General features: G+C 51.1%; 6 protein-coding genes across 12 annotated transcripts in view; 2 read left to right on the forward strand and 4 right to left on the reverse strand.

Moving 5' to 3' along the window:
• Positions 1–8,269: 8,269 nt before the first annotated feature.
• Positions 8,270–65,541, forward strand: LOXL2 (lysyl oxidase like 2). The gene is made up of 14 exons (XM_041490652.1): positions 8,270–8,362; positions 18,430–18,835; positions 23,122–23,297; positions 38,104–38,315; positions 43,463–43,682; positions 48,359–48,542; positions 52,508–52,659; positions 53,723–53,890; positions 55,768–55,933; positions 56,939–57,182; positions 60,594–60,709; positions 61,198–61,334; positions 62,423–62,534; positions 64,575–65,541. Exons 2-14 carry the CDS (start codon positions 18,484–18,486, stop codon positions 64,652–64,654), a joined length of 2,319 nt encoding a protein of 772 aa, XP_041346586.1. The 5' UTR covers positions 8,270–8,362; positions 18,430–18,483; the 3' UTR covers positions 64,655–65,541.
• Positions 65,542–66,407: 866 nt separating this feature from the next.
• R3HCC1 (R3H domain and coiled-coil containing 1) lies at positions 66,408–76,302 on the reverse strand. Of its 2 annotated transcripts, none has more exons than XM_041490654.1 (8): positions 76,179–76,302; positions 75,566–75,681; positions 74,464–74,601; positions 72,781–73,864; positions 72,440–72,612; positions 70,069–70,139; positions 68,139–68,234; positions 66,408–66,622 (listed from the first exon to the last, which is right to left on the reverse strand). In XM_041490654.1, exons 2-8 carry the CDS (start codon positions 75,658–75,660, stop codon positions 66,474–66,476), a joined length of 1,806 nt encoding a protein of 601 aa, XP_041346588.1. In that variant the 5' UTR covers positions 75,661–75,681; positions 76,179–76,302; the 3' UTR covers positions 66,408–66,473. The 2 variants fall into 2 exon arrangements, with proteins under 2 accessions (XP_041346588.1, XP_041346589.1); XM_041490655.1 differs by having other exon boundaries at positions 76,105–76,251.
• Positions 76,303–78,732: 2,430 nt separating this feature from the next.
• Positions 78,733–80,577, reverse strand: LOC121365991 (D(1) dopamine receptor-like). The gene has a single exon (XM_041490645.1). The coding sequence runs from the start codon at positions 80,431–80,433 to the stop codon at positions 79,135–79,137; it is 1,299 nt and encodes a 432-aa protein (XP_041346579.1). The 5' UTR covers positions 80,434–80,577; the 3' UTR covers positions 78,733–79,134.
• Positions 80,578–85,380: 4,803 nt separating this feature from the next.
• Positions 85,381–96,674, reverse strand: CHMP7 (charged multivesicular body protein 7). 3 transcript variants are annotated; one of them, XM_041490629.1, is made up of 10 exons: positions 96,306–96,672; positions 95,235–95,409; positions 93,576–93,761; positions 92,735–92,868; positions 92,339–92,387; positions 90,658–90,777; positions 90,270–90,368; positions 89,022–89,082; positions 88,247–88,411; positions 85,381–87,155 (listed from the first exon to the last, which is right to left on the reverse strand). In XM_041490629.1, the coding sequence occupies exons 1-10, from the start codon at positions 96,593–96,595 to the stop codon at positions 87,091–87,093; spliced, it is 1,344 nt and encodes a 447-aa protein (XP_041346563.1). In that variant the 5' UTR covers positions 96,596–96,672; the 3' UTR covers positions 85,381–87,090. The 3 variants fall into 3 exon arrangements, with proteins under 3 accessions (XP_041346563.1, XP_041346564.1, XP_041346565.1); XM_041490630.1 differs by having other exon boundaries at positions 88,247–88,408; positions 96,306–96,670; XM_041490631.1 differs by lacking the exon at positions 85,381–87,155 and adding an exon at positions 88,519–88,702 and having other exon boundaries at positions 88,259–88,408; positions 96,306–96,674.
• Positions 96,675–103,850: 7,176 nt separating this feature from the next.
• Positions 103,851–113,878, forward strand: LOC121365967 (tumor necrosis factor receptor superfamily member 10A-like). Of its 3 annotated transcripts, none has more exons than XM_041490599.1 (11): positions 104,400–104,529; positions 105,780–106,694; positions 108,276–108,408; positions 109,012–109,140; positions 109,523–109,637; positions 110,105–110,190; positions 110,284–110,379; positions 110,585–110,625; positions 111,349–111,462; positions 111,843–111,915; positions 112,002–113,878. In XM_041490599.1, the coding sequence occupies exons 2-11, from the start codon at positions 106,620–106,622 to the stop codon at positions 112,277–112,279; spliced, it is 1,140 nt and encodes a 379-aa protein (XP_041346533.1). In that variant the 5' UTR covers positions 104,400–104,529; positions 105,780–106,619; the 3' UTR covers positions 112,280–113,878. The 3 variants fall into 3 exon arrangements, with proteins under 3 accessions (XP_041346536.1, XP_041346533.1, XP_041346534.1); XM_041490600.1 differs by having other exon boundaries at positions 111,364–111,462; XM_041490602.1 differs by lacking the exon at positions 105,780–106,694 and having other exon boundaries at positions 103,851–104,529.
• Positions 113,879–115,087: 1,209 nt separating this feature from the next.
• RHOBTB2 (Rho related BTB domain containing 2) overlaps positions 115,088–124,101 on the reverse strand; it is an 11,628-nt gene continuing 2,614 nt past the window's right edge. The window contains exons 1-10 of one of the 2 annotated variants that reach the window (XM_041490598.1): positions 123,122–123,391; positions 119,750–119,951; positions 119,497–119,600; positions 119,226–119,411; positions 118,123–119,147; positions 117,165–117,283; positions 116,944–117,094; positions 116,772–116,860; positions 116,135–116,240; positions 115,088–116,056 (exon numbers count right to left, since the gene is read on the reverse strand). In XM_041490598.1, the coding sequence (XP_041346532.1) occupies positions 115,818–116,056; positions 116,135–116,240; positions 116,772–116,860; positions 116,944–117,094; positions 117,165–117,283; positions 118,123–119,147; positions 119,226–119,411; positions 119,497–119,600; positions 119,750–119,941 (2,211 nt within the window). In that variant the 5' untranslated portion in view covers positions 119,942–119,951; positions 123,122–123,391 and the 3' untranslated portion in view covers positions 115,088–115,817. Of the gene's footprint in view, positions 116,057–116,134; positions 116,241–116,771; positions 116,861–116,943; positions 117,095–117,164; positions 117,284–118,122; positions 119,148–119,225; positions 119,412–119,496; positions 119,601–119,749; positions 119,952–123,121; positions 123,392–124,101 lie in introns of those variants that run through there. The other variant, XM_041490597.1, reaches the window with a different exon arrangement.

Below are 124,101 nucleotides of genomic sequence, written 5' to 3' on the forward strand. Positions count from 1 at the left end.
CAGGACTGATAAAAATGATCCCAAAATTGACCCTGGCAGAGCCTGAATTTCCTCTTCTCATTGGCCCAAATCTCCAATTTCAGGATTAAATTTTTAAAAAATCCTGTGGGAAGGGATCTGTGGGGCTTGGAAATATCCAGGCAGAAGTGCCAGAGTCTCTAATCCAGTAAGGGGGAAAAAAGGCAAAAGAAAGGCATTAAAATGTAATAAAAGCAGGAAAAAATAAAATCAGAGGGAGAAAATTGGGAAAAAAATCAGGGGAAACATCAGGAAAAAAATGAAATCAGGGGGGAAATTGGGAAAAAAAAATCAGAAAAAAATTGGGGAAAAATAAAGTCAGAGAAAAAATAAAATCAGAGAAAAAAAATAGGGAAAAAGTTAAAATCGGGGGAAAATGAAAAAAATAAAATCAGGAAAAAAAACTGGGGAAAAACCAGAAAAAAAAAATTAGGGGAAAAATCATAAAAAAATAAAATCAGGAAAAAAAATAAAGTCAGGGAAAAAACAAGGAAAAATAAAATTGAGGAAAAAATCAGGAAAGAATTAAAATTGGGGCGGTGGCAGAGCCTGAATTTCCTCTTCTCATTGGCCCAAATCTCCAATTTCAGGATTAAATTTTTAAAAAATCCTGTGGGAAGGGATCTGTGGGGCTTGGAAATATCCAGGCAGAAGTGCCAGAGTCTCTAATCCAGTAAGGGGGAAAAAAGGCAAAAGAAAGGCATTAAAATGTAATAAAAGCAGGAAAAAATAAAATCAGAGGGAGAAAATTGGGAAAAAAATCAGGGGAAACATCAGGAAAAAAATGAAATCAGGGGGGAAATTGGGAAAAAAAAATCAGAAAAAAATTGGGGAAAAATAAAGTCAGAGAAAAAATAAAATCAGAGAAAAAAAATAGGGAAAAAGTTAAAATCGGGGGAAAATGAAAAAAATAAAATCAGGAAAAAAAAAACTGGGGAAAAACCAGAAAAAAAAATAAAATCAGGGGAAAAAATCATAAAAAAATAAAATCAGGAAAAAAAAATAAAGTCAGGGAAAAAACAAGGAAAAATAAAATTGAGGAAAAAATCAGGAAAAAATTAAAATTGGGGGGAAAATCAGCAAAAAAAAAAAAATCAGGAAAAAGAATAAAATCAAGGATAAAAAAAAATTAAAAAGTTGAAGGGGTTCAGCCCTAAAATAAAATTTTCTTTCAGTGGAGGGAGGATCAGAGAGTTCCAGGCTGGTTTGGGTGGGAAGGGACCCAAAATCCATCCAGATTTAATTCCCCATCCGTGGCCAGGCCATTCCTGCTGCCCCAGGGATCTCTGTGTCCCACGTGGGGTGACATTGGCATTGGCACACGATGGATGTGATCCCTGAATTGTGCCCTGAGAGCTGCAGGAGCTCAGGCAGAGGGGACATTTCCCACATTTCCCACCCTGAATTCCCTGGCTTTGATGTTTTGGGATTTGGGATTGTCCCTCAGAAGGGTTTCACACCCAGCTCGTCCCTCCTGGAATTCTGCTGGAAGGGAGCCGGGATTTGTGATTCTGGGGGTTCTTTTGCTTTTTCTTCCTCCTTTGCCCCACCCACATCCCATGGATCCCACATCCCATGGATCCCACATCCCATGGATTCCAAATCCCATGGATCCCACATTCCATGGATCTCACAGCCCAGAGATCCCAAATCCCAGAGATCTCCCATCCCAGAGATCCCAGGGATCTCACATCCCAGGAATCCCAAATCCCACAGATCCCACATTCTAGAGATCCCACATTTCAAAGATCCCAAATCCCAGGGATCCCAAATCCCACAGATCCCAAATCCCAGAGATCTCCCATCCCAGAGATCCCAGGGACCTCACATCCCAGGAATCCCAAATCCCACAGATCCCACATTCTAGAGATCCCACATTTCAAAGATCCCAAATCCCAGGGATCCCAAATCCCACAGATCCCAAATCCCAGAGTGACATTGGCATTGGCACACGATGGATGTGATCCCTGAATTGTGCCCTGAGAGCTGCAGGAGCTCAGGCAGAGGGGACATTTCCCACATTTCCCACCCTGAATTCCCTGGCTTTGATGTTTTGGGATTTGGGATTGTCCCTCAGAAGGGTTTCACACCCAGCTCGTCCCTCCTGGAATTCTGCTGGAAGGGAGCCGGGATTTGGGATTCTGGGGGTTCTTTTGCTTCTTCTTCCTCCTTTGCCCCACCCACATCCCATGGATCCCACATCCCATGGATTCCAAATCCCATGGATCCCACATCCCATGGATCCCACATCCCAGAGATCACAGATCTCATGGATCCCACATTCCATGGATCTCACAGCCCAGAGATCCCAAATCCCAGAGATCTCCCATCCCAGAGATCCCAGGGACCTCACATCCCAGGAATCCCAAATCCCACAGATCCCACATTCTAGAGATCCCACATTTCAAAGATCCCAAATCCCAGGGATCCTCCATCCCACGGATCCCACATCCCAGAGATCCCCAGGATTTGCAGGGTGGGCTCAGCCAGAGGAGGCAGAACTCGGTGCCGTCTCCTGAGGAGAAATGAACCCCAAATGATCCCCCCAGATCTTTCTGCGGCTCCAGAGAAGGACAAACCCCAAAGGGATTTTCCATCCCACCCTGGCGGTGATTCCTTTGGGATCCTCAGCCTGGAATCCCCACCCCACGCTGGGATTTGGGGTTTCCTGCCCTAACAAAATCCATTTGCCTTCTCCGGGTGCTTTAGGGACCGGTGAGGGAGGGGAGCAGGGCAGGGAACGATCCCAAAGCTCCCGGCCCTTTAAACCCACCCCTCTTCTTTCCCTCGGGTTTTCCGTGCGGAGAGCGCCCTACAACGGCCCCGAACGGGAGCGGGGGGGCGGGATCCCGGGAAGGGGCGGCTCCGCCGGGATCCCCGCGCCCACGAACGGGACTTGTGTCCCCGCAGCCCCGGGGAGGGACAAGGGGACACTGAGCGGCTCGGGGCGGGAGCACCTCGTCCCTCCCGAGTGCCTTTGTTGTTCCCAAAGTCCCGGTATTATCCCCAAAGTCCCATTGTTGTTCCCAAGGTCCCATTGTTGTTCCCAAGGTCCCATTGTTGGTACCAAATAACGCGTGAAGCTCCTGAGAGCCGGAATGGGCCTGGAGGGCTCCCCGTGTCCCTGTCCCCGTGTCCCTGTCCCCTCCCTGTGTCCCTGTCCCTTCCCTGGGCCGCCTCTCTGTGTCCCTGTCCCTTCCCCGTGTCGCTGTCCCATCCCTGTATTGCTGTCCCTTCCCTCTGTCCCTGTCCCTGTCCCCGTGTCCCTGTCCCTTCCCCGGGCCGCCTCTCCTCTGTCCCTGTGTTCCTGTCCCTCAGTCCCTTCCCTGTGTCCCTGTTTCTGTCCCTGGGGCCCCTCCCTGTGTCCTTGTCCTTCCCCTGTGTAACCCCGGGCCGCCTCTCTGTGTCCCTGCCCAATGTCCCTGTCCCTTCCCTGGGTCCCTTCCCTGGGTCCCTGTCTCTGTTCCTGTGTCCCTTCCCTCTGTCCAATCCCTGGGTCCCCTCCCTGTGTCTGTGTTCCTTCCCCGTGTCCCTGTCCCATTCCTGGGTCCCCTCCCTGTGTCCCGTCCCTTCCCCGTGTCCCTGTCCCATCCCTGCATTGCTGTCCCTTCCCTCTGTCCCTGTGTTCCTGTCCCTCAGTCCCTTCCCTGTGTCCCTGTTCCTGTCCGTCTCCCTGTCCCTCTCCCTCTCTCTGTCCCTGTCCGGACTCGTTCCCTGCCTGGCACAGGGAATCAGCACTCCCAGGTTTCCCCTGAAGGCTGAGGAGGAATTTGGGATTTCCTGGGAGCGTTCCTGAGCACCCTCCCCTTTCCCAGCCTGACCCCGTTCAGTTCCTGCCTCTTCCCCCTTGTCCTTGGATCAGCCTTTCCCAAGGCCTGAGGGACAGGGGGGTTCCTGAGGTGACTTCCCTGGATCCTGTCCCTGGATCCCATCCCCAGATCCCATCCCTGGATCCTGTCCCTGCATCCTGTCCCTGGATTTGATCCCCGAATCCCATTCCTGGATCCCACCCCCAGATCCCACTTCTGGATCCCACTCCCAGATCCCATTCCCGGATCCCATTCCCGGATCCCATTCCCAGATCCCATTCCCAGATCCCACTCCCGGGCCCCGTTCCCCGCAGCTCCTCTCTGGGAAGGGCCCTTTCCCCTCGAGTGGAAGGGCCGGGAATCCCCCGGGGCTCGGATCCCGCAGGGTCGGCAGAAGCTCCCAGCCCTCATTCCCAGCTTTTCCGCGGGATGCGCTCGCGCTGCCTTCCCAGCGCTGCCCCCGCCTCCAGCTGCGCTTCTCCTCCTCCTGCTTCCTAGAAATTCCCTCTCTTCGTGGTTTTTTGGGGAAAAACTTCATTTTCCCTGTTCCATTTTCCCTGTTCCGTCCCCATCTCCTGGGGAGCTGCACATGGAAATCCATCAGGAACCTGGGAATGGATGTGGGGGGGATCCTTTGTGCCTCCTGCATTTTGTCAGGAGCTTCCTGGAAGGAATTCACCTCCCAGCAGCCGACTGGATTCCTTCCCTCCCTGCTCATCCCTGAGGAATCCCAGACAGGGAATGAAGCACTCGTTCAGTGCCTCCTGCTGGGATTTTCCTTCTTCCAGGAAATCCAGGAGCTCCCATTCCACAGGAGACCCCAGCACTGATCCATCCTTTTCCTGAAAGGGTGGAAAGAAAGGAATTAATTAATTAAAAAATGAAGGAGGGAAATAAAGGAAGATTTGCTTTCTCTGGGAATGCCTGGAGCCGTCCCCAAGCCCCAGGACCTGCAGGGAAATGTTCCTGCTGGGAGAATTCCTCTGGAATTTGGGTTTTTCCCACCTTGGCTTTGAAACCTTCCAGGGGTTTGGATCATGGGGGGCTGCCCCATGCCTGGATGAGTCCCAGGTGGGTTGGAATGACCTGGGACAGTGGAAGGGTGGAACGAGATGATTTTATGTCCTTTCCCACCCAAGCCATTCCATGATTCCAAGCTGGAGAATTTCCCACAGGGATTAAATACAGAAATAGCTTTTTGGGGGGAGATACTGATGAATTTTGCTGTTTCTCAGCCATTGGGATCTGGCTCTTCAATCACCCATTGCAGGAACTTCCCACTGGATCCCTGAAAACAGCCACGTGGCCCTGAAATTCCTGCAGGTTTTGGGGATCTCCAGGATCATCTCTGCAGGGAAAAGCTTTTAGGGAGCTTTAAATACAGAAAGAGCTTTTTGGAGAGAGATATTAGTTAATTTCTCCAGAATTTTGGGGTTTCTCAGCCATTGGGATCTGGCTCTTCAATCACTCACTGCAGGAACTTCTCACTGGATCCTTTGGGTGTGAAAACGCCCACGTGGCCCTAAAATTCCTGCAGGTTTTGGGGATCTCCAGGATCATCTCTGCAGGGAAAAGCTTTTAGGGAGCTGCTCCCGGAGCTGGAGAGGTCGAGTCGCCCCGCGGAGCCTGCAGGGTGCAAACAGCAGGATGGGGAGGCAATGAGCCTTCCCCAAGGAACTGCAAATTAGGGAAATTACGGCAAATTAGAGAAATTAGAGCAGCCAACGGCCCGTTCCTCTTTTCTGGGAGCAGGGAGCGTGACCGGCACTCCTCGGTCAAGCCCAGGTGTGTCCTCAGGGCAGGGACAAAGCCCGGGGGAAGGGATGGGACCGGGATTGGGGCTGGGAGTCAGGCCAGGGAAGGGATTCCGCTGGAACTGGGATTTGTCCGGGGGTTTGGGGTGAAAAATCCATGTGCAAAGTCTCTGGGTGCTGGAAATCGGGATCCACGAAGTGCCCTCCCCGTTTCCCAGATCCATTGGAGCAGCATTTTTTTCCCTGTGTGATTCCAGGCTCTTTTCAAATCCCTTTTCCCCCTCGGGTGCTTTTTCCTCGCTCTTACCCAGCTGCAGGACGGAGGGGGCAGCAAATTCCCTGAATCCAGGCGGAGCCTCGAGCTCTGCCGAATTCCTGCTGGATGCTTCATCCCAAGCTCTCCCCTTCCATCAGCTGGAATTTTTCATGGACAAAAAATCCTGCCCTGTCCTCGCCTGACCCGTGCTGGGCCGGGCAGACTCTGACACGTTCCTTTCTCCACATCCCTCTTTCCAGCCTGGAGCTGCTCTGCTCCCTGCAGCTTCTCCTGGGACACCTCGTCTCCCTGATGTCCCCGAGCTGGGGGAGGTGGCTCTGCTGAGGGCCAGGATCCAATTCCCAGGGTTTGTTCTCTTCCCTGAGAATTCCTGAGAATTTTTTCCCAAAATCCCATTTATTTCGTTTAATGGTCGTGCCCAATCCAGTGCAATTTCCCTTCCCAATTCCCATGAGAATTGCTTCCAGAGCAGCTGGAATTGGATCAAACTCAGCTTTTCCAGAAGATGGAGTTGGGCCCTGAGGCTGGAATTACCTGGCATGGATAAATCATGTTTGGGAGGCATGGGAAAGCTGGGAAAAGGGAGAAGTCTCCTGATGGGAATGTTCCTGTGCTGCACTGCTGGAAATGTGTCTGAAATTGGGCATTAAAACTGGAATTTTTAATCCTGATGAAGAGAATTAAATTGGAATTGCTGAGCAGTAGGATCCCAGAGGAAAATCCATTGACAGCAGCCCTGTGCTAGGATCCCACCCCTGCATCCTGTCCCTGGATCCCATTCCCAGATCCCATCCCTGAATCCTGTTCCTGGATCCCACCTCTGGATCTCATCCCCCGATCTCATCCCCGAATCCCTTCCCAGATCCCATCCCTGGATCCCATCCCAGATCCCATCCCTGGCTCCCTTCCCAGATCCCATCCCCAGATCCCATCCCCGGATCCCATCCCCGGATCCCATCCTTGGATCCCATCCCAGATCCCATCCTTGGATCCCATCCCAGATCCCATCCCTGGATCCCATCCCAGATCCCATCCCTGGATCCCAACCCCAGATCCCATCCCTGGATCCTGTCCCTGGATCCCATCCCCAGATCCCATCCCTGAATCCCATCCCAGATCCCACCCCCGGATCCCATCCCAGATGCCATCCCTGGGCTTGCTGGAAAATCCTCTAAACCAGGAACACACTGGATAAATGGGAGCATTCCTTCCCAAGTCACCTTTGGCAATATTTCCCTTTCTGTGTCCATCAACTTCCTGCTGATTTGTTTGAAAACCACAGAGGAGAGATTCAAACACCCCGGGCCAAAGCTGGGGAGAAAATACTGGGGAATATATTGGAATTTGGGAAATGCCGACACTGCTGCCCAAAACTGGGTCAGGAGACAGAATTCCAGGTTCTTTTCCAAGATTTAACACCCACTCAGTTCCCTGTTATTTTCACACCTGAATCAAAGGGAATAAAGAGAATTGTTAGGATAAATTAAAACCACAGCCCCCCTGGCAGAGGTTCAGAATGATGTGGGATTGATCCAGCTCTGATTTTTGGGAAAAGAACTGTTCCCACCTGGGAATTCTCCAATCTAGGATTTGTTATTTTTTCCGTGAGGAATTGTTTTTAATCCTTGGGACTCCCAGGAGTGGGGAATAACGGCAGGACAAGCTGGGTTCATAATAAAAATCCCCTGCTATGGTTTGAGCTGCTGTAGGAGCAAGCTTAAGGAATATCCAGCAGCTGGAAAAGCTGGATGCTGATTAAAGGTGGGGGAATCCAGGGAGATGAAAATACTGGGAATTCCAGGGAATGTGGAGCAGCTGGAAAAGGGTTAAAGGTGGGTGAATACCCAGGAGATACCAGTGCTGGGAATTCCAGGGAATGTGGAACAGCTGGAAAAGCTGAATGCTGAAAGGTTAGAGGTGGAGGAATCCAGGGAGATGAAAGTGCTGGGAATTCTAGGGAATGTGGAGCAGCTGGAAAAGGGTTAAAGGTGGGTGAATCCCAGGAGATCCCAGTGCTGGGAATTCCGGGGATGTGGAGCAGCTGGAAAAGGGGATGCTGCAGGGTTAAGGGTGGGTGAACCCCGGGAGCTGCCAGTGCTGGGAATTCCAGGATGCCGTGCCAGAACCCCCTGCAATTCCATGGACTGAATCACCTCAGAGTCCTTAAATATTAAAGTTTCACCGGGATAACTCCCAGGATTTATTCTCTGGAGATTAAAAATCCATGCTCCTCATCCCTTTTTTTTTTTTTTTTTTTGGGAAGCGCGGCCGCTCCCCCCGCTCTGCCCGGCCGGGAGGAGCGCTGAGCTCACGGCGGAGCCGCCGGCGGGGCGGCTCCGGGGAGGGGTTTGCGGAGCAAATCCAGTGAAATTTGGCAGGAAGCAGCAGCTCCTCGCCGCACATTTCCCTGCCTGCAGGAGGATTTTTTGCAGCGCTCAGCCCGGGAGGAAAACCTGGATGAAGCTGGGCTGAGCTGCCCCCCAGCACAGGCACCGCTAATTGAGGTAAATTCGGGGCTGCGAGCCGGGTTTGGGGTTTTATTGCCACAAAAAATTCATTAATTTCAACGTTTCTAAAGCTTTCTTTCTTCGCGGCTGAAAGTTTCATTTCCCTTCTTCTCTCCGAACGTGTTTTTCTCCCTCTCCCGTCGTGGTAAAAGACTGGGCTGGGGGAAAATTGATGTTTTCCCTAATTCTTGTCCTCCGGGCTGGATTTGGCGGGGCTGCGATGCCGAAGAGTTTCGGTGTCACTTTTTAAAGAAGTCCTGGCCGAGCTGGAGATTTTATCCCTTTTTTGCTCCCAGCCATTCCCGACTGGAATAAAAGACGAGTTGCGAGTCCGGGCAATGCCTGAGCTGGGATTTTGGTAAAATATCCCGAATTTCGAGCAGAAAAGCCATCAGCGTTGGGTAAATCGGGGAGGATCTTGGAGTTCTCCTCTCTGGATAATTCCCGTTTTTTCAGAGGGAAAACTCAGGGGCAGATGTTTGGCAGAAGGTGCAAAATATGTCCTTAATTAAGGAATTTTTTTCCTGCTGTCACTGCTGGGGATTCTCTGAGCCTACGAGCAGCTCCTTGAAAACTGTTTTGTGCTGGTGAATTTTGGGATTACTTCGGGATATCCGCCTGGAAAGCTGCCCCGGAGAAACGTGGGATGCTCAACCCGGCCCGGGCTGAGCTCACCAATCGTTGTGATTAATATTTCCCTCCCGATGAGTTTTTGTTGTTAATTAAACAGCTGTGCATAAAAGATCTAAGCCCAGATAACTTAGAATATTAGAGAGGAAGATCCAAGTTTGGATATTTGGGAGTGCAGCAGGAAAACAATTCATCATCTCCACAATCAGCTCATAAAGGTGACAGCGCAGTGCTCCCAATTTTTCCTGGATACAGCCAAAAAAAATCATGGATTTAGGGCTCCTCCTTCCCAGTTTTCTCGCCACCCACGGTGGTGGAATTTCCTCAGTTGGGGAGTGGGGAGCAGTTAAAATAATAATAAATGAAATAAAAGCGTGAATTGCTGGGATATCCGAGTGCTCAGGGAGGAATCACACCTTGGAGCGAGTGCTGGGTGCTCCGGGAGGGAATTCCGATAATCCCGGCCCCAGGGGCAGCAGGGTGTTGGGAAACATCCCCGAAAATGCCTTGTTAAAGGAAATTCAATCCTTAAATCAGGCGGTGCTGAGGCTCAGAATCCCTCTCCAGTCCAACCAGCAGGAGCTTTGGGGGTGCAGAAATGAGAATTTTAGGGGGAAAAACTTCGGGGAAGTTTCAGCAGCTCGGAAGAGCCCCGGGGGTTGCGGAGTGGGTGATGGAGCCCAGGAAAGGCTCCTGCCCTCCGCCCGGGACTGAATGGAAATTCCAAAGGGAATTCCGTGTGCTCTGCTGGAACTTCATCCTGCTACAGGCTGAGCCCCTGAAACGCACCCAGAAACGAGCTCTGGGTTTTTGTATCCAAATTCATTGTCTTTCTGTCCCTGCGCTCCATTCTGCTTTCCTTTCCTTCATTTATATTCATTTTTCCCTTTTATTCCTTCCCCTCCCGAGCAATTCCAGAGCATCCCTGGTGAGGTTTCAAAGCAGAGCTCCCAGGTCTGGGCACTGGGATGATCCCCAGATTTTACCAGGGTCGGGATTAAATGCACAAGACATTATTTCTTGTTTGGACTTTGATGTTTATTAGTTGTTATTTACATTATATTTACTTAGATGTTTATTAGTTATTATTTATATTTACTTAGATGTTTATTAGTTCTTATTTATATTACAGTCTCACCACCCATGAGTTTCGCAGCATTTCACTTTAACAAACTAAAAAATGGAGCCCTATTTCTCCCTCTCTGCAAGGCTTGTTAAGGATAAATTGTCTAATTAAGAAATGACGCTTAAATTATTTTTACTTTTAACTTAGTAACTGAGCACTTGTGGCCTGCAGTGTGGACTTTTTTATCCATTTACACAATACCACTTAAACTCGTGAAGAACAAGGTGAAGAAGGAGCAGCCTCTGCCCTAAAACTTCTATCTTGATTTACATTTATCTTTACATTTATCTTTACATTTATATATTTATATATTTATATATTTATATATTTATATTTATATTTATATTTATATTTATATTTAGTGTGTATTATATATAAAAATATATAAACATATAATATTTGTTTATATTTATTTATATATATGATAGAATATATTACTATTTCCTAAAACTTTAAACCCCAAGTTTCCTCCCTGCCATGTCACACACTTCCATCCAAGCTCCACACCCACAGTCCCAGTGCTGTCACTCAATTTTGGAAGTTTTCCCCACAGCCTCAGGTCAGTGCAGAGTTCTCTTGGGGGTCAGTGTCTGCCAGACAGACAGAGCCCCTTTTTGGCACTTTCAGGGCCCTTTTTTGGCACCTTCAGGGCCTTTTTTTGGTACTCTCAGAACCCTTTTTTTCACTTCCAGGGCCCTTTTTTGACACTCTCAGGGCCCTTTTTTGACATTTCCAGGGCCTTTTTTGACACTCTCAGGGCCCTTTTTTGGCACCTTCAGGGCCCTTTTTTTTTTTTGACACTTTCTGAGCCCTTTTTTGGACACCTTCAGGGCCTTTTTTTGGCACCTTCAGGGCCCTTTTTTTGGTACTCTCAGAACCCTTTTTTTCACTTCCAGGGCCCTTTTTTGGCACTTTCAGGGCCTTTTTTGACACCTTCAGAGCCCGTTCTTTGACACTCTCAGGGCCCTTTTTATTCACTTTCTGAGCCCTTTTTTGACATTTTCTGTCCCACATTTCCCACTCCCCTCTGCAAAAACGCCCTCGGAGGAGGAAAAGTTCCACTCCTAATCCAGGATGGAAATTTGTTATTCCAAGGGGGATTTCCCAGCAATAACAACGGCCTGGTTTGGAGCCCGGCTGTCCCGCTGCTGGATTAGGGAGATTAATTCAAACAGCATCACCCCGAGGGTGAGGAGTGATCCCCTCCTCCTTGGAGGGTTTCAGATCCACCTGGAAATCCTCTCCAGGGAAATCTGAGATGTTCAACCCCCAGCCAGGCTGAGCTCTGCTCCTTCAGCTCAGGATCCTTCTCTGTGGTTAATTTTCCCCTTCAGATGAATTTTTGGTGTTTAATTTAAGCAGTTTTTGCTGTGTGGAGATAAAAAAAATAAAGATCAAATGACCAGGAGAGCTCAGAACATTACAGAGATCCTGGTTTAGAAATCTGGGAATGTAGCAGGAAGACTTTTCCCCATCTCTATCTGGGGAAATGTATCACTATAAAGAGATATTTATCTTCATATTTATCTATATAAATATGTATTTATAAGGATATATTGATGTTTATAAAGATAAATTCCCTAAAATTTGCAGGGACATGGGAATTTTTCCAGGGATCAACACCTGGATTGGGATTTTCTGACAGTGGTTGGTGCCTCTGATCCTTCCAGGGACCTTTGTGGCTCAGGTTTTTAGGAGTGGGAACAGGAAGGGATTTAATCCATGGGGATTTAACCCTTGGAGAGCCCCTGCCATGGCAGGGCAGAGACTCTTGGAGCACTGGGAGCAGGGATCCAAAATCTCACCCCGGGGAATGGCAGGATTTTATTTCCTTTAACAATTCTGGAGAGGCTCCCAGTGGAGAAGAGGCTGGAGAACTCCTCCCGTGGCATCTGGGGTGATGGAGAGTGGAATTGGGAATGCAGGAATTCCCAGGATTCCTGTTCCCAGCCCGAGGAATACACCTGGGGTGATGGAGCTGGAACTGGGGATGCAGGGATTCCCGGGATTCCCAGGATTCCTGTTCCCACCCCGAGGAATGCACCTGGGGTGATGGAGAGAGGAATTTGGGATGCAGGGATTCCATTCCTGTTCCAAGGGAAATCCTGTTCCCACCCCGAGGAATTACCTGGGGCGATGGAGCTGGAACTGGGGATGCAGGGATTCCTGGGATTCCTGTTCCAAGGGAAATCCTCTTCCCAGCCCAAGGAACGCACCTGGGGTGATGGAGAGAGGAGTTTGGGATGCAGGGATTATCGGGATTCCTGTTCCAAGGGAAATCCTGTTCCCAGCCCGAGGAATGTACCTGGGGTGATGGAGCTGGAATTGGGAATGCAGGGATTCCCGGGATTCCTGTTCCCAGGCCGAGGGATGGAGAGTGGAATTGGGAATGCAGGGATTGCTGGGATTCTATTCCCAGCCCAAGGAGCACCTGGGGCGATGGAATTGGGAATGCAGGAATTCCCGGGATTCCTCTTCCAAGGGAAATCCTGTTCCCAGCCCGAGGAATGTACCTGGGGTGATGGAGCTGGAATTGGGTATGCAGGGATTCCCGGGATTCTATTCCCAGCCCGAGGAACGCACCTGGGGCAATGGAATTGGGAATGCAGGAATTCCCGGGATTCCTGTTCCCAGCCCGAGGAATGCACCTGGGGCGATGGAGAGTGGAATTGGGAGGCAGAAATTCCCAGGATTCCCGGGATTCCCAGTTCCAAGCGGCTGAACACCAACGGTTCAGAGCTCCAGGGACAATCGGGACAATTGTCCCCGCTCCCGAGGGATGTGGAGCGTTGCTGCCTCCTCGGGCACAAAGCGCTCCCGTGGGCATTCCAGACTTTGCTTTTGTTGTCTGGAGGAGGACGGGAGCAGGGAAGTGTCTGGTTCCGGGGTTTGTCTGAGCTCATCCATGGCTGGGGTGACTGGAGGGGATTCAAAAGGGGAATTTTGGCTGAATTTGGCTCGGGAGATGAGCGAGCTCTGTTACACCTGGAAAAGCAAAAACTCAGGATTAGGAGCTTTGGGAGGTCCATGGAAAGGAGGGAGAAAGGTTTTAAATGGGCAGAGAGTGCCAGGACAAGAGGCAATGGTTTTAAACTGCCAGAGGGCAGGGACAGTTGGGATATTGGCAAGGAATTCCTCCCTGGGAGGGGGTGGGGAAGGCTGGGATGGAATTCCCAGAGCACCTGCCGCTGCCCCTGGATCCCTGGAAGTGTCCAAGGATGGACACCCTGGGGCAGTGGGAGGTGTCCCTGCCATGGCAGGGGTGGCACAGGATGGGATTTCAATCCCTTCCAACCCAGTCCATCCCATGATTCCATAACAATTCCATGCTTTTTCCTTGCCATCCCATGTCTCTGTTCCCTTCAAGACCCAGGACTGGAGCCCTGGAAAGGGCTGAGTCAGCAGCCACCAGGATCATGCCTGGAAGCCTTACACTACACATTCCTGTGGGGATGGATCTCAGCTTCCAGCCTGGAATATGGCACAGAGAACCAGGAGACCTGGAGCATTTCCTGCCTTCTCCACTGGCTCTGCTCGATGGGTTTTTAATGTTCTGTCTTGGATTCCTTTGAATGGAGAGACCAAAATATTGCCCTGACGTCAGGAAGAAATCTGGAGGTCGTTAGAGGCCGTGAGGGGAGCAATGAGCCCGAAAGGAAAGGAAAATCCAGCCCAAACCAAACCTCCTGCAAACTTCAGCCTGGATTTCTTCTCAGGGAGCTCAGCACGTGCAGCTCCCCCAGACTGGAGGGGAGAACGTGTCCAAGCCTCGCTGCCAGCGGCAGAGCTGTGGTTTTGCTGGAATATTTTCCATGTTAAGTTGTGTTCTTGTGGTTTCTGGTGCCCCCGTGATGTGTGGGTGCAGCTGGCTCTGCCGTGCCCTTCAAATGTTGTTTTGAGTGAGGCTGTGGCTGAACCATCCCGAAAATGTCTTGGAGCTGAGGAGGGAGATTTCAGGAAAGAATAAATCCAGGATTTCTGTGGAGTGAAGGAGCTGCTGGGAAATTTTCTCTGTTATCAATCCTCTAAACCAGTCCTGGCCTCAAATCCCGGTGAAAAACGACCTGGATGCTGTGGATCAGAGCTATGGAATGGTTTGGGTGGGAAGGGATTTTAAATCCCTTAAATCCCATCTCCTTCCACCCCCTTCCACCATCCCTGGGTGCCCCAAGCCCCATCCAGCCTGGCCTTGGACATCTCCAGGGATGGGGCAAACCCAGCCTGAGCTCTGCCATGCCAGAATTCCCACTTCTCCCTCCTGTCCCCTCGGGATAGACAAAAGCTGAGAGCCCATTTCAGTGCTGAGGCCCTGGGAGCTTTCCCTGGATTCTGCTGCGTTCCTGAAGTTTCCCCCTTGGACCTGGGCTGCCGTTTTTTGTGGGAATCCCAAATCGTGGCTGTGGAATCCCTCTGGATCCTGCTCTTCCTGGTTTAATCTGAGGAAATTTTCTTGAGCCCCTCAATGAACAGGGGCTGTGGGAGCAGGAGGGTTTCTTTTGGGGGACGCAGAACTTGTGGAAGTTTTGTCTCCTGGTGTTTGGGATTGGAGGGAACTCAGACGCTGCTGCTGTCCTGGTCTTGTGCAGAATTCCCCCAGGATTTTTGCATGTGGAATGGGATTTCTGAGTGGTTTTCTAGTGCCTTCTCCCTGAGGAGCCCCTCCTGATCCCACAGCAAAGCAGGGACACGGTGCTGCTCCACCTGAGTGCCCTGAGGCATTTTTCCTAGGGATGGGTTGGGAATGTGTTCCTACAATCTTGTTGGAATTCCTTTTTCCCAGCCAGAATTCCCTCTGTAGCGCTTTATCCTCTCCCACCAGGATTTCTCCAGCTCTGTGAGTTTTCTCCTTTCCCTGTGCAGGACTTGGATGATCCTTGTGGGTCCCTAAATTCCTGGGGAACAGCAGCAAACCCATTTTGGGCTCCAGGGCAGCCCGGCTCAGCAGGGCTTTGCCAAGAGGACAAGTTCCACCTCCTGGATCTGCTCTAATCCCAATTAGTGTCTCCCAGGCTAATCTTGGCCCCAATTAAAGCAACCTGGAGCTCTGCCGTGACCTTCCCCTCCCTGCCAGCTGCTCCCGAGGTCTCGCAGGGCCGGGATTCTTGGAAAGGCTCTGGCATCTGGCAGGCTCGGCTCATTAACACCTCCGCGGCGGCTGGGAGCCATCCCCAGCCCTGCTCCGCACGGTTTCCCCAAATTGTTGTGTCTTTTGGCTCCAGTCCTCCCTGAAGCGGCTGCAGAGGTTGGGTTTGAGCAGGGGAAGGGCTCGAGGGGGAGTTCACAGCTTGCAGTTGTTCCCTGATCCCGAGGGACCCCCGAAAGCGGGGCTGACACGGGTTCCTGTTTGCCTTGGCACGGGGCAGGTTCTGGGCTCTTTGTTGAGCCTTTTCTCCTCTCAAATATTCGGGTTTAGTTGACATTGAGCTTTCTGGAGGCTCAGAAATAAACCAAAACTGACCCAGAGGGGAATTTGTTCATGTTCTAGTCAAGATGCTGAAGTGCTGCCTTATCTCTGACAGCTGCAGGGTTTGACTGGGAGGTTGCTCCACCCTTTATCTGCCTTTTCCTTCCCAAATTTCCCTCACGTGGCTGCAGGACCATCCAGATGCTCCCAGAAATAGAAATACAAATATTTATAAACAGAGCTCTGCATTCTCAGTGTGTGGGACAGTCCTGGGAAAGCTTTAACGACCCTTTAGAAACCAAATTAATGACCGTTTAGAAACCCAATTAATGACCCTTTAGAAACCCAAATAATGACCCTTTAAAAACCCAAATAATGACCCTTTAGAAACCCAAATAATGACCCTTTCTAAACCCCGCTGGGAGTCTGGGGTTAAATCACCCTCCTCAGCTGAATTTTTCAGGAGAGCTTCTGCAGCCCAATTTTGTTTTTGAGGAGGGTTTGCTGAGGGTTTGCAAATGCTGCTTCTGCAGCAGCAAGGAACAGCAGCCACTGGGGATGGGGCTGATCAAGACAGCTGTTTGGGGGTGGAGCAGATCGACAGATGTTGTTTAGGGATGGAACAGATCAATACAGAATATTTGGGGATGGAACAAATCAAGACAGATGTTTCTGTATGGAGCAGATCAAACCAGATGTTCAAAAATGAAACCTGAAGCCCAGATTTTCCTGCAGAGCTCGAGGCTCTGCTGAGGTGAAACTCCTCCCCTCTGGAGTTTGGACCGACAATTCCCACCTGTCCTTCCCTGCCGAGATCCAAGGGGATCCCTGGAATTTTTTTCTCCATCCAGGAGCATCTCCCAGCCCCTGTTTGTCCCCTGGGCTGAACCCATCCCACACCCATTCAAACATCTCCAGAGGTTTGTTCAGAGCCCGGTGCTGCCGGGCTTGGGGTCAGGGCTGATGGCTGGGACCAGTCCAGGTACGGGAGCTCCTGGATCTGGGATCCTGGATCACTCTGGAGGCTCCTGGATCCCAGTGAATCTCCTGGATCTGGGATCCTGGATCCCAGTGAATCTCCTGGATCTGGGATCCTGGATCCCAGTGAATCTCCTGGATCTGGGATCCTGGATCCCAGTGAATCTCCTGGATCTGGGATCCTGGATCCCAGTGAATCTCCTGGATCTGGGATCCCGGATCCAAGTGGAGCTCCTGGATCTAGGATCCTGAATCACTCTGGAGCTCCTGGATCCCTGTGGAGCTCCTGGATCTGGGATCCTGGATCCTTCTGGAGCTCCTGGATCTGGGATCCCTCTGATCCTGCCCTCCAGCTGCATTCCCTCTGGAAAATCCCCTCTCCCGGCTGCCAGAGGGAGCAGCAGCTGCATTTCCCTCCTGCCATCCCCAAGCTGGTGCAGGACCTGATTTTATTCCTCTCTCTCAGCCTCACCTCCTGACCTACAAAAAATTGGCTCCTGGAAACCAAATGTTTGTTTTCCAAGATTTTTTCCCCCCTCATTTTCCCGCTCCATCCTGATTTATGAGATCTGTTGTGAAACCTCCTCTCACTTTTCCTGTTTCCCCTCCAATCCTGAGCTTTAATCCCCGTGCTCCTGTTTCACTTCTCCCTTCCTTAGGAAAATCCATTTCATTCCAGCAGGAATGTCCTGAGCCCCATCCCTGTTTAACCCACAGGGAAACTGAGGCACAGCCCTGGAAATTACCTGGAATTCTGATCCACATCCTCCTCAGCTTTAAAGGGTGTTCATGGATTTTGTATCTTTATGTGAGGATGTGATTTTTTGGGGATTTTTTTTTTTTTTTTTTTAGGGATAGACCAGATTTAGCTGAAATTTCAGAGAATTTTAGTTCCTAGACATCTCCTTTGGAGCCAAGTCCTCCCCCTTTCTCCTCTCCTCCGGTGGCTGCCAGGAAATAACAGAGCTCTGAAGGCCTGGGGAGGATTTTCCCACTGAGCTCTGGCATTTCTTCACTCGGAAATGATGGAATCCTCACCCCCACGTGTCCTGCTTGACCACTCCATGTGCCTGGCTGTGAGTGGGAAGCAGGAAAAGGACAGGATTTCACAGGATTCAGTTCCTGGATGAAATTCCTCTCGTGAGTCACGAGAAGTTGTCTGTTCCTACCTTAAATTGTGCTCGTGGAGCACTTGGATGCCAATAAATCCCCATCCAGACTTACAACCAAAACCTGGAGATGTTTTCCACTATTCCAAGGTCATCCAAGGCTTCTGCCAAGTGTCTGGTGATGTTTTGAGTTTCTACAGATGGAACCAGACGTGCAGGAACAGAAATAAATCTTTTATCCCATGGGAAACCCAGAGTTTGGGATAAATCCCTCACTGCTGGCCACGAGATTTCCTCACCCTCCTGGTTTTCCTCTGCTTGTGATGGGTTTGGATTCTTGATGGGGAGAAAAAATGGCTCAGCTCTGTCCTGGCAGGATTTGGGTGAAGTTTTCCTGCTGGATTTCTGGAGGAAAAGAGGAAAATAATTTGCTGCAATTCCCAACTTAGAGAATTTTACCTGGGGAAAATGTATTTTTGGGGTGAAATTACATGGCAAGTCGATCTAAACTTATAAATGGGGGAGGTTTCAGTTTGTTTGTCCACCCCACAAGAAATAATTGACCCGACTTTGGTTTTCACAAGGGGTGTTGGAGGTAATCCAAATTTCCAAGATAATAATAGAAGTAATAATTAATAATATAAATAATAAATATAATAATGAATAAATAAAAAATTAAATCATAAATAACAAGCAATAAAATAAATACTAACATATTTAAATAAATACTAATGAAATAATAGAAATACTATACTAATATAAATCATATCAATTTTGTATCACTACAAACTTCAATTAAAATCTGATTTTCTTCCAGGACAGCCCTGCCTGCACTGCCTGGCTCTGGCTCTGAGGACTGTGATCACTGACAATGGGAAGATCCCAAGTTTTCCCCTCCAACCAGTGCCTGCTGCTGCTGCTGCTGGCCGAGCTGAGCTGTGCCCAGTACGAGCACTGGCCGTACCTGCCCGGCTACCCCGAGCCAGCCCCCCAGGTGTTCCAGCCCCCCCCGAGAGCCCCAAATGTGCCCAAAATCCAGCTGAGGCTGGCGGGGCAGAAGAGGAAGCACAACGAGGGCAGGGTGGAGGTGTTCTACAGCGGCGAGTGGGGCACCGTGTGCGACGACGACTTCTCCATCCACGCCGCCCACGTGGTGTGCCGGGAGCTGGGCTACGTGGAGGCCGTGTCCTGGCTGCCCAGCTCCAAGTACGGGAAAGGAGAAGGTGAGGGGATCTTGGAGCAGGGAGAGGGTCTTTCCATCTCCCAATAATCCCTGATTTCAGTTTAATTGGCGGTGCTGGGGTGTTTCTCTCTTGTGCCGGGAGCTATGTGGAGCCTGTGTCCTGGCTGCCCTCCCTGGAGCAGGGAAAGGGTCTTTCCATCTTCTAATAATCCCTAATTTCAGTTTAATTGGTGGTGCTGGGGTGTTTCTCTCTCGTGCCGGGAGCTACGTGGAGGCCGTGTCCTGGCTGCCCATCTCCAAGTATGGAAAGGAGATGGTGAAGGGATCTTGGAGCAGGGAAAGGGCCTTTCAATCTTCTAATAATCCCTGATTTCAGTTAATTGGTGGTGTTGGGGTGTTTCTCTCTCATGCCAGGAGCTGGGATACATGGAGGCCATGTCTTGGCTGCCCAGCTCCAAGTACAGGAAAGGAGAAGGTGAGGGGATCTTGGAATAGAGGGTCTCCCAATAATCCCTGATTTCAGTCTCATTGATAGTTTTAAGTGTTGGTTTGTCATGCTGTGCTCTGTGAGGTAAAAAAGATGTTAAAGCATCGGAAAGCATCCAAAGGATGGACACAGGCATGGGGAAGGCCCTGGAGCAGCTGAAGGACTTTGGATTAGGATCCCAGGGCATTGGGAGGGCCCTTCCATCTCCCAGTAGTCCCTGATTCCAGTCTCACTGATGGTTTTGGAGTGTTTCTCTCTCATGCCGGGAGCTGGGCTACGTGGAGGCCGTGTCCTGGCTGGCCAGCTCCAAGTATGGGAAAGGAGAAGGTGAGGAGATCTTCAAAAAGAGAGTCTTTCCATCTCCCAGTAATCCCTGATTTTTGGTATTGATCATCAATGATCAGTCACATTGATGGTTTTGAGTGTTGGTTTCTCGTGCTGTGCTCTGTGAGATTAAAAAGATGCTAAAGCATTGGAAAGCATCCAAAGGATGGACACAGGGATGGGGAAGGCTCTGGAGCAGCTGAAGGAGCTTGGTTTGGGATCCCAGGGCCTTTCCAGTTCCCCATAATCTCTGATTTCAGTTTAATTGATGGTTTTGAAAGTTCCTTTCTCATGCTGTGCCCTGTGCGGTAAAAAATGAGTGAAATTATTGGAAAGCATCCAAAGGATGGACACAGGGATGAAGAAGGGTCTGGAGCAGCTGAGGGACCTTGGATTGGGATCCCAGGGCACTGGGGGAGTCTCTCCAGCTCCCAGGAATCCCTAATTTCAGTTTAATTGATGAGCTGGGGGTGTTTAATGCTGTGCTGAGTGGATTTGGGATCTCAGTGGTAAAAAAAGGCGTGAAAATATTGGAGAGCATCCAAAGGATGGACACAGGGATGGGGAAGGGTCTGGAGCAGCTGAGGGCACTCAGAAAAGAGGAAACTGAAGGGGGATTTTTTGGGATCTGCTCCTGCCCAGGGGCAGCTTTGATTGTTCCCTGGACAGGATCCAGCCAAAGCTGGGGGAATTTAGGTTGGATTTTAGGGAAAAGTTCTGTGTCATGATCTGGTCTGTGCCTCCAAAGGGGTCTGAACATTTCATATCCTATGGGAATGATTATATGGGAATAACAACTATTGTGTTACATGGGAATAAAAATTATTGGATTATATGGGAATACAATTATTGGGTTAAATGGGAATAACAGTTATTGGATTATATGGGAATAACAATTTTTGGGTTAAATGGGAATAACAATTGTTGGGTTAGATGGGAATAACAATTATATGGGAATAACCATTTTGAGTGCCTTCAGGCTGCTCCTGGTGGGGAAAGGTTGTTCAGCCTCATCCCAAATTTTATCTAATGGAATCACGGAATGGTTTGGGATGGAAAGGAGCTGAAAATCGTCCAATTCCCCCCCTTCCACTGTCCCAGGCTGCTCCAACCTGGCTTTGGGCTCTTCCAGGGATCCAGGGGCAGCCACAGCTTCTCTGGGAATTCCGTCCCAGCCCCTCCTCACCCTCCCAGGGAGGAATTTCTTCCCAAAATCCCAATTAAATTTCCCCTCTTTCACCTTAAAGCCACTCCCCTTTTCCTGGGGATGCATTTTCCACATCATTTCCGCCCTCTGAACTTGCACCTGGTGGAAATGTGGAAAATCCCACCTGAATCCCAAACATCTGCTGGGAAAACCCTTGGAAAGGAGAATATTTGTGTGTGACAGCCGGGAATTCCTGAAATCACCAAATCTGAGAGGGAAAACTCTGAAATAATCCAGGAATAACAACACATCTGTGTAATAAGAGCCACCCCAAGGGATTTATTGGGATTTATTGGGATTGAATCTTGTCCTGCTGAGGATTTTTCCTGCCCTCCTGGAGCCTGGTGGATCCCACAGGGATAAATTCCACCCGGGAGGGCCGAAGGTGCTGTTTGGGTGGATTTGAGCAGTTTTTGAGTGCTCACACCAATAAATGTCCCGTAAAAGGGCGAGCAGGGCCTGAGGGAAATTGCAAAGCTGGAATGTGCTCGCGGAGTTGTGGATTTTGGCTCCGGAGGCGGAGCAGGAGATTTCCAAGCGAGGAAGAGGCCGTGACAGCGGAAAACAAACCGGGCTGGCCACGGGGTCACAGGGAGGGAGAATTCCCAGGGAAATCCCAAATCCGGGGCTGGGGGGCTTCTCCCACTCTGGTTCTGAGGGGAGCCTGATTTTGATATTAATTTATTGTTTTAATAGTTTGAATAAATTTAAATATACTAATTTAATATAGATAAATTATATTACAATGAAAGCATACTTATAATTAGTTATTAATTTCTTTTACTATAGTATTAATTTTAAAATTACATAACATAATATAACATAACATAACATGACATGATATAAATTTAACATATATATTATATTATATATTAATATTTATAATACATTCATATATAATATATCATATATAGTTTAATATATTTCCTTAATTTAATATCAATTAAATTAATATTGATTTAATATTTTAAATAAATATATTTCTTTCATATTAGTGATTATTAATATTAATATTTCATGTCAATATAGAGAATTTAATTACTAAAATATATATTAATAAAATATAATAATAATCTAATAATATAATATAATTGTAAGATTAATATATATTATATTATATATTAATATTTATAATACATTCATATATAATATATTATATCATATATAGTTTAATATATTTGCTTAATTTAATATCAATTAAATTAATATTGATTTAATATTTTAAATAAATATATTTCTTTACTATTTAATGCATATATAATTATGCCAATACATACAATTATATATAATGGAATAAATATATTCATTTAATGTTTTAAAATTTAAAATAAATATTTAAAGTTCCTTTAATAAACATTTAAATAAATTAATTTCTTTAATAGTTTAGCAATTTAAATAGAATTAATTTATTTAATATTTTAACATATTAGAGATATATATCATATCTATTTTTTAATATAATATATATGCCTGTGAACACACACCCAGGAAAAATGGGAATTCCCAGCTGGAACCTGGAGGTGGAATTTCCATTTTCCAAGAACCCCCAAGCAACAATGATGGTTTGAGAAATTAAATTTAAAAATCTCATTATTAAGGGTTTAAGCAATACCACATTTAATGAGGATTTGATGAATCAGGAATGATTTGAGGGTGATTGGAGGGCAGGGCCTAATCAACAAAATTGGGGCACGGCAGGATTTTAATTGGAATTTTCACCACTGATCCGTGGGGCAGCACAGGCTGGAGGTGGATTTTATTCCCAAATGGATAAAGGACAGGAAAATCCGTGGGCCTGAGCTTTTCCCAGTCCATCAGTCCTTGAGGTGATGCTTTATTTTCACACCAAGATTTCACACCTTGATTTTCACACTGAGAATGAGACTCAGCTGCTTCCTTGGAATCCAGATTCAGGGAATCCAGCCCAGATCCCTCCTCTTGGAATCTCAGCTGTGGTTCTTCCCATTCCAGGGAAAATTTGACTGGACAACCTGCACTGCTTGAGGTGCTGTTTCATTCATTTTCATTTTTTGCACCTTGATTTTTCCCACTGAGAATTTTCATCGGTATCCCTGGAGCAGCACAGGCTGGAGGTGGATCTTTATTCCCAAATGGATAAAGGATGGGAAAAGCCGTGGCCCAGAGCTTTTCCCAATCCACCAGTCCTTGAGGTGTTGCCACTTCATTTTCACACCAAGGTTTCACATCTTGATTTTCACACCGAGAGTGAGACCCAGCTTCCAGACTCAGGGAATCCAGCCCAGATCCCTCCTCTTGGAATCTCAGCTGTGTTTTCCTCCTTTTCCAGGGAAAATCTGGCTGGACAACGTGCACTGCACGGGCAAGGAGAGCAGCCTGGCCGCCTGCGGCTCCAACGGCTGGGGCGTGAGCGACTGCAAACACACCGAGGACGTGGGCGTGGTGTGCAGCGAGAAGAGGATCCCAGGCTTCAAGTTTGACAACTCCCTGATTAATCAAATTGAGGTAATTGGGGTAAAAATGGTGATCCAGAACGTCCTGTGGAGAGGGATGGTTGGAAGTGATGGAAGTTGTTTTATCACATGTTTATCCTGCATGTTTGATCCAGAACGTCCTGTGGAGAGGGATGGTTGGAAGTGATGGAAGTTGTTAATTTATCACATGTTTATCCTGCATATTTGTTCATGATATCAATCCTATGTTTATCACATATTTATTCATATTATCAATTTATCCCATATTTATTCCCATTGTCAACTTATCCCATATTTATTCACCTTACCAATTTATCCTACATTTATTCCCATTACCAACTTATCCCATATTTATCCACATTATCAATTTATCCCGTATTTATCCCACATCATTAATTTATCCCATATTTATCTCACCTATTTATTCCCATTATCAATTCATCCCATATTTATTCACTTTATCAATTTATCCCGTATTTATCCCACCTATTTATTCACCTTATCAATTTCTTCCATATTTATCCCACATTATTAACTTTTCCCATATTTATTCACCTTATCTGTTTATCCCATATTTATTCACATGATGAATTTATCCCACATTTATTCCCATTATGAATTTACCTCATGTTTATCTCACATATTTATCCACATGATCAATTTATTCCATATTTATTCCCACTATGAATTTATCTCATGTTTATCCCATATTTATTCACATGATCAATTTATCTCATATTTATCCCACCTATTTATTCATGTTATCAATTTATCCCATATTTATCCCACATTTATTCCCACTATGAATTTATCTCATGTTTATCCCATATTTATTCACATGATCAATTTATCTCATATTTATCCCACCTATTTATTCATGTTATCAATTTATCCCATATTTATCCCACATTTATTCCCACTATGAATTTATCTCATGTTTATCCCATATTTATTCACATGATCAATTTATCCCATATTTAGCCCATATTGATCCCAAATCCAGGGTTAAAACAAACTCTTGGCTGCTCCTGGCTGGAGAGGCAAAATTCAGGTTCCAATTTCAGACAGTCAGATAAACAATAAGAATTTGAAACTTTTTTACTATAAATTATTCTGGTTCCCCAATCAGTTTTTCAAAATTGAAATCTGTTCTTTTCATGTTTCAAAGGATGAATTTAGAGACAAAATGTGCCCTTGATTAATCAAGTGGAGGTAAATGGGGTAAAAATGCTGATGTGGAGCATCCTGTGGACTGGGATGGCTGGGACTGACATAAATTATCAATTTATCCCAAGTTTATCCCACATATTTTTTCACATTATCAGATAAATAATAAGAATTTGAAATAATCAGAGATTTTTTTTACTATAAATTATTCCAGTTCCTCAATCAATCTTTCTAAATTGAAACCTGTTCTGTTCATATTTCAAAGAATGAATTTAAAGAGACAAAATCTGTGTTGTTCTCACAGAACTTCCTGACTTTTTTGGTTCTAATGGACAAAAATCCTGAATTTTCTCTCCTCTTTTAACACTGGGACCAGTTTGGAGCTCTCTGGGATAATGGGGGCAGCGGGAAGGGTTGGATTTGGGGTGGAATAATTCCTACAGCCACGCTGGATTTATAGTGAAAATATAAAGAAATTTTTGTGTAGTTTGGATGAGCAATGATGGAGAAGCCATGATAAAAATATGGGAATATTTGTGGGAATGTGGGATTAGGACTGGGAGTGAGGAAGTCGTGGGGAAGGTTCTGGGCTCTCACTGGGGCAGACTGGGAGGCTGAGGGGGAGATTTGGGGCAATGACAGAACCAAAGGGCTCAGAGCACATCCCGGTGGGATTTCTGCAGGATAAAGAAATGTGGGAATGCTGGGCTAGAAGGGAGCTGGGATGAGCTTTTCTAAGAGGAAAAAAGAGATTTTTTTTTTTCTTTAGTTTCTCAGCTTGGGGAGTTTGTGGTGCCTCAGGCACCTCCCTTTTCTTGGATTTTTCACTGTCTCAATTCCCTGGCTGCCCTTGGCCAAATTTATGGAAAGACACGCCTGAAAGTATTTTCCAGAGCTCCTTCTGTGCATCCAGGAAAACCCAGGATGTGCTGCACATCCCAGTGGGGTTCCCAGGGATGAATCCTTGGGTTTGTCCGTGAGCTGAAACGGGATGAGCAGGCAGGGAAGGGCTGCAGGATCTGAGGGATTCAATTCCTCTCCTCGCCCTGACCTCGCTTCCCCTGCCTCGGGAGGGATCATCCCCAGCTGCTCCATCAATGGCTCCCTTGTGTCCCAGGGAATGAGGCGGGATCATGGAACACCAGGGGTGGCTTTGGCTCCTCTGAAGCCACAGAGAGTCCTCAAAACACCTGGAAGAAAATCTGCTTTAGTCTAGACAGAGGTCACCTCACCCCGAGCTGCTTCAGGAATTAGTCACGGAAGCTTTGGAGGGCTCTGCCTTTCCATGAGCTCAGCACCGGGGCTGGATGAGTGGAACTCCTCGGATAATTGGGAATGAGCTCGCCTGCTGCTCTGGGGGTGCTGAAACTTCAGATGAATCATGAGACTGAAGTGATTCCTGGAGCAGAAGCCTGGATCCATCAGCAGGAGGAGGGGATGGAAAAGGGAGAAGTGGATTTATTTTTAAGGAGCTGCTCTGACTGGGGTGGAAGTGCTGCATTTCCTGGGCAGAGGCTCTTGCAGCCCCTGCTCATCACCTGCCTGCCTCAAACTGACCCAGAGAGCAGGTTAAAATTAGAAATCAGGGTTAAAAACCTCCCCTGTGCACGTGTTGTCGGCGAGTAAGTACTGGACCAGAGTAAGTGTTCCTTAGGTTGGTCGGTTCTGATCATCACAGGACGTTAAGCTTCTTGATAATGTTGTAATGGTGGTATAATAGTGAAAGGTTGAATGAGCACTAAGGTGAGCAGGTTAAAATTAGAAATCAGGGTTAAAAACCTCCCCTGTGAGGTTGGGGAGGGGCTGGAATGGAATTCCAGAGAAGCTGTGGCTGCCCCTGGATCTTTGGAAGTGTCCAAAACCAGGTTGGAGCAACCTGGAAATTGTCCCTGCCCATGGCAGGGGTGGCACTGGATGATTTTGAGCTCCTTTCCCACTCAAATCATTCCAGGATTCATTATGTCCCTGAATAATTTTAAGTTCTTCTCCCACCCAAACCATTCCAGGATTCTGCCTCTCCCTAAATGATTCTGAGCTCATTTCTCTCCCAAACAATTCCAGGATTCTGTTTCTCCCTGAATTTCATGAACCTTCCTACAGCACCACTGCTTCCATTCTGCAAAACCCAGCTGATTTTTCCTCTCTCCCTACAAAATAAAATCCAGGAGCTGCAGGGCTCCATCCCTGCTGCTTTCCCTGCAGCAGGACCAAGGCTGGAGGTGAGGAGTTGGAATGTTTGGGATGCCATCGTGGCAGCTCCTTGCAGTCACAACTGGCTGTCAAATGTTCCAGCTCCTTCCCCCTCTGAGTTTTGCCACTCTTATCTTTGCTTTATCTCCTCAGCAGCCAGTGGGACACAGATGGAGCCAAAAACGAGGAGAAGGGAGACCCAGGGGGTCACAAACCTGAACTAGGGGGAGTCCAAAGACTCCTGTGAAGGCGAGTTTGAAAGTTTTTGCCCTTCCCAACACGCCTGGGAATTCTGCAGGTCATTCCTTGCATTCGCCAGGGGAAACATCATCATTTGTGAGCTCCTGGGTTCCTGCTGGAGCCCAGAGCTTGTCCCAGTGATGTTTTCTCTTTGGAATGAGGGGTGAGGGGGCTGGAATTTCCTCTGAGCTCTGCTGTGGTCAGGACTCTCCATCAGCTTTTGCACTGACAGAGCAAAACCAGCACAATCCCACCAGGATTCCCGGGGAAGAGACTTGTCAATTTGTCCTTCAGCTGCTGTTCAAACCAGGCTTTACTAAAACAGGCCTGCCTGGAGGTGCTAAACCGAGCTTGGGTGTTGGATTCTGCATTCCCACCCTGGTTGTGATTCCCAGATGGATCTGACTGTGCACAGCCCATGGATTGACAGCAGTGAGGGCTGATTTTGGTGCCTGCGATCCAAGGGAATAGCTGCAGCTGGGCCAGGGGAGCTTTAGTTGGATATTGGGAAAAGTTTCTTCACTTTGAGGGTGGTCTTGTGCACTTCCAGGTATCCAGGGGCAGCCACAGCTCCTCTGGGAATTCCATCCCAGCCCCTCACCACCCTCAGAGTCAGGGATTCCTTCCCTACACCGCACCTAAATCTCCCATTTTCCAGTGGGAAGCCATTCCCTGTGTCCTGTCCCAAATCCCTCTCCGTGTTTCTGTAGCTCCTTCAGGCACTGGAAGGCCACAATGAGGTCACCCCAAAACTTCTGAACAATCCAAATTCCCCCAGCCTTTCCTCATAATTTAGAAAGACTTAAAGCCCCTTTGGTGCAAATGCCCTGGGGCTGGGAAGTGCTGGGAGCATGGAAAACCAGGGGTGGAAATCCACCGGTGACCCCAGGGTGACAGGGCCCTGCCTGGGGACGTTTTGCCCAAATCTGGCCTGGCTGGCTCAGCTCTGCCCCACAGGGAGCCCCCACTCCTTCAGAAGCAATTTGATAACCCTTGAGCTGAGCTTGTTTTCATTGGACACTGGTGCAGCTCCGCTTCCCAGTTTGGAAAAGCTGTAGATAAGTGGGATAGGATGAAATTTTCCATGGCTATAAATCACTCTGCCATTCCATATGGATGTGCTCAGACAGATCCCTTCCCATCACAGCTCATGTTTGGAGGGTTATGTCACACCTCTTCCCATCCCTGAGCTCTTCCATCCTTTTCCTGCTGGGAAGGGGCAGTGCTTGACCTCTGGAAGCTGGGAAAATTTATTGCCAAGACACAACAAGGTCAGGAACACAGAATTAATTACATCAAATCTCTGCAAAAGACCTCCAAACTCATTAAGCCCAACCTCTGACCAATCAGCACTTTCTCACCCAGACCACCCCACTCTGTCCTTAGGAGAAGTTCAATATTTGAACAGAAAAATGATCTTTAAAGGCCTTTCCAACCCAAACCCTGAAGTGTTTTGGGGGAGGGCGAATGGTGGGAGAGTTATGATAAGGAGGAGGGAGACAGGCAAGAAGGGGTTAATCCTTCTGGCAACACCAGAATTCCAACCCTCCCTTGTTAAAATTCCTATTTTTTTTTTTCTGTTTTCCACTTCCACTGCAGATTTTAGAGGATTTCTTGGAGGGTGATGGAGCTGCTGAGCCTTTGCTGGGCATCAGGGGCTCTGAAACCCAAATTCCCTGTGTGCTCCCCAAGCTGGGAACACCATCCCTGCTTTTCCAACAGTGCCTGCAGTCACTCTGTGTTATCCCAGCTCATTCCAGACCCACCTGCAGCTGCTTGCCTGGCTTTTCCAGCCATTTCAAGGCCACAGTGACTGATTTCTACCTTAATATATTCCTTAAATCAATGCACCAGAGGGATTTTATTTAATGCACGCCCCAAAACATCCTGAACAAAATATTTGCTGTCCACCTCCTTCCTCTGCGTGTGCCCACACAGCCTTCAAATAGGCCAGGCTCTAAATATATCGAATTTCTCCAGCTCCCAAATAGTTCTGGTACCTGAGGCCAGCCCAGGGCTTTGGCCAGACGGTGGCCAGACAGGTCTGGCTGCTATTTCTGGCCTTCATTTCCCCTCTGGGTACTTGTGAGGCAGAAAAATCTCCCTTCAAAGCCCAGTGCCTCAAAGGCTTTGGTTGTGCTGGGTTAAAAGGGGGTTCAGCCTTGGCTGGAAGTGTCCAAGGCTCGGCTGGACGGGATTTGGAGCAGCCTGGAATGGTGGAAGGCATCCCAGGGGTGGGATGAGATGGGGTTAAGGTCCCTTCCAACACGAGCCATTCCATTATTCTGGTTGATTCCAGATTTTTAAGGAGTGGGAAAAGGCTCTGCCGGGTCCTGCTCGGGGGATTTCTGTCAAATCAGGCTCTGTGTGAGGCCAAACTGAGCTGGGGGTGCAGGGAGGGAAGGGGGAGAAGTTTGTGCCTTGTCCTCAGGTAAATCTCACCCTTTTCCAGCTTTTTGCCATGAAAATCTGTGGAATCTCTGTCCCCGCTGTGGGGATTTGTCACACGGGTCATTCCCACCCCGTCTGTGTGTCCTGCAGCCCTCAGTGTTTAATTAGAAAAGTTTTATTTGCCTGTTTGTTGTGACAACAGAGTTTGAGTTTCCTTTGCTGTAAATGTTTAATCCTCCAAACCAAAGCCCAAGTGCAGCAAAATTCTGCTGCATTCTGTGTCTGGGAGGGTCTTCAGCATCTCCTCACCTCAGGAAAATGTTAATTAACCTGATTTTGGGGCACTCCACCATGTTTTGGTGCTGTAAATTCAAAGTGAGTGTGATCATTTGCCTCAGTGGCTCCTTTGTGGCAGGTCAGGCTGCTGGAATCAGGGAATCATGGAAGGGTTTGGGTTGGAAAGGCCTTTAAAGATCATTTTTCTGTTCAAATATTGAACTTCTCCTAAGGACAGAGTGGGGTGGCCTGGGTGAGAAAGTGCTGATTGGTCAGAGGTTGGGCTTAATGAGTTTGGAGGTCTTTTTCAGAGATTTGATGTAATTAATTCTGTGTTCCTGACCTTGTTGTGTCTTGGCAATAAATTTTCCCAGCTCTCAGTGCCTGATCCAAACACTTTAATGCAGCTCAGCAGGAAGGACACAGGGGATGACAAAGCTTTGCCCATCAGGAACCCCCCAGCCCTGGGCTGCCAAGACAGAGCCGTGTCCTCCCTAAGCTGAGCCTGCCCTAAGCTGAGCCTGCCCCATCCAAAGCCTGTCCAGGCCCCCCTGCTCTGCCCTCTCCCTGGTGTCCCCAGCCCTTCCCAGGGCTGTCCCCTCGCTCTGCCCAGGCTCCACGGAGCCTTTCCCAGCTCAGCCAGGCTTTTGTCAGCCCAAATCTGTGCTAGGTTTGCTCCTGGCCCCTAAGCCTGGCTCAAACTCTGCTCCCTCACCCATTTGTGCAGGCCCAGCCCAGCTCCTGTCCCCAGTGCACTGTTGTCCCCCAGCTCTGTCCCATCCTGCCGTGTTTATTTAACAGCCAGACCTTGGGGTGACTCAGAGGCTCAGCTCCAGATGTTTAAACCCAAACAGATTCCACCCATTCTGATGGATGTGAAGAAAAAAGAGTCTTTTTCCTCTGGTGGCTGAGGTTTTAGTGGAAGTGAAGGTTTTTATGATGGACAAAGCCCCTGTGGAAAGATTTTTGTGTTGTGTTGTGGATTGGAGAGAAAAAAACCCAATTTCTTGTTGAAGTTTCAGCCTTAATTTCTGATGTTCGGAAGCTGAGAATCCTGGAGCTCTGTTGGGAGTGGAAAACGATTTCACTATTATTATATTATCAAATCATTATTATATTATTAAAACTTACTTACATAGGTTTTCTTTAAGGGGCAGTGGAACAGGTCAGGCTTAGGGAAGGAAAGAGGAGTTTGAGTGGATCATGGAGATCTTAAAGCAGGAGAGGAATGAAAATGGAAATGAAACCACCCAAGGACAGAGCAGAGAGAAAACCAAACTCCAGGGTGATTCAGCACCAGGCAGTGTCTGCAGCCTGGGATTTCTAGGAACAGGATCCTCTCCCTGGATTGATTCCTGAGCATCCTCAGGGCCCTTCAAAAGGAAAGGGAATGCTGGGTTTGGGCATGGAGAGGGCCCAAAAAACTTGTCCTGGGCATCACCTGCCAGCACAAAGCACGTGGCAAGCGGTGCAGGGGAATGTTCCCAAAGTTGGGTGGGATTTTGCCATCGGATCCGGAGCCGTGAGGAAGCATTTGGTTCAGAGGGTGGAAACAAAAGCAGTCGGGGTTCATGTGAAAACTTTTCCGAGCCAGGAATCCTTTTGTGAGGGCTCAAAACAAACCCTTTTCTCTGGGCTGGCCCCGACTGCCGAGGCTGCGAGTCCCTGGTTTCGTAACGGAGCTCGGAGCCTCTGCCAGGGCTTTTGTGTCCCTGCTGGAGAGGAGCAGCTCTGGGGCCCTGGATGTGGCTCCTGGCAAGGAAAGGATTGGACAGAGGGAAATACGGCCCAGCATGGAAGAGTTTCACACATTTTTCCCTCAGTTTTTACTTATCTGTGCTGTAGGATGCTGGAAGTCCCAGCTGAGGTCGTGGAATCCTGGAATGGTTTGGGTGAGAAGGGAGCTTAAATCCCATCCTTGGTGACACCTGCCACTATCCCAGAGTGCTCCAACCTCTCCTTGGGCACTTCCAGGGATCCAGAGGCAGCCACAGCTGCTCTGGGAATTCCATCCCAGCCCTTTCCTTCCCAATCTCCCATCCTATCCCTGCCCTCTTTCTATCCCAAACCATTCCCCCCATCCTGTCCCTCCCTTTCCCAAATCCCTCTCCATCACATCTTTGCCTCCCTAAACAAGTCATGGTTTAGGGTCAGGGTTAGGGCTCAGCTTTCTCTCGATCCCAGAGTTTTCCTTGCTGTGGGATCACTCTCCACGTGTCCATGGAGCACAGAGAGGGGGATTTTAGGAATCTGCTTTATCCATTAGGTGTTGTTTGCTCTCAGTTTTTCTCTGGGATCTGTTTTCACCATCAGCCCAGCTGCTCTTGGAGGATAAAACATTTCTGCCTGGATTTGCATTATTGAACAGCCCCGGTGTAACAAAACCTCTGCAGTCAAAGGAAACCATTCCAACCCCAAAGAATTATTGGGGAAAAAGCTCCTGGCAGCCCTTTCTCATGGAGCACCCTCAATGTGCTTATTCTGGTCCTTTGTTCTTGAATTTTCCAATACAAAGCCGAGCTCTGCAGTGGCTTGAATTCCTCTCTGAGGTTTTGCTCTTTGTTCAGAGCCAGAGCAAACCTTTGAGTTGCTCCATCAAAAATTCCCTGCTCTAAACCAGCCCCGGGAGGGAAATGGGGACAGGATTGGGGTTGGTTTTGCTCCCAGACAAAATTCCCTTAGCTCCAGAGCTCTAAACCAGCCTGTGAGGGAAAAGGGGACAGGATTGGGGTTGGTTTTGCTCCCAGACAAAATTCCCTGAGCTCCAGAGCTCTAAACCAGCTCTGGGAGGGAAAAATGGGATTTGGGTTGGTTTTGCTCCCAGACAAAATTCCAAAATTCCCTGCTCTAAACCAGCTCTGGAAGTGAAAAGGGGATGGGATTTGTGTTGGTTTTGCTCTCAGACAGACCCTAAAAATGTCACTGTGGCCTGTTGGAAGTATCAGGAGATGAATTCCCTCCAGGACTGAAATGTTGCCTCAATTTTTGCTGCTTTGCTCATTTTTTTATCCTCCTTGGCAAACACAGGCAAAAAAAAAAAAAAAAAAAAAAAACCCAAAAAAAAAACCTATGACAAAAGGATTGGATGCACTAAACAGAATCCCAGGTTGGAGCAGGATTTCTTTTTGTGTCTGAGTCAGCATCTCTGGGGGAGAGGGATGAGATTGGAGAGCTCTGTCCAGAGCCTGAGGTGGCACATTGGACCTGGGACATTTTCCATATCCAAGAGCAAGAAATTCCATTTACACCTTATTTTTCACTGCTGTAAAAAAACCAACAAGGAGCCAGCCCAGTCAGTCAGGGGGGAAGGAATGTCCAAATATCCAGCTTGGAAGGGGGAAATACAGAACTTTTGGGTCCTGGAGTGGGAAATTCTGAGATCTCCAGAGCTGGAGTGGGAAATACAGGGATCTTGACTTCTGGATTGGGAAATACAGGGATTTTAAATGCTGGATTGGGAAATACAGGGATTTTCATTGTCACTCCCATTGGAGTGGGAAATACTCAAGTGCAGGAGTGGGAGATTCCAGGATCTCAAGTTCTGGAGTAGGAAATACAGGGATTTTGAGTCCTGGAATGGGAAATATAGGGATCTTGAGCTCTGGAGTCATGGATATCCCACTCCTGCTGTGCTCAGAGCTCTTCTGGAAACAGCTGGAACAACTTTTTTTGATTTGTTAAGCTGCAGAAATAATTGCAAAAATAACAGGCAAATCCCAAAGTATCTGCCAACATTCCCAAGCTTCCCATTTTTAAAAGGTTGTTAGTTTTTGGGGTTTTTTTAACATCATTATGACTTTTCTCCTTCTCAGCCTCAGTGGGCTCTTTTCTTTCTCTGCCTGATGCTCTGATACCATAAATCCCAGCAAAGCATTCCCAGATCCATCCAGGGCTTTGGAACATTAAAATCCACCATCTGGCTTGGAAAATCCATGAGGTGGAGGTGCCTGGAAGCTGCAGGAACGCAGCAGGAATTATTGTTCCTTGTTACCCTGCTCAGTGTTCTCCCCTCAGCCTCTGGCAGCTGCCAGGGACAGGCTGGATGTGTTGGGATTTGGGGAACAGAGCTCCTACCTGGCTGGAAGAGTGGGAAGAAAAGGGACATCCCAAATCTCTTGGAACAGGAGAGGAAAACCCAAATATTCTCGATGAGAATGTGGCTGCTTTAGGGGCTCTGTTGTGTTCCCTGCTGCATGGGGTTCCTCAGGAGGAGGGTGGAGTTGAATCCTCAGGATCCTGGATAGGATTCCCTGGGTTTTTGACCTTTGAAGAAGCAGTGTGCTCTCTCTGAACCTGATTCCTGCACAGAAGGAGTTTGGGAATTGCTGCTCCCTCCCAGGAATCCTTAAGGCTGGAAAAGACCTCCAAGATCGAGCCCAGCCGAGTCCTGCGACTCCTCTGTTTGCCTTGGGGGTTTTCCAGGTTTCCCACCTGGATGACATTCCCTGGATTCCCAGCAGCAAGAACAGGGATGTTCAATAATGAGGAAGAGGTTGAACATGGGAATGCTGATCCTGGGAAGCACCAAACAGATGTTCAACATCTGGAATGGCCCAGGACTCAAGCGGGCTGAGCTGTGGAGCACCTTCCTTATAAAACACAACACCTGGAGCAGCACCCCGGGAGTAAACTCGTTCCAAGGACCGGCTGTGGCCTCCAGCTGGTCTAAATCCAAGGAAAAGGGACAAGAGTGTCCCTTTTGAAAACCATGTGTGGGCTTTAGCACATTGCTGATGCCAGGTCTAGAAGGAAAATGTCCCATTTCTGCCACTTTAATGTGCAGCAGAGCTGATCCTCACCTAGCTCAGGGTCTCAAACCTACCCAGGGCTTCCTACAGGATGGAAAAATCCCACAGTCACAGATGGAAAACTCCCTCTCCCACTTTCCCAGCTGCCAGTGCAAATTTCCTCCTGTTTCCCATCTTTTCCCAGGTGTTTTTCCAGCACAGTTTGAAGTGTTGGCTCCCTGGCCTTTGGGTTAATCGCTTTAAAAGGCTTTTATTAAAAACACTTGGAGATCTTCAGCACTCAGAGCTTCTTCTGAGCGGATTTAAGGCTTCGATTACTTTTTTTCCTGGTGAAGAAAATGAGGCAGGGTAGGGGAAGCAGGGGAACAAAGTTCCCTCTGACAGCCCTGGGTAAACACAATTTCTCCATCAAGGCAAAAGCTGGAAACATTTCCTAAATTGCACCAGGGAAAGCGAGTTGCAGGGTTTGGAAAGCAGCCTGGGGAGGCCTGGAATGCCCTGAGGCTCCAATACCTTCCTGACAGCACGTAGTCAAAAACTGCAAGGTTTTAGGAGAAGCTGCCAAGCTCAGGAGAAACTTCATGCTGCAAATGGATTTCTCAGGCTCCTCTGGAGAGGTTTCAAATCCCCTCTTACATCAGACCCTTGGAACACCTGAAATTGCCTCAGATGTGACAAATTTGGGTATCACAGGGGTTATTTTTAATTCTTGAGAGCTAAAGAGCTTTCAAAACTGGAGCCCAGCCTATGAACCCTATGTGAGTAGCACTGTTGGATAAATCCTGTTCTCCAGGGGTTGAGGGATGTTCCAGCTCAGACTTTGGAGAACTGAATTCCTGCAGCTGAGGGGGAGAGGGGGAATCAGTGATTTGCAGAACTGGGTGGTAAATGTAGACAAATAAAAGACAGAAAAGTGGGGGAGAATAAGGAAAAGGAGGGGGGAAGCCTTAAGTTGTCCAAGGTGGTGTCTGCAGAGGAGCAGAGTTGAGGATGAGGAGGAGATGCCAACCCCATTCCTTGCCCCTTGCACCACTCCCTGACCCATTTCCTGCCCCAGCAGCCTCTTTGCCCTTCCCTGGCTCTGTTTGTTGTGCCAGCACTGCTGAAAGCATCTGGAGAATGGAGGAGCCATGGAATCTGCAGGACTCGGCAGGTCCTGCTCTGATCTTGCTGCGAGCCCTGACCAGAGGCCCGTGGCCCTTTAAAGCTCCGGGCAATTTTTCTTTTCCGAGTGGCTGAATCCGAGGATTCCTCAGTTCTGATGTAACCCTGAGCTGGACCACGTGGGTTTGCACATATTTGACAAGCAAAGGGCTCCTGGAAGGGAATTTGTCCATTTTTCAGAAGCTCTTTTGTAACCACTTGCCACAGAGGACCTTTTCCAGCCAGTATTTGCCTCTGGGGCTCTGCAGGGCTGCTTTGTGCCCTCGGGGACCTTTTCTAGCCAGCACTTGCCCCCTTCAGCCAGGATTTGCCCCTGAGGACCTGCAGGGCTGGTTTGTGCCCTCAGGGATCTTTTCCAGCCTGGATTTGCCCCTGAGGCCCTGCAGGGCTGCTTTCTGTCCTCAGGGATTTGTTCTAGTCAGGATTTGCTTCTGTGGCTCTGCAGGGCTGATTTTTTGCCCTCAGGGATCTTTTCCAGCCTGAATTTTCCCCTGGGGCCCGGCAGGGGTGGTTTGTGTCCTCACAAGTGTTTTCCAGCCAGGATTTGCCCCTGAGGCCCTGCAGGCCTGGTTTGTGCCCTCACAGGTATTTTCCAGCCAGGATTTGCCCCTGAGGCCCTGCAGGCCTGGTTTGTGCCCTCACAGGTATTTTCCAGCCAGGATTTTCCTCTGTGGCTCTTCAGGTCTGGTTTGTGCCCTCAGGAACCTTTGCCAGCCAGGATTTGTCCCCTTCAGCCAGGATTTTCCCCTGAGGCTCTGCAGGGCTGTTTTTTTTTTTCCCTCAGGATCTTTTCTAGCCCGGATTTGCCCCTGAGGCCCTGCAGGCCTGGTTTGTGCCCTCACAGGTATTTTCCAGCCAGGATTTTCCTCTGTGGCTCTTCAGGTCTGGTTTGTGCCCTCAGGAACCTTTGCCAGCCAGGATTTGTCCCCTTCAGCCAGGATTTTCCCCTGAGGCTCTGCAGGGCTGTTTTTTTTTTTCCCTCAGGATCTTTTCTAGCCAGGATTTGCCCCTGAGGCCCTGCAGGCCTGGTTTGTGCCCTCACAGGTATTTTCCAGCCAGGATTTTCCTCTGTGGCTCTTCAGGTCTGGTTTGTGCCCTCAGGGATCTGTTCCGTTCAGGATTTGTCCCCTAGGGCCCTGCAGGGTTGGTTTGTGCCCTCACAGGTGTTTTCCATCCAGGATTTCCTTCTGTGGCTGTGCAGGTCTGGTTTGTGCCCTCAGGGATCTGTTCCAGGCAGGATTTGCCCCTGGGGCTCTGCAGGGCTGCTTTGTGCCCTCAGGGAATTTTTCCAGCCTGTAGTTGCTCCTGAGGCTCTGCAGGGCTGCTTTTTGCCCTCATGGGTATTTTCCAGAAAACACTTGCCCATAGAGACCTGCAGGGCTGGTTTGTGCCCTCACAGGTATTTTCTAGCCAGGATTTGCCTCTGTGGCTCTGCAGATCTGTTTTTTTTTTTTGCCCTCGGGGATCTTTCCCGGCCTGGATTTGCCCCCTCCAATGAGCATTTGCCCCTGCAGGGCTGGTTTGTGCCCTCACAAGTGTTTTCCAGCCAGGATTTGCCCCTGAGGCCCTTCACGTCTGGTTTTTGCCCTCAGGGAATTTTTCCAGCCAGGATTTGCCCCTGAGGCCCTTCAGGTCTGGTTTTTGCCCTCAGGGATCTTTCCCAGCCAGGATTTGCCCCTGAGGCCCTTCACGTCTGGTTTTTGCCCTCAGGGAATTTTTCCAGCCAGGATTTGCCCCCTCCCACCAGGATTTGCCCCCGGAGTCTTCCAGGACTGCTCTGTGTCCTCACGTAGGTGCCGTATGTGAAATCCATTTGCCTTCCATGACTCACTGGCTGTCCCAGGCTGTGGAGGAGGAGCCAGAGAAATGCTGCTGTCAGCACTTTGGAATCCCAGATTCCACATGAAATCATGGCTTTGGATGAAAACCCCAAAGTCCTTCCCTGCCAGGGCTCCCTGCTCCCTGCACCCGGAATGATTCTGTGAGTAAGGCTGGCCCTAACGAAGCTGAGCTCGGTTAATTTTCACAGGAACAGGGGCCAAATTAAGGTGAAAACAGCACTTGGAATTGAAGTGACAAAGCAGATTTGTTATAGGGCTACTTACAAAATAAATTAGAGGGGTTATATTAATGAGAAAAAGAGTCTTCTTCTAGAGGATGAATTTTCACAAGGTGGAAAGGTTTGTTTCATAAAATCCCAGAAAGTTTTGGGTTGGAAGGGAGCTTAAAAATCAGCTCATTCCACCCCCTGCCATTGGCAGGGACACCTTCCAGGTTGCTCCAACCTGGCCCCATCTTCCAGGTATGGGGCAGCCATGACTTCTCTGGGAATTCCATCCCAGCCCCTCACAGGGAAGCATTTATTCCAAATATCCCATCTAACCCTGCCCTCTGGAAGTCTGAATCTCTGTTTTCCTGTCACTCCTTTGCCTCCCTGCCCTGTCCCTTCCTCAACACCTCATCCTTTCTGCCATGCCTGAACCACAGCAGGTCTGTGACCCCACCTGAAATTTCCAAAATCCATTTCCCTACAATCCAGCATCATTCCTGTTTATTTCTCACCCACAGAACTTGACCACAATTGGGCTGCGATCCCACCTGGAAGCTCACAGCCCATTTCCCTCCAATCCAACATCATTCCCGTTTATTTCCCACCCACAGAACATGAACATCCAGGTGGAGGACATCCGGATCCGCGCCATCCTGGCCACCTACCGCAAGCGGGTCCCTGTCACCGAGGGCTACGTGGAGGTGAAGGACGAGGGCACCTGGAAACAGATCTGTGACAAGCACTGGACCATGAAGAATTCCCGGGTGGTCTGCGGGATGTTCGGCTTCCCGAGCGAGAGGAAATACAACACCAATGTCTACAAGTAAGGGCAGGGCTTGGTGGGAGCCACAAACATTCCTTGGAACACTCGGGGCCTTGTTCCCAAGGCAGATTGGCAGGTGGCACCGGGGACCCTGGGGGAGGAAAAGCTCTGACTGCTTCATTCCTCCAGATGGGATTTTTCATTTGTGTGAATGTTTGGAATGTCCAGCGTTTCCTGGTGCAGGCAGGGGAGGCCTTTGATCCTCATCCATGGGATGCAGACCTTGATGAGTATTGGTGTTTGACAGGGCCTGGAATGGGAGATGGGACACTTGGCCCAAAAAAATATTTGTATTTTATAATACCAGCTCGAGGATGAACATTTCCTCCAGCAGGGATGGGCTCTGTGTGGTGGGCAGGGCAGGGATGGGACCAAACTGCTCCCTCTGTGCCAGGAAATCCATCAGCTATGAGAAAATCATGGAATGGTTTGGGTTGGAAGGGATTTACAGCCCATCCAGTCCCACCCCTGCCATGGCAGAGACACCTTCCATGAGACCAATTTGCTCCAAGCTGGCCTTGGACACTTCCAGGGATCCAGGAGCAGCCACAGCTTCTCTGGGAATTCAATCCCAGCCCCTCCACCCTCTGAGGCAGGAATTCCTTCTCCATATCCCAGCTCTCCCTGCCCTCTGTCAGTTTGAAGCCATTCCCTGTGTCCTGTCATTCCATAATGTAAAGTCTCCAACTGCTCACCCCATCCCTGTGCAGAAATCCAGAGGTGGGATCAGTTCTGGATATGCTGGAAGCTCCAAAAAAGTCACCTTGGAATAAAACGAGCCTTTTTGTGCTTCCTTGTGCCCAGGTTCCTCCTTCCCACCCCAAGTGCATTTCCTGTCTGTGCATCCCAGAAGGTGCTGGGAAAAGGGTTCTCTGTGATCTCAGTGCTGCTATTCCTCCCTAGATTTGCAGATTCCTTTAAAAAGAAGGAAGAAACTAGTGATTTATAGGGAGAACATTGTGTTTTCCAGAGCTGCAAGCAGAAAGGTTTAGGCTGCGTTTCCTGTTCCTTGGGAGCCAGGAGCTCTGGACTTTTTTGTTGTCATTGTTTCTGTTTGCTTTTTGTCACCAAGCCCTCATCCCAGACTGGGCTCTTCCCACACTGCTCCCTAAGAAAAACATCCTAAAGCAGATGTAAAAGAGTTTAGATGAAATTCTGTCTCGTTCCTTTGCTGCTCCGTGATCTGGGGAGTGAGCAAGCAGCGGCTGCTCCAGGGGAGGGCTGATCACCCCAGACAGGAGCCGTGGTTTTCCTGCCTGCTCCTTCTGGCCTGTGGAATTGCTATTTCTGAACATTCCCTCTGGATCAGCCTGGCCATGTTTTGTTTCTTTCATTAGCAAGATCCTGATCTGCTGGAGAGATCCTTGGCTTGGAATAGCCCAAAGCCACACAGGGAAAATTGAAAAAAAAAAAACCCACTGGAATTCAGTCTGCAGGATTCCCAGAGAGATGAGCAGGGAATTCATGGCTCTGGACACCAGTTTGAGGAAGGTTTGCTTCCACCAGTGCAGCACATTTCCCTCAAACCCATCCCTGAGATTCCCATCCCCTACAGGAGCAGGGAATAAATCACCTCCAGACAGACAAAGTAGATTTTTCCTGCTTCCAGTTGTGGCCTTTCCAAGAAAAGCATTAACTGGAGCATCTGGAGCCATCTGCCTTAAATAAACGGGTGCACAGGAGTTGTCCTGTCTCTGGGACACATGGAAATGGAAAGACTGACAGAAGGTTGTTCAGCAGCAACTCAGCACTGCTGAAAATCCCATTGAACTGAGCTGGAATTAGGAATATGAAGTGCTCCCAAATCCCAGCCCAGGAGATCTCTGCTGCTGAAGAGCCTCAGTGCCCCAAGACCTCCCTCCCTTTCCTTGTTTTCAGCCTTGCTGGGCTCCAGCACCCACAAATATTTTGGAAAACATGCTGACATTATCCCAGGTTGGAAAAAAAATGGGGATGGCATTTTATTGGATGGGAGAGGCTTGTAAAGCTTTGGCAGCTGCACAGTTTTGTTTGTCAGCAGAGTTTAAAAGCTGAATTCTGCCTTGGGCCGCTTCCCTCTGTGTTATGGGCAGATGCATCGTGTTCAGCTGGTGTTACTGGGAAAGCTCCCAGTTCTGGGCTGGGAATGACCCTGGATTTGTGGTCAGGGCACTGGGATGATGACAGTGACACCTTCTCTCCGGGGCCAGGGGATGCTTGTCCCACATGGTTTGTTTTGGAGAGGGAAAAGCTCATCCTGGAGCTAAAGCCCCTCTCCCTGTGAATGTGAAGCTGCAGAAAAGTCCCTTCTCCTCATTCGTCCCTTTAATTTGAGAATCCCCTTCTTCCCAGAGCAGATCTTTCCCCACTCCTCCTCCACAGTCAGGAGAAAAGCTGGGATCAGGTTTCTTCTGGCCAAGGCTGCCCCTTCCCACATCCCCCCCATCCCACTGCCCCCAGCCCTGCCTGCCCAGCTCTGCTCCTGCACAGTGCTGGGAGGTGAAATGGTTTGCAGATGGATCTTGCTCAAAAGAAAACAAGTGAGTTCATCGTTGTCCCACTGCCAGGGGTTTATTCCTGACTGTAACTCGGCCTCTGGAGCTGACAGCACAATTTATGTTCGGAAATGAAACAAATCTAAAGTTGAGTCCCTGGTCTTGTTCATTCCTCACAGTGGCTTTTATATAGGAATTGCTGTAACTCCTCCTCCCAGTTCCTGCTCTGGCTGGGAAAGCAGAATTTAATGCATTTTGCTGATGGAGAGAGGATAAATTTGGGATCAGAGAGATGGACCTGATGCCTTTTTGAAGTCTTTGTGACTTGACAAAGAAATGGCTCCAGGATCAAGCAGCTACTCCCAACTGAACCAGTCTGCTCACCCCATTACAAACCCAGTCAGAGGTGCTGGGCAGCTCATCACTTCAGCATTTGTAGTAGGAACCCTCCTGGTTTGTTTTGACCTGGAAAATCCGGGATCTGAAGGGCTTTGGCGGGCCTGGCTTCCCTCCCTCCTCCCTGAGGCTGAAGGCAGCACCTTGATAACTTCAGGAATTTCCCAAGGGCTGAAATCTCTGCTCACAGCCCCGAGGAGGAGCTCCCCAGCCTCTGCTCAGTGGGATTTGTGTGAATTTTTCCTGGAGTTTGTGTGCAATGATTTGTTCTCTGCTCCCCAAGTCATGGAATCGTGGAATATCCTGAGTGCTCCTTAACCAACCCCTCAGCCCTTCCCACAGAGCTCCACTTGGGCTTTGTTTAAAGCTTTTCTGGGATGAAAATCCCTCTCTCCACACCAGTAGAAATGGTTTGAATTCCAGCTTGACCTGGAATTGGCCAAACTCTCCCAGCAGGAATGTTCATTCCCACCTCTGACCTGAGCAGCATCACCCCGGGCTCCCACTGATCCTTTTGTGTTAAAAACGAAACATCAGCAAAGCCCCGAGTTTCTGGCTGTAAAGATCAGCTGAATTCTGCTTTTTTTACACAGATTCAGTCTGGGGACATGAGGTGGGGCTTTATTTCTCCCCAGCCTCCTGAGGGCTGTTAATACCATCCAGATGTTGATGCCTCATGAAATTTCCAAGATGAGGTCATTGTTTGCTATTCTAAGGCATCCCCATCCCTGCTTCCCTAAGTCAGGCTGGTTCTTGTCTGCTCTGGAGTTCATGGAGCTCTCTGGACCTGTCTGTGAAGGATGAAAAAGCTCCTTCAGGTCCTTCCTTCTGTCCTGAGCATGGCTGGGAAGTGGCTGCTTTGTATTGCATCCTCCCTGGGTTTATTTTTTAAATTTTAACTCTATTCCTATTTTCCCATCCCTTTTTTCTTGATTCAGGGAGTTCCTGACAGCTCTGCTGTGCCAGAGATGGGTTCTGACAGCCACTTTTCCCCACAGGGCAGGCAGGGTCCTGCTGCTGTTCCCTGGGATGGATCTCAGCCCTGCTTCATCCTTTTCCTGCATCATGAGATGCCGGCACAGCTCCCTCTCCAGCCTGGCTGGATCCATCCCCAGCCTCAGCCCAGGGAGATCGAGTTCCAGGAAGGATTAGTGAGAGGCTGGGAGCCAGGAGAGCCTGGAGAAATGCTGAGCTGGGCAGCAGAGCTCAGTGAGCACTGGGGAGAAAAGTCCCCTGAGACATCTGTGACCCTGCAAAATCTAAATCCTAAAGGGAACAGCTGGGAAAGCCTGGACCTGCTCAGAGGAGTCCCCAAAAGCCCCCTCAGAAAGGCTCTTTGCCCCTCTCCAGCTGCTCCCCAGGCTCTCTATGCTGCAGCAAAGCAGAACTGCTTTTTCTCCCCAAATTCCACCCATCTTGCTGTGCCATTTATCACAGCCAATCCCTGGATCCCAGCTCTGCGTGGCAGAGATTCCTGGAATGAGGAGCAGCACCGGGATCACATAGAGCCACGTGGAGATCCCAGCAGGGCGTGGGCTCCCCTGAGCCATCCCTGTCTTTAACTCCTTTCTGAGGCTGACCTGACCCAGATTTCCATTCCTCTCCACTCCAGCAGCCTCCCAGTTAGGATGGAGCTGGATCTCTGCCCTTCCCAGTTTATCACACGTGCCCCTTCCTCCTCAGGAGTGCCTGGAGCAGCTCCAAGAAGTTTGGGAGTGAGAAGCAGGAGCTGCTGCCAAGCTGCTCTGCTGTGAACAACTCGGCAGGGGAATTGCTCGTGCTCTCGGAAATTGCTCTCAGGTTGTTAACACAGACTCACAGAGGATTTGGATTTTTCCCAATCCCAGCTGATAGCTGCTGGGCAGCCAAAGGGAAGGTTTTTCTGGGGGCTCTCCAGCCCAGTTATCTGCACAAATTCTCTTGGTCCATTTGGAATTAGTTGATCCCTGTCCCTGCCTGGGATGGGATCTGCACTCCTGGGAATGTGTCATTTGCTGGAGCTGCACCTTTGATTCCTACTCAGACTTTTTAGTTCTTGCAGAGATTTATTTCCTTTAAAGTGGTTGGATTTGATGATCTTGGAGGTCTTTTCCAAGCTGAATGATTCCAAGTTTTTAAGTGACACCTCCACAGAGTCATGGTGTGGATGAACACATCAGCCTCCAAATAATCCTGTCCAATCCTCACTTCACCCCAGGGCATTTTCCTCCCAAAATCAAGCAAAATCCATTTGTTTACAGATCCCTAACTTTCCCCCTTCTCCTTAACTCCTTTCAGGATGTTTGCCAGCAGAAGGAAGCAGCACTACTGGGCTTACTCCATGGACTGCAGCGGGAACGAGGCTCACATTTCCAGCTGCAAACTGGGAAACCACCTGACGGGCACTGGGAAGAACAGCAGCTGTGACAACGGGATGCCCGCGGTCGTCAGCTGCGTGCCCGGCCGCGCCTTCGCCCCCAGCAGCCACAGCGGCTTCCGAAAGGCCTTCAGGCAGGAGGTGAGCAGGGAGCAGCCCCAGAATGAGTCGGAAAAGCCTTAAAAACCGTCTGATCCTACCCCCAGCCATGGGCAGGACACCTTCTGCTGGGCTTGTTCCAACCTGGCCTTGGGTGCTTCCAGGGATGAGGCAGCCACAGCTTCTCTGGGAATTCCGTCCCAGGACCTTGCTACTGTTCCAGGGAAGAATTCCTTCCCAATATCTCATCTATCCCTTCCCTCTGGCAGTGGGAAGCCATTCCCTGGGTCCTGGCCCACCAGGCCTTCCTTCCCAGCAGATTCCCAGAGTTCAGAGCAGTTCCTGCAGGATCCGCTGAGAGATGTGAAAACAGAATTGTGGGATGGTTTGGGTTGGAAGGGACCTCAAAGTCCATCCCATTCCACAGGGATACCTTCCACTATCCCAGGGTGCTCCAAGTCCTGTCCATCCTGGCCTGGGACATTTCCCGGTCTGGGGCAGCCACAGCTTCTCTGGGAATTCCATCCAGCCCCTCACCATCCTCACAGGGGATATTCCCAATGTCCCATCCAGCTGCCAATTAGAGCAGGAAACCCCTGGGGGTGTAACATTTTCACCACCAACTCCCACAATGTCCCCTCTGCAAGTCCCACCTCCCTGCACCCCCAGCTGAGCTCCCACCCTCCCAAATTCCAGGTTCTTTCCTCCATCTCCTGCCTCCAAAGGGTGGGAGAGCAGCTCCCAGGGCAGCTGGCACAGCTGGGAGAGAGGAGTGAGGAAATCCCTGGGTCACGTTCCTCTTGGAGCTGCTCGGTCTGAGCCAGCTGAACTCGTGCCCGGCTGTGCTGTTCCACAGGCTCTGGAATTCTGGTGGAATTACCCTGTGGAAATCAGCTGGCATTTCCTCTACCTCCATGTCCTCACGAGGAAATGCCCTGGGGGGAGACTGGGAAAACACAGGGAGCTTGGAAAGCTGGGTTTGTTTAGTCTAGCGAGGAGGAGAGTGCTGAGTTGGGCATGAAAGTCCCAGGAGATGCAAAAATGTTGGAAAACAAGGCTGGAATTGGTCGATCCCAGTGTCAGGGGCTAGGAGAGGACAGCTTAACAAGCAGCAAACAGGCTAGGTGGGTGCCAGGGGAAATTTTCCAGCTGCAGCCTTGGGATAGAGGGGGAATCTCGGAGGTTTCTCATTGGAGAACTTTGTGGATTTGTGAAATTGTGAAAATTTGGATTTTGTGGCTGTTCTTGGGTGAGTTTGGGGGGGATGGTCTCCGGGCTCTTCCCAGGTGCCAAAAATGGGAATAATTATTGGTGGGAATAATGTAATCCCTGCCCAGGCTCTTCCCTGCACCAGAGCTTGCAGGATTTAGGCCCGGGAGGTGAAAGGTTTTGTAAATCATTGTTAATCTCCCCAGCCGCACGCGCTGCCAAGTAATTCCTTAAGCCTTTGTTTAGGCTTTGCGTGTCCTTGGTGTGACCCCAGCCTGGAGAAAAAGCTCCAGGCAGGATCCCAGTTGGAAAAGCAAAGGATTTTTGGTGTTCCCAAACCTAAAGCTTTGCTCTCACCACCTCAAGCCAGCTCTGGGGTGCAGCAGGAATTGGCAGCTCCCTGCTTGGCACTGGAGAGAGGAGTGGGTGATTAACAGATAACAACTAAATGCTGTAAACCCAGAAATGAGTGGAACTGGAGCTGCCACTCAGCTGGGTATTTCTGACTGCAAATGCCAGATTTTTTATTCCACTTTTCATTTATGATTTCTTTTTTCATTATTATTTATTATATATTGTTTATATGTTATTATTGGTCAGAACTGAGCACTCAGGCAAGTTTTATAGGGCTTGAGCTCAATGTTGGTCCTGGATTAAGCCAGGGCTGGAGGTGTGAACAGCAAATAAACCTCTTTAGGGCAGCCAGGGGTGAGAGCTGGGCACTGGTGGGCACAGGGCCATTCCCAGCCCTCCTGCAAGGCTCCCAAGGAATGTGAGAAATTGGGTTTTTCCCAGTTTTTCCAGGATGGAAAAAGGCTCCTAAATCCAAGGACCTGCAGAGAACTGGGATAGGGGTTTTTATTGTCTGCCCACACATGTGGTGTGAGAAACAAATCCGTGCTCACCAAAATCTTTGCAGATAAAAATCTCCTTTCATGCAGCACTTTCAGGCATTGGAATTGTGTGATGGATTTTTTAGGGTGTCTCAGGTGATTCTATGATAATTTTTAGGCCCAGATTTTCATAAATAACCCCTGCAAAGGATGGAAGTGACCCCAGTGTTACCTTTTTCCCAACCTGGAAAGAAACTCAAGACAATTTCAGTAAGGGGGTAATATACAAGAGGATCTTTATTTGAAGGCCTTCAGGAGCAGTTATGGAAAGATGTCCACAAAACTCACCCCCAAAAGGATGAGTACATATTTATAGGGGGTACATAATTATAAATAGTACATATTTATAGGGTTTAGGAAATTAGCATAATTGATCAAAAGCACTAATTAAGAGGGCAAGTGGTGATGAAATTTCCCCCCTTCTCTGGAGTTTTCCCTTCAGCACTGGCTGTGTTTTGTCCATAAAAATGTGCCTCAAAGAGTTGTTCTGGGCCTTGGTTCCCAGGCAAAACCAAGATAGAACTGGGGCCCTGCACCTCCCAGGGCTTGGAGCTCTGGAATTTGTTTTGTCTTTCTGCCTAGGGAAGGGCCATGGAAAAGTACTGGGGAAGTAACTACTAATACAATAGGATACAGAGCTCCAAATAGATGTGTGAAGAATACAGAGAGCAGATCAAAGAAAAAAAAGTGTGAAAAAGAAGGTTTAGTTTCTTGGTAAAATTTTAAAAGTTTAATAAAAAGACAGTAGGAGGCAGAAATAAAGAAACGGGTTAAAAACTGTTGGGTGTTTGGTATTTAGTTACTGTTATCTCTGGAGATAATTTTAAAATATTTTTTAGATTATATTAGCTTGTTGTATATTCATAGACTTTTATGTATATTCATATTTTTCTATAAACTAGTTTACATATTCTAGGACCTATTTGCATGGCCCCTCCTTGTGTTTGTGTTTTTTAGAGCATGTGTGTTTCTTGGCTGTGGGTTTGGTCTGGTTTTTTTATTACTTTTAGTTTGGGCTTTGGTCTGTATTTTCTTTTGATCCTGATAGTTGGTATATCAATAGTAGGGTCTTCATTAAGTGTTCACTGGATGTTATCTTGACTAAACAGGCAGTTCACTCACAACTATATCAGATACTACTGCTATTATGTCTAAGTTTTTGTTAATTCACAGAATCACTGGGTTGGAAGAGACCTTTAAGACCATGGAGTCCAACTCAGCCCCAACACCTCAACTCAACCCTGGCAGCCAGTGCCACATCCAGGCTTTGTTAAACACACCCAGGGATGGTGACTCCACCACCTCCCTGGGCAGAACATTCCAGAACTTTATCACTCTTTCCATGAAAAACTTTTTCCTAATATCCAACCTAAATTTCCCTTGATGTAGCTTGAGGCTGTGTCCTCTGGTTCTGTCAGTGCTGCCTGGAGAAAGAGACCAACCCCACCTGAGCACAGCCACCTTTCAGGGAGTTGTAGAGATAACAGTAGAAATAAAAGTAAAGTTATTTTAACATTATACATATAGAATTCATTGTAATATTTGCAAAAGGCCAACAATATAATATGTAAGCCCTGTGAAGAACAACTGAGGGAGCTGAGGGTGCTCAGCCTGGAGAAAAGGAGACTCAGGGGTGACTTCATCACTCTCCACGGCTCCTGAAAGGTGGCTGTGCTCAGGTGGGGTTGAGCTCTTTCTCCAGGAACTGACAGAAGCAGAGGACACAGTCTCAAGCTGCACCAAGGGAAATATAGTGTGGGTTCTCTGTTTGCTTTTTCTACTTTCATTGAGGTTAGGATTGAAGTATTTGAGATGATAGTTTGCATTTAGACTTAGGTGTTTATTGTTTTTAATCAATGTTACAGTCTCACAGCAGTGAGTCTTGTAGTCTTTTATTAGCAAGGCACAAAATGGTTAACTATCTCTTGTTATAAGGTCTTTTAAGGTTAAATTATCCAATTAAGAAATTACGCCTAAATTATTTTCACTTTTAACCCAATAATTGATCCCTCAAAGTCCGCACTGTGGACTTTTCTGTTCAATTACAAATACCACCCAAACCCATGGAGAAGAAGGAAGAAGAAGGCAAAGAAGAACAGCCTGCCTCTGTCCTCAAACCTCCATCTTGCTCCATATTTATTACTGTATTCTAAAACCCCGAACTCTAAGTTTTCCACCCTGTGATATCACACACTTGTAACCAACTCCACACCCGTAATCTCAGTGTTATTAATCAATTTTGGAAACCTTCTCCACTGCCTCAGGTCAAATGTAGTGTTCTCTTGTGGGTCTGTGCCTTTCAGCACAGAAAGTTTAAAATTCTCAGTACCCAGGGTTCCAACGTCATAGGCTGGGTATTAGGAAAAACTTTGTTACAGAAAGAGTGATAAAGTTCTGGAATGCTCTGCCTGGGGAGGTGGTGGAGTCACCATCCCTGGGTGTGTTTAAAAAAAACATGGATGTGTCACTGGGTGCCAGGGTTGAGTGGAGGTGTTGGGGCTGGGTTGGACTCGATGATCTTGAAGGTCTCTTCCAACCCGGTCATTCTGTGAATTCTGCATTTATAACAAAGGCAAAACCCCAAGGGATCACCACTCCTGTGTCTGTCTCTTGCAGCAACCCCTGGTGAGGCTGAAAGGAGGAGCCAACACGGGGGAAGGCCGCGTGGAGGTGCTGAAGAACGGGGAGTGGGGCACAGTGTGCGACGACAACTGGAACCTGGTGTCGGCCAGCGTGGTGTGCCGGGAGCTGGGCTTTGGCAGCGCCAAGGAGGCCATCACGGGAGCCAGGCTGGGCCAAGGTGAGCCCTGGGCTCGGGAAAATTCATCCACAAACACCAAATTCATCCCCAAACACCAGGGGTTTATGTCCAAAAAGGAGACAGAGGAGTCCTGGAACTTTATTCAAATAAAGGGAAAGGCCATGGGTTCTCAAATTTTTGGAGGATGCAGCCTCCTTTTCATCCTAATTTCTCTCTCTCATTCCCCACTGGCTGAGGTACTTGAGAGGTTCAGACTTCCCAAATCACCTACTACAGACCCCCTCCTCACGTATCCCCCTTTGTCTTTTCCTTGTGTCCATCAGTTGAATTCCTATGGAATTTATGGTTCCTCCCATTGTTCCTTTCCTCTCTCAGTATCCAATTTTATTTATCAGCACACCCACAGTTTGTTTGTAAAGTCCCTCTTTCCTTTCACTGGTGCCCTGAATTAAGGAATGTTCCACCCCCAGGAACATCCCATAATTCAGGGCATGGTGGATTTTTGTTGGGATGTTCAATTTGAGGACAAGGAATTTCTCCCCTAACCTTAATAAGTCTCTTGGGGCCAGACTGGAATCCTGTGACTTAAAAAGTTTCCCTGAAAAAAAACCTGGGGATGATGAGTTTGACCTTTTGCTCAGGCAGCTGTTCCAGAGCAAAAGGTCAAACTCAGCATCCCAGTAATTAATTCTTAACAACTCATCATTGTTCCAGTAATTAATTCTTAGTTATCTCATCTGCCGATCTGAAATTCCCTTTGAGTTCTCCAGAACCACACCATGATGTAATGCATTACTAGAAGGTTCCTGGCAAAAAAAGAAGTCCTGGAGTCAGACTTCAAATGCTCCAATTTAAGAGCAGGACAGTAATTTAGATCATTATAAATAGAAGGGCATTTGAGCAGCTCAGAGCCAGGTTTGGGTTTGGATTTCCTGTCTTTGGGAGTTGGTTTAAATCCCAAAAAAGTGGTCAAAGGTGAATTGAAACCACCTGGTGATTCCCACACCCGGTTCCCAGGGTGGAAATCCAAAAGACAACAACAAAAAAAAAAAGACAGCAAACCCTTGTTGTGAGAATAAAAAAATTAAAATTTAAAAAATTTAAACCAAACTCTTGTTGTGAAAATAACCGAAAAAAACCCCAAAAAACAGAAGACACCATGAATTTGTGTGAATAACCAAAAAAAAAGACACCAAGTCCTTGTTTTGAGAATAACAAAAAAAACAAACCAAAAAAAACAAAAACCCGTGTTGGGTAAAAAAAAAAAAAAAAAAAAAAAAAAAAAAAAAAAAAAAATAGCCAAACCTTTGGGAGAATAACTAAGAAAAATTAAAAAGACATCAAACCCTTGTTTTGAGAATAACAAAAAAAAAAAAACAGCAAACCCTTGTTGTGAGAATAAAAAAATTAAAATTTAAAAAATTTAAACCAAACTCTTGTTGTGAAAATAACCGAAAAAAACCCCAAAAAACAGAAGACACCATGAATTTGTGTGAATAACCAAAAAAAAAGACACCAAGTCCTTGTTTTGAGAATAACAAAAAAAACAAACCAAAACATTACACCAAGCCCTTGATGTGAGAATAACCACAAAAAAATCACACCAAATCAAATCTTTGTTGTGAGAATAAAGGAATGGGGAAAATTTAGAGAATAAAGGAATGGGGGAAGTTCCTTCAGCTTAGAGAAGGGGAGAGAAGGAAAAAACACGTGCGTGTCCTGAGTCTGGGAAGCTTTAAAACTTGACCAAATCCACTGGATTTGCCAAAAATCCTCTTTGTGGTGAGCTGGAATTTGCTGATGTGCTTAAGGGCATGTAGGAAACAGCTTCATCACCCTGGGGCTGCCACGTGAGGAAGGAGAACGTGGAACGTGCTGTTCCTGCTGGATCCAGGATTCTCCTCTGCCTTCCCACACGCTTTTTTTCCCTTTTGAAACAGCTTCATCACCCTGGGGCTGCCACGTGAGGAAGGAGAACGTGGAACATGCTGTTCCTGCTGGATCCAGGAATCCCCTCTGCCTTCCCACACACTTCCCTTTCCTTTTTTTTCCCCTTTCCCTTCTGCTCATCCATCAGTGCTCCCTGTCAGGAGCGTCCCTAGGGATGGGTGATGTCCCTCCAGCAGCCAGAGGGTCACGTTTGGGTTGGAAAAGGAGATTTTTCCGGCCCTGGATGCTCAGGGAGCTGTCCAAGCTCTCCATGCCGTGTCCCTGTTTACACTTTATTCTGTTCCAGCTGCATCCCAGGGAATTTGGGTTTTCTTGGGGTAGAAGAAGGAGCAGCCTCACCGTGGCTGTGGGAGGTTGGTTTTCACAGGCTAAATCAGCTCCCAGTAGCTGAACTGGGAGTCCCAGTTCACAGAATTCCCAGAATTCCCAGAATCACTGGGTTAGAAGAGACCTTTAAGATCATCAAACCCAGCCCCAACACCTCAACTCAACCCTGGCACCCAGTGACACATCCAGGTTTTTTTTGAACACACCCAGGGATGGTGACTCCACCACCTCCCCGGGCAGCCATTCCAGAACTTTATCACTCTTTCCATAAAAAACTTTTTCCTAATATCCAACCTAAATTTCCCTTGGTGCAGCTTGAGGCTGTGTCCTCTGCCTCTGTCAGTGCTGCCTGGAGAAAGAGAAAATTAAGTGGGAGAGCAGTGCCTTCCACAGAGCTCAGGGTGTGGGAGGAGGATTTATCCCACCTTTCCTAGACCCAGATTAAACAATTCACCCTTATTTTCACACGGGGAGGAGACACTGAGCCCAGAGCTCATGGATGTGTTGATATCCTGGGAGGGAGAACATGGAATTAAACTCCAAGGAGTAGGTGAAGGCAAATGTTGGATAGACAGGCCTAATCCTGGGGTTTTTTAAGTGCAATGGCAGGGAGGAAATACAGTTTCCCTCACATTTCAACATTTGGCTCCATTTCTGTGCCCCCACGTGCCATAATTTCCCCAGGAAGAGCAGCCCTGCCAGGGTTCTCTGGCTCAGAGAGGCCCTGCCCTTGTAATTTGTCATTTTTGTCATCTTTGTCATCCTGGCCATCCCACTGGAATGGCTTTGCCAGGCTGGGAATGTTGGCCTGGCTCCCTCCTGCATTCCTGGAGCTTCTCCCTCCAGTTCTGGTCAGGGCTTTCCTCCCCCTCAGCCCTTTGGTGGCTGCAGAATGACAGGGAGGTGCTGCCAGCTCCAGATGGGAACCACAAACGGGATTTTAATGAGAGAGAGGTGAAAAAAAAGGACAAGATTCCCATTCCCAGCAGCCTCCCCCAGGAATGTCCTCCCACCCTGTCCAGCTGTGGTGTGAGGGGTGGACACAGGCCTGGCCAAGTTGCCCAAACCCCATTAATAAACTGTGGGTGAAATTAAACCCAACACATTCACACCTCTGCCTTCTTCTTTCTAAGCAGTTTTGGAAGCAGGAGCTGAGTTTTGCAGGAGGATCATTCCCTTCCATGCTTTTCTGATGGAAATTCCAATTTGCTGCTGCTGCTCATCCTGGGAGGACCCAAATTATTCCATTTTTCTGCCAGCACCTCGAGCCCATGCTCTCTGCTGTTTCCCTCAGTGATCCTCGACCTGCCCCAGATTTCTTTTCCTGACTCCTCATCCACCCTGCGGATGTTTTATTCACAGCCAACGTGTTGATGTCCCAGTTCTATGTCAGGAATGTCAGGCCTTGACTGGAAGCAGATTCCAGCACAAAGACCCAGCCAAAAGGTCATAACTTGTGAATCCCTACAGCTGAAGTTTCTAAATTATGAAACAGTGGAAACTTGGTTTTTCCTGGGATTCTTGCAGGCGTGAGTCGCAGAGAATACTGAAAAAAAATTAACAGTGAAATTATTAACAATAATTTCACAGATTTTTATTTTATTTTTACAAAAAATCGGCAGATTTTTTTCCAAGTTTTGAATGCTGGAGGTCACTGTGGTGTTCACGACCTGCTGGGGTATTCCCTCACCACACAAAAGGACTTTTTTCCCTATTTTTTCCCCAAGGAATGGGTCCCATCCACCTGAACGAGATCGACTGCACGGGTTTTGAGAAGTCGGTCACGGACTGCAAGTTCAACACCGAGTCCCAGGGCTGCAACCACGAGGAAGATGCTGCTGTGAGGTGCAATGTGCCAGCCATGGGCTTCCAGAACCAGGTAAGGAGCTGAGGGATCCAGGTGTAAAAAAAAAAAGGGTGGGAATTTTGGGTGGGAATTTTGGGCAGAAATTGGGCAGGAATCATTTCACCCAAGCTGTGAGTATTTAATTCAGGTTTTATCTAAAAAAGGAGGGGAAATGAGGATGAGTGTCCCATTTTGTGTGGGTTTTGAGCTCCACTGGACTCATCTCAGAGGCCTGAAAATGAGGAAGGTCAGGTTGGATGGGGCTTGGAGCAACCTGGACTGGTGGAAGGTCCCTGCCCATGGGAAGGGGTTGCTCTGGATGATTTTTAACCCAATTTTCAACCTTTTCCAACCTAACCATTGTGTGCTAACTGCATGAAGCAGACACAGATTCCTCTGAGTGCTCCTTCCAAAGGTCTAAAGGAGCAGGGAAGGGAAGCTTTTCCAGGGAATTCCTGCAGCTGGTCCAACCCACTGAACTGCTGGGCTTGGCTGGACCATCCCCTGCCAAAATGGGGAGAAGAGTTGAACTGCCTGAGCTCAAGCCCTGAGGAGACTCCGAGTGCTGCTCCATCCCTGGATGGTTTCCCAGTGCCTTCCCCTTGGGGAGCCCCTCCTGACCCCACACAAAGATGGGACACGGTGCTGCACAACCCGAGTGCCCTGAGTCATTTTCCCTGTGAAAGATCTGGGGATGTGTTCATCTTTTCCTGACTCCTCATCCACCCTGTGGATGTTTTATTCACAGCCAACGTGTCGATGTCCCAGTTCTATGTCAGGAATGTCAGGCCTTGACTGGAAGCAGATTCCAGCACAAAAACCCAGCCAAAAGGTCATAATTTGTGAATCCCGACAGCTCAATCCCCACAGCTCTCCTTTTTGCCGGTCAGAATTCCCTCTGTGGGAGGGAAATCCCTCACCAGGGTTTCTCCAGCTCTGTGCTAAACGGGGAGTTTTCTATTGTGCAGCACCCGGGTCACTTCCAGCTGGGTACATCCAATGATTCCAAAATTTTGAGGGAACAAAACCTTCTTCCCCACCCGTTGCCCTTCTCCTTGGAAGTTTGCTGTGGATTTAGGAGTTCTGTGTCCCGCAGCTTCGCCTGAGCGGGGGCCGCAACCCCTACGAGGGCCGAGTGGAGGTGCTGGCCGAGCGCAACGGCACCCTGAGGTGGGGCACGGTCTGCAGCCACAACTGGGGCACCGTGGAGGCCATGGTGGTGTGCCGGCAGCTGGGGCTGGGCTTTGCCAGCCACGCCTTCCAGGTGAGCCCCTTCCCACCCCGGCCTGGCCTTCGCATCCGGGTGGGAGGGGTGGGGGTGCTGGAGGAGGAGGAAGGGTCACCCCAAGGGTGGAGCTGGAAAGGCCTTGAGGGTGAAATCTTGTTGTACAATGGCCATGGAGGTGGGGGGGATTTGGAGCAGAAGGAGCTGTGAATGATGAGAAGTGAGGGAACTTCATCAGGAACTGGAATGATGGGATAAAGGGGATGGCTTCCTAGTGCCAGAGGGCAGGGTTGGATGGAATATTTGGAATAAATTCTGCCCTGGGGCTATGGTGAGGTCCTGGGATGGAATTCCCAGAGGAGCTGTGGTTGTCCAATCCCTAGAAGTGTCCAAGGCCATCTTGGAGCAACCTGGGATAGTGGAAGGTGTCCCTGCCTGGGTAGGACTGAATGAGTTTTAAGGTTTTTAAGGATTTGGTGACAAACATCCTGCTTCCCTGAGTTCTCTGTTGTTTTCTCACAGCTCAGGTTTCCCAACATTCCCCAACCCCTGCTTGGGCTGGTGGCTGCATGCAGGTTCTTGTCCCTCCCTGAAATGCAGAGGTCAGGTTCAGACTGGTGTCAGGTCTCCTGAAAAAAATTGGATTTTACCCCTGGAGTTGCTCCGGTGCAGCCCTGAGCAGCGGGGCTGGATCCAGCTCCATGAATTGTTGGTATTCCCTGCTCCTCTCCTGCCCCAAACCCTCCTGCATGGCCAGGAATGACACCTCAGTTCTGCCCCACCCCTGGGAGTGTCCAAGGCCAGGCTGGACAGGGCTTGGAGCAAGCTGGGGTGGTGGAAAGTGTCCCTGCCCATGGGATGAGCAATCCAAACCATTCCATGACCTCTGCCACCCTGGGCTCATGGACACATCCCAACCATTCTCCATGGCCAGGGAGGGATCTGCAGGTCCTCAGGGGACACTCAGGGCTTGGACACCCAGCTGGAGCTGCCCACATGCTGCTGGAGCCATTCCCTGCTCCAACTGCTTCCTCCAGCTGATTTCCCCCCCATCAAACCCCGGGAGCTGAGGATCTCCACACCCCTGAGCGTGGCCTTTCCGACTGCCTGGCTCTGTTGACACAGCCCTGAGAGTCCAGCGAGGAAAAGGCATTTTTTCCCTGAGCTGAGGCTGCTGGAATTTGGAACAGAAAAGGCTCTTATGCTGCCCCAGCTCCAGGAGCATAAAGCCCCAGTGTGCAGAACAGGGCAGCCCTGTGTGCTCCCAGCCTTCCCAAACAGCCAGGGACAACGGGAGCCATGGGACACCAGGGGTTTCAGTTCCTGGAAACTGCTCCCAGCTTGGGCACGGACAGATCTCATCGGATTTTTTTAGGTTCTTTCTCCCCTCCCCTTCTCCCAAGTTTTGGGGTTTGGGAGTTGACATTGTGTCATTCCCATGAGTTTTGTAAAATTGGGGGATGAGAGGAGAGGAAATTTGATCAGGAACTGGAATCATGGGACAAGGGGGAATGGCTTCCCACTGCCAGAGGACAGAGTTAGATGGAATATTGGGAATTAGTTCTTCTCTGGAACAGTGGTGAGGTCATGGGATGGAATTCCCAGAGAAGCTATTGCTGCCCCTGGATCCCTGGAAGTGTCCAAGACCAGGTTTAAACAACCTGGGATAGTGGAAGGTGCCCCTCTCCATGGCATGGGGTGAGACTGGATGGGATTCAAGGTTTTTAAGGATTTGGTGACAAAACTTCAGCTTCTCTGAGTCCCCTGTTCCAGCATCCTTTGGCAAGATCCTCCTGGATAATGTGGGGTCTTGCCCTGATCTTCCCTGGTGGGAGAATCCACACTTCAGCAGGTAAATATTCCCCTAAGAGCCCAAGGAATGTGTGAAATGCCTTTTCCTGCCTTTTTTTGCCCAGGAAACGTGGTACTGGCACGGGGACGTCAGCGCCGACGACGTGGTGATGAGCGGGGTCAAGTGCTCGGGGACAGAGATGTCCCTGTCGCACTGCCGGCACGACGGGGCCCACGTGTCCTGCCCCAGGGGAGGGGGACGCTTCGGGGCCGGCGTGTCCTGCTCGGAGAGTGAGTGACTCGGGATTTGTTTGTTCTTGGAGGAATGGCATGACCTGGATACGTCAAAACAGCGCTAAATTCTAACTCCCAGAGAGGTTCTGGCTGTGGCTGCTCCATCCATGGAAGTGTCCAAGGCCAGCTTGGAGTGAGCTGGGATTGTGGAAGGTGTCCTTGCCCATGGTGGGATGGGATGGGATGGGATGGGATGGGATGGGATGGGATGGGATGGGATTTAAGGTCAACTACTCCCATATGGTGAATGGTTCCCTCCCCAGGCTTTTCCTACTCAAACTCAGAGTAGGATTAATCTGGATATTCAGGAGAAGTTGTTCTTTTTGAGAGTGGTGAGGGAACTTCATCAGGAACTGGAATGATGGGATAAAGGGGATGGCTTCCTAGTGCCAGAGGGCAGGGTTGGATGGAATATTTGGAATAAATTCTGCCCTGGGGCTATGGTGAGGTCCTGGGATGGAATTCCCAGAGGAGCTGTGGCTGCTCCATTCCTGGAAGTGGCCAAGGCCAGCTTGGAGCAACCTGGGATAGCGGAAGATGTCCCTGCCCACGGCAGGGGGTGGAATGGGATGGGATTTAAGGTCCATATTCCTGTAGGGTGAATTGTTCCCCACCAGGCTTTTCCTGCTGAAACTCAGAGTAGGATTAGATTGGATATTCAGGAGAAATCCTTCCCTGGGAAGGTGGGGAGGGGCTGGAATGGTTTCTCCATAGAAGCTGTGGCTTCCCCATCCCTGGAAATGTCCAAGGCCAGGTTGGACAGGGCTTGGAGCAACCTGGGATAGTGGGAGGTGTTGGGGCTGGAAGTGGCTGATCCTTAAAACCCCTTCCCAGCCACACCATTCCGTGGCCCTCTGACTGACATCCCATGTCATGTCATTCCATGGCCCTCTGATTAGCACTGAGTGAGTCTGAGGAGCTCAGTGGCAGGACCATCCTGCACCTCCAGCAGCCACTCTGGGGTGATTTTATTTCATTGAAACCACTCATTCCTCACTGCAGCCGCCCCTGACCTGGTGCTGAACGCGGAGCTGGTGGAGCAGACGGCCTACCTGGAGGACAGGCCCATGTTCCTGCTGCAGTGTGCCCTGGAGGAGAACTGCCTGGCCAGCTCAGCCCACAACACCTCGCTGACCTCGGGCTACCGGCGCCTGCTGCGCTTCTCCTCGCAGATCCACAACAACGGCCAGTCCGACTTCCGGCCCAAGAACGGCCGCCACGCCTGGGTGTGGCACGACTGCCACCGGTGGGTGTCACCCCCAGGGGTCACTGCCACCCGCCAGCCCCTCCTGCTGCCACGGGGAACCTCTGTCCCAGTTTTGTCCCGGTTTTGTCCTGGTTTTGTCGCAGTTTTGTCCCGGTTTTGTCCTGGTTTTGTCGCAGTTTTGTCCCGGTTTTGTCCTGGTTTTGTCGCAGTTTTGTCCCGGTTTTGTCCCAGTTTGATCCCGGTTTTGTCCCGGTTTTGTCCCAGTTTGATCCCGGTTTTGTCCCGGTTTTGTCCCGGTTTTGTCCTGGTTTTGTCGCAGTTTTGTCCCGGTTTTGTCCCGGTTTGCCCCTCATTTTGGTGGTTGGAAGCAACATTCCCTGGGTTTTGGGAATTCTTGCTTCATTCGGTTCTTTCTTCATTCAGTTCTTAAGCAATTCGGAATTAGGCGCGGTCTGTGCCTCCCTCTGAGCTGAGCTTTGCAGACAGGCCCTGCTGGGTCTCAGTGCAGGGCTCCAGGGCTGGGATAGGCATTCCCAGCTGCCATTTGTGGGGTTTTTGTAGGAATTCAGGCCAGGCCTTCAGTCTGTGCCCGTGGGTGGAGTGGGAGGAATTGTCTGGGTCCAAAAACAGCCACTGGCACTGGGCACTGGATGGGATTTAAATCCCTTCCAACCCAACCCATTCCATGATTTTCTGACACCTGGGAGCTGAGTTTGCACAGACTGGATGTGGGAACTCTGCACTCACCACGTGCAGATTACCTGAGCAGTTTCTCACCTGGAAAAGGACAAAAATGCTGGAATGCTGCATTTTTTATGCATCTCAACCCCACTAAAACTGTCAGCAGCTGGGAGGTGGTTTTGAGCTTATATTTGACAAAATTCTTCCCATAAATGCATCATTTTTCAAGGAATTAAGACAGTTTTGGGTAAGCTGGGGGGTAAAGGGATCTGGAGGCCATCCAGGTGCTTTGCTGTGAAATGTGGACTGGTAAAGGTGAATTTTTCCCTAATTTGAGGTAAAAAGCAGTGAAATAACTCCATGCACACCTCCTGCCCTGTTTAAAAAACTGAGAAAAACACCAGAGTGGTAAATTTTAAATTGTAGAATTTAAAATAATCTTTAATAATTTTTTAATCAAATAATTTTTATAATTTTCCCAAAGAGCTGAGATGTACAGGTAGCACTGAAAAAGGGGGAACTTGGACCAATTTTGGACACGGTGGAAGGGAGGTGGGGTGGGAAAGGGTGAGCAAGAGGCCAGGAGCCATCTGTGCTCCAAACTGGAACAGTTTAGAGGGACAGGGATGAACTCCATCCCTCTTCAATCTTTCCAGTCTGTGAACAGCAGAGTGTAAACAGCCCAGGGAGTGACTCAGGCATAGCTCAGAAACTGAGTCAGGCTTGAGAAGCTCAAACTCGCAGCAAATTCATTGATTTGAGCCAAATCTGCCTCAAATCAACAGCCCGGGCTCAGCCTTGGGCCTCAGCTTTGCCTCCTGCCCAGGCAGCTCCTGTTTGGATGTGGAATATTATATTTCTTTTCCTTGAGCCAGGTCTCATAAGCTCTCAAAAGAAATATAATACACTCAAGGATAGCTCAGCTATTATTTTGGGGGCATAAAATAGGCAGGATGACTTCTGCTGCAGTGGTAGAAACAAAAAGGTTTCATAAAAGGCAAAATAACAAACAGAAAAACCCGAGCCAGGTGCAGAGGACTGCTCCTGGTAAAAACACCTCACAAAAGCCTTTTGCTCTTTTGTTCTCTTCTTTTTCTACCTGATGGTTCAGGCAGGACTTTTTGGCTTCTGTCCAATTAGCTGTCCTCAAGTTTTTGGTGAAGTCCCTGAGGTCCTATGAGGTGGCTTTTCACCTAATCATTGAGAGAAACTTCTGGGCTTCTTTCCTCTTTTGGGGTGCAAAGGCTAGATGTGCCACTCTGTCATTAAGGGGCACCCTCCTACACTGGAAGTAGAATAAAAACGGGAAAGACCCCGAGCAGGGAGTGAAAAATTATTTCATTCCGGCAGACGGCAATTTCTGGATTGTTGTTTGTTTTTTTTTTAGTGAGGAGAAACGCAGAAAAAATTTCCTCCCCTTCCCTCTTTGCTCATGCCCCATCTGTAAATCCATGAGCAATGGTGGTGATTGGAAGTGGTTGAGCCTTGATTATTTTTACAGCTGGAAAGGAGTGGATTTATGCCCGTTTTTCTTCCTTTTCTTTTTTTTTTTTTTTTTCCTTTTTTTTTTTTTTTTTTTTTTTTTTTGGGTTTTTTGTTTAATTCTTAAGCAACTGGTTCTGAATTAGGCCCTGTCTGGGCCTCACTCTGAGCTGAGCTTTGCAGATGGGCCCTGCTGGGTGTCAGTGCAGGGTTCCAGGGTTGGCATAGGCATTCCCAAAGCTGGGATACACATTCCCAAAGTGGGATACACATTCCCACTGCTGGGATAGGCATTCCTAAAGCTGGAATACCCTTCCCAAAGCTGGGATTCACATTCCCAAAACTGGGGTGACACAGAGTGGTTCCAGGTCCCACTCCAGTTGTCTCCCTGTTCCCTCATGCCCTGGATTTGCTCCTGATTCCAAGGCTGGGCTCAAATCCAAGGCGTTGCATCAGCATCACCCACACTGCTGTGCCCAGCCCTGCCCACGTGGAGTCCAGCCGGGCTAAAGCTCAGCTTAATTCTCTGCTGAGCCAGCAGTGGGACTTAAAAAACCCAATGTCCCCTGAGTCCAGCGTCACCCAAACCCTGCTGGGGTCTGACTGCTAATCAGGGACCTAAACACAGACTCCAGGCTCTGTCCTGACTTCTGCTGTGCCCAGCAGTGCTGGAATGTTCCCCAGGCTGGGCTGACACATCCCAGTTTAAAACCAGGAAATGTCTCCCGGGTGAAAATCCAGCTCTGAGCAGGGTGAAAGAAGCTGCTCCAGCTGCTGTTTTTTGCTGATAAAATTCACATTCTGCTGCTTTAAAAATTAATCAGTAAAAGCAGCCAGGTCTGGGCACAGCCAGCTCTGTGTGGGATATTCCTGGGAAATGATGGGGCTGCTCCAAAGGATGATTTTTTGGTGGATTTTTTGCCCTTCCTGCCACTATAAAACATTGTGATCCCACAAAAGCAAGGGACTTAATAAATGTCCCAGGCCAGGTTGGACAGGGCTTGGAGCAGCCTGGGATAGGGGGAGGTGTCTCTGCCATGGACAGGAATGGAAGGAAATGATCTTCAAATCCCTCCCCACCCAACCAGTCTGGGATTCCATGTAAATTAATCCCAGGAGGCAGCAGGAGGGCTGATGGACACACACAGGATCAGCCCCAGGGAATATTTCCTGGCTGGAGTTGTCCCACTCCTGCAGCTCCACTTCAGCCCTGGTAATTAAAGGGAAATTAATTGTAGGGGTAAATTAATTATCCCTCGGGATAATTGTCGCTGTCTGTCCCCACAGGCACTACCACAGCATGGAGGTGTTCACCCACTACGACCTCCTGAACCTCAACGGCACCAAGGTGGCCGAGGGACACAAGGCCAGCTTCTGCCTGGAGGACACAGAGTGCGAAGCAGGTCTGTGCCAGGGCCCCGCGTCCCGGGAATTTCATCCTCTTCCCAAGGTTCCTGAGGGTTGAACATGGCCTGGCAGGAGCCAGGAGCCTGTCCTGGATGGATGGATGGATGGATGGATGGATGGATGGATGGATGGATACTAGATGGATGGATGGATAGATGGATGGATGATGTATGGATAGATGGATGGTTGGATACTAGATGGATGGATGGATGGATGGGAACCCCCAGGTCCCTCATTCTCTTTTCCACCCTCAGCTCCCTCCATCCCAACTTTGAGCTGCTCCAAAACCCCAAATTGTGCATTTTCTGCTCCCTACTGAGTGAGGAGTTCCAAAAGAAGCTGCTGCGGTTGGAAGGTGGCAGCTCCTGAAATCTCACCCAAAACACCACACGTGGAGTTTACCACTGTTCATGGGAACAACCAGGAATTTTCTGGGAATTCTGCTGCAAATTTAACATTTTCTGCCTTAATTCTCCTCCTGTAGACGTGCAGAAACAGTACGAGTGTGCCAATTTTGGGGAGCAGGGGATCACGGTTGGCTGCTGGGACGTTTATCGGCACGACATCGACTGCCAGTGGATCGACATCACCGATGTCCCCCCCGGGGATTACCTCTTCCAGGTGGGACAAACAGCATTTGTGTCACCCCTGCTGCTTTTATCTTACCAATCAGATCCAGAATTTACCACATTTGTTCATTTGACAATTCCAACTTCTGTTTATAAAGGGATTCTATTCCCAGATGCCTTAAAGAGAAAGGATTATCCACCAGGATAATCAACACACGCTCCCAAGGGAAAAATCAGGGCCCATGAGCACAGTTTGGATATTAAAGTCTTAAAAATTCAATGTCCAGCTAATCCTGGATAGGCCCAGCCCAGCTGATGTTGCTGACAGTGTTGTCACACCCCAAAGCACAACACCCCTCATGGAGCTGGTTGTAATCAACATTCCCTGAACTTTGGGATTAAATGGTGCTGTTTGTGGGGTTTTTGCACGAATTTGGGCCAGGCCCATGGGGGAATTGTCTAGGTCAAAAAACAGCCACTGGCACTGGGGAGGAGGGAAAGGAGAGGAATTATTTGTCTGAGCTGTGTGAAATGGAAAATGGGGGTTTGGAGGGAGATTTTGGGGTGTGGGGGAAGGTGTGGTTGTGGTGAATTAGAGATGGAGCAGCTCTGCTGGGAGGAAAGGGGAGGGAACTGGGAATGCTCACCTGGAGAGGAGAAGGCTCCAGGGAGAGCTCAGAGCCTGAAGGGGCTCCAGGAGCTGGAGAGGGACTGGGGACAAGGGATGGAGGGACAGGACACAGGGAATGGCTCCCACTGGAAAAGGGGAGATTTGGGTGGGATATTGGGAAGGAATGAGGGTGGGAGGGGCTGGGATGGAATTCCCAGAGGAGCTGTGGCTGCCCCTGGATCCCTGGCAGTGCCCAAGGCCAGGTTGGAGCACCCTGGGACAATGGGAGGTGTCCCTGCCCTGGCAGGGGTGGCTCTGGATGGGATTTCAGGTCCTTCCATCCCAACCATCCCAGGATTCCCTGACTGCTCCTTTACTCCCTGACCTGGCTTTATTCAATTCATTTCTCTCTCCTGGTAAAACGAATCATATTTTCATTTTTTTGCAAACAAAATGCTGTAAAACACAACAATTGATCCTCCCCAATTCCCCTTCCAACAACCCCACCCCTGTCCCTCCACCCCTCCCAGGTGGTGATCAACCCCAACTACGAGGTGGCAGAGTCGGATTATTCCAACAACGTCATGAAATGCCGGAGCCGCTACGACGGGCAGCGCATCTGGATGTACAACTGCCACATAGGTGAGGGCTGGGAATCCTCAGGCACGCCCCAAGGATTCCTCTCAGACAAGGAATTTAATGCTTTCCCCCTCTGAAAAGCTCTGGTGCAATCCCAATGTCCTGGGAAAATTCCTTCTTCCAAAAATCAAATTATTTTGCCAAGCTGGGATCTCTTCGGATCACAAACTTCTCTTGGAAAACAAATGAAGCAATGGGAAAGAGCCTGCTGTAGCAGGCAGGAATTAAAATGTCCCTGGAATGTCAGGGGAATCTGTTTTCCTGGAAAAAAATTTAAAATATTATCATTTGGTATTTTTCTTTTCGGTCGTGGAAATATCAAAGCCAAACTAATTTAAATTTGGCTCATTCCATTGTCAAAACCATTGAAAATGGAATTAACTTGGGGGCTTTTCAGGACTGTTTTTACCACAGAAAATGAATTCACACAACTCCCTGCCCAGCTCCAAGTAAAACCAGCTTTGAAAATTCTCTTCTTCAAGGAATGTTTTTCCTGGAAAAAAAAAAAAATCCAGATTTTTCTCATTATTTTGTTGGGATTTTAGCAGAAAATTCTCATTTTGTGTGTCACATTTCAGGCTGTGACCTAGTTCAGGAAAGTGAAGCCCATTCCAGCTGCTGCTTGGGCTCTGCAGCTGAGCTGGGAGATATTTCTGGTTAAAAATAAAGGTTTTAACTTTCACTTTGTCCTAATTAGAGAGAAGTTGGGGTTTGTTTCTGGTTCAGAGCAGAGCCCTCACACCCTCACAGGCCTTGTTGGGCCTCACTTTATTTTTTAAGCACCAAACCAGCGACATTTGGGTAATTCAGTCTTGCAAATCCACATCCAGCCCTCCTGGGGACTCCTGGCTGTGCCAGTTGGGGCAAGATTTAATTAAAACTTCATTTAATTAACCCCAAACCTTTAAGCCCTTCATTTCCAGGGCACTGGTTCCACCCAATCCCTTTTCCCTCTCCCAGTATTCCAAGGGTTTTTCCCTGCTCACCCTGTGCTTTCCTGGTGTTCCCAAGTGGTTTTCCCATTACTTTCCCAATGTTCCCAAGTCCCTTTCCCTCTCCCAGTGTTCCCAAATCCTTTTCCCTGCTCTCCCCATGCTCTCCTGGTGTTCCTGAGTGCTTTTCCTGTGTTCTCCAGGGTTTTTCCTGTGCTCTCCCCATGTTCCCAAGAGCTTTTCCCTCTCCCAGTGTTTCCCTGCTCACCCTGTGCTTTCCTGGTGTTCCCAATCCCGAGTGTTTTCCCCATGCTCTCCCCATTTTCCAAGTGTTTTTCCCTCTCCCAGTGTTCCCAAGAGTTTTTCCCATGCTCTCCCCCTTCCCATGTGTTTTTCCCTCTCCTGGCGTTCCCAAGGGTTTTTCCCATGCTGTCCCAGTGATCCCAAGGGTTTTTTCCCCTTCTGGAGTTCCCAGTTTTTCCCTATGCTCTCCCCCTGTTCCCAAGTGTTTTTCCTGTGCTCTCCTGGTGATCCCAAGTGCTCTTCCCTGCTCCTGCTCACCCCGTGCTCCCCCAGTGTTCCCAAGGGTTTTTTTCCATGCTCTCCCCATTTTCCAAAGGCTTTTCCCTCTCCTGGTGTTCCCAAGTGCTTTTCCCTCTCCCAGTATTCCCAAGTGTTTTCCCTGTGCTCTCCCCGTGTTCCCAAGAGTTTTTCCTTCTCCTGCTGTTCCCAAGCACTTTTCCCTGTTCACCCTGCACTTTCCCAGTATTCCCAAGTGTTTTTCCCATCTTTTCTTGGTGTTGCCAAGTGTTTTTCCCTCTCCCCCTGTTCCCAAGTGCTTTTCCTGTGCTCTTCCAGTGTTCCCAAGTGCTTTTCCTGTACTCTCCTAGTATTCCCAAGGGTTCTTCCCCCTCCCCACGTTCCCGAGTGCTTTTCCCATTCTCTCCTGCTGATCCCAAGGGTTTTCCCCATGCTCTCCCAGTGATCCCAAGTCTATTTCCCTTTCCCAGTGTTCCCAAAGGTTTTCCCAAGTGTTTTTCCCACCCTCTCCCAGCATTCCCACTGGTTTTCCCTCTCCTGCTGACCCCTGCTCTCCCCGTGGCCTCTCCAGGTGGTTCCTTCAGCGAGGAGACGGAGCAGAAGTTCGAGCACTTGAGGGGACTCACAAATAACAACGTGTCTGCCCGGTAGAATTCCCACTAATTTAAGGAAGCCAGGACTCCTGCTCCGGCCCTTCCCGAACCACTGCACCCCAGGAAATGGAGCCTCCACCAAACTCTGAATTTCAGGTGAATCGTTCCTGAAGAAGCCTCTCCCTCCCCAGTTTAGGTGCTCAGGCCACCCCTCGGTGCCTTCCTGCAATTCCAGCTCTCCTCAGCTCCAGCTCTTCACCATTCCAAAGATTTCTCCCACATTTTGCAGCACTCCTCGCCTCAGGTTGGGTGCCAGCCACCCAAAAGTGCCTTTATCCTTCATTTCCAAGGCATTATTTGGGAATTTTCAGCTCTTTTCCACTCCCCATGCCTGTATGTGCTGCTGCTTCCTGCACTCCTCCTCAGCACTGACTCCAGTTTAGCAAGGAAATAGAAAGAAAGGAAAAATAAAAAAAAAAATAGGAAAACAAAAAAGGAGCAGCTTTTTGTGAGCAGAACAGTGTAAAGCTGAATTTAATACTGCAGTGAAACGCTTGGATCCAACAACGGCCACGCTCCGGAGGGGAGCAGAACGTGGAATTTCACAGGGAATTTCACAGGGATCTCACATGGAATCTCACAGGAAATCTCACAGGAAATCTGACCATGGAATCTCACATGGAATCTCACATGGAATCTCACCATGGAATCTCACCATGGAATCAAAGCTCCCTGAAGTGACCCAGAACTCAGCAGATTCCCAGGGATGAGGCCTCTGGGCTGGAAATTCCCATCCCACAGGGATCCTCCACCCACCAGGTGCTGTGCCCATCCAAGAATCACCTCCTGACTGGATATTCCATCTTTTTTTTTCAAGGATGAATGATCCTTGTGCACCTTGCAGAGGGAATTTGTGCCTCTCATCCCCAGGGATCTCCTCCTGTGGGAATTCCCGGTGCTCCTCTGTTTGTTTGAGGACACACTTTGCTACAGAGCTCCAATAAAATCCATTTCCCTGGAAACAAAAAATCACTTTAGAAGCCCTTGGTGTATTTCTCCTCACAATTCCTGGAAGTTTGGGGGTTTTCCCCCCTCTTCTACAATCAAAGTTACCTGGAATTCCAGCTGATTCCACAGGGAAGCTGCAAACTTCCCCCAAACCCCACCTCAGGGATGTTGTGAGGCTTCAAAATGCAGAAATATTTTGAGTATTTGTCATTTCTCCAGTGCCCCAGAGGGCGGCTGGCAAAGGGTTTTCACCCCTGGCAATTGGAAAATTCCAGTTTTTCCTCAGAATTCCAGACTGCAGCACGAGCAGAGCCTGGGATGGGGGTGGAAGCTCACTTTAAACCCAGCTCTGGGCACATCAGCACAAATCTGGAGGTTTTTTCCCCCTAATGAGCAGATCCCAACTTTCCTCACCAACAGGGAAGTTCAGGCTCTAGAAACTCTGTAAATAAGTAAGAAATTCCCTAAAGCTTGGATTCACTGCCCATCAGTTTTCTGGGATATATGAACAGCAACATTACAACAAACGTGGAACAGATTTTTGAACTCCTGCCCTTGCTTAGAGTTGAATTTTGGCCCAAAAAAATCCCAATTTTCTGACTCTTAATGCCTATTTTTTGTTGGAAAACAGAGCAGGAACAAGGAATAAAGAAACCACCTCATTCCTGCAGGTGCCCCAGCTGCTTTGAAACACCCAACAAAGAATTCCAGCACTTCCCAGGGCTCCAAAAAAACCCCAACAAGAATTCCCATTCCCAACTCTCCCAAGCTGATCCCTAAAGGAACACCCCCGTGGCACTGCCTGCTCTGCATGCATTTAATAGCACAGCCATGCTCATCTTTACAGCCTTTTTTGGGTTTTTTTGGGATTATTCCTCCTGATCCAAGGATTCTGCCTGGAAAACTTCAGTCCCTGTGGCCTCGTGCTGCCTGTGCCTCCAGCCCAGGGCGTGGGACACGAGTCTCCTGGCCACCGCCGTGTCCGTCTGCGGCCTCTCCTTCCCCAGATGAAGCAGTTCTAGGGAAAAATGGGAAAAAATTACCCAGCTGGGACATGGTCAGGGAGAAATTCCTGGTTAAATCCCAAAAATCAGCTTTTTTTCCCTGCTGTTTTATTTGTTTATCGAGATGAAATCTGTCTCGGTGAATAAATTGGGTTTTTTTTTCAGGATGATGGAATTCCATATTTTACATTTTCTGTTGTTTGGTCACCATAAAGGTTCAGGGCTCTGCTGCTGTGGGGAAAATTGTTCCCCATCCTCTTCCAGGAATTATTCCTGGCAAAATTCCCAGCATCCCATCCTTGTGAATTGACAAAATTCCCAACATGCCATCCCTTTCCATGCCTGGAAACACCCAGGCAATTTATCCATTTATCCAATTGAAACTCCTCGAAGCAGCTGCCAAAATCCTTGGAAAACAGCAAGGAAAATTAAAAAAAATCTGCATTTTCAATTATATCTAAATATTTCAGATGATTTGGGAAGCCCTGTGGTCAGTGCCCTCCATTTCTTGGATTGCTGCAATTCCATCTGCAAGGAAATCCACCAAAATTTCACCAACTCCACAATAATTTGGATATGGGGGTTAATTAATTAATCCTTTATCAATTTGCAGTTGTTATTTACACAGCAAGGGGGGCTTTCTTTGTTTTTCCAAAAGTTTCATTCATTAAGGGAAAAAAAAATTCATTAAAATTTTTTTTTTAAAAGAGACACTGTCAGCTAATAAAAATCCAAATTTGTGTTTGGAAAATAATCAATTGAAACTGGATACCAACAGAATTTATGTTTAATTACTACATTAAATTATTAATTAAATAATAAATTAATTCTATTTTCATTTAACCTGATTCAGAATAGTGAATAAATTAAAAAAAAAAAAAAACAGATGAAGGGGAGATGCAAATAAAGCAAATTTTGGATGTTTCCTTTAAATGCAGCAGTGCTGAAACTCAGGAATTTGTCACTGTGACAGTGTCCCTTTAAAGCATTCAAATTGGAATTTATTCTGACTGCAGTGAGCTGGAAAATGCCAGGAATTGTTGGTTCAGAGTCTGCTGCTGCTGAGGTTCATGGCTTTGCTTTCCTGTGGCAACTGGACCTGATCAATGTGATTGAAAGGCAATGAAATCGATCAATCAATCAATCAATGGTAATCAATCAACTGATGATCATGGCTCAGCTTCACCATTTCTCCTTCCTGAATAAAATTATGCCAACCACAAGATTGGGTTTGTTTCCTTTGGATTGCCAGGGGGAGAGGGCAGAGAAAATTCCTGGGGAATTGGATGGCTTTGCCTGCCAAAAAATCCCAATTCCAGCACAACCCTCCCCTTCCAGCTGCCCTGAAGAGCAGCAAATTACACCCAAAAAAATGAAATTCAATCTGAATTCCAGCAAAATTCCACACCACAGCTCAGTGCCGAGAAATCCATAAAAAACCCAATCAGAAAAATAATTGATCCTGTCATCTGGACCGGTGAGGAGTGGGAAATCAAGAGAGGTGGGCTGAATTTAGGGATTCTGCCTTACTTGGTCTCTGGAGTGCCTTGACCTTGGCCTGTTTGCTGGCGTGGATCAGGGGCCGGATCTTCAGGCAGGGGTAACGGGAACCCAGGGCCTGGGACGCTGCAGGGACACAAAAAGATGGAATTAACCCCAAAATTCACATTATGGTGTGCTGGAACCCAGGGCACAGGAGAGATTTCTCTGCCTGTCCTGAGATGTCCCAACCCCCAGCAGTACTCTGCTTTTAACCCCGTCCATGGAGAAAGCTCCCAAGGCTTTGGGATGAACTGGGATCAACGAGTGTGTGAAATAGATTGTGGTGTAGCTTATCACAGGGTGAAAACTTGGGGGTTTTAGTATTGAAAAAGTTTAGTATGGAAAAAGTTTAGTACGGAAAAGAGAGTTTAGTATGGAAAAAGTTTTTAGTATAGAAAAAAGAAGTTTAGTATGGAAAATTTTAGTATGGAAGAAAAAGTTTATCATGGAAGAAAATGGTTAGGATGGAGGAAAAAGTTTAGTAGGAAAGGAAAAGTTTAGTATGGAGGAAAAAGTTTAGTATAGAAGTTTAGTATGAAAAAAAAGTTTAGGATGGAAAAAAAGTTTAGGATGGAGGAAAAAATTTAGTGTGGAAGAAAATGTTTAGGATGGAAAAAAAAAGGTTTAGTGTGGAGGAAAAAGTTCAGTATGGAGGAAAAAGTGGTTAGTATGGAAGAAAAAGTTTAGTGTGGAAGAAAATGTTTAGGATAGAGGAAAAAGTTTAGGATGGAAAAAAAGATTAGTGTGGAAGAAAAAGTTTAGGATGGAAAAAAATTCAGTGTGGAGGACAAAGTTTAGGATGGAGGAAAAAGTTTAAAGTGGAAAGAAAAGTTTAGCACGGAAAAAGTTTAGTATGGAGGAAAAAGTTTAGTATAGAAGAGTTTAGTATGGAAAAAAGTTTAGTGTGGAGGAAAAAGTTTAGTGGGAAAAAAAAAAGTTTAGTGGAAAAAAAAAAAAAGTTTAGCCTGGAAAAAATTTAGTATGGAGGAAAAGTTTAGTATTGAAGAAGTTTAGGATGGAAGAAAGTTTAGGATGGAGGAAAAAGTTTAGGATGGAGGAAGTTTAATCAGAGAAAAATAAACAACCTAAACTGGAAAACCAACAATCCCATCCACCCCTCGTTCCTAACACAAAAATCTTTAAAGATCTCAAAAAAACAACAAATAAAGTTTCCACAATGGTACAAAGATCCCGTCCACCCCTCATTCCTAACACAAAACTCTTCTCTAAGATCTCCCCATCACAAAAAACCCACCAAAAAGCACAAAAGCGCTCAGTGATCTCAGCATCTGCTCCAGGCTGGGGCTGACCCAGCTGAAGTCGCGGTGGGAGCCTCAGGAGGAATCCAAAAAACAGGAAAAATGGTTTTTTAAAAGAGTTTTGGCACTTTCAGAGGAAATCCCAAACAAAAGAGCAGAAGCTGCTGGGGTACGAGAGGAGCCCCTCCAGGGCTGGCTGCACCTGGGGTGTTTGTCCTCCCAAAAAAATGACTTTATCCAGATTTTTGGTGCCATCCCCCTCCTTGGGAGGTGACTGCATGTTCACTGGATTTTTTTCAAGTCATGAAAGACAAAAAATGGGAAAAAAAAGTGAAAAGCCACTTTATTATCATTGTTATTATTATAAGTCATTTCTAAGAGTGCACTCAGCTGCATCCAAGGCAATTAAAAATCAGTTTCCATATCCCATCCCAGAAATTCCAGCTTCCCAAACCTTTCCAGGATGGAAAGGAACAGGAAAAAACATTAAAATATTAAAAAATAGACTATAAAAAATAAAAGTAAAATTAAATAACAATTTAAATAAAATATAATAAAATATAAAAAAATATAAAAATAAAATAAAATAAAATAAAAAATCTCAGGGCACTGGGCAGGGGCTGGGGAGCTCTGGGCTGCCTCAATCCCACCCCAAATACCTGTGGAGAGGCTGGAGAAGATTCCCAGGGCATGGGTATCATCCACCCACTGGATTTTGAAGCCACTCTCGCTGCAAGAAAAGAGAATAATTTCAATTAATGTGGAGAAAAACGAAGCCCAGATAAAACCCAGCAGCCCAGGAGGGGTTTTCAGAGGTTTCTGGAGTTTCCCAAAGCATTATTCCCATTTTAAATGGGAGAAAAGGCAGGAAAAGAAGGAAAAAAGCCATTAAATGTGCCCTGCTCGAGGCCACGACGTGGAATTGCCCCAGAATTCTCCTTTTTGTCTCAAACCCAACCTCAGTTTCAGGGACTGGCTTTTGGCACCAAAATATTGCCATTTTTTAAGTGCTCCCCAGGCATAAAAATAAAAACCAAGGGATTTGTGAAGTGATTTTGGGGTGAAATCTCATAAAGAGTCAGTGGAAAATGGGAATTTGAGAGCAGGAATTCCAAAATATTCCAAAATATTCCAATCCGTGCTCCACTGGATCTGTCCTTTTCCAGCTCTGCTTCACTCCCAGAGAGTGGAAAAATAAATCTGAGGAAGCACACACAATGCAGGAAGAATTATTTAAATATTATTCAAATATAAATTTAAACGATTAAACACAAATTATTCTTTCAAAGAATAATTTAAATATCATTTTCAAATGTAGTTTATTTGGTTTAATTGCTCTGTAGAAGGAATTTTCCCATCTAATCCAGGAATTATCCCAAGAGGGGGAGGAAAACAGGAGAGGAACTCAGAGCTGCCCTCACTGGACAATTATTTAAAATACAGTTTTAAATGATAATATCATTTTAAAATGTAATTTATTGGGTTTAATTGAAGGGATCTGAAGAGGGAATTTTCCCATCTAATCCAGGAATTATCCCAAGAGAGGGGGAGGAAAACAAGAGAGGAACTCAGAGCTGGACCCAGATCTGCCCTCACTGAAGAATTATTTAAAATATAGTTGTAAATAATAATTTAAATCTAATTTTGAAATGTTATTTATTTATTTGGTTTAATTGATCTGTAGAGGGAATTTTCCCATCTAATCCAGGGATTATCTCAAAAGAGGGGGAAGAAAACAGGAGTTGAACTCAGCTCTGCCCTCACTGAAGAATGATTTAAAATGTAATTTTAAAAAATAATTTCATTTAAAAATGTAGTTTATTTGGTTTAATTGAAGGGGTCTGTAGAGGGAATTTCCCCATCTAATCCAGGAATTATCCAAGAGAGGAAAACAGGGAAAGGTGCCTTTTACAGGAGCTCAGAGCTGGACCCAGCTGTGCCCTCACTCTCTAATCCAAGCTCATTCCCTGGATTTCCCCAATTCCATCCCCAGGACTGAGCCCTTCTCCTGGGAACCTCCGATGGAATCACCCAGGAACCAACAAAAATATCCCCAAAAAAGCACCAAATATCTCCACCTGGATGGAGCCAGGCCAGGCCTGGCTGTGGGGAACAGGGGTGCCAGAGCCCTGGGGTAAAGCTGGGCTTTAGACCAGGCCTAAACTGCAGGAAAAGCCAAGGGGAAGGTGAAACTAAAATTCAGAATTTAGGTGCCAGAAATGTGAGTAAAGCTGGGCTTTAAACCAGGCCTAAACTGCAGGAAAAGCCGAGGGGAAGGTGAAACTAAAATTCACAATTTGGGTGCCAGAGCCCTGGAGTAAAGCTGGGCTTTAGACCAGGACTAAACTGCAGGAAAAGCCCCTTTGAGGCACACAGAGAGGGGAAGGTAAAACTAAAATTCAGAATCCGAGTGCCAGAAATGTGAGTAAAGCTGGGCTTTAAACCAGGCCTAAACTGCAGGAAAAGCCGAGGGGAAAGTAAAACTAAAATTCAGAATTTGGGTGCCAGAAATGTGGAGTAAAGCTGGGCTTTAAACCAGGACTAAACTACAGGAAAAGCCGAGGGGAAAATGAAATTAAAATTCAGAATTTGGGTGCCAGAAATGTGGAGTAAAGCTGGGCTTTAAACCAGGCCTAAACTGCAGAAAAAGCCCCTTTGAGGCACAGAGAGTGAAACTAAAACTGAGAATTTTGTAGCCAGAAACGTGGAGTAAAGCTGGGCTTTAAACCAGGCCTAAACTGCAGGAAAAGCCAAGGGGAAAGTAAAACTAAAATTCAGAATTTGGGTGCCAGAGCCGTGGAGCAAAGCTGGGCTTTAAACCAAGCCTAAACTGCAGGCAAAGCCTCTTTGAAGCACACAGAGTGAAACTAAAATTGAGAATTTTGTAGCCAGAAACGTGGAGTAAAGCTGGGCTTTAAACCAGGCCTAAACTGCAGGAAAAGCCCTTTGAGGCACAGAGTGAAACCAAAGCTCAGAATTTGGCGGGCAGTCCCCGGCTGGCTGCGCTCCCTGCCGCGCTCAGTTACTCACTGGAAATCCGAGAACATTTCCATCAGATCCTCGGTTTTCAGGGACGAGGGGAAGTCGTAGATCTCGGTGACGTGGCCCAAGTCCCCCTCGCTGAGCTGGGCCTCTCCGTGGCCGGGATAATCCACGCTGATCCTCTCGACGCTGATGTCCTTCACCGTCAAATTCCCAACGATCTGGGAAGACCCGAACCGAGGATCAGAACATCCGACAAGGAGCCAGGCTCGAGTTTGATCCCCCGATCCTCACCTCGGCCAGCCAGCCCCGCCTGCACCGCCCAGGACACGGAATCTCCTCCCAGGGAGCGACTCCTTGCCCCTTTTCCCAGATTTTCCCTCAATCACCTCTGCCAGGAGCTCTGCTGTGCAGTCGTCCTCGAGGCCGCTCTGCCGTGTCCCCTCTCTGTCCCCTGCAGCCAAATCCAGGCCCCGGCACAGCGCCTCGGCCACGTCCGAGCGCTCCTCGTCCTCCTCTTCCTCCTTCCTGCCGCGGATCCGCCCCGGAGCGCCGGGATCGCCACTGTGGAGTGCCTCAGGAGCAGCCAGAGCCTCACCTGGCCCTTCCAGAACCTTCTGCGGGGGTTGATGCTCCACCTGCCCAGCGCCGGGGCTCTCCCGCGTGGAAACAGCCCGGCCTCCCTCGGAATTCCGGGAATCCTGCTCTCCAGGGGGGGACTGGCTCCTGCTGCCCTCCGGGGTCTGCGTTTCCAGGACTGGGGGGTCAGTCACAGCTGGGTCTGCCATGGCCGGGTCTGTCCTGCTGCCACCACGGTTTTCCAAAGGGACGGAGCTTCTCCCACACTCCGACCCTCCGGAATCCCGGCCGGATTGGTTCTCCTCTTGCAGCTGGCCCTGGAATTCGCTGCCTTCTGGAATGGTGGTGCTGGCGTGGCTTGACTCTTCCTCTCCTGCCTCGGCTGGGTGTTTGTTGAGCGCAGAAGACGGGGAACGGGAACAGTCTTTATCCCGACTTCCCTGCTCACAGGAATCACCGCTGTTCCCTAAGGATGGCACCTTCTCCTCACACAGAGGATGCTCAGCGCTGCCTTTTCCCGGGACCTGCTCTTCCTTCCCAGGGCTGCCTCCACCCTCGCCCAGCTCCTGCTGGGTGTCCCCGATGGAATTTCTGGGGCAGTTTTCACCTCCTGGAGCCGCGTCCCCGTCGGGCTCCGCCCCGGGGCTCTCCCGCTCCCTCCAATTCGCCTTTTTCCGGATCCCTTTGGGCACGTACAGGGCTTTGTCCGGCTTCTTCCTGGGCGGCCTGGTGATCCTGCCCGAGCCCACGGAGGCGCGGGGGCTGTCCCCGTGGGTGTCCCCGGCGTGGCGCGGCCGGGACCCCCGGCCCCCCCGGCCCCAGGGCTGCGCCAGCCGCTGCGGCCGAGCGGGGTTGGTCCCGGCTTTTTGGTCGTTTGAGGTCTCGTTGGGAAGCCTGGGAAGGAGAGGATGGTGAGAGGGGAGCAGGGGAAGCCCAGGGATGTGGGGTTTGCCAGAGGAAAAGGAAGAGCATCAAATTCCCTAAGGGAAAATCCCGCTGTTCCTTAGGGTCTGGGAGGTGCCATTGGTAATGGAGACCTTAAATGGGACACGGTGACTGTGTGCTTGATCCGAGGGCTGGAGCCCCTCTGGAGCCAGGCTGAGAGAGCTGGGAATGCTCCAGGGGCTCCAGAGAGACCTCAGAGCCCCTTCCAGAGCCTGAAGGGGAGGGAGCCAGGAGAGCTGGAGAGGGACTGGGGACAAGAGATGGAGGGACAGGACACAGGGAATGGCTCCCACTGCCAGAGGGCAGGGATGGATGGGAGTTTGGGAGGGTGAGGGGCTGGGATGGAATTACTAGAGCAGCTGGGGCGGCCCCTGGATCCCTGGAGGTGTCCAAGGCCAGGCTGGACAGGGCTTGGAGCAGCCTGGGACAGTGGGACGTGCCCCCAGAAGGTGACAAAGGGTTGCACTGGGATCAGTTTCAGGTCCCTCCCAAACCATTCCAGGATTCCACGATCGTTGTCAGCCCTGACCCAATGGATCACAGCTCACCTGACAGCCGAGTGACAAATGACCGTCCTCCTCCTCCAGCCCTCTCCCACCGAGAAGCTGCTCAGCAATTCCATGTTTTCCACAGTCCGGTGGATCAGGTACCTGAGGCGGCTGGACAGGGGTGGGAACAGGAGCACTCTGAAAGGAGAGAGGGCTCAAGGCATCAGAAATGTGCAGGAAGGGATGGGAATGATGGAAAAATGCAATAACCTCATCCCCGAGTCATTCCCAGCATGGGATTTAAATCAGAAAAAAGCCAAGCAGGACTTCATGATATTAAAGAGAAAAGTCTTCCCAGATTTGCAGCCAGACACATTTTACACATCAAATGGAGTGTGTGTGGGGAGGCTGGGAATGCCTGACCCCAAGGCCTTGGCCTGGACCCCAATTCCTGCTGTATCCAGATGGGAAAGGCTGGGAAGCACCAGCAGAAAGCTGCTACTGACCCCCTCCCTCCCAGGCTGAGTCTAATTTCATTTCCCTCTCAACAATATCTATCTTATGCTATAACCCTTCTAAATCAGTATTTCTGTCAAAATTTATATACAAATATATACTATATAAACCTTCTATCAAACTTTAAAATTTCTCTACAAATCCAGTTCCCACACGGAAACCAGGAATGAACCAAGAATGGATAAATAAACTCCAAGTTCAATGTCACTGCTGTCAAAAGGTTTGTCCCTGAGCGTTTGACAACGGCACAGGGAATTTCTTTGCCAAACACTTTGTTAAGAAAAAAAAGCACTGAAACAAATATTTAAGGTCACGACAAGCTGGCAGGGAGCTGAGCTCAGCATTGCCACCCCTGCTCCTGTGCAGCACCCTGGCACTGGCCACCTCAAGGGCTCCAAAGGTCACCGCACTGGGAAGAGACCCAGGTGAGCCCAGGATGAGCAAAAGCCACCAATGGCCACAAACCCCTGCTTGAAGACATGACCAGAGGAGGGGATCCCACACCCACCCATCCCAGCACTGCAGCTCCACAGCCAGACCCCAAACGCTGCTGCTTTCACCCCAAAAAGCGATGCAAAGCCCGAGCCCAAGGTCCCCAGGTGTCCCTGAGCTCCCATCGCCCGGGGGCAGCCGGGCGGGCACCCACCGCTGGTGCTGGCCCTGCACCATGAAGTGCTCCAGCTCCTCCGCGATCCTGCCCACGAACTCATCCTCGCTGGGCGACAGGAAAACGCCATCCATGGAGCGCAGCGCCAGGGCGGCCTGCCGAGGGACAGGGCACACGTGGAGGGACAGGGACAGCCACGACCCCTCACCCATGGGTGCCCAGCACCCCCTACAAATCTCACCCGCCCCTGTGCTGGCTCCGTCCGCACCCCGATATCCCCCATCGCTGGGCATCCCAAAACCCCCACCGCAGGGCATCCCAAAATCCCCCTGCCCTGGCCATCCCAAAACCCCCTGCCCTGGCCATCCCAAAACCCCCTGCCCTGGCCATCCCCAGCATCTCTGCACTGCGTTATCCCCCCTTTCCCGGACACCCCCATCCCGCTCTCTGCATGCCCCTGCCCCCCCTTCTCCCAGCGCACCCCCAGCGCCACGTGCTGCCTCCTGTCCCCGCCACCATCATCATCATCACCACCCCACCGCCGAGCCCCCCATCGCCCCCAATCCCTGCGGACCCACCGCGCCCCCGCTCCCGCAGCCCCGGTGTCCCCCCGGCTCCGCCCGGCCCGTGCGGGGTCCCGCCGCGTCCTCACCGCCAGGCCCGGCCGAGCAGCGGATACCGGCGCGGCGCCTGCGCCCGGCCCCGGCTCCTCCCGCCCGATCCCGGCTCCTCCCGCTCGGTGCCGGCTCCTCCCGCTCGATCCCGGCTCCTCCCGCTCTGTCCCGGACCGTCCCGCCCCGTCCCAGCTCCCCCCGACTGGTGGCCGCTTTTCCGTCCCCGTCCCGGCTCCTCCCGCTCGGTCTGGGCTCCTCTCGGCCTGTCCTGGCTCTTCTCCCTCATCCCAGTTCTGTCCCGCTCGCTCCCGGTTCTTCCTCCCCTTCCCGGCTCCATCTGCTGCCGGCGGAGCTCCTGGCTCTGCTCTCCCCGATCCCTCCGGGCAGGTCCGTCCCCCTCTCCCCGTTCGGCTCCGAGCGCTCCAGAATCGCCGCGGAGATTGGGGCAGCCGGGGCTGATTTCAGCCTGCCCGGAGCTGCTTTCCTGAGAAACCTCCCGGCCTCGGCTTTCCCGGGACACTGTCCCAGCTTCGGTTTTCCTGGGAAGCCCCCCTGGCCTCGGCTTTCCCGGGACACCGTCCTGGCTTTCCTGACAAGAGGAGCAGGTTTCCAGTCTGGAAGCAAAGTCAGGCAAGACTTCAACCCCCGGCAGCCACATCCCGTTATCCTCCCCTGAGCTCGTTTCCGCCTTTCTCTGTTAAGTCCATTCTTCCTAAAATTCCTGGGTTTTTCTTGCTGAAAAGTCGCTTTAAGGTCAGCAGTCATTCCCTGTCCCAGGCTGTCTCCCTGCAATTCCAGCTGGGAAAGCAGCACAATTCCACATCACCTGCACAGGGTGAATTCCCACACTCTCCCTGCCTGCCCCAGCCAAACACATTGAAATCATGGAATGGTTTGGATTAGGAAGAACCTCCAATTTTCCCCCTCTATCTGCTGACTTCCATGTGGATTTGATGTTTTTCCTCCTTTCCCTCATTTGCAAATATCACTTTTCTCAGGCCACTCTGCTCCTCACCCAAAAAACCCAGAACCTGTCCCCAGGTCACCCATGGCACATCCGGAGCTCCAGGACTGACGTGGTTTTTGGGGATTACAGAGCAGGGTCAGGCACAAATCCTGCCTCAATCCCTGCTCTGGAATCTGCCCCAGACTGGAATAATTTCACCACCCGAGTGTGGAATTTGGGATGGGAGAAGGGAAAAGAGGAGGAGGAGAAGGAGGAAGACACTTCCTGGTGGGATTACAGAGGAAACCTGTGCAGGAAAAAAGGGGAAAAGTGAAAAAGGAGCTGCATCCTGCAGCCAGGTGAACAAGGGGGCTCTGTGCCAAAGGCAGCCCCAGTCCCACCAGTTTGGAGCTGTTCCCATTTCCCAGTCTGCCCACAGGAATGTCTGTAACACACTGGGATTTCTTCCAGAGCCTGGCAGGTTTGGGCTTGGCTCTGTCACCACTTGGTCCCTTCTGCTGCTGGGTCAGAGCTGCTACAGGAAAATGAACAATAATTAAACACATTAATTTAATTAAAGGATTAAATACAGGTAGTAATAGGGCACAAAAAGAGTCACTTCACCCTCTTTGTTGTCTTTCCTTTGCAGGTTCACCCTGTTCCTCACAGACACACCGAGCTGGCTGTTTTCCTCCAATTCCTTTACAAACCATCCTGGATTAAGCCCCAGAATTTTGCCACGGGCATCAAAAAACTCTTCCAGAACAGTTTTGGGAAAAGCTGAGTGCTCCCATTCCCTCCTGCTGCCAAGCCAGGAGTTCCAAGCACCACACAACACCCTGAATTATAAATATTAATTATAAACATTACAGCAGCGTTCAGATTAACTCAGCCCCTTGAGGGGTTCCAGATGATCATTCCCATCTCAGACCAACAATTCCTTCTCTAAATTAGGCTGAAAAACCCCAAGATTGTTTTGGATTGACCCAAAATCCTCCTGGCTTGTCCCACAGGGAGATGCCGTCGATGCTGTGGAATCCTGTCAGTGCTTCCCTAGAAAAATCCCAGAGGCCGGGAGAGCTCCGCTGCCCTCCCACGCTGGTCCTGCTCTAACTGGGCTCTGTTTCATTGCTCTGTAATTAGCACTGGGCTCTGTAATTAGCACTGGCTGATTTCTCCCTTTGTTTGCGGGGGAGGGGGAGCTGAGGATATCTGGGATTCACAGGGATGAGCCGGGTTTAATCAGGCAGGGATCAAACCTCCTTCCCAAAGTCACCGCCAGGGCTGGGATGGAGCCCGGGAGCTGTTCCTGACCCCTCTGATGAGACAGAACCTTCCAGAGGTTGATTGGGGAGCAGGAGAGCTCCTGAAGAGCCTTTGTGACTGAAATGAGGCAGCTCCGGAGAAGGACCCATCATGAAATGGAGGAGGAAGGGAATCAGAGGGAGAATAAAGCAGAATTTTAGCCACCAAATCCTTCCTGCAACAGCTGCAGACAGGAGCTGCTCCCAAACACAGCGCCGGGCTCCAGGGAAGGTGACCAGACCTGCAGAACGAGTTCCTGAGGACAGGGAGGGCCAGAGCTGAGCCCAGCAGAGTTATCCCCAGTGACCAGCTGGATTTGGCCAGTGTCCATCCAGCAGCCTCGTGCTGGTGGCCACAGGACAAGGGCAGTGGCCAACCCTCAGGCACAGCTGGGTTTTCACTTCCTGACCACGGAGAGGCTCAGGACACCCAACCATCTCTGCTCTCTCAGCTGAAGTCACCAGGAAAGAGCAACTCCAGCCCTGCCATTTCCATCTTTTGCAGAAAGTGAAGTTTTTTAACCATGGGTGAACTGGAGAAAGCAGCAACACAGATCCCAGCTGCCCACCTGGGCTGGGCCCAAATTTCAGTTACAGAAACAGGGCTGGAGACACCTGGAAAACCACTCTGGGATTCAAACAGAGTGGAACACCCTCATCACCCTCAGCTCCTCAGGCGTGGCAGGAACGTCCCATCTCCCCTCTCTGCTGGAGACCTTCCCACCGCTCCTCTCCCAGCCAGGCTCAATGGAAGGCGCTGCTGGCGAGCGGGGGAATCCTCCCCAACCACACGGGGCTTCCGCACTCAGCCAGGGCGTGCTGAGGCGGGCAGGAGCCCAGAGAAACCCTCTCCAAGGCCACCTCGGGGTTTTCCACCTGCAGCACAGCGTGGGGCAGCAGCTGGGGCGGGCTGAGGGTCTGCAGAGCGCTGTGCTCGGAGCTGTCGGGGTGGAAGGACGCCAGCTCCTTGCTGAAGGTCACGGTCTGCACGGCGCTGCCGCGGCACGGGCAGCCCCAGCCCAGCAGGGAGGCGAAAGCCCCGCGGAATTCGGCGTTGAAGGCGTAGATGATGGGGTTGAGGGCGGAGTTGGCCCAGCCCAGCCAGGTGAAGGTGCTGAGCACGGCCCTGCTGACGCACGGCTCAGGGTCGCAGAAGGGCTCCAGGCAGTTGAGCACGAAGAAGGGCAGCCAGCAGCACACGAAGACGCCCATGATGATGAAGAGGGTCTGGAGCACCTTGGTCTCCTTCTTGAGGGAGTTTTTCAGGGAGGTTTCCCGAGGGCAGTCGCTGCTGCCCGGGCAGCTCTGGGCGCGTCCCGCCGGCCTCTCCAGGGAGGAGACCCTGCGGAGCTGGCGCCGGGCCATGTGGAAGAGGCGCCCGTAGGTGCCCAGCATGATGGCAACGGGGATGTAGAAGCTGATGAGGGACGAGGAGATGGCGTAGGTCCTGCTGAGGCTGGAATCACAGCTCCCCTCCTGCGCAGAGCCGTTAAACCCCAGCTGCTCTCGGCTGGGCAGCTCCTTGTGCCACTGCAGCTGCACGGGGATGAAGGAGATGAGGAGGGACAGCAGCCAAGCCACCCCGATGGTGACGAAGGCCAGGCGCTGTGTCACTCTCCTCTGGTAGCAGAAGGGGTCGGTGATGGCCCAGTAGCGCTCGAGGCTGATGAGGCACAGGTGGAGGATGGAGGCCGTGCAGCACATGATGTCAAAAGCCACCCAGAGGTCACAGAAAGCCCCGAAGGGCCAGAAGCCCAGCACGTCGCTGGCAGCACTCCAGGGCATCACCAGCACGGCCACCAGCAGGTCAGACACGGCCAAGGAGACCACGAAGAGGTTGGTGACCTTGGAGCGCAGGTGTGGGAACCTGAGCACGGCCAGGCACACCAGGGCGTTCCCCAGCAGCGCGGAGAGGATGAGGAGGGACAGGCAGGCGGCTGTCACCACCCGCAGGGACAGCGGGGAGTGTCTTTGTCCTGCCCAGCTGGTGGCATTGAGCACGTCCTGCCCAGCTCCTCCTGCCGAGGGGTAAAACCCATCCATGGCTTCCCCGTTTATCCCGTCCTGCCGAGGTTTCTCAGCTGCTCAAGGCTCCATCAGCATCCAGAGCCCGTTTTCCCTTCTCCCCTGCTCCCACAGCACCTCTGAAGCCCCAGCTGCAATCCAGTCCTGCTGCCAGCCCAGGAAAAGAACTGGAAGCTCTCGGTCCTTTCCAGGTCTCTGCCAACAGGATTTTTTGGAATTTTGGAGTTTGGATTTTCCCTCCTGCCTCCCAGCCAGTTCCCTTCCTCTGCTGCTCCTGGGAGCCAGAACTCACCTCCGGGGCTGGGGAGCCTTTGCTGCAAATCTTCCTCCCTCTCCTCTCTCCTCTTCACCTGCCGGTGATCCTGTGCCTGCTGCAGAATTCCCAGATCCCATCCATGGCCAGGCTGGGATTCGCTGCCGGGAGCGAGAGGGGTCTGAGCTCCCTCTGCTCCTGCAGCCCCTCCCTGCTCACAGCCCGGCTGCTCTTCCCTCTGGAGCCAAATCCCTCTGCAGCTGGCTCAGGTGGGATCTGGCTCTGCCCCTGGGAGCTGGGAGAGTTGTGAATCCACAGGGTGAGTCACTGGGAATTCAGTGAGAGGTTTGAGGGGGAAAATAATCATTCCAGTCAGATTTGAGGGTCCTCAATGCAAATGAGCACAGGAATTGATGGTGATTTCTGCATAAAAGGTGCCTGATTTCAGTGCCAGGGGCTCATCTCTGAGTCACAGCTCAGAGATGACCCCAAACCAATCACTCCTCCCTGCCCTGAGCTGGTGCAAAACTGGCACTTATTGTCCACTGCAAAATTGCTTCTCCTGGAAAAAAAATGGAAAAAACACATCTAAAAATCCTGTACAAACCTGGAAGTTTTTCTTTTTGCAAGTCCCACACAAAGCAGCCTCAGACCTTTTTTCAGCACAGGTTACCTGCAGAACCAGTGGGGATGCTGATCACCACCTGGATAAGTTTTTTAATCCTCGATAAACAGATTTACTTTCAGTAAAGTGGTGTAAAGTTGCTTTTCTTTCAAGTTCATCATTATTTCCTTAACTCCCAGCTCGTTCCACATCAGCTTTCACCTCAGGGATAACTGGAAAAATTAACCAGAAAGTCAAGATCCTTTTGCAGTCAGGTGTGGAGGTGGCACTTGGGGACACGGTGTGGGGGTGGCCTTGGCAGGGCTGAGGCCACACTTGCACTCGATGGTAAGAAGGTCTTTGCCAACCTCAGCAGCTCTAGAATTTTATATTTTGGAGCTCCCAAGGAGGAGGAGCTGATTTGTAGCTCAGAGAAGGATTTCCTGGAAGCCTCCTGGCTTGGGATGTGCCACCATGAGCTGCCACTGCCACCCTGTGCTGTGACTTATGGAGGTGACAGATCAGTGTCACCCTGCTGGGCTGTGACAGATCCAGTGCCACCACTGCTGTGTGTGACAGATCAGTGCTACCTCTGCAGGGCTGTGAGATCAGTGCCACCCTCTGCTGTGTGTGACAGATCCAGTGCCACCCCTGCCTGGTGTGTGACAGATCCAGTGCTCTTCCTGCTGTGTGTGACAGATCAGTGCCACCCCTGCCCTGTGTGACAGATCAGTGCCACCCTGCTCTGTGTGACAGATCAGTGCCACCACTGCCCAGTGTGTGCATCACCCTGGGATTGCTGAGCCCGGATCCATCACCCCGGGTTTGCTAAACCCGGATCCATCCCCCGGAGCCGGCTCAGCTAAACCCGGATCCATCACCCCGGCATTGCTGAGCCTGGATCCATCACCCTGGGATTGCTAAACCCGGATCTATCACCTCAAGCCGGCTCAGCTAAACCCGGATCCATCACTCCGGGTTTGCTAAACCTGGATCCATCCCCCCGAGCCGGCTCAGCTGAGCCCGGATCCATCACCTCGGGATTCCTAAACCCGGATCCATCCCCCCGAGCCGGCTCAGCTAAACCCGGATCCATCCCCGCGAGCCGGCTCAGCTGAGCCCGGGCAGAGCAGGACCTGCCCCGATCCCTTCCCAGCAAGGAGCCGACATTCCCTGAAGACACAGCCCGGGCTCGCTCCGGGGTGTCCGGGCGCTCGCTGTCCCCTTGTCACGGCCACTGCTTGGTTTAATTAAGCCTCATTAGCGGCGGCTGCAGCGCCGGGGAGCGAGGGTAGATGGCACCAGCGGCCGCGCACGGAGCGGCGCCTGCCCTCGGGAATTCGGGATCCCGGCAGGGAAAGGCGCGGAGCTGGGGCAGGGCAGGGCCGGAGAGCAGGGAAAGGCTCTTCCCGGGGGGAATAAACCCTGGGACAGCCCCCAGGGAACGGGCACGGCCCCGGGGCTGCCGGGGCTCCAGGAGCCTTTGGGCACCGCTCCAGGGTGGGATTTGGGGTGTCTGGGACCTTTCCCACCCAGGATACCCCAAGGCCCTGGCAGATCCCTGTCCCCCAGGGCTGCTCTGCCCTCTGTGCCCCACGGGGCATTTCCCTCCCAACCCCCGCTCTGGGCACAAAGATTTTCAGGATCTCAGGAGCAAACACCGGGATCCTGTCCCTGCTGTCCAGGTGAGCAGTGGTGGCAGTGCCCTGCGACAGGGCAGGGTGGCACCAATCTGTCACACAGCAGAGGGTGGCACTGATCTGTCACAGCCCAGCAGGGTGGCAGTGATCTGTCACACAGGGCAGGGTGGCAGTGGATCTATCACATGGGACAGGGTGGCAATGGATCTGTCACACACTGGGCAGTGGTGGCACTGATCTGTCACACAGAGCAGGGTGGCACTGATCTGTCACACACGGGGCAGGGTGGCACTGGATCTATCACACAGAGCAGGGTGGCACTGATCTGTCGCACGGGGCAGGGTGGCAGTGGATCTATCACATGGGGCAGGGTGGCACTGGATCTATCACACAGAGCAGGGTGGCACTGATCTGTCACACAGGGCAGAGGTGGCACTGATCTGTCACACACAGCAGGAAGAGCACTGGATCTGTCACACACCGGGCAGGGGTGGCACTGGATCTGTCACACAGCAGAGGGTGGCACTGATCTCACAGCCCTGCAGAGGTGGCACTGATCTGTCACACAGGGCAGGGTGGCAGTGATCTGTCACACACAGCAGGGGTGGCACTGATCTGTCACAGCCCTGCAGAGGTAGCACTGGATCTGTCACACACAGCAGTGGTGACACTGGATCTGTCACAGCCCTGCAGAGGTGGCACTGATCTGTCACCTCCATAAGTCACAGCACAGGGTGGCAGTGGCAGCTCATGGTGGCACATCCCAAGCCAGGAGGCTTCCAGGAAATCCTTCTCTGAGCTACAAATCAGCTCCTCCTCCTTGGGAGCTCCAAAATATAAAATTCTAGAGCTGCTGAGGTTGGCAAAGACCTTCTTACCATCAAGTGCAAGTGTGGCCTCAGCCCTGCCAAGGCCACCCCCACACCGTGTCCCCAAGTGCCACCTCCAGACATTTTGAACCCCTCCAGAGATGGTGATTCCACCATTCCAGTGCCTGATGTTTTCCATGAAGGATTTTGTCCCAGTTTCCAACCTAAACCTCCCCTGGCACAACCTGAGGCTGTAGGAAAGGATCTCCCCTTCTGCTGGAGCTGGGGTGGTGTGGGATGGGATGGGATGGGATGGGATCCATGGTATCCATGGGATGGGATTCAATTTATCCAATTTCTGTGCCTTTTGGACCACGCCTGCTGCAGAAATCCCTGCAGGTTCTGCTGTCACAAACCAAAGCCAGCAGCTCCTCGTGCTCCCAGGGCAGCTCCTCCTGGGAGAGATCAGATCTCCTCCCCTGAGGAAGCTGCATTATTTGATAATCAACAGTTCAGCAGCTATTTTTTTTCCAGGCTCAAGTTAAGCACAATTTTAAACAGCTCTCCAGCATGAAAAGATTCGTTTGGTGGCAATTCAGCTCGAAGTTTTTATATTTAATTTCCTCACCCAGCAAGAGGCTGCCCTTGATTTCCTTTCCCTGCTGTCTCACCAAAATATCCTGAAAATTCTCCATTCAGGCACCCTGATTACATCCCCCACTCTGCATCAAAGGCAGAAAATTACCAGCCACTCCAAATAAAGCAGCAGCTGCTCGGGTTTAACTCCTGAATGTCACTTCCAGCACAGCTGATGCATCCCAGGATTACAGGGGAGTGTTTATTCCCGCAGGAATTTCCAGGGAAGGGACAAGTTCTGAGATCAGGGGAGAAAGGAGGAGGAGTCAGACTTTAAAAACAAAAATCCAGGTTGTAGGTGAGACCTGAGCCCTGTAAAAAAATCCATGGGAGCTCTCCAGGGATCAGATCAAACCTCAGCCAGAGGAAACAGCATCAACAGCCCGGGGATTCCAGCTTTAGGCATCGTGGTTTTAGAGGGAAATTTGGTTTTTTATGCACCAGGCCACTCAATTTACATCCATTTTCTTCAGGCAGAGGGAAAACCAGTACCAGGCTCCCAGTCTGGGCCGCTCAATTACAATTAGAACAAGAAGCTGGGTGAAAAACTGCCCCAAAATCAGCTTTAGGAATTGCCTGGCACAAAACCAAGGGGCTCATTAGAACTGATTTCCTTTTCTCCATGGGCAAAGTGGTTTAGGCAAAGGGCTGGGACTGTGAGCCTTCAAAGTGCAGGTGTGAGATGCAGTGATAAAAAAGAAGGGGAAAGATAAGGAAAAGCAGGAATTGTGTCCAAAATGGCACCAGGAATGAAGGCAGTGCCACCCAAAAAGCAGCAGAGCCTGCTCAGGAAAACCAGACAATTATTAAACATGGTAATATTTAATAATGGGCTTTTTGAACCCAGGGTAAAGTCTGGTGGAGCAGTTGCTCAGTTTGGGTTTGGATAAAGCAGCCCAGGACTATCCCTGGATCCCAGCACAGCTGGAGCAGCAGCTGGGACAGGGACAAAGCACAGGAGTCCCCAGAGCCCCTCGGGTCCCTCCCCTCCCCTTCTGTCACACACAGGCAGAAAACACCGAGGTTTTTCTCCCATTTACTTCCAGAGGAAAGGAATACAGAGCTTCAAGTCATTGTACATCATTCCATGGGGGAAGTGTGAGCTGCAGCCTCCCCCCTCCCCTGGCAGGAGCCTGCACTGGTGAGCGGTGACAGAGGGGACACAGCCTCTGGGGACACCCCCAGTGCCACCCCTGGCCCTGGGCTGGGACTGAGTGGGCAAGAAATGATCACCAGGAGGGGAAACTCCAGCCTCATTCCCATTATCCCAAGCTGCCACTGAGGAATGGGGTTTGGAGAGGCAGCGTGGAAGTGCTGGGATACATTCCCAGTGCTGTGAGAAAACATTCCCAGTGGTACTGAAACACATTCCCAGTGATGCTGGAATAAATTCCCAGTGCTGTGGGAATACATTCCCAGTGCTGCTGGAAAACATTCCCAATGCTGTGGGAGCACATTCCCACTGGTACTGGGACACATTCCCAGTGTGGAGGAACGCATCCCCAGTGGTGTGGGAATACATTCCCAGTGGTACTGGAACACATTCCCAGTCAGAAGAGGGGCACAGGGCTGGTGATCCATCCACAGGCAGCCAGGCACTCCCCTGCCACGCTCAGGAATCCCAGGGAAGGGCACATTCCCCTCCTGGAGCTCTGTTTTTCAGGGATTTGGGCTTCCCACGCTTCCGTGTGCACGCGAGGGGTAAAAAGTGACCTGCAAAAGATGAGGGCTGGGCTCATCTGTGGGGGGAGAGGCAGCCCTGGAGCAGCTGCAGCTGTGGTGCTCAGGGTTTTGTGCATCAAAAACATCCACAGGGGCTGGTTTGGGGCTTTCTGGGAACACACAATCCTGTGGGAGTGCCGTGCCAGGGCTGAAGGCAAAGCCAAGGCTGTTCCATGGAGCTGTGCTCTCCCAAGGGATCCCTTTATTTCCCACCCCAAATCCCTCCGTGGCAGCTCAGAGCCATCACCCTGCAGCTCCCAAGGAGTTTTGCTTACAGGGGTGATACAAAAATAGCCACCAGCTCCAATTTCAAGTGCCAGCAGAAAGAGGCCGGATGGCAATGCCCAGCCTTGGCCACAAGAGCCTGAAACTCCTCTGGGGGAATCTTTTGCAGGTCTCCCTTTTAAGGCCTTAATGTCGTTACAGAGAGAGGGATTCTTTTGTCTTGTGCTTGCCATTGCTGCCCTCCCTGAGCAGCACCAAAATCTCCTCAGACTGAGCAATTCCAGTGCCTGGCTGTCAGTGCAGGATCCAGAGGGAGGGACACAACAAGCACCAGGTGTTTAAGCTGCTGCAAGGGCAGGACTGATGTGCCAAGTGTTCTAAACAACCACACAAACAGCCAAATGTTGAGCCACTGCAACGCTGCTGCTACTCAGATTCTCAACATCAGCCACAGCAAAGGAAGAGAAATCAAAATCAAACCCAAAACTGATCACTGGTATGGACACAGAAGAGTTTATCTTGGCTGCAGTTGTGTTCCCAGGAGGGAAGACTGGATGTGGCAGTGACTGGGGGTCACGAGTCAGATCGAGACCAGATGTTGGCACAGAGATGACAAACACCAGCTGGGGCCAGGTCCAGAGTGGATTGTCATGGCAGGAGCTCCTGCTGCTGAGCAAAGACAGATCCAGGAGCACAGGGGTGTCCCCTCTCCTTGGAAGTTCTGGTCATCAGTTAAGGAACATTGAGACACTTCCCAAACTGCAGCAACAGGATTCTGTTGGCTCTTCAGAGATTCAGTCCCAGAGCTGTTTTGGGTTCAGAAGAAGCAGAGGGAGTCTTTTGTGCCAGATCTGTGAAGGGAATTGCAACGGAGAAGAGATCAGAACTCATCACACACGTCCACAACCCCCCAATACAATTCCAGAGTGCCCAGGTGCTTCCCTGCTCTGCTCCATCCCCTGGGGAGCACACCTTCCATCCCCCTGGAATCACATGTTCCATGTGGAACAGGGCCTGGAAATTTCTAGGGAATGCCTTGGAAATTGGGGTTATAATCTGCCCAAACAGAAGGAAAACTACATGGCAAATCCTGTGGAATTGTTCATGAACAGATTCCCAAAAGGAAAACTGAAACTGTCCAAGACAGGCGTAGGGAAAGGTCAGTTCAAGCCCGTGAACTCTGGTCATTCACTCTTACTAAATCACAGGATATGGAAGGGACCCAAAAAGATCATGAATGAATCATAAAATATTATTTCTTTATAATTCTTATTATTTATTTGCTTATCAGTAAATAAAGCCCAGTTTAAGCAGGCCTGTCCCACATAAAGAGCATTCCAGGGAAGATGCTGAGTGCTGGACAAATCCTCTTTAAAAAAAATCAGAAGGTTAATCCCTTCTGACACTGCCTGGCCTTGTACAATTCAGTTAAATTTTAAAAAGCAATTACTCCAAGCAGCAGCTCCCTCACAGAGCCTTCAGCTTTCCCTCCACCCCTGGCAAAGGATCCAGGCAGAATTCCCAGCTCTCCCAGAACTGGGTTTAGCACTGCAGAAGCAGGATCCAGGCACAATTCCCAGCTCTCCCAGGACTGGGTTTAGCTCTGCAGAAGCAGGATCCAGGCAGAATTCCCAGCTCTCCCAGGACTGGGTTTAACTCTGCTGAGCCGGGATCCAGGCACAATTCCCAGCTCTCCCAGGACTGGGTTTAGCACTGCAGAAGCAGGATTCAGGCACAATTCCCAGCTCTCCTAGGACTGGGTTTAGCACTGCAGAAGCAGGATCCAGGCACAATTCCCAGCTCTCCCAGGACTGGGTTTAGCTCTGCTGAGCCAGGTCCAGGCACAATTCCCAGCTCTCCCAGGACCCTGCTGACCCCTGTGCTGCTCAGGGCTGTCCCAGCTCCCCGAGCAGCCCCTCCCAGGCCCTGCTGCCATTCCCACCTCCAGCAGACACAGAGAGCTGCTCCAGCTCAGCCTCCAGCTCGGCATCAGAGATGGGGGCACTCAGCACCTTCTGGGGAACGGGAGGCAGATCCAGGGAATCCTTGCTCGAGTCCTGCAGGAGACTGTCCAGCTCCTTCTCCAGCTCCTCAGAGTCCATCTCTGCTGAGTAAAGAAAATATTTCAGCTCCAAGGAGAATTCAGTGGCATCCTGACGGCACAGACTGAGATCCAAAACTAAGCTGTTGTTCCTTCCATCCATTGTTACTCACAAGGAATTTCCTGTACTTCTTTTAAAGGACTGAAAATTCAGTCCTGATCTGAGGGAGGAGAATTTTTTTCTTGGCACTGAGGCCAAGAAGCTCTGGCACCTTTCAGCAGAGGCAAACAAGCTGCAGCAGCAACCAGGCCAGAGGAAAAAGCTCATCACTTCAGCAAAACAAAGCAGCAGCCACCCTAAAAATAGATTTAAACCGACATTACCCAGCTTTGAACTGAAATCCAGCCCCAAACAGGGACCACGAGGATTTGGAGATGAATAAACTGTCACAGGGGAGAGCTCCCTGCTCCCATTCCCTTCAAGGCACCAACTTTGGGATCTGGGGAAGAGTTTATTCCCCCAGGAAGCTGCTGAATGTGGGGATGGAGCAGGGATGGGAGGGAGCAGGGAAGGGATGGAGCAGGGATGGGAGGGAGCAAGGGAAAGGAGGAGGGAGTAAGGGAAAGGAGGGAGCAGGGATGGGAGGGAGCAAAGGATAGAATGCCCAGGACATACCCAGACCATTGATCCCCACTCCAGCCAGAGTCTGGGCCACTTCATCTTGAGTGTCACAAAGCTGAGGTAAAATAAACACAATGAGATAAAGATTAGAAATTAACTTTGTGCCCTACTGTAGCTGATTCACCAAAAGCAGAAATAACAAACAAAACCAGAAATTGGCCTGAAGGCAGCAGGAATTAGTGCAAAAGGCATTTCCACCTTGGTTTTCACAAGGAACATGAAGATTATTTCACAATAATAAATAACAAGACCAAGGGTGGCACACTGAGGATCAAACCCAAAGCAGAATTTCACAGTGGGAGTAAAGATATCGCTCTGATTGGAGCTTATGCACAGAAATCTTGAGTTGAAATTGCAGCTTGGGCTCCAGAGGCAGGAAGCTGAAGACCAAGCCACATCCCAGCCACGACATTTTGCAGCCCCTCAGCTCGAGCTGAAGGCTCAGTTTGAGCTGATGGTGCTAAAAAATTAATCCTTGTCTGTTTGTCACAGCAGCTTAGACTGCCAGGCTGCTCTGCTCACTTCAGTTCCTGCAGAATTAACTCCTTTCCCTCACTGAAATGCACATTACAGAATTGCAGAACTGACTAGGTTGGAAAAGACCTTTGAGATAATCAAATCCAACCTATAAAAATTAAGCAAACAATAAAATAGAATAAAATTAAATAAAATAGAATTGAATATAAATAAAACAGAATAAACATAAAACTAGAATTAAAATACAATAGAATATAATAGAATAAAAATAGAATAGAATAGAATAAAATACTATAGAATACAACAGAATAACATAGAATAAAATACAATAGAATAAAATACGACAGAATAAAATAAAAATAGAATAAAATAGAATAAAACAGAAAAAAATCAGAATAAAATAAAATAATAAAACAAGACAAAATAAAATGTCAGGCTGTTTTATGCACACAGCTCCAGCTTCCAAAGGTTTGATTTGTATTTTTAATATATCTAAAGACTTTCTAGGAAAGCTGGGTGCTTCCCCATTATTGCTGATCAAAAAACCCCCACAAAATGCAAATTTAAAATAAATTAAAATAAATTGCAGCAAAACCAAGACACAGAAATCTGCTTGCTGATGTTTTAGCTCAAAATTAAGTCAGTTTGCTGTAGTGCCATAAAGGGAAAACACTAAATAATTAAAAGCAACCAAAGAATTAATAATTAATTAATATCTGGGCAGGTTTCTTGGGAATATCCCCACCCCCCTGGCTGTTCCAGTACCTCTTGGATCTGATCCACCAGGTTCTCTGCCCTCTCCACAGTCACATCCTTCATGGAAAGCTTCAGAGCTCCCACTCCAGCCTGGTAGGCATTGAACACCTGGAAATTCAAAATAAAACAGATGGAGATGCACAATGCTGGTGGACTCCAGACTGGTAGGCATTAAACATTTGGAAATTAAAAATAAAAGAGATGGAGATGCACAATGCTGACGAAAACAGAGGGATCTCCTCTCTCCAGAGCTGCTTCCCAAGCAGCATCCCTGGAGAAACAGCAGGACATGGAGGGAGCTTCGTGCAGAGGGACATTCCCAGGGTAAATCCCACCCTCAGGTGAAGGGATGAGGGGAAGGAGCTGGGGGAGGAGCCCGGGGAGGAGCCCTCGGTACCATCTGGTCGGTCTGGGAGGCGTAGATCCGATCCAGGATTCCCTGCACCGCATCCAGCTTGGAGTGCAGCTCCTCGATGCGCCGCTCCGTCCTCCGCTTGGACTTGAGGCACCTCAGGGCCTGGCCAGGGACACAAACACAGAGCTCAGGGAAATGGACACAAACACAGACAGAGCTCAGGGAAATGGACACAAACACAGACAGAGCTCAGGGAAATGGACACAAACACAGACAGAGCTCAGGGAAATGGACACAAACACAGACAGAGCTCAGGGAAATGGACACAAACACAGACAGAGCTCAGGGAAATGGACACAAACACAGAGAGAGCTCAGGGAAACGGACACAAACACACCTAGCTCACACACAGAGCCCTCAGCCCACAGACACAGACCTCAGCTCAGCTTCACACACAAATCTGGGAACTCTCCCCTCCCCTGGACTTATTCCCACTTTGGTGAGTCCAGTAATTCCTGCTGGCACCATGGTGTGGGAATACTTTAAAATCAGAGGGTTTTGGGAAAGCTGCAAAAGGCAGGCCTCAAATATTCCAGCTAAACACTAAACATCTAAACATTTTAGCTTTAACATCTAAAACATGCCATCTGAAGTACTGCAGCTGGCACCTGCAGCTATTCCCATTCCTGGGCGTCAGAGAGCTCAGCTTCACAAACACACACACAGAGAGCTCATCTCACACACACACACACAGAGTTCAGCTTCACAAACACACACGCAGCTCAGCTCACACACACACAGAGCTCAGCTCACACACACACAGAGAGCTCAGATCACACAGAGAGCTCAGATCACAAACACACACACAGAGTGAGCTCAGTTTCACACACACAGAGCCCTGAGCTCACACACAGAGCCCTCAGCCCACAGACACAGACCTCAGCTCAGCTTCACACACAAATCTGGGAACTCTCCCCTCCCCTGGACTTATTCCCACTTTGGTGAGTCCAGTAATTCCTGCTGGCACCATGGTGTGGGAATACTTTAAAATCAGAGGGTTTTGGGAAAGCTGCAAAAGGCAGGCCTCAAATATTCCAGCTAAACACTAAACATCTAAACATTTTAGCTTTAACATCTAAAACATGCCATCTGAAGTACTGCAGCTGGCACCTGCAGCTATTCCCATTCCTGGGCGTTGAAATTTTCTTCAAAAAAAGGAATCCTTGTGGAATTTCATGCTGATTAAAAGCAGGTATTTGTAGCCTGTTGCAGCACACAAGAAGTAGAGAAAAGCAGAGAAAGTTGTGAAATGTGTGTTTGTGTTTGTGCTAAATTTGCTCAGAAATAATCACGTCAGAAAAAAATTTAACTGACAGATTTGTTTAAACATTAAAAAAAAAAAAAAAAAAGAGCCAGGAGTTAGATTTTGATGATTCTGAGTGGGTCACTTCCAACTCGGGATATTCTGGGATTGGAAGAGCCATAAAAAAATCCCAAATCAACCAGGAATCCCTGAGGCACACACAGAACAAGTGGGTTGAAGAGTTTATTTCCAACTCCCTTCATCACCTCACTCTGGAAAAATAAATCCTTCACTTAAGGAGAGCTTTGGCTTCAGAGCCACCACTCCAACATCCCTGGGATGAAGCCCCCAAGTTTAACCCTGGGCATGATCTGCAGTTCTGGAGCAGCTCCAGGACATTTCCCTGGTAATTCCACTCACCAGCTGCTTCTTCCCAGCTCTGCAAGCACTCCTGGCGTCCTCTTTACACCTACAAGATGGAAAAAGGAGAAAGGAAAGGAAATTTCTTCCTTTTTTCACAACCCACAACCTCCCTCCCCCTCTCTCTGAGGGGACCACAACACTGCATTTTGGATACAACCACCCTCAAACCACTGCTGGTTCCCACAAGTCCTTGACTGCATTCCAAACCCTTGCAAACATTCCTGCACCTTGTTTTTATAGGGAACAGGGAACAAAGGCTGGAAAAGCTGTCCCAGCACACGGCTGTGAAAGTTTTGTTTATGAACAGGAAAGAACAACAAGAGAAAGCAGCTAATTGTGTCCCAGAGTTCTACATCCCACAGATGTTGTTCCCACCACCCTTCCCCAAATTACTTCTCTGCTTCCTGGGAAAGGGACTCCACCTTCTGTGACAGCAGCTGCTCACTCTGCATCAGCTGATAAACTCCAATGTCCACATCATTCATTGGGGACACCTTGGCGTGGAGGCCTCGGGCAAACTTCACAATCTGAAATCAGAGCAGCACAGGCTGGAGTCACTGCCCAGAAATCTCAATTAGGAATCACAGACTGGAGTCACTTCCTAGAAATCTCAATTAGGAATAGTTTCACTTGGAAGGAAGGAAGGAAAAGATGTTTTTGCACTCCCAGTTTAGGCCTTGGAGTCATGAGGATGCCCCAGCCACCACAGGATTTAATATTAGATTAGGATCAGGACCAGCAGTGTGGAAACAAAAAGCCTTAATGGAACACCTGGAAGATTTAAAGCTGTTCCTGGATTCTGGAAGTGGAAGGGAATGTCAGGCTCCCAAGGAGTTCAGAACATTACAGAGAAAATGGAATCTCAGAGCTGAGTGCCTGCTCCTCTGTAGGAAGTGACAAACTTAAAAAGCTTTTCAAAAACGTGGAATTCCACGCTGGTTCGAGAGACGTGGAGTTTGTGTAGCTGGGAATAGTCAACCTGCAGGGTCTGCCATGTTTTTAACTCTTCAATGAAATCTGAATTATTATAAATGTTTAAAGAACCTGCCATGCCAGACTTAGGATTTCTTGTCACCTACAACCAGGTAACAACACTGGAGCACGTGCAATTTACCTTTCCAGACAGAGAACACCCATTTCAGCCAGCAAAATGGCTAAAATCCATCTCTCTCCAGGCAGATGGAAGGCAAGACAGGGATGATACCACCCAAAAGCAGTCACCTGGACCCTGTACCTTCTCTCCATTCTGTTCCAGGATGGTGACCCTCTTCTCCTTCTGCAGCTGGAGCAGCAGCAAGTAGAAGGTCCTTTCATCGGGGCAGAGGCCGGCACAGAGGGAGCGGAGCTCGGAGAGGGCGACCACGGGGTGGGAAGAGAGGGCAGAGCTCTGGTACAGGCGGTAAACTTCCTCTGCCTTCTCCTGCAAGGGATCCAGTGCTGCCTTAGGACCTCTCCTTGGCTGCTTTCCAGATCCTGTACTGCCTTAGTGCATAACTCTGAGCTCCTTATTTATTATTAATAAATATTTATTAATGTCTTCTTATTTATCTTTAATTATTATTTTATTATTAATAAATGTATTGGGGTTTTTTTATTAATAAATACCCACTTTATTTTCTAACTCTGTCTGGCCTCTCTTCTAGGTGGGCACTCCAAGGCATCACAGGGATGCCCACACAGCATTCCTGCTCTTCCTAAATCCTCCCACACCTCCTTCCTCCCAACTTGGACACTTCCTGCTTTATTCTGGAGAGAATTTCAGAATGAGCCACAGGGAACTCCCAAAACAGTCATCCACAAAAACCAAAACTCTGTTACTGACATTTCCTGAAAAGCTGTGGAACAGCACAGGAGCCACACAGGCAATCAACTGGCTTCCCCTGCACTTCCTGGAAATCCCTCCCCAGGTCTGAACCAAATAAAAATTCCTGCCTTTAAAGATTTCCTACATTTCTGCTGGACACAGTATCCCAGACAACCACAGCAAGGCCTGGAGCTCATTCTGCAGACACAGAGTAACAGAGAGAGAAGAGGGGCTGGGACAGGATCCAATCCCATGGGAAGGCAGCTGGAACAATGCCCAGGGAATCTGGGCTGGTGGGACACTGGCTGGCCAGGCTGTGACTGTTCCACCCCCTGCTCATCCCTGCAGCAGATGGAGCTTGGCCTCAGAGTTCCTCATGTCCTGCACAGGAATGAGCTCCAGCCTGGGATTCACAGCTGGCTCCCAGCACAGTTCTTGCCTCCCTGGACAAGCAAGGAACTGTGTCCCTCCCTTTTCCCGGAGTCACTGAGAAGTCATTGTCAGAACCACGGAATGGTTTGGGATGGAAGGACCTGAAATCCCACCCAGTGCCTCCCCTGCCATGGCAGGGACACCTCCACTGTCCCAGGCTGCTCCAGCCTGGCCTGGGCACTGCCAGGGATCCAGGGGCAGCCCCAGCTCCTCTGGGAATTCCATCCCAGCCCCTCCCACCCTCCCAGCCAGGAATTCCTTCCCAATCTGCCATCCATCCCTGCCCTCTGGCAGTGGGAGCCATTCCGTGGGTCCTGTCCCTCCAAGCCTTGTCCCCAGTCCCTCTCCAGCTCTCCTGGAGCCCCTTCAGGCCCTGCCAGGGGCTCTGAGCTCTCCCTGGAGTTTCTCTTCTCCAGGTGAGCACACCCAGCTCTCTCAGTCTGCTTCCAGCCCCTGGAGCAGCTCCATCATTTTCAAGGAACATCTAAATCACCTCCCATCCCCAAGCCACTGCACCCATCTCTCTCCAGGCTTTTGAACACCTCAGGAGCACCAAGGAAGATCTGCTCAGCCCTGACCCCTCCTTCCCAGCACTGGAAATGACTCCTGTTTTTCCTGGAGATGCACAATCTCAGGAAAGCTCTCCACAACACTCACCTGCAGCAGCTCCACGTAAATCAGAACCTCCTCTTCCTCGGGAATTTTGCTGTCCCCCAGCACGCTGGAGAGGGTCCACTTGAGGGGCTTCAGGATGAAAACTCCCACGCCCCACGAGATCCAGCTGCTGTCTACACTGGCCATGAAGTCTGACTCCCTCTGGAGCTTCCCACGTCTAGGGAAAAGATAATTCACATGGAACTGAACACAGTCACTCTAAACCCTGGACATCCTGCACATCCTCCACTCCAGTGGCATTTTCTAACACCAAATCCAGCTCAAGTTTGACATTTCATTGCTGGAAGCACACAGAGGTTTCCACTCCTCCCCTGCTTCCTCTGGATCCCAACTGCCTTTTGTTTACTCTTTTCCCCCCGTTTTGCAAGTTTCTCCCACTTTTCTACTTGAAACTGATGAGGCATCAAGCGAGGGGATGAACAGGGAGGGTCAGTTTTAGGGGTAATCAGCCATTTCAGGATAATTCCGTTGTTATATTAAATTGCAACAACAGCTTCTCAGATCTACTGGTTTTAATTTTCTGGTCACCGACAGAGCTCCTGCTGTTCTGAGCCTCTTCGAGGTGCCAGTCCCGGGCTCCAATTTCACAGCACAAAATCTCTGGTTGCAAAGACCAGCTCAACACATCCCCAGTGCCCTCAGCAGCTGCGACACCACAACATCCCAGGAACATCCCCCATTTAACAGCGATATTCCTGGGGGAATATTCCTGTCCTCCCACACCTCCTGCGAGGCCCTGGCTGAGCTCTGATTCCCTGTCCAGCTCGGCCTCCCAAATTCCACACACACGCCATGAACCGCAATTCACAGAATCTCACACTGGTTTGGGTTGGAAGGCCCTTAAACCCCACCAGTGCCACGCCAGGGACACCTTCCGCTGCCTCAGGCTGCTCCAAGCCCCGTCCGACCCGGCCTTGGACACTTCCAGGCACGGGGCAGCCACAGCTTCTGTGGGAAACCAGAGTGCAGAATTCCCCCTGCAGGCTGCCACGGCACGGATCCATCGCCCGCCGCATCCCCTGACACCCCCACACCCTCCCCGACCTCCTTTACCTCAGCAGCTCCCTGAGGACGGTGCCGAGCCCCAAGGGGACGCTGCCCCGCCGCTCGAAGCCGTTCTGCAGCTCCCTCAGGCACGTCCTCACCGCGCCCCTCCGCCGGCCGCGGGCCAGAACCAGCCCGACCCAGAAGGCCATCTTGCTGTCCCACTCGGTGCTGTTCACCTCGCGGCTCTGCTTGAAGGCCGAGAACAGGAAGGCCATGCGCTCGTCATCCGTCTCCCACTCCGGGGGCAAGTCCCCGGCCGGGGCCGGCCCAGGGGGGGCCTCCCCCGGGCTGCACATCTACGCGAGCCCCCGGCTCGGCCGCGGCCTCCGCCCGGCCCGGCCGCCCGCCCGCCTCAGGGGAGACGCGCACGGCGCATGCGCGGTGCCACCCCCGCGCCCCCCCCGCATCGCTTGGGGTGGGCCGCGCCGTCCCCCCCCCTCAGCCCCCGCTGTGGTACGGCCCGGAGAGGGTCAACGGCCCCGCCCCCAATCGCCGCCCAGATTGCTGGTGGTGACGTCACCGTGACGTCATAAATGGGTGCCATAAATGGTCTCAAGGCCAGTGGTGAGGGGGCGGGGCTTGGGCCATTTCTACATAATTCTACATATTTCTACATATTTCTACATATATGTCATATTTCCCACATATATCGTATAGAGAATAAATGCATATTTTTAACTTTCATAATACAACTTTTCCTTATTATTATTATTTTATATTATATATAATTTAATATAAATATTATAATCAAATTAATTCAATAATAATAATCTATTATAACATATAATGTACATTTAACTTAAACTATCTAATAAATTTTTTGTTAATTCATCTATAATATCATAACTAAATATTGATTAGTATATAATTATATAGGTATAAGTATATTCTATAATACTATATTATATATAATTATTTATATTATATAATACAATATTATCTATTAGGTAATCTGATATTATATCACGTCATGATACAAAATTATATTATATGATAACATAATATTATATTATCATTATTTAATACATAATGGGTCTAATTCAAGATGTTATTATATAATATATAATAATGTCATGGTATTTATTGTATAATATCACTATATATAGTGTATATTTTTGTGCAATGTACAATTTATATGGAATTCAATGTAACATTATATATTTATATTAAAAAAAAAAAATTAAACTGGTGCAAATTGCCCAGAATTTGGCTGTGCCAGCCCCAGGGAAGGCAGCAGGTCCCAGAGCTGCCTTCAAACCGATCCATGGAAATCAGGGGATGACTCAGCACAGGCAGGATTTATTTTTAGCTCCTTCCAAGCCAAAATTTCTTATTTATTATTATATTTATCATTATATTCTTGTATATCATTGTATATATTATATACTATATTAATTATATATTTATTATATCATTCTATCTATTATTATATTATATGTAATTACATTTTTATATATTTTAATATCTTTTCTGAGATAGGTGAGGGATGCAAAACAAGGAATTCCTTCCCTGGTTTCAGTTGTTCAGCCCTTCCCAGGGAAACAGGGATCCAGCACAGGGATTTGGGAAGACAGATCCCATCATTTCAAATAAATCCCATCATTCCAAATAAATCCCATCATTCCAAATAAATCCCTCAGCCCTTCCCAGGGAAGCAGGGATCCAGCAGTCATTTTTTGGGAAGACAAATCCCAGCATTCCAAATAATTCCCTCTGCCCTTCCCAGGGAAGAATGGGTCCAGCACAGGGATTTGGGAAAGATAAATCCCAGCATTCTAAATAAATCCCATAACTCCAAATGTTCTGCTGTCCCTCTGCCCTTCCTGGGGAAGCAAGGATCCAGCACACATTTTTGGGGAGATAAATTATTCCAAATAAATCCCTCTGCCTTTCCCAGGGAAGCAGGGATCAGCACACATATTTGGGAAGATAAATCCCAGAATTCCAAATAAATCCCAGCATTCCAAATGTTCTGCTTTCTCTCAGACCTTCCTAGGGAAGCAGGGATCCAGCACAGGGATTTGGGATGATCAATCTCATAATTCCAAATAAATCCCTCTGCCCTTCCCAGGGAAACAGGGATCCAGCACAGGGATTTGGGAAGACAAATCCCATAATTCCAAATGTTTCTGTTTTCCCCCAGCCCTTCATGGGGAAGCAGGGATCCAGAAGAAAATTTTAGGAAGATAAATCCCAGCATTCCAAATAAATCCCTCTGCCCTTCCCAGGGAAGCAGGGATCCAGCACTCATTTCTGGGATAATAAATCCCAGCATTCCAAATAAATCCCTCTGCCCTTCCCAGGGAAGCAGGGATCCAGCACAGGGATTTGGGAAAATAAATCCCATCATTCCAAAAGTTCTGCTTCCCCTCTGCCCTTCCCAGGGAAGCAGGGATCCAGCACGGGGATTTGGGATGATGAATGCCATAATTCCAAATAAATCACTCTGCCCTTCCCAGGGAAGCCGGAATCCAGCACAGGGATTTGGGATGATGAATGCCATAATTCCAAATAAATCACTCTTCCCTTCCTGGGGAAGCAGGGATCCAGCACACATTTTTGGGGAGATAAATCCCATAATTCCAAATAAATCCCATCATTCCAAATAAATCCCTCTTCCCTTCCTGGGGAAGCAGGGATCCAGCACACATTTTTGGGGAGATAAATCCCATAATTCCAAATAAATCACTCTGCCCTTCCCAGGGAAGCCGGAATCCAGCACAGGGATTTGGGATGATGAATGCCATAATTCCAAATAAATCCCATCATTCCAAATAGATCCCTCTGCCCTTCATGGGGAAGCAGGGATCAGCACCCATTTCCTGGGAAGACAAATCCCAGCAGTCCAAGTGTTCCTGCTTCCCCTGTGCCCCGCTCAGCTGTGACCCCAGCCTGGGACAGCACGGGAAGGACCTGGGGCTGCTGGGGCCATTCCAGAGCTGGTGGGAAGGATGAAAGTTTGACAAGGAACTCTCACAGACATGGATGCTCAGCAGAAAGAGTTTTGAATTTAGAATCCAAAGGAGGAATAGAGATGGAAGCAAGTTTTGATAGAGAAGAAAAGAATTGCTGAGCCAGTCTTGCTGGCTAACCAAGGAGGAAAAGGGTTGTTGCTTACAAGGGGTTTTTATCACTTAGAACAAAGGATAAACCCACCTCAAACAAGATGTTTTTACCAAGCAGAAAGAAGCACAGGCAAACAAGTCAGCAGATGTTGCAAGTAGAAAAAAGGTCTCAGAACTTTCCACTGCAAGAAAACTGAAAAACAACTTCTAGCTTCAACTGTAATGTACCAACTTCAGTGACTGGAGAACAGGAACATGGATATGGTAATTACAGTAATTATGATAGGTTATAGGTAAAGGTTAAGGTGTGGATTGGTGCTTCTGTATGAAGATGCTCAGCAAAGAAAAGTACAGAACGCGTTTGTGCCCTGAGCTCAGGGTCCCAGCTGCCTGCAGCTGGAGCTGACAGCTGGAGGCACAGGCTCTGCCACCCACAGCCCTGGGCTGCTGGGAGGTCCTGGACACAACAAACTGCACTTGGGAGAGCTGCCTGGAGTCCTGCATCCCTCATTGCAGCTCCTGCACAGAGGGGCTCAGAGGGATGGAGCCCCTGTCCACGAGGAAAGGCTGGGAGAGCTGGGATTGCTCAGCCTGGAGAAGATTTGGGGTGGCCTCGTGGTGGCCTTCCAGTGCCTGGAGGGAGGAAGGTGGGGCAGGACACAGGGAATGGCTTCCCACAGCCAGAGGACAGGGTTAGATGGGATATTGGGAAGGAATTCCTGAATTTCCCAGAGAAGTTGTGGCTGCCCCTGGATCCCTGGAAGTGTCCAAGGCCAGGCTGGACAGGGCTTGGAGCGCCCTGGGATAGTGGGAGGGGTCCTTGCCATGGCAGGGGGTGGCACTGGGTGAGCCCTTCCCACCCAAACCATTCCAGGATTCCATGATTTTTCCCCGGTTTTGCACTGCTGGACATTCCCATGGTCAGGAATATCCGTGGTCCTCAGCTGTGTCCCCTACCAAAGTCTTGTTTCCTGTCCCACTGGGAGCAGGAAAAGCCTGGAAGTTTTGTAGCCCCACTCAGAAACACTGACAACATCTCGCTGTAAATAACCCTGGACTCAGCATGGACCCAAAACAGCTCCTGTGAGCAAAATTAAATAAACCTAGGCTCCAGCCCAGCCCAAACCAGCACAATCCCTCCTGGAAATTCAGCTGTGGGAAAAAAAAAACATGATATCATTACAAGATGCAAATGAAAATTTGGCTGGAGAATGCCAATCCACGTGCTCTGAGAAATTTGGGATAAAAGATTCAAGGTGCTCTCGGTGTTTAACCCCCAAAATAAATTTTTAGTTTGCTTTTGTAGCTGTGCCTGGAGAGGGAGCAGCAGCAGCTCTGTCCCCTCATGGAGGTTTAATTGGGATGGGACTTTCCAAGGTTAGGAAAAAGCTGGATTTTATCCATTATTTCAACCTGCTGAGCCAGAGGTTTCTGCTCCAGTTCCTGCTCCAGTTTCCAAGCTGGCAGATGGATGTGGAGTTTGGAAAGGGAATTTGGAGAGGGAGGTGTTTGGAAAGGGAGTTTGGATATGGAGGAGTTTGGATAGGGAGTTTGGATAAAGGGTTTGGATAAGGAGTTTGGATTTGGATTTTTGCCAAACCCTCACTCTCTCCTCCATCCCACAGCTCCTTTCAAGTCCTGGTTCGAGGGGAGGGAAGGGAGGAGGGGAGAGAAAGGGAGAGGGGAGATCTGAGCTCTGACTCTGCATTTACTGATAATTTTCCCTTGTTTTTAGGGCACTGGGCTGGCAGGGAAGGAGAAGGGTTTATTTGACCTCTCCCCAGCCCAGAGGGTGCCAGCTCGGAGGTTGGGAAGCTGCCTCGGGAAAGGGAAAGGGAGAAAGGATGAAAAATCCACCTGCTTGCCCTGAGCACCCCACAAACCCCAAAACTAAAGCAGGCAAAGGGAGTGAGGACAGAAATCTGAGTACCTCTCACCGCAGAGGGGAAACTGAGGCATGGAGGGCTAGAGTGGCTTGCCCAGGCTTGCCCAAGGAAGGTGCAGTGGGGAATTGAGCTCCGGTCTCATGAAGCTCACAGCTTGCCAGAGCTCTTTTTTTTTTTTTTTTTTTCTGTTTCAAAGAGGAACTTGGAATTTATGAGCCAAATAATTCATTTGTGGGGAGGAAGGGGGGGAAGGTCAAAATTATCATACAGCCCCAGAGCCCAGGCACCAAAACAGGCAGGAGGCAGCACAGAACTGAAGGTAAAACTGGATGGTGGTGTTCAAAAATAAAACATGAATGGTCACGTACCCAAGCAGCTCCCGGGGTGTGCTGAGGGTCACAGCCCGAGAGAGACGCTCTGGGAGGGGAGATTAGAGCCTCCCACAGCCCAATCTTTGGTAGAGCTGGATGTTGAACAAACAGAAGCTGAGTCAGACGGACAGGAACATTTTGAGGGTCTGAATGTCAGAGGAGGAGGTTACCCATTAACGTGAGGCTGATAAGGCTCAGCTTCCCCAGTCACCCATTTACTGCTCATTCCCTGTGGGAATTCCGCACTCCACACTCCCTTCTCTCCACAGCCAGAGGGCAGGAGTTCAGCCAAGCTCCTGCTCCAACCCTCACACTTGTTTTATTCTCCACTTGCAGCAGAACTGTGCAAGCCAGGGGAGGATTTAAGACCCCAAAAACCAGAGGGTCCCCTCTTGTTCTCAACGTGCTCAATTTCCCCCCAGTGCTGTGCTGGAGTGCAGTCTCTGGCTCCAGGGAATTCTGGGTGCAGAGGGATAAACAGGCTGGGGATGATAAAGGCTGGAGGTCTGGCCCTGGGAGATAAACACACAACCCTTTCTCACTCGTGGCCAGAGCCTGCCCAAAAACCCACCTTAAATGAAACCCACCTTAAATGAAAATGATTTTTCCAGGATGGGAATTCTTGCTGTGAGAGGGAATGATGTGTCTGCCCAGTGTCCCACTCCTGGGCATGGCTGGGGACTAGGAGAGGGTGACCACCCTGACCTCTGTCCACAGCTTTAATCCCCACTGAGCTGCCTTTGTACAAATATTCTCCCTGGGGTTTGTCAGCACAGATAACTCAGGGCTGTTTTATAAACGGGGAGACTGAGACAGAAAGGGAAAACCCTGCGGCTTCCCAGCAATGTTTGGTGGGAGGAGGACGGGATGCCAGGGTGTGGGTGCTGAGGGGTGGCCTGGCCCTGCTGGGACGGCTGTGGAGCCAGGATGAACCACATTCCATCACAGGGCAAACTGGCATGTCCCACATCCCGGTTTTTCCTGGCTGAATTCAGGCACAGCAGTTCCCTAAAGAGCATCAGGTTGATTTTTCAGAGAGGAGGAACAGAGAGGCTGAAGCCTTCCCCATCCCATTTGCACATGGATGAGCATTTAGCTGTAGTCCTAGATCTAAACCTCGTTCTAGTTCTGCTCTAGCTGTAGTCCTAGATCTAAACCTAGTCCTAGATCTAAATCTAGTCCTAGATCTAAACCTAGTCCTAGTTCTGCTCTGACTGGGAAATGAATCATTCTCTGCGGACTCCAATGACTTCAGCTGCAGTCAGTGGTGCCCAGAGCACACAACACATGGTTTTGGTTAAACACAAGGCCCCACATACTTTTTGGGGCTTGTAATAGAGGTACCCACCCAGGAAACGAGCAGGAATCCTCCTCAAAATCACACTTCAGCTTCATTAACTGTGGCACAGCCAGGCTGAATAATTCCCCGAGCGAGCAGACAACCAGATGGCCGCGGCTTGTCCTGCCATGAGCGCAGCCATCAAGGAGAAGGTGCTTCCCAAATATCCACATCCGGAGGGGATTAGCTGTGATCGTCCTCATCCAGCTGAATCCAAGGAGCCTTCCTGCCCTGCTCCGAGGGCGGGGGTGCTCAGCAGTCCTTGGCATGATGGATGCACGGAGCGCTGAGCAGTATTTTTCGTGCCTTGGTGCTGGGTGCGTTTTTCAGGCTGTCTCCTGTAGATTTCCCTGCCTTCGGGCGCTTAGGAAAGCAAATGCAAACCTGCTTTTCTACGCCCTCCGATGAGTCACCGGGGAGGTGACAGAAAGGGAACTCACGAGGATCAGTTCCACTAGTTCAGGACTAGAAAATATTAACAAGGGAGAGCTCTCTGCCCCAGATTTCTCTCAGAATCCTGATTCTGGAACGGTTTGGGTTGGAAGAGACCTGGAAAAGCTCTTTTGGAGCCCCTTTAGGTGCTGGAAGGGGCTCTGAAATCTCCGGTTCCTGTCCTTCCTAAAGCCCCTCTATTCCAGGACTCCCACCACAGCTCCACCATCTCAGTAAAACCAGACTTTTCTTGGCATTATTTTTTCTCACACACTCCCCTGATAGCGTGCAGCAGCAGAGCCGTTTGTGTAACAGCAGAAAGTTCAAAGATTTAACTTACATTTTTTCCCCTTCATCTCGAGTTCTGTCCCACAAAAAAAATAAAACAAAAAAAAAACCAACTGTGAACGAGGCTGAACTTCCCCACTTCCCTGCTCTGGGGTGAGATGGCGACTTTATTGCAAGGCTGCCGTGCCCTTTGCCCCTTGAACCCCACCGGAATCCCACGGGATGTCTCACACACACAGGGATTATCCACTTAACACCCTTTTCTTAACAAAACCCCTCGGCTTTGCTCCACCGAGTCCGATGAGTGATCGGGAAAAAATGCAAGAGGAGAAGCAACACCCTGAGAAATCATTCCCGAGCGCTCCTGTGTGATTCGGGTGTTTCGAAACTTATTTGGTCGCTTGAGCGGTGAGCGAAAATAACGAGTGGCTAAAAACTAAAAGGAAGGGGAGCAGCGAAAGCCAAATCGGCTTCCCAGGCAAACCAGACCGCACAGGACAATTTCGATCGCACGGCTTTTGAATGAGCACGACAGGAGCAGCGCTGGGACAGCCCCAAGTCCTCCTCTTCCTCCCCGTCCCGCCCTCGCTATAAAAACTTCAGCCGACGCCCAATTCACGCATTTGCTCCACGGTCATCACGTTCGCTCACGATCCCGGAGCCGTGTCCGGACCTGCCTGGCCTGTGCCTGCTCCGTGCCCGCTCTGTGCCCGCTCCGTGCCCGCTCCGTGCCCGCTCCGTGCCCGCTCTGTGCCCGCTCCGTGCCCGCTCCGTGCCCGTCCTGCGGAGCAGCCGCTCACGATGCGCCGGCCCCGACGGCGCTGGCTGCCTGTGCTGCTGCTGGTCACGGTCAGTGAGGAAGGGGCTCGTGGGGCCGTGGGGACCCTCCGGGAGCGCGGCCAGGGGGGTCCGGACCCCTGTCGGGGCTGCGCGGTGTTGTCGCGACATGCCCAGACTTGCCGCGCTGTCGCGGGGCTCGGAGCGGGGTCCGGCCAGGGGCTGGGATGGGGGGAAGGGTGGGAAGGGGACATCGGGGTGTTTGGGGGGCTGCCCTGGTGGGGTTCAGCCGAGCGGCGGGGGCTGTGTGAATGGGGGTGCCCCTGGATGGAGGTGAGGGGGGTGCGGTTACCTGCGGAGAGCGGCGGATGGGGCGTGCCTTTACCTGCGATCGCGGGGGGAAGGGAAGGGCTCGTGTGGGTCGGGGGAAACTGAGGCATGGAGGGGCTCACCTGCTCGGGGGGTTCGGACGGGCAGGGAAGGACCAGGGGGTTCACCTGAGCACGGCAAAGCGGGGTTCGGGGTACCGGGAGGACGTGAGGCCGAGGCCGGGGGTGAGGGCATGCTCTCAGAGCCTGGAAGGGGAATTTTTTTTTCAATGGGAAAAGCAATTTCAGTCCCCCGGCTCCGAGCACGTGGCCCCCGGCGGGGGACGGTGGTAAAAGGCGGCAGGCTGAACCTGAGGCTGGAGCCCAGGGAAGGGGATTTCCACTCCCTTTTCGCTCCCATTCCGTGCTGGCATCTGGTGACGGCGCCGACACCCCTTTGGGATGTTTTAACACATACGATGCTTCCAGAGCAGGAATGCAACTCGCCCAAGCGATGTCCAACCCTTAGCACAGGGATTTAGGACATAAAATTCCACCTGGGCATATCATATTTCCCCGTGGATTGGATGTTGTAGAGTTGGGGAATACCTGAACTCTGTTGTCACTTGAAGTCAGGAGGATCCTGCCCTGAGTTTTATCCCAGAGATCCTGCCCTGACTTGTATCCCAGGGCTGGCCTGCAGCCCCACGGCAGTGGAGGAGCCCAGCGGGTGCTGCTCCCGTGCTGGAATTACATCAGCGCTGCCCAAAACAGGTTCTCAGAGAGAACTTCTTATCCAAATCGTTCCCTACATTGTTCAGCAGCATTTATTTAGACCGGCGTGGTAAAGTCAAGCCTTAGTAAACCCATGCCTAAGGGCGCATTGGTAACAGCCTCAGGGTTTTTTATTTTTTATCCCCTTTCTTGAATGAATTTATGGGGAGCTGCGTGGTGATTCACATGGCATGGTCTGATATTGCGTCATCTCCTCTCTTGCGTCATGGCTGGACACAGGCCACCCTGGGATGGATCTCTGAGTTTGCTGGAGCTCAAATTCTGCCTGCATGTGGGAATTCAGGGGAAAATCCCAGCCTGCATCAGCCCCGTGTCCTTGGAGCGGATGACATCAGGCACCTGCCCGGCACCGCTTTTATCCCGGTTCTTTTGCTGCCGTCAGGGGCTGCGGGATGTGTTTCATCCTCTTTCGTCTCAGGAGTTCAGCCAGGTCTCTCCTTGGCTGCAGGGTCCAACTCCTTTTGGGATCACCTCAGGAGAAAAACAAATTGGGGATGGAAGCAGGGGAAGTTCAAAGCTTGATGCTTTCCCGAGCTTTTTCTCCAGGCTTGATCCCCCAAGAAGGAAGAGCTGATGAAGGATTCCTGTGCCTCTAATTCTTCTGCCTCCAGGCTTTCTCGAGTTGTTTACTGCGGGTGAAAACTCCTCAATTTCGCTGTGCTGGATTCTCCAACTGATAGTTTGGTCAGGGATGGCAGCAGGGTGCTGCGGGCTGATAACCTTATCGTGCACGTGTTGCTGTTCTCTGTAAAGAAATGAAATCCTGTGGCTGAGGGGCCCTCCCAAACTGCAGAAAACATTGTGGTGTCGCTGTGATCACCCTCACAGCGTGGCGGAGTTCAGGTGGAGAAGAAACAGGGATTATTTTTTCCCCGGTGGAAGTGGGACAAATTGTCCCATCACTCCCAGGACTTCCAAGACCAGAGTGGGTGAAGCTGTTGTGGCTGGAGCTCCTCAAATGGATAAAAAATTTTACAAACTTGTAAATGTTCCTGGCTGGAGAAAAGAGGAGCAGAGGCAGATTCTGAGAGATGTAGAGCCAGAAGACGTTGGAGGAACATGGATTTGATCCCTCTGAGTCAGGGTCTGGTTCCTGGGCTGGCCAGGGCTCGGGGGCCCTGTGGCCTGGTCCTGGTGGGTGTTTGTCCTTGCCATGGCCTTGATGCCTTAAGTTTTAGCTTTCATATTTTTCAGATTCTGTGCTGCCTAGGTGTGCAGTTCTGAGCTTCTTACTAAGTGGTGGTAAGCTCTCTTCCCAGAGCAGCTAGACAAAACAATCCCTTTTCTACCTTGAGGCCAAGGACAACCGGTACAAGTTTCCGGCCCAAAAGCATAAACAGTGTTTAATTGAGAGAAAAACAAGGAGGATGGGACTTTGTAACATAAAGCTCTAATTGGACAATTAACTCCAATATGCTAATGGACCAAAACTTACAAAAGTGAGAGACCTCGTGACTGGTGGTCTGTCTGTGACCATTTTGGTTCATCTTGGGCGTACCCCTAGCTGGGCTCTTGTGCTGCCCAAGGTGTATCTATTCAGGATATCCTTTTTATAAATCCCTACTTCATTCTTCTCCAGCCTCTGTTCTCAGCCAGCCCTCCCAAGCCGTGAGCCTGCCTGGCGCTTCGTGGCTTTGTGTCACCCTCTGCAGCCCCGTGACCTTCCCTGACCTGCTGCCAGTTCTGCCTTTTCCTGTGGTGGGAAGCTCGGGGAGGAGGAGGAGACAGGGACCGGTGGGCAAACTCCATTGTTTCAGTGTTCCAGGCAGTTTCTGACTCACGGCAGAAATATTTGCTTTAATGCATTTTACCCTTCGTGTTTGGGGTGGGGGGAGGGGAGAGAAAACGTGTCTGCTGCAGCCAGTGAGGTTGTGACATGTCTGTCCCTGCCACCCCGGTGAGCCAGGGGCAGCTTTATATCCACGGATATCCAGCTTTATATCCACGGATATCCAGCTTTATATCCACGGATATCCGTGGGGCCGCTCTGTGCTGGCTCAGAGGCCAATGGCGTTGTCCCCCTTGGGGACATTGAGGTGCCCAAAAGCCCCCAAAGCCTAAGGGGACAAATGGCCATCCCTGCTGAGCATCGTCCCCCTGGAGTGGCCCCGCCAGCGCGGAAGGAGCTGAGGCAGCGCAAAAAGGGTGTGGAGAGCTGACAGAAATGTGACTTTTCTTCCTGATCCTCGGCAGAATAACAGGGAAAACACCATGGCGTCCCCTGGGAGCCCAGAGTGACAACCCAGGGGTTTGTACTGGGCAGCAGAGCCACCTCCCAGCCTTGACACGGGGCTCTGTCTTCCCACAAACCCGTTCTTCTTCCCGACTCTTCCCTTCCATTGGGGCTGTTGGTGCACTCAGAAATTGGGGAAGGAAAAGGGTCGTTCTCAGAAATTGGAGGAGGAAAAGGGTCGTTCTCAGAAATTGGGGAAGGAAAAGGGTCTTTCTGAGAAATTGGGAAAGAAAGGGGTCGTTAGCGACTCTTTGCCCTGCTGATAACCTGGCAGGCAGAATTCCCCTGCAAACCTCCGGATCGCTTCTTGGCTTTGCCAAGAAAAAACTGGCCTTGTTTTGTGGGGAGTGCCTTTGGCTCTGAGCCATCCCAAAACTCCTCTCCTGCTTCACTGGGCACAGCAACTCTCACCCTGCCCTTTGTCCCCTTGCCCCATGGACTGGGGTGGTTTTTAACCCAAGGTTTTCTGTATTTTTTAACAGGTGGCCACTTTGGGAGCCAATGCTGTCATCCTGAGGAGGAGGGACAGCTTGGATTCCTTGGATCTAGGCTGGGGAGGGGAAGATCATTACTACAGGAACAGTGATGGTCTCTACTGCCAGAAGTGCCCTGAAGGTGAGTTGGTGTCAGCACTGATCCCACCTCTGCAGCCTCTCTGTGCTCCTCTTCCTGTCCTCGCTCCTCCTGAGGGGCAGCAGAGCTCCAGCTCTGCCCTGCTCCGCTGTCATGGATCTAAGCACTCGTTTTGGGAATATTTTCCTTTTCTTGGCTCATTTGCATCTGAATTTCGCTGGTGGTGGAATAACAGAATCCTTCAGGTTGGAAAAGCCCTCCAAGGCCACCAAATCCAACCAGTGCTCAACCCCCACCTTGTCACTGAGTGCCACATCCAGGCCTTCCTGGGACCCCTCCAGGGATGGGCACTCCAACCCTCCCTGGGCAATTCCCAGGCCTGAGCACCTTTTCCATGCAGAAATTCCTGCTGAATCCTCCCTGAGCTGCCCTGGCCCAGCCTGAGGCCGTTCCCTCTCCTCCTGTCCCTGTTCCCTGGAGCACAGCCCGACCCCCCGGCTGTCCCCTCCTGGCAGGAGCTGTGCAGAGCCACAAGGTCCCCCCTGAGCCTCCTTTTCTCCAGGCTGAGCCCCTTCCCAGCTCCCTCAGCCTCTCCTGGTGCTCCAGCCCCTTCTCTGTGTGTTCAGAGTTTCCTTTTCTCTTCAGGCACCTACATTGCAGAGGAGTGTAAGGAGCAGAAGGGCTCTGGCAGGTGTGAGCCCTGCAGACCTGGGGAATACATGGAATATCCAAACGCCTTCCGGTGGTGCCGGGACTGCTCGGTGTGCAGGGAAGGTACGAGCTGGGGGGGAGCGGGGCTGATGGCTCAGGCTGGATCCAGCTGAGCTCTCTCAGAGCACAGTGTCACCTGCAGCGTCCCCAGAGAGTGGCTGGGGCTGCAATCTGTGCCAGACCCACATCTGTTAAAGGCCACATCCCTCGTGCAAAGCTTGGACACGAGACTCCACACAGAGCAGGAGGACGAGGCTCCCAGCAGCACTGGAAGCTGCTGGTGGAGCTTGATCCAGGCACTGCTTTTCCCTTGGTACGGGCAGCTGTGGGGCAGGAAAAGCTGGCACTCAGCAGCAGGGAGGGACTTGGTCCTGCCCGGGCCTGTGCCTCACCTGGGGTGGCAGCAGAGGAGCCGGGGTGGAGCCGTGTCCCCTCCGTCCCACAGATCAGGTGAAGCTGAGTCCCTGCCAGCCCGTCAGGAACACGGTGTGTGTCTGCAGGAACGGCACCTTCTGCCCCCCATACCACCCCTGCGAGATGTGCCAGAAGTGCCAGCCCAGGTGGGTCAGTGTGGTGTTACATTTTAGTTAAATGGCGTGCTCTGTCTCACCCCTCGAAAATGTTCGGTTTATTCCAAGCTGTGTTCCTCCCCTGAAGTCTCATGTATCTGCAATCCCATTTGCCCAAGTGTTATTCTGCACCCACTCTGAATCTCCCTGTTAAGCTGTGCGAGGGAGACCAGACTCTCTCTTGGCCCTTCTCTCCCCAGGCTCTCCCTCTCTCCCCCTCCCTCCTTCTCCCTCAGAAACCATGCTGCTCCCGGGGGTGGGACCCCCAATAAACCCTCATCTAATCCAGAAGCCCTGTGGAGTCTCCCTGCCTGCCTGCTGCTATCAGTGAACACTCAGCTTAGGGTTCCCCCGGGGACTCCCTGGGGACCCCCCAGACGAACTGCAGCAGGTCGGGTGCCACGGTGGCTCCTGCAGGGTCCACAGTTGCTGAGCCCACCCCGTGTCCCCTCTCCCAGGTGTCCCGAGGGCCAAGTGGTGCTGAAACACTGCACACCCGACAGTGACCTCCAGTGTGGTCCTGACGTGGACACCTTCCCCTTCTGTGAGTCAGGGTGCTGGGCAGGGTGAGGGGTGGGAGCTGCTGCTGGGGCTGAAGCAGGAGCGGCTGCTCACACCCCTGCTTTGTCTGCTTTAGACCTTAAGGTCATCACTGCAGTGTTTGTTGTGATAACAGTTGTGATCATGCTTGGGATTGCGCTCTACTGCTGGAAACACCCCTGCAGCTCCTCAGGTGGGTGCAGGGGACCCCAGAGCACCCACCTTGGCCAGGGGCTCTGCACTGGTGTGGGCTGGGTGGGAAGAGAGACCTTGGGAGCACCCACTGGTGTGGGCTGGGTGGGAAGAGAGACCCCGGGAACACCCACCTGGTGTGGGCTGGGTGGGAAGAGGGTCCTGCCTGGGGAAAGAGGGATCACAGTGCTCTTTCCCTCTTCCAGGGGATGGGACACCCTCGAGCAGGAAGCCGTTTGAAATGGTGGTGAGTTCCTGGGATGGCAGGAGGGTATGGCTCTGTTTGTGGGCCGGGGTAAGGTCCTCCATTCCCTCTGCTCCCCACTTGGCCAGCAGCTCCTGGGAAGGCTGGAGGAGCAGGGGAGTGAGGCTCATCCAGCTGGGAAGGCTGGAGGAGCAGGGGAATAAGGCTCAGCCAGCAGTTCCTGGGAAGGCTGGAGGAGCAAGGTGAGTTTCATCCAGCTGGGAAAGCTGGAGGAGCATCCAGCCTTCCCAGCTGGATGAAACTCATCCCCCTGCTCCTCCAGAAGTTGGATGAGTTTCATCCCCCCTCCATCCAGCAAGGGAATGAGTTTCATCCACCAGTTTTTAGGAAGGCTGGAGGAGCAGGGGGATGAGTTTCATCCAGCTAGGAAGGCTGGAGGAGCAGGGGGATGAGTCTCACCCAGCAGTTTCTGGGAGGGCTGGAGGAGCAGGGGGATGAGGCTCATCCCTGCAGGGTTGTGGTAGAGCTGGGCCAAGCAGAGGAGGCTCTCTGGTAGTGCCCTGGGTGCTTCCAGCCCCTCCTCAGTGCCATTAACACTTTCCTGGTGTCAGTGCTGGCACATCCAGGATCCACAGTGGAGATCCCAGGGTAGGGGTGGGCTGTACTTGCGCAGAGCTCCTCCAAGCTCGGGATCCGTGCCCTTGGATCCATGGCAGGTTCCTGCCTTCCCAAACCACCACAGTTTGTGTTTCTCCCTTGCCACAGAGCTCTATGTTTCAGAAGCTGCTGTGGTGCAAGACAGGGAACGTGGGGACAGAGGACAACCAGGCCAACAGGCAGACAGAGATGCAGCAGCGTCACACGGCACCAGAGAGACAGGTACGGGAGTGGCACCCTCTGCCCCGGCGTGCCAGGCCAAGATCTGATCATCCTGGGGGGCTTCCAGGGCTGGGCTGCTCAGGGAGATGGCAAAAGGTCTCTTTGTGGGGTCAGGATGGCAAAATCTGCTCATGGCAGTCGAGAGAGTCCTCGGAGGATTTAATGCTGATGCTGAGCAAACACAGCTCTGGTCTCCCCATCTCGGGGCCTGCTGCCATTGCAGAGACAGGAAACATGGATGTCCTGGGGGTGGGTGGTGATCTCCTGCCCCAACAGCCCTGGGACAGAGGGTCTCCAATGCCCATTAATCACACATTGCTGCTGGGGCTTGGTGGGTGCTGTAGGACACTGTCATTGCAGGAGTGACATTGTCGTTGCAGGAGATGCTGCCGAGTGGGAGTGAGAGACCCTGGAGGAGCCTGGTTCCAGCCCCAGGGTGTGACCCCAGTGCAGGTAAGTGCTGGGGCCCAGGGGATGTGCTGGGGCTGGGATTGCTGTCCCAGCTGCCCGTGCTCTGAGCTGTCCCTTTCCCCCTCCAGTGCTGCAGCGCTCCTTTTACACCTTCGCTAGGAAGGTGCCCAAAGAAAACTGGAAGAGATTCGGCCACAACCTGAACCTGGAGGACAATGACATCCCCACGGACAAGTCGCACGATAACTTCTACGACATGCTGCGCAGGTGGCAGAACAGGGAGGGGACCAAGGCCTCCGTGAACACGCTGCTGGACACCCTGGACCGGATCAGCCTCGGCGGGGTGGCAGAGAACATCTCCGGCGTGCTGGTTCAGAGTGGATTTTTTCAGCATGAAACGAGCTGAAGGGAGCAGGGCACACGTTGCAGCTGCTTCCTTCAGGCTACAGCTATGAAAGAATTCTCAGAACAGCTGGATTGTAGCTGTTTGTAGCTGTCCTGTGGCTCCTCTACCTTTGAGGCCATGTTCAGCTGGGCCAGGAGCTGATCCCCACGTGAAGGACAAACCTCAGGGTCCTCTCTGCTGGAGTTACAGTTCAATGTTGGTTCTTCCTCGTGGAATCCAAGCTGGTTTCTTGATTTCACTGGGTCAGCACCAAGAGTTTCAAATAATTTCAATCTGCCTTGGACCATCTCTCTTGGAAGCACTGGTACTACCCAGATTTCTTTGGAATCTGTGCAGAGAGGGGCTCCCTGTGCTTTTGAACTGGATCATCCTTGAATGACAGGAGACTCTTGGTGTCATAGAATGGCTTCTGCTTCTAGAACATCTCTAAGTAAGCTTCATTCTGCATGCTTAGTGGTTCTGCAAGCTCAGCTGGTGTCTCGGGTTATTTTTTGTGAGCCAATTGTTTGTTTTTGTTTTTGTTCTACATGGTTCTGCTTGTTGTTAGGAGCCAATTTAAAACTGCACTTGGAGGGGACAGGGGGAATGATTTGCACTAGGATCACTGGTGTTGCCTGGGGAAAGGGACAACGCAGGGGCCACCCAGCCCATCCCCCTGCCAGGAGCAGGGCATCTCCCACTCCACCAGGTTGCTCCAAGCCCCATCCAGCCTGACCTTGAATGTTTGCCAGGATGGGGCAGCTTATCTGGGCAGCCTTTCTGCCAGTGTTTACTCACCCTCATTATGAAGTATTTCTTTGTAGTATCTAATATAATGTGATCTTCATTCGGTTTAAAGCCATTCCCGTGTCCTGGCACTCCAAGCCCTTGTCCAGTCCCTCTCCAGCTCTCCTGGAGCCCCTTTAGGTACTGGAAGGGGCTTGAAGGTGTCCCAGAGCCTTCTCTCCTCCAGGCTGGACAATCTCAGCTCTCCCAGCCTGGCTCCAGAGGGGTTCCAGCCCTCGGAGCAGCTCCGTGGCCTCCTCTGGATTTGCTCCAAGGCTTTCACATCCTTGTGGAGACCCCAGAGCTGCAGGTGGGGTCTCCCCAGAGCTGAGGAGAAGGGAAAAATCCCCCCTGGCCCAGGTTAGCCCCGAGGCTGTGGGGTGGCTGCTGTCCCTGTGTGCCCCAGTGTAGAGGGGTGAATGCACTGAGTGTGAGTGTGACCGTGGTACCTCCTGCCCATCTCAGACCTCAAGCACTGTGCCTCACACAGAGCTCAGGGACAACCTAGCTGTAAAAACAGCTGGGAAAACTCCTGGATTACTTGAGCTGCCACCCCAGTCCAGCCCAGTCCACCAGGACCTTCCCAGTGTGGTGGGACGGTGCTCAGCACCCTTTCTCCCCCACCCTCCAATACAACAAGCAGAAATGTTGTACTTATTTATTTAGCAATTGTAAACATAACTTTTAAGTTAATATATGCAATATAAAAATATTGGTATTTTGTTATGCATGGTTGTGTGTTTTTTACAGAGCTCTGGCCCAGCCAGTGTACTTTTCCAGTTTTTTACATTTCTCTGTTTATGAAGGTTTAACTTTAAAAAAAAAAAAAATCCTCCTGATTTTGTCATCTGGTTTGATTTGTTTTCCCCCCAGAACTCTGGTGAGGGCCTGTCTGGGGTCTCAAGGGACACCAAGGTCCAGGGTCCTAGTGGACACCAGTCGCTCCACGTGGCACTGAGGACTCAGCCCACGGAATTAATGCTCAGCCACCCCAGCATCCCACCAGGAATGGTCCCCACCAGTCCCCAAGAGTCCTTTGTGCCAGGGAAAGCCCTCAGCAGCCATCCTGGCCTTTAGTGACCCTACACCAGAGTCCCGTGCCAGAGCAGGGGGGTGCCACCCGTGCCTGGAGCCGGGGGTGGCACCGGCAGCGCCGCTCGGGGGGCTCCGGCTCCTCCCAGCCAGGGCTCTGTGTGTTGCAGTAGCTGTGTTGCAAATCCATGCAGTGCTTAGTGAGAAAAGGGCTCTGCTCAGCCCCCAAAAACGCCCCTGCAGCTGCTCCCCTGCCCCTGCACTGCCGAGGGGATTTCTAAGAGCGTGGGGCTGGGCTGAAAAGCAGGAGCTGCTGTTGACCTGCCCGGAGGGTTCGTGCCCAGGGGCCTCTCCTGGGCATCCCCCTGTGCCCCCCGAGCATGCAGACCTGGCAGGGGCTCCTGCAGAGCCAGGCACATGCAGGGTTCAGTGCCAGGGCTCGGGTCCTGGCCTGGGGAAGGCAAACAGGACTCAGAAGCAGCGGTGAGTGCCCAGACTGTGCGAGAAGGACAGAAAGCCGTGGTCCTACCTGCTCGCTGGGGCTGCCAAGGGACAGAACACCGAGGGTGAGGAGCCACCTTGCTCCTGCATCCGAAGCTGAGGGCGGGCATGCAGAAGGGGAGGCTCCAAGGGGCTCCACGAGGCCAGCTGGGAAGAGGAGCAGTGTGGGGTGGGAGGGGACACCCCCGGGAGCATCCCCGGGTGCTCCTCCAGCAGCAGCCTCTGCACGGATGGGCTCCAAGGAGCTTTCCCCATCCCAGCTGGGGAGGGTGAGGAGGTTTGGGTGCCTCCTGCCCTGCCTGGCAGCCCTGCAGGGACACAGGTGGGACAGGCAGAGTTAGTCCTATGGAAAAGCCACCTCGTGTTGTGCCAGGGTTTGGGTCCTGCTAGGCCTCGCTGTCCCTGCCCGTCCCAGGAGCGCTGGAAGGGGGTGATGGCATCACCCCGAGCCTGGCACAAGGATGTGCCTGTCCAGCTGCTCCTCCCACACACACAGGGACCACGCCGGGCTTTTAAAATACCATTTATTACAATGGAGCCTTCCAGGCTAAAATCCCAAGCCGAGGGCTTGGGGTTGGTTTCTGGTATGGCGGATTGAGGGACTGGGTTTGGGTTTGGGGTTTTTTTTTGCTTTAAGTTTCTGTCTAAACAAAACTGAAGAGTTAAGAACAGGGAGGAGGGGACTCCAGTCCCCTCCGTGCCCTGAATTAGGACAGACCCCACTTGTAGAGGAAATCCTGCAGTGCCTGGAGGCATTTGGGGACCAGGGTCCCCTGCCCTGTGCCTGACCCTGCTGTCAGTCCAGGGGGGTGGCAGGACCCCCACGGTGGCTCCAGGTGGTGAGATGCCATCAGACACCCAAACCACATCCCAGAGCTTCTGGTTCCAAATCGAAGTGGAAGCTGGATGTGTTTCTTCTTCTTCTTCTTCTTCCTCATGCTGATGATGTTCCAAAAAACAAAACCGATTTCCAACAAAAACTCCACATGAAATGAAACCACAACACAGCCCTCGTGCTCCTGTAAACGTGAGTTTCTCCTGCTGCTCGGGCTCTGCCAGTCCTGCCGCGGGGAGAGCAGGGCTGAGCCCTCCCCAGCGACCGCCCGCGGCCACCGCCGTCTGCTGCGGGGCCAGTGCCCTCCACGCCTGGCGCTGGGGCAGGGCATCCCACCCTTCCTCCTCCTCCTCCTCCTCCCCGTCTCCTCCCAGGGACGCTGGAGCCAGGGCAAGGACGGGGCTTTCAAACCACAGCCGAGGAGGAGGAGGAGGAGGAGGAAGAGGAGGCTGTGGCTGCCGACGATGAAGGAGAGGAAGAAGGGGAGGAGGAGGCGTTCCAGAAGAGCCACCGCCTCTTGGGCTGCCGTTTGAGGTGGAGGTAGTCTTCCTTCTCCCGCTCCTTCTTCGCCCGCTGGTAGTGATCCTCCTCCTTCAGGTACCACACCGGCGGCCAGCGGTGCTTCTCGAAGTACTCCTGGTTCTCTGCGGGCACACGGGGGGGTGAGGGCGGTGCCAGGACCGCAGGGACCCGCCTGTCACCTCCCCCTGGCTGCCACTCACCTCCCGACATGGCCTTCATGTCCCGGGGGAACTTGCGGCAGACGTTGTTGTAGTTGGTGCAGATGTGGTGCAGGCACCAGTCGGCGAGCTGGTAGGCGCAGTGGAACTGGGAAAGGATGGGACACCAGCTCAGGGCCACCAGGAACGGGCCAGCACCAGGGGTTCACCTCATTTCTCCATGGACATCCAAGTCCAGACCTGGTTGTCCAGCTCCTGGAGCTGCCGGACCCCTCTGTATGTCACCTGGAGCACCCCCAGCCCTGCCAGACCCCTCTGTGTGTCACCTGGAGCACCCCCACCCCTGCCAGACCCCTCTGTGTGTCCCCTGGAGCACCTCCAGCCCTGCCAGACCCTTCTGTGTATCACCTGGAGCACCCCCAGGCCTGCCAGACCCCTCTGTGTGTCACCTGGAGCACCTCTTGCCCTGCCAGACCCCTCTTTGTGCCACCTCCTGCCCCACCAGACCCCTCAGTGTGTCACCTCTTGCCCTGCCAGACCCCTCTGTGTGTCCCCTTGAGCATCCCCCAGCCCTGCCAGACCCCTCAGCGTGTCACCTGGAGCACCCCCAGCCCTGCCAGACCCCTCAGCATGTCACCTGGAGCACCCCCAGCCGTGCCAGCACAGGCTCCTGTCCTACCTGAGCCAGCTCCAGGAACACGAGCACGTCCCCATCGATGTCCACCATCATCTGCGCCGCCTCCATCAGGCCGGTGACCGTGTACTGCTCTGCACAGGGGGACACACGGGCTCAGGGGGTGGCTGGCACGGGGTGACAGTCACCCTGCCCTGCTGCAGCCGCCCGGACTCACCTGTGAGAGCCACCAGGTGCGGCAGGCAGAGGCGGTTGGCGAGGATGATGAGCTTCATGTCGTCCAGGTCGGGGCTGGAGCTGAACTGCCCCGTGTACAGGTACTCCAGCACCGCCCGCATGCAGCTCTTGCTGGTGTGAGGAAGTGCCACCTGCCACACGCACACATTGTCACCTCCTGGCCGTCCCCACCTGTGCCACCCTCCCAGGAGCTCTCCTCACCTCGTTGGTGGAGCTCTCCACAAAGGGGCCGCCGAACATCGCGGCCATCCAGTCGCAGCTGGAGATGAGCAGGGGCTTGTGGGCACTGATAGCACCGTCATCCAGCACGAAGGTGACATCTGGGGACAAGCACAGGGCTGCTGGGACCGGCCCTGCCACCGGGGGCTCAGCCACAGAACACCTCACCCCGGGGAAAGCAGAGGGAAGGGGATAGAGCCTGCCATATCTGGTATTTTTCCCTAAAACATCTCTCATTTTTATCCAGCATTCCCTGCCAGCTCAGAGGAGCTCGGGGAAGAGCCTCAGCAGTGCCCTGCCTATTCCAAGGGCTGTTCCCAGGTCACCCCACAACACATTTGCCACATTTGCTAGAAAGCAAATGTCACACTTAAACTTGTGTCCTTGGAGAGCTGGGAAGAAGGCTGGGGATCTCCTGCCTCGCTCTCCACAGCTTCTCCCAGGGGTGTGCAAGGGCAACCACACATCTGTCCCTGACAGGGACAGCCTGACCATATTAGGATCCATCTCCATGAAACAAATCCAGCCAGAGGAAGGCTGGGACATTCACGTCCCCCTGGGATGTCACCTCGTGCTGGTGGCTCGTGGTGCTCACTCAAAAGCTGGGGAAATCCTACTAAGGGCACTTGCTCCTCATAAATCAGGATGACCCTGTAAAAACCCAGGCTGGAAGAGAAGGAAGTCGCCTTTGCAGCTCTCCCATAAATAAACAGAGCTGCTGGGCCAGCTGGGGAGCAGGAAACCCTGGGGAAGGGCTTCACACTCACTTTCTCAGGGAAAAGAAAAAGGCGATAAAAATCCCCACACTGCAAAGTGTGACCAAAAACCCTGGGGGAGGCACGGCCACCCCCTCACACACAGAGCAAAGCCAGGAGCTCCAAGCCCCCACCCACCCTGTGAGCCCCCAAAAAGGACCAGGCTGCTGCTCCCGGAGCCGTACCCGAGAAAGTCCCCTTGGCCAGGCATTCCTTCACCCGGTTGGTCCTCCGGACGTGGAAGGCTTTGGTGATCTCCTGGTTCATGAACGCCTCGTTGTTGAGGATGTTGGCCACCATCATGCGCAGGTCGAACACCTCCAGCAGCTCGGCGATGTGAGCGATGTGCATGAGGTCCCGCTCGTTCTCGTCCAGCTCGCCCGTGTACAGGTACTTCAGCACGGCCCGGAAAGGACCCGGCTGGATGGACGCGTCCATCTTCACCACCACCATCAGCTTGGACTTGTAGGTCAGCGGGTCCTCGGCCATCTCCTCCTGGATGCTGGTGAAGGCCCTGCTCCACGAGGAGAGGTTCCGGCCCCGCCGCAGCCCGCGCTCGCCGTTCTCGTAGCGGTCGCCCCGCAGGATGCCGTCACTGGTGGAGGCTCTAAGGCACGGTTTGCGCTGGCCGGGTCCGGCCTCCTCGGCGCTCTCGCAGATGTCGAAGCTGGCGGCCCTCAGGAGGAAATCCCGCCCGTGGTGCCTCTCCTCCTGGTGCAGCATCCGCTCGGCGGCCGCGGTGACGGCCACCCCGAAGCCGTGCCCCGCGGTGCTCTGCTGGTCCTCCTCGCTCAGGTCCATGAGGAACAGGTCGTAAAACTTGGAGGAGGAGGTGGAGAGGTAGATCTTGTGTGCGTAGATTTTGATCTTCTCTTGCAGCACCAGGATGACGTCCGCGCACAGGGGGTCCTCCAGAAGGTGAGCTGGACGCTCCTCGTTGTTGGAAGGGGGGTCGGGGACGATGATGATGGGAGGAGGGGGCTTGGGGGGCAGGAAGGGGGCTTGGAGCAGGGGCCGCTGCACGTTGCGCAGGTGGGACTTCCAGAACTGCAGGTGGCGGCGGGAGATGAGGGCGGCGCGGATGGCATTGTCAAAGACGTCCTTGACGCCGAACTGGGCCACCACGCTCGTCTCGTAATAAGGGATCCCCAACTCCTTGGCGACCTCCCTGCCCTTCTCTGGGGGAAGGATCTCATTAGGTTTAATTGGCCTGAAAGAGACAGGAGATAATTAATGAAGAGAGCTCTTGAGATAAGGAGGGCAGGCAGGGACATCTCCAGGGCCCCACCTGGCCAAGGGTCGCCGTGCCCGGTTGACGGCCTCCAGGTCGGCGTAGCGCAGGTCGAGCTGGCAGCCCACCAGGATGACGGGGGCGCGGGGGCAGAAGTGTTTGATCTCCGGGTACCACATGGTCTTCACATGGTGCAGGGAGTTGGGGTTGGCGATGGAGAAGCACAAAACCACAACGTCGGACCTGTGAGGGGACAAGGGAGGGGTCAAGGTCCGGTTTGGGGACTCCCTCCCTGCCCGGGGTAGCGCTGGGCTCTGCCTCTCCCCACCTGCCGTAGGCAAAGCGCCTGTCCTTGTGGTGGTCACCAAAGGTGTCCCAGAGGCGCAAGGACACGCTGACATCATCTACCACATCCCGGGAGCGCTCCAGCACCTGCAGGAACAAAAACCATCCAGCGCCTCAGTCCCTGAGCCTCACAACCACAACAGCAGGACTGTCCCCACCGTGGGGAGTCAATCACAACCTCACAACCTTCCCACGGGGTGTCCACGAGCCCCCCCAGCATCCTCGGCAGCGCTCACCTCCTGGCAGACGCGGTACTGGTCGATGGCCCACACCGTGGGCACGTGGGTGGCGAGGAGCTGGTACTGGGTCAAGGTGGCGTTGCAGGCACGGGCACAGATGAGCCGGGTCTTGCCCACCGCGTTGTCCCCGACCACGACGCACTTGATGGTTTCTACGTTTGGCCTCTCATAATCCATGTCAGAATCCATTAATTGGGACCTGCAGGGGGGAACAAGGGCTCGGCAAACACAGCCAGGACCAGCCACGGGGTGTCTCCAGGGCACCACAGGGGCACAAAGCAGGAGGATGCTGACACTCCCTGGCAGCCTGGGGAAGCTCTGCAGCAGCTGCCCAGCCCTTCTCAGCTCACTGTGCCCGCCAGTCCCCTTTAAAATTTTATGTTCTGGTGGCAGTGTGGCTGCTGTGCCACGTCAGACACATGGCCTGCGTTGGATTGCGCCCTCCTCCCTCCCGGCTCTCCGGCTCATGCTTGTTCATGTGAGATGAGGCTTTTTTTTCTCCTCTCCCTTCCTCCTCTTCCTTTTCTCCATCTCCAGCGTTTGCAAGAGAAGCTTCCAGAGCTGCCTGACCGAGTGCACATGCGGGCACTGCCCAGCTCTGCTGTCTGGCAGGGACACTGACCTTCCCCCCTCTTCCCACCCCATCCCCGAGGGGATATTTGCCCCAGCTAAGAGCAGCAAGAAGAAACTCCTTAGGTTTCCCAGAGGCTCAGAAGCCACAGGGATTGGGAAAGCTCCCAGGAGCAGGCGTGACCCCAACACTCCTGAGAGAGATGTTGGTGCTGTGGGTGCTGCAAAGCTGATGAGCAGCACCCAGGTGTGCCACCCATTCCCTGCTCAAAGCCACAGCCTAAATCAGCCAGAATTAACTCATCACAGCATGAACCTGACGGTTTATGTGGTTTCCAGGGGGAAAATCACTGAGGGGATTGAGGGATAGCAAAAGGACAAAAAAAACCCAGATCCCAATTTCTCTGAACTTTCCAAGGCCACAGATCTCTTCCCCCTTGGGATAGCAAAAAGGACAAAAACCCCCACATCCCAATTTCTCTGAACTTCCCAAGGCCACAGATCTCTTCCCCCTTGTCGCTCCCTCCTGGCAGCGGCCTCCCGGGCTGCTATAATAAACCACCAGCGCAGTGAGCGAAAATACCCGGTAACGATGGCAACCGAGCCCTGCACGTGGGACCACAGCTCCCCAAACCGGCAGCCTGGCAAGGACTTCCCAATGTTAGCACCTCCCTCCGTGCGCAGGCTCCCTGGGCACACCTGGATCCACGGGGCAGGAGCGAGCCACGAGCCCCGTGGGCAGCTGGAGGCAAAGGCAGGTGGCACAAATCCAGGTCACTTCGGGTGCCAGCGCTTCCACACCGGGCTGGTCCCGAGGCAAAACTTCTCTGAGTAGTTGTCGCCGCATTCCACGCCCCCTCCATCCTTTGGGATGCAGGGAGTTCATCCCAAAGGGCATTGCAAACCAGGAGCAGCAGCGGGGCAGGTGGGCTCCTTCCCCATTAGCCCCTCAAAATCCATTTCCATCCCCCTCTGCTGCCATCCCCTGTCCCCTGCTCCTCCCAGGGATCAGCTCGGCTCTGTAGGGCCGGGAGATCTCTCGGGAGGGGGGGTGCCAGTGCTCGGGGAGCTTTGCCGTGGTTATTTTTAGGCCCAGCCGTGCTCCCGAGTCAGCCGAGCTGGTTGGGATGGAGGGGGAAGGCACAGGAATGACAACCGCAGTTGGCACTTGGGATGTTTGTCCCTCGTGGGGAGCTCAGCCCACCCCCAGCCGAGCCAGCTCGCAAAGTCTGGTGCCTCATGGGAATTAAGGGCTAAATCCTTGTGGGATCAGTGCCTGCCGTGAGGAGGGGAAGAGGGGGACAGCAGCAGGGATAAAAAGGGGGTTCTTGATAAAGCAGAACCTCCTGGGGGAGCTGTCTTGGCCCCACGGTGGGGGTGTCACAGCCCCTCACCCACGACACCACCCCAGGAGGGGCTGAACCTTTTCAAGCCCCCTCCTCACCTTCCCCACCATCACTTCTCTCCTGGGAACAGCTCCAAAATCCACTGCAGACTAAAAATAACCCGAGATGCTGAGAGATTGGAGTTCCCCTCGAAGGAAAAGCTCTTCCCAGAGGAGCAGGGCTGCTCCAGCCAGCAGCCCCCCAGCCCTGCTCTCCCTGCCTGCTGCAGCCCCCCACCCAAACCACGGGCACCCAATTCACACCCACACTCCCCCCAAGGAGAACCCCAAAATTGCTCCTTCCAGGCTCCCAGCCCGCGGTTGCCAAGGCAACAGCACCATCACCCCGGGAGCCGTCGCTTAGCAACTCCCAGGCTCCAAATCCTCCATCCCGCACCTCGCCAGGGGAGGAGACCCCCCAAACCGGGGCGAAACCGCCCCGAAACGGCAGCAATGCCCAAAAATAACGGGGTGCTTGGGGCAGCCGCGGGGTGCGGGAGGAACGGGGCCCGGGCGGCCCCGGGAAGCAGCCGGGGCTGTGGAGGCCGCGGCGGGAGGCGGTGCGGGAGAAACGGGGCCCCGAGCGGGGCTGCAGCACGGCCGGGGCCGGGGGATGCGGCGGGCACCGGGATCGGGGGTGCGGGGCATCTCGGGGCACCGGGGAGCACCGGGAGAGGGTGCGGGAGTTTGGGGAGGGAGCGGGGAGCAGCCGGACTGGGGGCGCGGGGAATTGCGAGGGGTCTCGGGGGGAGCTCGGAGCATCCGGGCCGGGGGTGCGGGGCACCGCAGAGGGGTCGGGGAACACCGGGAGAGGGTGCGGGCATCGCAAGGGGGCTCAGGGGTGTTCCGAGCACCCGAACCGGGGCTGTGGGGCATTGCAAAGGGGACAGAAAGCACAGGGAGAGGGTGCGGGGCATGGAGAGCAGCTCGGGGAGGATTCGGGCCAGGCGTGCGGGGCATCACGAGGAGGTTGGGGGTGCTGGCAGCACCCAGATCGGGGGTGCGGGACATCGCAAGGAGACTGGCGAGGACCTAGGCCGGGGCTGTGGGGCACCGCAAGGAGGCTCAGGAGAGCTCGGAGCACCCGATCGGGGCTGCGGGGCATCGCGAGGAGCTCGGGGTGCTCGGAGCACCTGGATCGGGGGTGCGGGGCACGGCGAGGCGGACGGGGAGCACCGGGAGGGGGTGCGGGACACGGCGAGGGGACTGGAGAGCAGCGGGAGCCGGCGTGGGGCACGGCGAGGGGGCGAGGGGGGGCTGGAGCCACCCGGATCGGGGGTGCGGGGCACGGCGAGGGGACCGGGCCCTCGCTGTCCCCTGTCCGGCAGCCGGGCCGGGCCGGGCGGCGGGGCAGGATGCGCGGAGGCGGAGCGGGGCGCGGGGCGGAAGCGCGGGGGGGGTCCCCCGGTACTTACACCAACACAGACGAAGCGGCGGCTCCCAGGGGCCGGGGCCGGGCTCGCCCCTCCGGACATGGCCACGGCGCAGCCTGCGCGGCTCGGCGGGGCACGGCTGGGCGCCGCGCTGCGCGGCTCAGGGCCGGGGCCGCGGGGGCCCATGGCGGCTCCTCGGCCGCCCCGATCTCCGCATCCGCGGCCCGCTGCGCTGCGCGGAGCCCTGCGCGGATCGCGGCCCTGCGCGCTGCGCCGAGCGGTGCGCGCTGCCCTGCGCGCTGCAGTCGCGGCCGCCCCGCCTTTCATTCACAAAAAACAAGCGGCCCCGGCCGAGCCCCGCCCCGAGCCCCCCCCGCTGCCGCGCATTGGCTCCGAGAGACGAGGGGGGGGCTCCCGGGGGGGGGTAGGGCGCATCCTGCCGCGCACAGGGACCCTCAACATGTCCCTTGCAGGAGGCTCCGTGGTGGCCCCCAGTCCTGCCGTGGGATCTCCATCCTGCCCCTAAATCCTGCCCCTGCTTTGTCATGTCCCCCTAAATCTGCCTTGGGACCCCATAATGTCCTCTCACCCCATAATGTCCTCTCACCCTCCCTTGCAGGGGGCTCCGTCAATTCTGCCTGCGGACCCCCTCGTGTCCCATCGTGTCACGACACGAACCCATCGTGTCCCTAATTCTCCCTTGCAGGGGACCCCTCTGTGCCCCCCAATCCTGCCTTCCATGCCACCCCATCCTGCCCCTAAACCTCCCTCTCTGGGGGCTCTGTTGTGGCCCCAATTCTGCCTTGGGACCCCATCCTGGCCCTAAAACCCTCTCATCCTGGCCCCCAATCCTGCACTCTGTGGATCCCTATGCCCCCTCTGCATGAGACCCCCGCCCTGCCCCTGCTCCTCCCACCCTGCCCTCCACTCTCTGTGGCATCCATAGGGGAGGATGACACCCTCATCCCCCCTAAATCTCACCTCCATCCTTCCTCTGCATCTGATCCAGCCCCGCCCACCCC

The sequence above is a fragment of the Pyrgilauda ruficollis genome, unplaced genomic scaffold, assembly GCF_017590135.1.
Source record: "Pyrgilauda ruficollis isolate IOZ18807 unplaced genomic scaffold, ASM1759013v1 scaffold125, whole genome shotgun sequence".
Lineage (NCBI taxonomy): Eukaryota > Metazoa > Chordata > Aves > Passeriformes > Passeridae > Pyrgilauda > Pyrgilauda ruficollis.

Bases quoted from the DNA above. Each gene is read 5' to 3' on its own strand.
- LOXL2 (XM_041490652.1), top strand. From the start codon at position 18,484: ATGGGAAGATCCCAAGTTTTCCCCTCCAACCAGTGCCTGCTGCTGCTG. The intron at 38,316-43,462 runs GTAAGGGCAGGG...AACTCCTTTCAG, and splicing joins TACAACACCAATGTCTACAA to GATGTTTGCCAGCAGAAGGA. The intron at 61,335-62,422 runs GTGGGACAAACA...CACCCCTCCCAG, and splicing joins CCGGGGATTACCTCTTCCAG to GTGGTGATCAACCCCAACTA.
- R3HCC1 (XM_041490654.1), bottom strand. From the start codon at position 75,660: ATGGATGGCGTTTTCCTGTCGCCCAGCGAGGATGAGTTCGTGGGCAGG. The intron at 74,602-75,565 runs GTGGGTGCCCGC...CTCTCCTTTCAG, and splicing joins GTGCAGGGCCAGCACCAGCG to AGTGCTCCTGTTCCCACCCC. The intron at 68,235-70,068 runs GTATTTGGGGTG...GTGTCCCTGCAG, and splicing joins CTTCTCCAGCCTCTCCACAG to CGTCCCAGGCCCTGGGTTCC.
- LOC121365991 (XM_041490645.1), bottom strand. From the start codon at position 80,433: ATGGATGGGTTTTACCCCTCGGCAGGAGGAGCTGGGCAGGACGTGCTC.
- CHMP7 (XM_041490629.1), bottom strand. From the start codon at position 96,595: ATGTGCAGCCCGGGGGAGGCCCCCCCTGGGCCGGCCCCGGCCGGGGAC. The intron at 93,762-95,234 runs GTGAGTGTTGTG...GATCCCTTGCAG, and splicing joins TTTACGTGGAGCTGCTGCAG to GAGAAGGCAGAGGAAGTTTA. The intron at 92,388-92,734 runs GTAATTTGGGGA...TCCATCTTGTAG, and splicing joins CTTTCCCAGGAAGCAGAGAA to GTGTAAAGAGGACGCCAGGA.
- LOC121365967 (XM_041490599.1), top strand. From the start codon at position 106,620: ATGGATTTGATCCCTCTGAGTCAGGGTCTGGTTCCTGGGCTGGCCAGG. The intron at 108,409-109,011 runs GTGAGTTGGTGT...TTTTCTCTTCAG, and splicing joins CTGCCAGAAGTGCCCTGAAG to GCACCTACATTGCAGAGGAG. The intron at 110,380-110,584 runs GTGGGTGCAGGG...TCCCTCTTCCAG, and splicing joins ACACCCCTGCAGCTCCTCAG to GGGATGGGACACCCTCGAGC.